General features: G+C 32.1%; 3 protein-coding genes across 5 annotated transcripts; 1 reads left to right on the top strand and 2 right to left on the bottom strand.

The window, feature by feature from the left end:
- Positions 1 to 1,401: 1,401 nt before the first annotated feature.
- BUB3_9 (mitotic spindle checkpoint protein Bub3) lies at positions 1,402 to 42,036 on the top strand (the record flags this gene model as incomplete). Its single annotated transcript, XM_051218768.1, has 7 exons — positions 1,402 to 1,447; positions 19,994 to 20,259; positions 21,093 to 21,213; positions 21,595 to 21,771; positions 35,963 to 36,145; positions 37,486 to 37,725; positions 39,481 to 42,036. The coding sequence occupies 7 exons, from the start codon at positions 1,402 to 1,404 to the stop codon at positions 40,995 to 40,997; spliced, it is 2,550 nt and encodes an 849-aa protein (XP_051071627.1). The 3' UTR covers positions 40,998 to 42,036.
- A 7,105-nt stretch (positions 42,037 to 49,141) lies between these two features.
- Positions 49,142 to 81,807, bottom strand: MS3_00003696 (uncharacterized protein; the record flags this gene model as incomplete). 2 transcript variants are annotated; one of them, XM_012938528.2, is made up of 5 exons in its annotated part: positions 49,142 to 49,850; positions 53,387 to 53,524; positions 57,165 to 57,350; positions 58,221 to 58,660; positions 81,183 to 81,705. In XM_012938528.2, 5 exons carry the CDS (start codon positions 81,703 to 81,705, stop codon positions 49,782 to 49,784), a joined length of 1,356 nt encoding a protein of 451 aa, XP_012793982.1. In that variant the 3' UTR covers positions 49,142 to 49,781. The 2 variants fall into 2 exon arrangements, with proteins under 2 accessions (XP_012793982.1, XP_051071626.1); XM_051211556.1 differs by lacking the exons at positions 49,142 to 49,850; positions 53,387 to 53,524; positions 57,165 to 57,350; positions 58,221 to 58,660 and adding an exon at positions 70,291 to 70,647 and having other exon boundaries at positions 81,183 to 81,807.
- Positions 81,808 to 94,826: 13,019 nt separating this feature from the next.
- Positions 94,827 to 109,782, bottom strand: LUB1 (Ubiquitin homeostasis protein lub1; the record flags this gene model as incomplete). Of its 2 annotated transcripts, XM_035731381.2 has the most annotated exons (10): positions 94,827 to 96,054; positions 96,602 to 96,972; positions 98,038 to 98,190; positions 99,273 to 99,636; positions 101,237 to 101,379; positions 102,578 to 102,750; positions 103,968 to 104,484; positions 105,463 to 105,564; positions 105,612 to 105,796; positions 106,519 to 106,652. In XM_035731381.2, 10 exons carry the CDS (start codon positions 106,650 to 106,652, stop codon positions 95,575 to 95,577), a joined length of 2,622 nt encoding a protein of 873 aa, XP_035587015.1. In that variant the 3' UTR covers positions 94,827 to 95,574. The 2 variants fall into 2 exon arrangements, with proteins under 2 accessions (XP_035587015.1, XP_051071625.1); XM_051211555.1 differs by adding an exon at positions 108,885 to 109,782 and having other exon boundaries at positions 96,602 to 98,190; positions 99,273 to 101,379; positions 103,968 to 105,564; positions 105,612 to 106,718.
- Between the last annotated feature and the right edge of the window lie 12,114 nt (positions 109,783 to 121,896).

Here is a 121,896-nt window from a genome sequence, read left to right as displayed (position 1 = left end):
ACTTGAATAGGCTATGAAACTATTAGACATAATGATTTGTTAAAACAAACAAGAAAACAGATAACTTGTTGAAATATCTAGATGAGAGGAACAGATACTCTAGATATTCAAGCAAGCCTTATCTCTTTCATTAAACATCAGGCTAAGTCTTATCAATTTTTAAATTAGCTGTACATGTGGGGCCCTTTAATTTTGTCGTCATTTAGATCGAACGATGTTGTCGAAAGGTCTCTCCACTTTAGTGGCCCGAGATGTGAATCCAAGGAGATCGTAATGATGATTGTTGTTGAAATATATATGTCGCCTATCCTCGTATATAATCATCGACTTTAATCGCGTTAGTCAATAACGGGTTTAGATAAGTCAAATAACGAGAATGGACATTTTAAATACATATATTTTGTATATATCAAGCGAATGGAATAGAACAAAGCAAAACGACGCGCAGTGGAAATGGCGGGTAAGCCAACTCCTCGTAAACCAAACGTTAATCAATATTTATAGTTACACAAAAACAGGTTACAGAAATGTGATGAATGGGATAAGAAGGGCACAGACGTATGTGCTCATATAAAAATAGTCAAGATTGATAAGCAAATAATTAACAAGGTCAGAATGTGACTCAAATAGAATGAATAGAATCGGCTGTCCGAAAGCTAGAATAAGGTATATGGGCTTAATATAATAACGGACACTACATACATTGATATTTTTTATTGTTTATTATTGGATATTCATCTTTCAACTGTTAATCTCAATGAAAAACCATAAGTTTTCTTTTTGATCGCATTCTATAATTTTAAAGACGCCAAGTCATAATTCTATAATTAAAAAAATTTACATGATTTGTCTATACAATAGACATTAGGTCAATTTAAATTGACATTTTAAAAAAAAAGAAGGAAGAAACATCCCCTAGTTTCTAACGTATTATATACATGATAAACAAACACATCAACATAGACACACACACATATATATATTCATAAATGAATAAACGAACACTGATAGACCTGTCTATCACACTTTTTTTTCTCATCAAAATAATCAGTAAAATTTGTTGAAATAGAAAAAGATTTCAGTAAATTTATTCTTTCTAATTTACAAACCATTAATTTACACGATTCATATTGACTAGTAACTAAATATTATGAATATTGTAGAAGAAAATTTTAAAAGAAAAAAATACAATAAAGAAAAGTGAAATTTTATTACATGAACAAATAACATGATCATTCATTTACATTATCTAATCGTTTATACATATTAAACAAGCTAAATATTAAACATAAAATATCATGTTTATTAGTATATAGAATTAATATATCACTATTCATAATCGTTTATTCAATGTATAATTATTTCTGGATAATAACATTGATTATTATTATGATTATGATTATGATCACTAATGGATATATTCATATGTTACGTAATGATATATTACGTAAGTTAATATTGTTCTATGTACAATACTTGTAATTGAGAGTTTATTTATTAAGTGAATAATAAGTTCGTGGATTAATTGAAGTTAGACATTAACATTGTTGGATACTGGCTCAATGGTCTAGAGGTTAAGCGTTCATGCGCAAAACTGTTAGGTGCTAAGTTCGAATCGTGAATGTGCCCTGCTGAAGAGTCCAAAAAATAGGACGAAACGGCCATCTAGTGCTTCCAGTTTTTCTATGGTAGTTGAACTTTAATGGTCTCATGATCTCAACTATTGAAATGAATTAAAATTGTTTTATTTATTTTTTAAAAATTAAAAAACTACAATTTGTAGAATATTGACTTTTGAATGGTTCCTTGAAATAAATACTAAAATCATTCTTCTAAAAATGATAGTGATCTATTGATAGATAATTCCTATTTAAACATTAAAAACACGAAGTTCAGCAAAGAGATCTCCTTTTAACGAATTTATTATGAAGCTGTACAATTGTATATATATCAAATATTTTTTTATCAAAGTTCTAGCTCCGTGAAGAAATATGAGCAACGAATACCCAAAATAAAGTAATTGAAAGATTATAATACGAGATTACGTAATACGAATAATAACAATAGAATCATTAAGTTAGTAACTAATTATAACGTTTTTGTTACAGTAATTAAAGGTGACTGTAGATCATAGAGGTGTAAAAAACGTGCACATACGCTTAACCTCTAGACTATTGAGCAGCCACACAACAGCCTTCCAGTACTTCCAGGTTTTTCATGGTGGTCTAACTTCAATTTACTCATGAATTCAACTGTTGAATTACTGAAATCTCTACAAAACCCTCCTCTGATATTATACAATTATTAAGAAATATTCTTGTCATCTCCTCACAAAATAAATAAATAGGTAAAACAGAACAAGTCGAGTCAACAACAAACAATTAGTATCAACGTAAAGAAAACAAGCCATTACTTATATGCGGATAGATTTGAAAAGCTATTGAATTTTGTCATGATGACATTGCCCAGAATGACAATGAAAGTTCCATGATTAAACTACACATTTCAGATAACGAGACTCCACCAAAATCATTTACCTAAGTCACAAATCTCTACTATCTTCTTTTAAATGTTTTCAGTATATTAGAAATGATAAGCAATAGCAAGTTCTATTGTAGTGAACGAGAACACAAAATTAATGAATCTCTTGACAGAATATAAAAATCGTACATTAAATACTCCATTTACAGATATCCTTCATTTGTCTTTCACATTATTTATGATTCTTCCAAATCACAATTTCTTTCTAAGTCCATTTCTGTTTTCTTCAAGTCAACCTTGATAGCCTTCTGTTGCAGGGGTATCCACTTCTGATTGGTGTTGCACACAGTACTTATGTCGACAAACACAAGTAGCATGCATCACAAATCCCATTCATCTGTTCACTAAATTAACATAATTGACACCACAATGTATTTTATACACAAATTAATCATGTTATGAATGTACACAATGTATTCACATTGACCTTCATTTCTTTTATACTATTCTTTTTAGATTATTCAATTCATTGTTATTTTGTATAGCATCATTATTACTATTTGCATGTTGATCATATTTTTTATGTTTATATCAAGATTATTGATGTCACCGCTTTTCATTAATGTACAGTTATTCCTTAATTCAATATAACAAACTGATGAATAACTTTTAATTTGTAATTGTGAATCAACAAATTTGATCAATATTTTTTTGTAAGTTGAGTAACTTTCCTTATAGGTGTGATCACTTCTCTTTAAGCTTAAACATTAAACAGCACTGAACTATATTTTTTTTTACTAATATGGATTAAACTATCTTGCTGATTTATTAACTTACAGACTTCATTGGGGAAATGGAATTCTTATATCTGCATCGAATGTGAATATTCTTCTTCAACAGATATCTTCTTAGAATTATGGTAACTAGTTTATCTGAAAGATTATTTTTTATCTCAGATTGATGTCGGTCGGAGAATATTTCAAAAAATATGCTTAAGGTTGTTTTTCTTACAAGATCTTCATAAAAACTAAGATTTTTAGCCCCAATCTTAGTAATGATCATGTCTTCAAACTAAATCTATGGCAATTTAGTCAGTATGTAGGTAATACCTTATTTGTCCCATAGTGTGGATTGAAAAGATATATTCATTAATTGATTTTTTGTCCATATCTATCAATAACTTATAATAAATAACAGTTTGATTTGAACTGTTCTGTGGTTGACCTACATTTAATTATCAGTTTTTTTGTTTATGTCCGATTTGTGTTGAGATATTAAGTTTGAGTAGTAAATATGAAAAGTTAAGTTTAAAGCTTTTAAGATCGCAGTTGATAAGTACTTCATAGTTCAGTCATTATTCTGTCTAATATATATCTTACACATTTCAAATATTCATTTATGTTCTCATGGTACAGAATAATATGCAATACTTAATGACAATCGAGTACTTTGATTTATCTTCTTAGTTAATGATGGTGTACGATACAAAACGTTTATGAATTGATCAGTAATCCAAACGTAACTATCATACAAGATCTTACATAAATGACTTTATTATGATTACGCTATTTCAACTGATTATATAAAAAACTGAACAGTCATTGAGATATTAAGACACTCTTTGAAATGTATTATTAAATCTATAAGCTATTTTGTTTTAGAATAATACCAAGCCTGACGTTTCTTCTTAAAAAGCACTTAAAAGCTTTTAAGGTGAATTATAATGTTTTCTAACCAAATAGTGATCTTTCATTTAACTAAATTCCTGTGAAAATCTAAATTAAATGAATTCAACCAATCATTCATGTTAAAGTTCATTATAATGTATAAGAAATCATAGTTTATACACATATTTTTAGTTAAGATGATGAGCCAATCACTGTTAGATCACCATTGCAACCCTGGAAGCACTAGACGGCCGTTTCATCTTAGTATGGGACTCCTCAACAGTGCTCATCCACGATCACACACATGGGATTCCAGCCCAAGATCTTCGGTCTCACTCGAGAAAGCTCAACCTCAAGACCGCTGAGCCGGCCGACATCCAGCGGTGTTAAGGTTTGACTCTAACCAATCTTCTATTGTCTAAGATAGATACATGTCTCTACCTGACACAGATTAGCTCCAATGGACACAGCTTCTCAACAGAACTCCAAGAATTCCCTCACAAAGCTAGTCACTAGTGAGCTCATGATAATTATCAGTTTGGAACTGTTGAGATTGTTATGTTTTTGATTAAGATCATAAATTGATCATTTGGTCAAGATTAGTCAAAGTGTATGTTATATATCTCACCAACATTTTTCCTTCAGTCAACAATTATTTTTTGATCAAATCTATTCACTTGTATTATTTGATTAGATTGACGATATTTCTAATTATATTTCTACTAATGAAGATAACCAAACACCATATTACTCACTTCAAATCCAGTATCCAACTGGTATGAAGTACATATGAATGAATTCATAAATGACACAACATATTTTACTATTTAAATAAATAGTCTAGACTAAATTATGTTTAAACATTTTGTCAATAATAATTACAAAATATTCAATTGTTTATGAATAAAAATTCCACATTTCATTACATAGAAACACATACTACTAATATAAAGTGCATTTAATAGTCTATTTAGATATTTTCGAGAGATAGTTATAATAAATAAAATAAATAATCAAATTAATAAAAATAATAACTTGTCGGGTAATAATGAACGGAAAACTTATTTAGGATATGATTTAAACAATGACATTTTGTTAATAGTTAAGATCATAAGTCAATTGAAGTTAGATCACCATGCAAAACCTGGAAGCACTGGACGACCGTTTCGTCCTACTGTAGGACTCTTCAATAATGCACTTAAAAACTTCTTGTTTTCATGTCAAAAGCTCTCATTTTTATCTGCATGTCATATTTCCCATTTGGGAGATTAATAAACGTTATTGGTTCGTGTATCTTTAGGTATGCTGTTTTGTAACGCTTCCAAAGGACATTTTTATGTTGTATATATACGCTTGGTTTTTCCTTGTTGTTGTTTTGCGTGCTTCTTGCTGCTTGTGGAATATATTTCCCTCTTCCGAATTTAGATTTCTGTCTTTAGTTAGTTGGGCTGGATCGCGTCGAAATAGCTAGCTTATCTGTCATTGTGTTACAGAGTCCTTATTTCGTTCTCAGTTTAGGTGAACTCATAATCTCTGCAAACATTATACAAAAATTATAAACTTTCAACAAATAAGTAGTTATTTTAGCTGTTGAGATCATGCGTCAATTGAAGCTAAACCACCTTGGAAAATCTGGAAGCAGTTGTTGGCCATTTTATTTTATTGCTGGACTCCTCAACAGTCCGCATCCATGATCCTGCCTCGCGCACGAGCGCGCCATCGCCGTCCAGTACTTTCAGGCCTTCCATGGTGGTCCAGTTCCAATCGACTCATGATCTCAAAAATTAAAATTACTACAATATTTATAAAACTTTTCTGATACAAATAGGTATTTATCATTCACAACAATAGTGAAAATTGCAACCTAAAAAACAATTTGATCTCAACAACACAAACATTTATATATAAAGACTATCAATTTTAATTCAAGTATAATCAAGGAATTCTTTCAGTTTGAGTTTGACTTTATTCATAAATTTTACTTAACCTATATGTATATATCATCAAGATAAACAAAAAGTAAATAATATAAGAATGATGAAATTTGTGAGTAGTACTATGAGTTCATTGTAATATGTCCTATTATCCATGTAAAATAATGTCAAGTTCTTGGGGTTTTTTTTCTAAACAATGATTTAATATGTATTAACATAAATATAAGCTAAGAAATGAATTATTCAATAGAGGTCAATTAATTGTTTAGAAACCAATATAAAAATGTAATTCAAATGAAAAGAATTGGTAGAATTATGGTCTACTTCATTATTAATACCGCTCTTATAATAGACCTAATCTTAAAATTGTAGATTTGTTGTGATGTAACTGTCTAATCTATAAGATCTTACGTGGAAGTTATATCATTGTCTACACTGACTCATCGTATTGTAACAGTCAAAATTATTTGAATGTTTGATTTCAAGTGAAGCATGGTTTACATTTTAGGTGACTAATTATCATCATTCCATTAATAAACTGTAGTAATACAGAATGATAATGTTAATTGTTTATTTTGAGAAAATTTGATATGCCTAACCGTTTGAATTACCCGATCTGAAGGGTACTTAAACCATACTTTAAGAAGTCCAATTTAATGGTTTCAAAACAATGGATGTCCATCTTCCATTTTTGGCGTTGTTCAACAACTTCGGGTTCAAAGAGACATCTGAAATAGTTTTCATTATAACGTATCAGCATATAAAATAACAATATCACGAACTGATTGTTACTTCAATTATGAACTATCGAATTTTCATTGACTTTAAAACTTTGAATTAGACTTTTAGTGAGTTTGTGCTTGTGCACTTTAATCCCTAGATAAACAATAAAGTGGCTGTCGAATAATCCATATTTGGTAAATTTCTTTTCATAAATTTTACATGTTGACACAGACTGGAAAATGAATGATGGATTTTCTTCTTCTTTTTACTTGGTTTACTTTTAACATTAAACTAATTAACACTACTTTATTTCCAGTCAAACATATTTACAAAATCATGAAATAGAGGCAATTATCGGAACAAGTATCCTTCCGATAATTATGTTTTTTATCGGATGTAATTACTATTTATTAACCATATAAGTCACAAATATGATGTTAGGTGGTTGAACGTACTTTGCAGAAAGTTCAAAACGTAGGTTTCATGCTGGTACTGGATAATTTCTGTTTCCCTATTTTGGTGTTTTCAACGATGTACAACCACAATCCAAAAGGTAGTCCAGCTAAATAACTATCAGACCTTGACTTAAAAGCGATTTTATTAATACGCTGAGTTGTGGTATTAACCCTTTATCAAAAATCAATAAAAAGATTTTATTGGTTCCTTTTATTCAGATCACCATTCAGTTTAGTTCGTGCATTTGTAGATTCAATGAAATTGTATGAACGTTTTCACAATCAGAGTATAATTCATTTGTTTGTATTTATTAGTTTTTTGGGGAAAAATGATATGATCATGAGTTTTACGGTCCTTATTTTAGTTTTGTTGCCAACTATTAACAAATATAGTATCAGTGAAAACCAGGGGACATTGTACAGTTGCTCCATTCTCAGCGAGTTCTTAGATCCACACTACCAAAAACTTTCTTACTGCTTTGAAACAGATATTCAGTACTCTTCATTCTCCAACTATTTCCTAGTTGATATCACTCAATGACGTAAACTAACTTCAAAAGTTGATTTCAATCGATTATAAACAAACAACAAGTTGTCATTTTACTGAAACCTCAGGTTCATTTCCATAAGCACTATAAAGTACATACTTTTTTTCTTCATGAACATTTGCATGATAAGTTACAAATGTTTATTATCGATGTCAATAAAAATTATTGAATATGTGAAAAATATTATACGGTAGTGAAAATGTAATCCTTGCAGCTCTTCAGATAATTAAAATATTTCATAGTGTCATTGAATAAGAAAAATAGAATTCAGTGAAGAGAATTCTCTTTTCGACGAAACCATTTACTTAAGCTGTATATTCATATTTATGGTTACATGGAAAATATATGTCTATAGGAGGATAGAAAAGATTGCATCATAAATTGATTCGAGACTCTTATATTATCAAATGAGGTCACGTACTAATCAAGAGGGTAAGGAAGAAAATAGTTTATGGGTCAGATAATAGTCCAAGTGACAGATATGAAGAAAAAACGACAAACATAAATGTCATAATAATAAACTGGATAATACTCAGGATAACTTGTATAAGGTAATAATAATAATAACTGATTAGAGTTTAAAACTGCAAAATAATGAGAGCTTGGACGAATTGTTTCTGCATGCAAAGTTTAGGCTTGAGTTAGTGGATTGCCAATGCCTCAGCAGTGCATACAATATTGATTCGACATCCCTTCAATCCAATTCCTTTGACTCTGTAGATTATTTAAAAAGAAGAATCCTTTGAAGCGATGTGTCCACTGTTGATTAAATGCGCCTGCATAGAACCAGTAATTGTCTTACATTCACCTTTTAAAAGCTAAGCCGGATAGTGTCCTGAGATGCGTTTGGAAAGTGATCGCTTTGTGTGGCCTATGTAACGTGCCTCACATGAGTAAGTACATTTATAGATATACATTGATGTGGTCCAAAGTAGAGGTTTATCCTTAACACATCATATCTGTCAATTGGACAGTTATCTGACCCGTAAATTATTTTCTTTCTTATCCCCTTGATTAGTACGTAACCTCATTTGTTATTTAGTCTCGAATCCATTTTGTGGTGCAATCTTTTCTATCCTCCTATAGACATATACAGCTTAAGTAAATGATTTCGTCGAAAAGAGAATTTCCTCCGCTGAACTCTCTTTTATTCGAAATGTAATGATTGTTATAACCGTCTTACGTAATTACAGAATACAAATAAAAAATAATACAAGAATATTTTGAAAAAAAATTATTTTCGCGACATTTAAATTTTACATTTCGTAACTAAGAAAAAAAGAAAAAGAAAACAATATTTCTTTAATGAGGTTTAAAAGTGTCTTCTACCATTTTCATCATTCTGATATAACGACGTCTATGTATAATCAATGCATATGTCGCTTATTACTAATTAATATTTAAGATGTAAATTGAACATTCTAAAAAACACCCACCTTTATACTTTATTTGCCTAATTAAAATAAAATTCCATTCTTGAAACAGGTTATGTTTAGTAGAAGTTTGATCTGAATATAAGATAACATTGGACTTTATATATATATAACATGATGCAAACAATCTTTCTTAGATTTATTCTTAATATATGTGTTATGTTACTATGTGGTAAAGAATGGACAAAGATGTATCGATCAAAAATAGTAAGATAAAAATTCTATCAGTTGATCAACAATAATCAAAAGCAATATACTAACTGATTTCTTTTCTAATGATCACAGTGTAGTATGTGCTACTGATGTCGACAAGTATAATTAGTATGTATCATCAATAGAAAGTGAAATGTCTGGCGACAGAAGGTTAAGAAGATCAAAGAAAAAAAGAACGTGAACGGAGAATGTTTGGAGTGGAAATGAAAGAACAATGAAGTCTGAGACAATTTAATAATATTTTGTAGAAGGAACAGTCAAGTTTGATATTATTGATTGACAGTTTGCAAATGAAGTATTCACTATACGGTACTCAAATTTTACTAAGATATTCTGTAATTTTGTATTCGAATACATTCGATTATCCCTAATTGTGTTCTTCTTTACTACAAGAGTACTACTAATAATAATATGTTTTCAAATCACTTCACTTAATACCACATGTTTTATGATAAACTATCCTTTGTACATAGTAAGTAAACTAACATATAACAATCATTTAGACTTATTATGATTTTGATTGTACTAAAAAATATTTTGTATTGTTTCCTTAGTACTATTTCAACTTATGTTAATTTCATTTCGTTAATTTATTTACATTGATGAACTAGCTTACATGAAGTCACGAAACGTCAGAAATACAATTTTTCTACTCATTTAGGATACAACATAGATATAGTTATTCTTTACTTATTTAAATTGTTACTCTTTTAAGATTTAATCAGAAAATGTGTTTCTCAACAAAGTGTTCCTTCAAATTGTCATAATCGCTTTATGTATTTTTGATTTGTTTTACTTTTATAATATTTTTATATCACATATTTCATTCAATTTATAAATTTTTCTGAAGAAAACACAAAGAGATTAATTTAAAAGCTTTTTGAGCTGGTAAAGAAGATTTATAGTGCCAATTGGTGTTTTAGATACAATTCTGTTCTTTGAGCTGGATGGTTTAATCGTAGAGCTTGTTTTTCTGAACAATAAAAGCAACATTACTAAATCATTTAACTCAAAGAACAGAACTACATCTAATCAATATATCAACCATTAAGGTATTGCGTTGATATTTTGAATAATAAGTTGTAAATATTTTATGAAAGTAAACGAGTGGGTAAAATAGGCAATTAATCAATTAGAACAAATCAAAACCAATGCATTCACAATAATATTTGGACAAATTTCGAACAAGTTGATTTGGAATTTTTAGTATTCAGTCAAATTTCGAATCTGTTTAATTACTAAAAGTTTAAATAGTAATTCATCATAGCTATCAGTATATTTAATAAACTATACAAGAGAAATGATTATTCTATATGTAATCCAATATAGCTAGAAGTCACAGACTATTAAATATTACCAGGCCTATACAAAAATGACAGAGATTTTATTTATAAATCTGACTAATCTTATAATGAATCATTGCTTTAATAACAAGCTATAAGAATGTGGTTTATACATAATTCAATGTGCTTACCATTATTATTATTATTACCATCATTATGAGATATTAGTTTACGATTACTGTGCGAATCACCATCATTGTAACTTCGATGTAAAATATGTTCACATAAACATATGAATCATACAAATCAACTGATTAAATCTATGAGCTCAATAGTTTAAACAACAACAACAAAATCCACAAATTGGTAATCAACATATTACAATAGTCGTCAATGTAAAATCATGTTTTCTTTTTAGAATTTTCATAATAATTATAACCAAGGAAGAAGAAGAAAAAAAGAATTTCTATCATGATAATTAATAAATAATTAGTAATATATTCTGTGAGAACTGAAATTTTCTCTTGGTCTCTTTACATTATAAACTGTTATATGTTTGTATGCACAATCACTATGTGCTTTGGATAGTTTCCTGTTATTGAGTTATATTTCATACCACTTTATAGGTGAATTCTCTTTAAAGTAACGTATTATATGTATTCTGTTATATACTTCAATATTTTCGTCATCTTTATTCATTGTTGTCTAGTTTTCTTCTTTTTTTTGTTGTCGTTGCAAGTTGTTGTTTATTTCAATTAGTGAAATAGATTCATCGTTTATTCAAGGGACTAATTATTCATTGGGAATATTATAGATATAGAACAAAGCATCTTCATATTCATGAAAACAAACCTTCATAATTGCTGTTTTATAGTAAAATGAAACAAGATATTATTTTTTATTAATTATGTTAATCCCTTCATTATATGATGAATTCGAACTCCTATTTCACACGTATATCACACTAAAGAAATCTAATTAAAATAATCATTAGTATAGTTTATAAAATAAAAAAGAGATTTATGAATAGTTAATTATAATATAATACTGAAAGTGATTTTATATATTTGGATGGAGAATGCTGGTGGGCGGCGTAAGCTCCTTCATGAGGGGTAAATATCGTAATTAAGTAAGTAAGTTGTTATTTAAATTGTTTCAATGTTTAATGACTATTTCATTGAATAAGATGAGAAAAAAACAGTCTAGTTTTTCACATAAGAACTTGGTTCATTCATAGTAACTGAAAATAATGATGCGTACTTAATTTTTTAAAATATATCTGGCGTTACGGTTTGTTTATAAAAAGTTTCATGCTGATTTTATTATGCACTAGGCTTAAATAAGCACAATATTTATTAATATGGAAACAAAAATTCTTTTAAAAATAATCTATAAAATTTACAATTGATTAGTGTAATACTGTGGTCTGAGCTACCTATTTACACATAAGTAGTATATAACGATAGTCAGGAATAGGATGTGTTTCAGTAGAAGATCGAGAAGGATAGAACGAGAACGGGAAGCAATTGACATGAAAATGCTGAAATAATGAAATCTGAGATGATGGACTGATATTTACAAAAGAAAAAGTCAAGTTTAAGACAATGGATTAATATTTTGCAAATTAGAGATTTACTGTATGGTTCTTAGATTTTAGTGAGATATTCTGTAATTTCGTGCTTAAATACATTCGATTGTCCACACTTGTGTTCTTCTTCACTATAATACCAAGTCAGTATTATCAAACTTCATAAAAAACCCATGCTATGCAACTAAATAAACAAATTGTTTTGCCAATCCACAGTTCTATTCAAACATTATGTTTCATACATATAGTTTCACTAATTATCTTAAAGAGAGGAAGAATAATGATTGATGCAGAATAATATGAATTCATTTTGTTTCGTTAGGTTCTCATCAGCTGCTTACAACATAAAAATTTTGAAAGTCTTCGCTACATCATGATACATACATTCATCTTTAATCACCCTCTTATGTATAAGTCTGTCAATATCTGTAATAACGTTGATTTTAATATATTACAAGTTATAAGCAGCTGATTAGTACCTAAAGAAATAAAGTGAATTTATATTATTCTGCACCAATCTTCGTTCTTGCTCTCTTTAAACATTATACAATTAACCAAAATAGTAAATGTTAGTAAGGTATTCAATAAAGTGAACATTCAAAACTGTGATAAACATTATTAATATAGGATATGACATTCATTTTACATTTCAATAAATAAGCTAATTTGTTGAAGCGTTATTCAAATTTTGGATTTGTTGGAAAAAAATTCTACAGGGCTAACTAAACAGAACTAAAATACGTTCAACGTAGAATATGAATCAGTGCCAAAGATGTAAATAAACCAATAGACAATAAAAAACAGGCATTTTGGAATTTGTTTGTTGAAAATTTACAAATTAGTTTCAAGCACCTACTAACTCTTAACAAGAACTGAAATTATTGGTCAGCTAAATATTTAACATCTTTCCCATCACACATTTAGGTGTTATGTAGTAAACGCTCGTTCTTCAGCAAATGTTATTGGTTAGCATGTGCTAATTGGATGGTAATAATATTGTAATCCATCTCTAATGGGATATCTAGTGACCCGGGATCTGACTCCAGTTATATCGTATGATTGATTGCCATTGGAATGTACATATCGTCAATCCTCGTATAAAATTATCGACTTAAATCGCGTTAGTGAATAACGGAATTAAATAAGTCAAATACGATAATGAATTTCGAATAAGGTATATTTCATAAAATCGTTGATCTGAACAGACAATCAGGGAGATGGAACGAAGGGGAGAGAGAAGTGAAGGTGTGTGAGCCAACCTGATTTAACCAAGCGTGAATCAATATTTATAGTCACACAATAATAAGTTGCATAAATGTAATGATGAAGATAAGAAATGTACACACGTACGCTCATATAAAAACAGTCAGGGTTGATAAGTGAATGATTAACAAGGTCAAAACGTGACTTAATAAGAATGAATAAATTGGTTTGTCCATAAGGTAGAATAAGTTATATGGGCTTAACAAAGTAAACCAACACTACACATATTTTAAAGAAAGTAATCAACATATCTGAAAACGGAAAACTCATCACGTAATTACCAGCATAGCTAAGTGATACATAATGTAATGGAAGCAGTTAAATGGGAAATTAGTAACCGAATCATGTAAAAACTTGTAGTAAAATATTTTAACTTATGAGAAACACAATAAACTGTGTCAATAATTCATTCGAATTTGATCATTTAATGTTATGAAGAAATAAACGAGTTTCATTTCTGGCAGTAATGTTGAAAGATTTCAGTTATTGAATAGTTAGTACTGTAGATCATTTTTAACAGTTACACTATGTGATATCAGTTCGAATTACTTAATAGATACTATTTCACTGAAGATTGAAAATATTCCTCGGTGACGTGAGACATTTATCACAAAATCTAGATCCAGAGCATTCTGCTAATCCGTCTCAATCACTGAATTTGAAAAAAAACTATTCTATTCAGTATCAAACAAATTATTAGTCACATTGTAAAATGATCGGTAGGATTCAATCAATATTGGAGGTTTAACACTGATTGCCAATGTTATCATCCAATCCATCAGTCCGATTCTGTGTATAGTAATTTTATTATATAATATGAATAATTTTTATTTAGAACTATGTGTCAGTTACTTATGGTAGACGAATTATGTTAAACACATTGAAATGTAATGAAATACCACAAGTTTATATACTAGAACACATAAATGTGATTTTCATGTGATAGACAGTTCAATTGTTAATTTTCTGAAGCATGGAAAATAAAAAAAAGTTGATCAAAATTGTAACTGAAACTCTTTATTGAATATGGAAGATAGTTCCATTTTGCATTTCTCCTGAAAATAAATTTAACGGTATAGATAATGCAAATTTAATACGGTTAAACTAATATAATGCGTTTACATCAAGCTAAACATGAATTCGTATATAATGTCTGTAATAGACATTAGAAATAACTCATGCTGTAGTGAACAGAACACGGGTGGGGACAATCGAATGTATTTAACACAAAATTACAGGACTTGTTAATAAAATCTAACAATCATAAAGTAAATGCTTAATTTGCAAAATGTCCATCAATTGTCTCAAGATGACTCAGACTTCATTGTTCTTGCATTTTCATACAAATTGCATTCTGTTCCCATTCTTTACTGTGCGATCCTCTTGTCTCTCTGCTGCCAGACATTCTGTTTACGACTAGCGTCATATACTACTTATGTCAATATAAGTAGCACACACCACGATGTCAGTTAAAGATTAACTCGGAAAAAGTTCCAAAAATACCTTCATAAACTATTTATTGTTTGAAAGGTTTTGAACATTCAGCCTCAAAATCGCTTACATTAGAGTACATTGATGTCTTAAGAGACATATTTCGTTATATATATTTCTGTAGCTAACAAACCCAGACTAACTTTTCTGTCTCAAATCTTTCTTCATATAGGTCATTCCATTCATAATTAGGACTTCCATCATATCATAAGAAACGTATATTCACTTTAGGTTTGGTAGCACACTTTACAAATATTTATTTTATGACTGAGTGAGATTTTACTTTTTCAGTACCATGAGTTTAAAAATGCCAATGCATCTTTTATTGCAAGGAATTTATGTACATAATCTTCATTAGAAATGCAGTTTCAAAAAAATCTTATTTTTTAATTTGTCCGGATTGTGTTAATGATGACGTTTGTGTATGTAGATAATAATTGAAATTTCTAGCAGACGCTGACGAACTGTATACAATTTGGTAATATCATCCTGTTGTCATGGTAACCAAATCTGAACTGTCAAGGATGTATCATTTCAAAATAACTGAGAAAAGAAATGAACCGTAGTTTTGTGGTACATATGACATATTAGTTAGAAATAAATAATTATGTCATTGAAATAATCCTAACAAAAAATAATGTAATAATTTTCGTAATAGAAAATCCAACGTTAAAGGAATTTGTATCATTTTTAGAATTATCTGTCAACTTATTCAAAAACTATTCATTATTATATTCAATATTCATTTTGTTTTATTCGCTTCACAATTTTATTTCTTTTGTCCGACAGAAGGAAGTATTTAACTATAATTATTTCAATCGGTAGTTCCAGAAGCATAAAGCAATAGTTAGACACATTGTTCTAGAAATCAAAATGAGAGATATTTAAGTATGAATATATTCCTTAGTATTAGGGTCATTACTAGGATCAGTGGGCTTTTCATATGATTTGAATGTTACATTTAGAAGTATTGAGTTACTTCATTATGATTATGAATTAACTGGATTGTAAGAGATGGATAGTAATGAAATCAGTAATCAGAGATATGGAAACGTTATGAATAATTAAACAACGACTATTATAAAACTAGTCTTTTGAAGAAGGGTAAAGTTAGTTATATTTAAAATATTGAGCCTCATATTCTCTTACATGTTCATCTCTAACAATTCTACACTAAACTTACTGAAATGTTGTACCATGACAGTGCACGTTATGTTCATATACCAAAAGACTTAATACCAGCTACTAGCAAATGAGAAATGATATAATAAATATAGTTCTCTGAAAAACGTTTTAACCTTTATTCCAAAAGTGGTAGTATGGTGCGTGCTACTTATATTGACATAAGTAGTATATAATGCGAGTAAGGAATGTAATGTCTGGCAGCAGAAGATTGGGAAGATCAAGGAAGTAAGAACGGGAATAGAAAGCAAATATTATGGAAATGCAAGAACAATAAAGTCTGAGACAATTATTGAACATTTTAAAATTAGGTATTATGGTATGGTTTTTCCATTTTACCAAGTAACTCTGTAATGTTGTGCTAAATATGGTTCGGTTGTCCTCACCTGTGCTTTATTTCACTACAGTAGTATTATGAACACTTGGCTATGAGTAAAGTGGGAAATCTTCCTAGTTGCATTCGTTGATTAAGTACCTTAGTCAACTGTTCATAAATTCAAACCTTCAACTGGTGTTTCAAAATACTAATCACAATATACTGACTTGAGTGGTAAATCCTAACTATAGTCAGAAACTCATCTAAGCGAGACAATAAATGACTTTTACAAAGTATTTCAATCTAAAGTTGTTTAATGACATTAAATCGAACGAATATGTATATGTAGGGTAGTCTACTAATTAAATAGAAAAATTACTGTATTAGTGTATTTTTCGGTATAATACGTATTTTTTTTCAATGAAATTAACTGGTATAAGTTATGATGGAAGGCCATAAGAAAATGAATATAGTAGTGGAAATTTCAGTTAACTCTAATGTTTTTTCTTCTTTACATATAATTACTAAAACTGGATGCCAAATGTAAAATTTTAATTTCAAAATTGATTTCTTTGTAAAATGTTATCATTGAATGGGGTCATAACTATGATTGTCTTGATTAAAACTACTATAAAGTAATTAGCATTCTTAAGAATATTGAGTTTTCTATTACTGTAAAAAAGCATCTGAAACAACCAATTTATAATCAAATTAACATTACAGTGAATTTTAGATAATTCATATGTTATTTGTTCATTATTTATATGCACACATAAATATTGGTACAAAAAGACATTGAATATATATGCGCTACACAAGTCACACGACTTTTGTGTGGGCTATGATACTGCCTGGGTGTCCAGATCGAAGCAGGTGATTTTCTTACGAGGTGACCTCCGGAGCCGTCGAATGAAAGGTCTGGTCCACAAGAGAGTACAGCAACGTCAAGAGATGCAGTCTCATGGTAGCTGGTGAACAACGACTGGGTCACACTCCATTTGTTCTTTCATGATCCCGGAACCCATGTGCACCACTGGTTCGGAATAACGGTTCGCCAACTCCCCTAGATGAACCATCCGTGTCCGCCAACTCGGTTAGAGCGTCGGACATTCGATTTTCGTCTTCTTAATTTTGTAAACACCACCCCCGTCACAAGAAGGCAGTGAGTAGGACTTTCCTATCAGTGGCTGTATACGCATAGCCATATGAGAGCCTTTCAAGAGAGGGATCTGACTCTCCCTACCCTCCGCCGTACCAGAGCATTTAAGAGCAATAAATTCTATGATCGTCTGATAATTCTACAAATTGTGATGATATTCTTTGAAGTAATTTATAAGTCCAACTTCATCAGATAAGATATTATGCAATATTCTATTCCTTCATATAATCAGTTTGTTATGTCCCGATAAGCATAATGAATGGTAACTTTTGGGATCCATTTATAAACCAATAAAATGCTTATAATTGTTAAATAACTAAACTATAGATATTCATGTCCTTCTTATTATTAGCTTTATTTTGACCTATGAACTATTATACGATTTACCATTCTTGAATTATGCCCTGTCTATTAAATAATACCTCTCACGCTCACAGCCACATTTGGCTAATTCTTGTACAAATGTTATTTTCCATTTTATGGTACGATGTGGTCTGTCCAGTCGGTATATAAACCCAGTATGCTGGAAATAACTGATTCATATTGCAGGGGCTAAGATTTGTGTTCTGGACTTAACTGGCTGAGCTAGGCGAAAAGCAGAACCAATAAGGACTCTAGACTGCTCGTACGGGTTTTATGAGTCACTAGTCCGATCGATAATTCACTGCTCTCTAACTGATGTTATCGTTACGTTATACATTAACAGGACATATAGGTCACAAGTTATAACACAGATAAATCACAACAATTAAGAGAATATTTTCAATCATAAATATTTAGACTTCTATAATACTTATATATAAATATTTATACCTATTTTTCATTTGACAATTTTAAACAAACAATTTTGTTGTTGTTTGAAAACAAAGTTATCAGTGTTTATGATAATCACAAGAAAAAAAAAGAGTTTTTTATACAAAATACCTCAATAAAAACACAAGATAGTCTCCTAGTGAAATAATTAAAGGGAAAACAAAAAACTTTCTTTTGGAGTATATTAATGATGAAAACAAATTAAATAATGAGTCATATTATCTGTAAACTTGAACGTTTGCAATGAGGAGTACTAATTACTCAATAACAACAACAACAAAACATACACAGAAAACCAATCAATCAAATTGTTTTTACCACAAGTTCCTAATTGTAATCAATAACACATAATATTCTGGAATCAGATCAAATCTAGATAGATACAAGTTTTTCTTATGTTTCATATTATCAAGTCTTAAATGAAAGTTGAATAATTTTATAAAATGAAATTATTTGACAGATAATTTTTTTAAAATGTCATAAATGGAAAAATAAACAAAATTGATTGATATTGGTTACTTGTATCTTCTCATTGATGTTTTTAGAACTGCAATTGATCAGTCTAATATTGGCATATGTGCATACCATGCGTATTACCCCAATATTGCCTAAATTCACAAGCATTATATGCAAAGATGGATAGTGGCTAACAGTGGAATACAGGGCCGGCGTTTTGTCTTATTTAGGACTCGTCAGCTATCCAGCTGTATCTCAGAGTTGATGTTCACTCCACGACTCGAATGCAGTACTGTTCGCTTATCTACTGCGTCCTGATAGCCACTAGCTTGTAAAATGGGGTGAAATTTAAATTTACTTGATATTGTTTACTTGAATCTTCCAGTTAATGTTTAAGATTGAAATTGATTGAGAAAATGTAAACAGAATCCTAGAAAGTTCAATCAGTTCTAAATATTTTCAACATTATGTTTTTACTTTTTACTGATTAGTAAATTGGAATATTAGGAGACAAATTATGACATTTTGACGTAACCTTTAATTTTATATTTTATAAATTAAGGATAGTAAATTTCTCAACTGACAGGTGTAGTATCAACCAAATAACAATAAAGATAGTATTAGTACATTTTTTCCCTATTGTCTTTAGGTAGCCATTTGTAAAATTAGCCTTTTTTCTCAATAACTGACATTTTATTTTTGACAGATTTTTTTTATTTTAGAAGTATCAATCTTTTATCGCATAAACTTTGATAAAGTAATGTATGGCTTAATGTTACTCTTCAGTAACTAAGTTAATGTGTTGCATTATACACTCACATTTCTACAATTAGTATGCTGATTATTCCTTGCAGTTTAAGTCTATTATTTGACCTATTAAACAGTAACTTTATAAATAGTGATAAACTAATAAACTTATTTGACCAATAATTTCAATAATCTTTTTCATGTTTATATTCATCGTTTTTTTTAAAATTAGATTCATTAGGACTCAAGCAGTTTGTAATTACCTTATGTACAAATGTTGAAGTAAATAGTTATTCAAATCCAATGATCATAGATCAACAAACATCAATTTCCTGTCCATATAGAACAACTTTACATATTTTTGATGCATATTACAGTCAAGTACTTGACAAAAATTCACAATGCTCAAATTCACCTGAGCATATTGAAAGAAATCTAAAGTATTTAGATAGACCAACTACAAAGTTCAGTCTAATAACTGAATGCTATGCTAAATCAATTGGACAGGTAAAATGAATTCAATTACAATTGATTATATAAATTCTTTATCTTTTTATAATATCACAGTGGTTAGCTTTATTACTGTTTAATAATAGCTTTAAGTAATCACTATGTCAATTTATTTGTATTGTATATGATGCTAGAATTAGCGGTGTATGTTTCATCTTTTTAAGACTTGTAAGCTGGATAAACCTGCAGTAGTAATTTTCATGCTAAAACTTGAACCCTTTACCAATCTCTTCAAACAATAAGGTATTATAAATTGAGCTAATGAAAACAGATAATCACTAATTTACTTGACATGTAAAAGTAATTTGACATTCAATGTGTTAAATTTACTTCAGTATATTGCCTGACAGAACAGATTAAAGTTGTCAAATAATGCGAAATAGCTGTCTATTGTTATTCTTTTTTCGATAGTTCTCCAATAGATGTTGCTTTGTGATGAAAACCGACTTTAGAAAATCTGTTACTGTTTATGAACTCATAAAAAAATGAAACTTTAGATCATGGGAATCAAGAGGATTACAAATTACAGTCATACTGTCCGATAAATTTGATTGGATAGTTCCATACACTTGTCAAATGGTTTTATGATCAAAATTTGATTGATCCGCATCATAGATAGTCACGTTCTGAGCATAATACCCAAGAACAAATTAACTTTTTTTTAAAAGTTATTTCGATTAGTATTAATTAAAACGCAGACAAACATCAGGTTTGATTCAATATGATTTTAATATAAATACAAACAATCATTTCATTTACTCATTACACATATATTACTTATAATGTAATTCATTAAAAACAACTTTTCATCTATTTTTATTAATTTTTAGATTGTAAAACGGTTGTGTGATGGTACAAATAGATGTGATTTAATTCATCAATTAAAACAGAAGAATATCACAAATTGTCCATACCCATCGGTTTTACAAGTAAATTATACATGCTTCCCAGGTAAATGGGTTAATCTGTAAAATCTAAAAACAATACATTATTATTATCCGAAAGAGGTTTTGTGGAGAATTTAGTAATTTTTTAGTTGAATTCATGTGTCAATCGAAGCTAGACCACCATGAAAAACCTGAAAGCACTGGACGGTCGTTCTATCCTAGTATGGGACTCCTCAGCAGTGCTCATCCCCACAAATGGTCACTCAGTGTTTCCATGTTTCCAACGATGGTCTAACAATGATCGCTTCATGATCTCATTTAAGTGAAATTGTATGTCAATCCATGTCTAATGTCTAAGTTATTTAGATCTAATATTCAGTACCCATATATGTAAGTTTTATTTCACATTTATCTTGATATCTGTTTTTACTCTTTTTTTTATCAGTCTATTCTAAACAAGAAGTTATTTGTGCAGATTCTTATGTTGAATTATCCTGTAAAGCGTTTTCTATGGACATGGGATTAATAGTATTAGAAGCTGTACTTAACCATAATCTTTCAATACAATTAACTTTACCTTCCGAAACAAGTTTGCAAGGATGTTTAAGATCAAATGCAAATGGTAAGTAATATCAACATTGTATTTTATAAATGTAACGCTCATATGTATTATAAATTGGATATAATATAACAATTAGTAATTTAAATTCACTTGTTGTTTTATTTATGTCTTCCCATTGTTATTTAGGACCGCAATTGATCAGTCTAATATTGGCATATGTGCATCAAGTGCGAATTGCTACGATATAGCCTCAAGTCATAAGCATTATAAGCAAAGATGGATAGTGGCTAACAGTGAAATACAGGACGCGCCTTTCGTCCTATATGAGACTTGTCAGCTGGATGTACTTGCATCCCAGAGTTGATGTTCACGCTACTGAGTCCTCAGTAGCTAAGTGGATAACGCAATAGCGTTTGAAGCGAACGGTATTGGGTTCTAGTCTCGGAGTGAACATCAACTTTGGGATGCAGGTACATCCAGCTGACGAATCCCAAATGAAATGAGACACACATCCAGGATTCCACTATTAGCCACTATCTATCTTTAGCTAATTAGTAATTTAGTTGTTTGTTTTTTAAATTCAGAATTAATGTATTGAAACTACTGAAGAGAATTAAGTAAACAGTGAATCGATTAAATGGTTTAAAAAAATAATACCATTTAGATCTAGGAGTTCAAATACAATTAAATTGCATTTTGTTTATTTATAATTACAATGATTATTTCTAGATATCAATTAGTCTATATTGTTTGTTAAAATGAAATAAGAGAACACTATCAAACTATAGTTTATTAGTTTATATTGTAAACTATAATGCTTAAACTGAATGAAATGATCTGATATTTTGACACTATATTTGAATAAAGTAACATTTTTGTTTTAATATTTATGAAAAAGTTCTTCAGTATCTAACCTTTAATTGTATAAATCTTATACAACAATATAAACAAAATTCAGAATGATCATATTTTGACTTTGATGACCACCCAGTGATTGTTTTTGAATTTTAGTTCCAATGATTTTTTTAAAATTTTAATTAATGAACTATCAATTTTTAAAAACAAAAAGAAACATTTTACTACTGAAAACAAGATGATTTTGGACAATGTAAAAGGGGTAATAAAGTATCTTGACATTTGAAAAATCAGATTGAATGTTTACATGTAGGTGTAAACTATGTTATGTTTTACTCAATTATAAATGTTGTTTCTTAAAATATCTAATGGATTAGACATGATTACTCATAGTGAGTAATTTACATCATGGAAAACATTAAAATACAGGATTAGTCTGTTATAATCAATATATAGCATAGAATGAATGCAAATTGGATAATGTTCTTACACTAAATCACTATGAGAGATAGCATTGCCTAGATAAGCATCGAAAGGATCAAACTAATATTAGTGACGAAGATGGGAAGAAAAAGAAGCACACACACAAAAGAGAGAGGAATAAATATGGACAGGTTATAGATATTCATCGAGTAAGTCTTATGTAGTAGAAAGAATCAAAAAGTCAACAAACAACCAGCAGATATAACCAGATTAATTTTAAAGTAATCATTTCTTTAAATACCATGTTTATATCACATAACAGTTTAGTCTCACAGATCCAATAAACTAATTGACACTTTCCTACATCGTTCATAACTTGGCATCATAAATTTTAAGTTGAGTGATAAGAAAATCTTAAACGAAACATTTAAACAAATTCCTGCATTAATAGAAGTAGTCATTCATTGCTGTAACAGTTTTACAACGTTAAATGTTATTAAATGCCGTTGAATATTCTGTTTCGTTTATCATTTGGATAAGTACACAGTCATTACTTCCAAACCATTTTTTACAGAATTGATTGGGACTTTTTCATGGTCAAATAGAGCCAATTTATTGTTAAATACAATTCATTATATCAATTCAAATATACTTAATTTGCCATAAAACTCTAATATTCAAAAACCTTCCCAATGTAAAATGCAAAATTCCTTTAAAAAAAGGAAATTATTATTAAAATGAATATGATAACTTCTTTTTTGTAGTGATTACTGAAATCTTTTCTAGAAGGTATTCAAAAAAATCATTCTCTCGATTCAATAAAAACAACATTATTTAACTATGACCAAATTTATTTTTATTACTGTCAGTACAATGAATACATCACAGTATATTCCTTAATAATTCAATAGTTAGATATTCAAACCGTTGGATAACGGCCGGTTCAGTAGTCTAGAAGTTAAGCGTAAGCGTGTGAGACCGGTAGGTTTAGGGTTTGAATCCCGCGGGCGAGATCATGGAAGTGCACAGTTTAGGAGTCCCATACTAGAACTAAAGTGCCATCCAGTGCTTTCAAGTTTTCCATGGTGGTCTAGTTTTAACTGACTAATGAATTCAACTATTAAATAAACAACTGTTAATATTTATTACATTACTTTAAATAGTAATTATTAAAAAATTAATGACTTTCAAGTTTAAAGCTATACAGATTTAATAATGAAAAGTCAATCTAGTCAACAAATGTATCATTACAATAATGAGTTGTCAACTACTAGTAATTGTATTTTAAGCTTAATTATATAATCCAAAAACTGTAATTTATTTACCTTTATTCCAGTAAATAAAAAACAAAAAAAATAGATCTTCCGAAAAAAAGTGGTAATTTAGATGATTTGATTTATTGATAGGAATACATATTTACCAATTTTGCTTATTGATTAATTCTATAATGTCAAGTTTTACATTGAATGATTATTGCTGAATCAAGAAGAAGTGATAAGTGTTGCTAACATATTGGTTAGTAATAAGATGTAAGATTACATGGAAATTTGAATAGCTAGTTGTATATTTATATATATATATATATATATATATATATGGATGAATAGAATCTCAATGCATTCTCTTTCTTTAGTTCCATGACAGAAATAACAGAAACCATCTGTAGAACAAATCGATATTAAAATGTTGTGTTGTTTAATATAATGTAAAATCATTCACTAATCCAAATAATTTCAATAAAGGATTAATCGTACATTTAGTACGAATGTTCACCGCATTATTATCCGTAAAATACCAAGGTAGTTTAATCACGAACTATAATCAACTACATAACCGATGGAAATCAGGTAATTATCGAAAGATGTTTGATTTAAGGGTAGAATTCATCAATTGTGTACACTTAATATTCTCATCTTGGTAAGATTTATGTATTTAAAGCTAATCAGTTTCTACAAGCAACTTTCAACGTTCTTCATAGAAAGCCTGATCTAGCTTAAGAAGATCATTATTGGGAACAGAGCTGGCATCACTGATGAAACTGAATGATATTTATGCTAAATAAACTAGTGTTGGGAATATTGGACATTAAATTTCGAACGATTTGCCAAAATATAAACTTAAGTCATGGATTTTATTATTTATTTTGTTACGTTTTAGGCTAAAAGAAATTTTTTTCCCTAGAAATGTTGTTCATTATCATAGTTTAACAGAAGAATTCAGTGTCAATTACTTACTTACCTGCTCCTGTTACCCCTCGTCGAGGAACATAGACCGCTCACCAGGACTCTCTATCCAACCCTGTGCTGAGCAATCCTTTCCAGTTATTCCCAGTTGCTATTTATCCATTCCATATCTGCTTCGAATTCCCGACGTAGTGTGTTCTTCGGCCTTCCGCTTTTCCGCCTCCCTTCAGGATTCTAAGTTAGGGAAATTCAGTGTCTATAATTGACTGATTTTCAATGGTTTCTCACATAGAAAAAAACAAAACAAAATACTGTCAACTATTCAATTATTATGATATATTCAAATATATTTGAACATTTTAAAGTTGGGTTTTATTACAATTGTCAGGAATGTTCAAGTAACAATTTTGGTTAGCCATAAAATATCTAAAGCTTTAATTGTTCTAATCATTCATATTGTGATAACTCATCAAATGTCATACACATTATAACAGATCTTATGCCTTTAATGACTTAGATAATGTGAAAAACAAAATATATTATTGCCAATGTCAACTTCTTATTTGACCTAGTGAGTTCCCTGCCCACTAACTTTAGCACAATTTCTCTGTTTTAAAGAAGTGAGCACTGATGATTTGAGGCAAGAGAGGAGAATATAACTGAAGAAGATATGTTTGTTACAAGAAGAAAAGAGATTACATTAGTACATAACCTCAAAACGTTTATTTTTACATCTATTCAGTTTATAATTAATATTAATTCATAATTAAATAAGCTTTAATTTTGTAAGTTCATAAGGGAAACATCAATAATCTATTGCACAAAACAAATTTACTTATCTCAAATAAATAAAGATGTTACAGTCAGCCAAATAACTGATATACTTTATCAGACTCTGTGTAAAACCTCTAACAAATTTTTAAGTTATATACATTTATGCATAAGCCACATTATGGCAACAATGGTTTGTGTGGGGAGATATTCTGATCCAATTTCAGTATATGAATGATATGGATTTACGATTCGAAATTATCAGTAAGCTAGAGCATTTTCTTCAATATTTACTTAATAACATTTGGCGCAAATTCTGTGCCTTCTAATTATTTTAGGACTGATCTGAATCAAATTATTTCAGGACTAAAAACTGAATTTCATTAGCTAACTAAAAAAGCTTCTCATTTAAAGGCTTGAATCAGCCCTCCGTCGTTAATTTTTATTTAATTCCAGGAGTTAATAAAGGAAACATGCCTGATAACAGTCAAACTAAGTCATCTGTGACACCAGCAGAATATATCACTGATCATAATATAAAAAGTATGATTTACCATAGTTCATCAGATTTGGGACATTATTAGTCGTACCTGAAATACATTACTAGTTAGTCAAAATGGTTAATAACTTAAGTAGATTGTTTACTTTGGATATAATATTTTACTGTTGTCAAAATTAAAATTTATAGAAAGGATGTTTACTTTCTTCTAACTTATATTATAACCTAAAAGAAACTTTATTTTATTCACTAGAAAGCAATGACCTGTATGATAAAGGATCAAGAGCCTCAGTCAGAACTATAAGATACACGTCTTTTCAACTTGAAGATTAAATGAGTGAAAAATGGAGGCGATGAAACGTTTCTGTGACAGTGGTTATTATTAATTTACCACTTTGAGCGTGAGACCTAAGGTCCTGGGTTCAAATCCCATCTGCGGGATCGTAGATGAGCACTGTTAAGGTGTCCCATGCTAGAGCGAAACGGCTGTCTAGTATTCTCATGTTTTCAAAGGTAGTCTAACACTAATCGGTTGATAATCTCAATAAAAACTAGACAATTTACATAATCCTATACTGATAATTTTGTTTTCACCAAAAAACTCTTTGGTGTCAATATGACTGAACTAATCATATACTGAACACTATTTGAAATGATCAGTTGCATTGTTTTTTTTGTCCAAAACAATTCTATGTTCATCTTTAAACTAAGATAAGTGTACGATGTTAGAGTCATCCAGTACTTTATCGGCATCGTAATAATATTTATCTAGTAATCATATTATTTATATGTGTTTTTGTTTTATTTGAAAATAGGAAATAAAAGTAAGCCTGCTTTCTACTAGACACTATTAAATGAATAGTTGAACAATAATACTATTTCACTGATTCAAATCATGAGTCAATTGAAGCTAGACCACCATAGAGAAACTGCAAGCACTGGACAGCCTTTTCGTCCTAGTATGGGACGCCTTAGTAACGCTTCCAGGTTTTCCATAGTGATCTAGCTTAAATTGACTCATGGATTCAACTATTAAATTATTTGTCTTTATATATCTGTGCTAGTAATAACAAAGAATAAATATTTTGATTTCATTAAAAAACATGATATAAAGGCTTAAATGTATGAAACGTTAATTATTTAAGTGTGCTGTTTCATTTATCTAATTAATGTGAACTATGCTTTGTATATGCTGGTCGGCGGCCCATGCTCCACTAGGAGTAACAGGCGTAAGTAAGTAAATAATGCTTTGTATAAGGAGCAGCATGTAATTTGTTATAATCCATGTTATTTTCATATATGTGATTCTACTCTAATTAACAATCAGAATGGGTGTATTGATAAATATATATCAATGAGTGTATTTTTGAGCATGGTCGTTGTCATCGTGAAATTTCTAAAATCTCCACAAAACCCCTTCTGATAATAATAATAATAATATTGTCAAACATAACTTATCAAAAGAAAGTTTCCAATTAATAAGAAAAAGAAAACCGTTTCAAATTAAAACATCTATCCTAATGTACAAACAGTATTATTATAGTGAAACTATAGTTAAAACCTATTGAATAGTATATATAATAAGTTTTGATGTCGCCATTCAATTAAATGTCAATTGAATGATCTAACATTCAAACATCTATAAGTTTTGCCACCAACAAATTTATAAAGGTTTAGCTTTTCTTTTTGTTTTTTTCCGATTCTGTTTTGTTTTGTTTTGAATGTTACAATATGGCATTTTATGATAGTGTAAATTTCTTTTCAGTATATATATATTACTTAATTTTGGACAATCAAGTTCATAGAACCATAGTCTTGAATGAAATCAACAAATAAATATTCTATTTTTTTATATTCTAACTGATTTATTAATTATTACTATTTTGTAATTATGATGAGTCAGTGTAGATAGTTTTTATTTCATTATTCTTTATAGAATAGAACTGACTAATTTGACATAAATATAATCTATGTAACAATATGATGTTCTTTAAATCAGTGTAAAATATAATCGAAATATAGTTCAGTTACGGTATCAGGTTTTTTGATTGAGATCATGAATCGATTAGTGTTAGACTACCATTGAAAAGCTGGGAACACTGGACGACCGTTTAGTCTTATTGTGAGACTCTTCGGCAGTGTGCATCCGTGATTCCTCTCGCGAGATTCCAACTCAGGGCCTTCGATCTTGCGCGTGAACGCTTAACCTTCAAACCACTAAGACAGTCGGCATCCAACGGTGTTGATGTCTAACATCAACCAATCCATGAAATTGCCCGACCATCTCCAATCGTATTGAAGTAGATACCAGTCTCTACCCAACACGGATTAGCTCCACTGGCGTGTAAGCTTGTTATTACTAACAAGTGATACAATTTATTTCACAAAGTATATATACATTAAGTAGTGATATAAGATGAATGTAGGAAATGTGTTTTCTGAAGCCACAAATTTCATTTTTCTTTCACTCAAGAAATAAAAAGCAAATTTTATGATCTATGTTTATTCTTCAGAAAACCTGAACGTTTTTAATTCAGTTGGTGTTAAAGTATAATTTAAATGACCGGTTAATATAACAAATAACTGAAATGAGGGGATATATTTAGTATAAAGTATTACCTAATACTTCTCGAATGGGTTCAATATTATTTAATAACTATCTAAACAGTTTAGTACATTCAGGAAAAGACATTTTAATTAGTTTATAGCTGAAAATACATAAATATAAATTGAATGGATACAAATGAAGCATGAATAGTAGTCGACCAAAGTAATTTTCAATGATAGTATAAGTAGTTGTCAAGTGAACGCTCATAAATAGTCATTATTTAATTTTGAAACTCAATAAGTGTTGTGGATATTTGAAAATAGTTTGTGATTGATAATAGAATGATGAAATGTCGGATATTATTTTTAATCGACATACATAAATGTGTCACAACAATTTGATTGTCTTTGATTGAAACTTTATTTATGTATGAAGTATCATCATATGAAGACGAAATCAACATTTATTTGCATAAAAATGTTTGAAATCCAAGTGTAAGGTAAGTTCAAGTAAGCTGTCATGTGAAGAAATGAATTTGAAGCTGATAAAATAAACAACAATTAGATAGAACTAGAAAAGAAGACTCAGGACAGAGTGAGTTGAAGAATGCTGGTCACCGACCTATGCTACATTAGGAGAGACAGGCCTAAGTAAGTAAGTAAGTAAAATAAATAAGCAAAATGTCATACATTTTTTCACACAGGCGTATTTTAGTCAAGTATAGAGTAATCATGAGTTTAAATATTTCTGAATCATATTCTACAAGTGTTTATATGTATTAACAAGTGAATAAATTTGGTTCACAGGTTCCCAAAAGGAAGCTGCATCGACGTTTAAAATATCAATTAAAAATACCAATTTACAGCAAGTAAAAAACGCTTAAATGAAATGAATAAATCTCTATAAATTATTTTTCTAAGTCAGAAAATGTGCAACTATACTCCTTTTTTCTTAAATCCAACATCTTTGTAGCTTAGATACTTTAGAAAACTTTCTGTGGCTCTGAAATATCTGATTCTAATATGATCATCCGATCGACTTATACATATCGTCAATCGTTGTATATCATCATAAATCTAACTTACGTTAGTGAATAATGGAAATAAATAAGTCAAATACCAGGATGAATTTCAAATACGTGTATTTCATACAATCGCTTACATAAAAACAGTTAATGTTGAAAAGCGAATAAATAACAAGTCCAAAAGGTGACACAAGAAGAATGAATAAATTAGCCTATCCGGAAGCTAGAATAAGCTATGTGCTCTTGACACAACAAAATCTTGATTAGCCAAGGTTAGTGGACATAAACACAAGACTAAATCCTCTGAGAATACTATTAATCGCCATACTGAAATATATGGTTTATGTGAATGTTTATTATATCAATAGTTTAACTGATGAATCTCCATTAAGAAAACTGCTTACAAGTAATTTGAATAATGAATTGTTGACTTTGATCACTTTGTTGAATTGAATAAAACGAAACAGATTTCATACTATCAAAAAATCCATATGGTATGTAAACGGCTGTTTTGTGTAATTGGTTTATTCATTTCACTATGGCCATCACCCATGTCTCTATTCCTGATTCAGTCAAGACACAACTGTATGCCTTATTATCACTGACTTTAGAAACAAGGCTAGTCATATAGTATTCATCATCTCTGTCCTAAATATGTCACCAGAACCTTGAAAATTATAGAACTATAAAAACAGATAAACTTTTGCCAAAGTGCTTCTGTCTTCCTCCATTGCTATAATCTCCAACTTAAAAAGTTTGTATCTTCTCAGTGTGTTACTCTCTTATTTTGCACAAACCTACATATGATCAACAGCATCAACAAAATGATAGGCAGCAAAATAAAAATGCATGGTCAGTCACTGATGCAAACATTGTCTCTTGTGATTTTCAATTCTACAGTTGTCGTACAGTCACAATCAGTTTGTTGAAAGTCTCGTTCAAAAGATTTGTAATAAGTCACATAACTTATTTGATACAGGTTTTCATATTAACTAACTTCCCATACTATTCTATTCAATCTATTTACCTACTTGTGTTGAATCGTTTCAGAGATTTTAGAGCTTTTTCAAAATTTCTGAGTTCAACTTCACATTTTATTAGGTGAAATATATGAACCTACCACAAAAGCATAAATATAGATCGGTAAGTTTAAACGATATGCAAGTTATAACTAGCTGTTCAATCGGTGACATGTTTAAGGTCAACAAGAACCAGTCAACACCGCGGTCTACAGGACAAGCTATGAATCATATATGGAGAAATTTGAACACTTTATGTCTACCTGAAGTTTGTGCTAATGTCGTTCAGAAGAACGATGAAAGCTACAGAGAACAAAAATCCATCAAATATGTATATTCAGTCATTTGAAGCGAACGGAACTGGGTTCGAGTCCAAGAGTAAACATCAACTCTGAGATGCAACTACATCCAGCTGACGAGTCCTAAATAGAACGAAACGCGCGTCCTGAATTTCGGTGCTAGCCACTATCCATCTTTGCTTAGAATGCTTGTGAATCAAGACAATATCAAGACAATCCACACAGGATGCACATATGCTGATATTATACTGATCAATTGCAGTCTTAACTAACAATAGGAAGACACAAGTAAAACAACATCAAGTGAATTTAATTCACTCAACTGCTTCGAAATTATTGAAAATTAAAATTTGACATTTTCATATGGAACTTCGAAAGGTCTATCCAAAACAATACCATGTTCTAAGAATACCAAATAAAATAAACATATAGACTAAAACAGTACTGTCTATAAAATGTTTTACTTCATGATGAAACATAAATATAACACCCATATTTTACATAAACATTCAATTACCTTATTATTAAGGATGAATCACAATGTACATTATAATGTTACATAGATTGTTTATGTCTTCTTAATAAATCATACAATGATTTATTCAGATAATTGACAAGTCATCACTGATCTCAATATTCAATTAATTTCTTTTTTTAAATAACTAATACATATGTCAATTAGATTAAACGTTGTGTTCATACAATTTATACAATCATCTATAACTAAAAGACTTAATAAATTTAGCTGTATTATTATTTGATTAAAAGTTGTGATATAAATTGCCATACACCAAAATTAAATAAGTAATATAGTAATATTTAATTTCAAATCGTCTGTACCTTTCTTATTTGTATTAAGATAAAGTAAGATTTAAATATTTGAGAAAGTATTATAAAAAAAAGATGGATAGTGGCTAACAGTGGAATCCAAGATGCGCATTTCGTCCTACTTGGAAATAATCAGCTGGATGTATCTGCATTTCAGAGTTGATGTTCACCGCGGGAGAAAGTATTGTGTGGTGTGGTACTGATGTCGATGGATATAAGTAGTATGTATCATCAAACAAAAGTAAAATACATAGTGGTAAAATGTTAAAAAAATCAAAGAAAAGAGGACGAGAACAAAAAATGTTTGGTGTAGAAATGAAGGTCCAATGAAGTTCGAAAAAACTGACTGACATTTTGTAAATGAAGTATTTACTATATGGTTCTCAGATTTTACTAAGATGTTCTGTAATTTTGTATTCAAATACATTCGATTGTCCCCATTTGTGTTCTCGTTCATTCCAGTAATTCTTGAAACAATCGATACAGTACCAAACATATTTATTACTAATTTATTGATATCAATAATTCCATTTTTTTTAAAAAGAAAACTATATCGACTCAGATCCGAAATGAAAATAGCAAAAAGCCATCCAAGTTTAAAGCCTTTTAAATGTAGATGAAACGTTACTGACAGTCTGTAACTTCAGTTTTAGTTCCCCAGTTTTTGATAGTACTTACTTAAATATTTAAGCAACTGTCACACATATATAACAATTCTAACAAACTTTGGATCCAAAATCTTCTCCTACTTTTTCTTCTTCAATCTAAGTTACACATTAGAACCTCCTTTCTTTTTCTTTTTTTCGTATCAAGTTATATGTCTTACCATGTTTTATATTTTACATCTTATTAATGTTTTAAATAAAAATAAAATGTTAAAATTATAAATGAACAAATGAATTTCTCTAATGAATTAAACAATAATTTATGTCAATAATAAATAATTGGTTAGCAACTACTTAATACCTGTTAGTAGTTTCCAGAAAGTTTATAATAGAAATTTAAAAAAATGTTTTGTTTGGTATTCATAATCTATCATTTTCAATATTTAAAAAACACTCACAATGGTATTATAGTGTTATTCACTATGTAATTGAAAATTATGTACAATCACTATAAGTTATATGAATCTTTATTATAATAAGGGAAATGTTTATATTATACTAATTGTTCACACACTTTAATGTATGTATATTTAGTTCATTTCTGATTAATTATGCTTAGAAAAGATTTTATTTTGATTAGTTCGTAGAATAAATATACATTTGATATGATTATTGGAATAATTCAACTTACCAACTACTATTCTATGACATAATAATGTAAATCGATGTTTCAATGAAGTTTTATTCTTTGAACTAGATGATTTGGTCGTAAGTAGTTGAATACTAGAAAATTTGTTTTAATTGATACTTTAGTTTATAAAGTTACATAAATATTTATATCATAATAAAATAGATTCATACTAATTCTATAATGGATTACAGTCTATTTTAAAAGATGTACAAAATTCATTTTCAACAATTATTAACAAAAGTAATCATTTTTTTCTAAGTAAATGAAAAATAGTATCAATATGAATATCAGTACTAGATGTTGATAGATATAAGTAGTATGTAACATCAATAGAAAGTGAAATGATTGGAGGTAGAAGGTTGAGAAGATCAAAGAAAAGAGAACGAGAACAAAGAATTATTGATTTGGAAACGAAATAACAATGAAATCCAAGACAGTTGATTGATATTTTATAAATGAAATATTTACTGTACAGTTCTTAGATTTTATCAAGTGATTCTGCAATTTTGTATTGGAATATGTTTGATTGTTTTCACTTGAATTCTTGTACAATACAATCCAACAGCAAAAACAAGTTCTAGGAATAATTTAGATGAATATAATCCCATTGAATTTTTTATTGTAAAATTCTGAGTAAATGCGTTGTATTTCTATAAGCAAAAACTAAAAATCACTTTGAACCATAAATACTGATTTTGAGTTAGATTTAATAGTACAGTGTAATTTTTCAGTCAGATTATTCTTGAAAATCATGTTTGAAAATTATAAACTCATCATTAAACCATTGGTAATACCAAGTTATATAATAGTGAATAGGAACACAAGTGGGAACAGTCGAATGTATTTGAGTACAAAATCACAAAATCCCTTAGTAAAATCTGAGAACCATAATGTAAATACTTCATTTGCAAAATGTCAATTAATGATATCAAACTTGACTGTTCCTTCTGTAAAATGCCAATCAATCATCTCAGATTTCATTGTTCTTTCGTTTCCACATCAATCATTCTTTGTTCTCCTTCTTTTTTCTCTGATCTTCTTAACCTTTTGCCACTATGTATTTTACTTTTGCTTGATGATACTTACTACTTAGATGTGTCGACATCCGTAGCTAACACCACGATATCATATCACTGTACCAAAGGTATTTTTGTGCAAATCTTTCCAATTCATAATGAATGACTAAAAGGAACCTTAGATAGCTAAATACTTTGAAGTTTTAAGTATATTTATGCTAATGTTACACAAAATAGTTTCTAAACATTTGGTGATGATGTGACATTAGACTTTGTATCTTGTTGTAAACTTGGTCTGGTTGTTATAACTATTATGAAATTAGTTTATATGTCTAAAAATTTCGTGGTAAACCTTATTGCTTCTGATGACTTCTATATGTATAATAGTTTGTTCCATTCACAATGGGTGTTTTGACAATGATTTTATTTATTTTAGAGTGGAAGACTATAACTATCACTGAAAATGTATTCCACATTAACTTAGTTGATTTACTTTCTTTTGTTTGAACGGCTTTTGAGAATTACTACGGAGGCACCAGAAGCCCTGGAAGCGCCGAAGAGTTTTCATCCAATCAGAACCTGATGCAGCTTTCTAGAATATAAACGTGGCATGCCACTGTTGGACAGTAGCATAACTCGCCTTTTTGCGCATCGGCTGAATTATAATTTTGACATAACACACGCTAGTTACTATAAATATCCATGATTTTCTGTACATTCTAATTCTGAGCCAACAAACACTTCTACAGCTTTCTTCTGTCTTCTGGTTTTGTGACTGTGGGGTTCTCTACGTTCGAGTATAACAATTGTATATCGTATTTTGCATTAATCAAGTGGCGAACATAACACCATTTAACGATAGTAAACTTATATTGAGATTATTAAGATGAAACACTTTCAAAGAGACATTTGAAAAGATAATCCTTTTTTTAACGATGGATTCTGATCAGTAAAATTTATGTCCTTGAAAAGACTTGGAGTGGTTCAGTAAAAGATAAGGTTGCATCATAACGTCTATTATCTGATGACATATACCAAGTGTCAAATCACTGGATGAAATTCAGAGTTCATAAGTTTGACCTTACTCTAATCAGAAATGGATTGTGATTGTATTTATTCATTTTATTTTGCTGATGTATTTAATGCTACCCTATATTCAGAAAATTGACGCTCTACTGAACACTTAGCCACGTTCAATTATTAACTTAAATATTCAGTACGTTTACCGTAGTTCCCATAAAGCTTGTTTATTCGTTGCTAATTAGCCGAAACAAAATGACCCAACAATGCAATAAATACCAATCGTTTCCATTCTAAAGTCATATAATCTCTATCATATAACATTACGTTGAAGTGACAAATAGCTAACTTAACAAGAATAAGACAATCTCATTTTTTAACAATATGGATTTCACTAACTTCTAAGTAATAATGTTAAACAATGATATATCATTATGAATTTGTAATTTTTATTTTCCTCTTTTGTTTAGAAATTTCATGTCCTTCAATTGACTCGATTTCAGTTATTTCAAATAAATGTAATGGATATTTAACATGTACTGTTAGTCCAAATCTAGTACTTGAATCATTACATCTAATTAATTCAAGAAAGTCTACTCTTTTTAAACAAATGTCATGTACAAAATCTTATCTATATTTAAGATATACATGTGGTAAGTCATGTTAAGGATAACTTAGTTTGTTCTTACTGGTAATTGATCTATTTATTGTATACATATATAAATGATTATTTTATTTGAAACAATTTTCCATCAATTCACAAACCTGTAGGATTTGAAGAGTAAAGTTTTCAGTACATGAAATTGAGATCAATTGAAAATCAAGAGAAATGGTACATCTGGTCGTTTTTAATCTGACGTCACATAGTATAGTGTACTTTAACATTATTTAATCGAAATATAATTACGTAATCACAGGTAAATAGCTTCTATGCAACTGGTTCCTTTTCTGAATTCGAACAGAGCCAAAACAACAACTAAGGCAGAAAAATATGAAATGCTTACAACCATATATGTAATGAAAGGTAATATTAAGGTATGATATACTCTGAAACAATTGACATTGATGATGAAAGGAACTAGGATGATAAAGATTATCAATATTTACTATCTATATATATGTAGGAACAGATACGAGATCATTTGGAGAAGGAATTCAAAAACTTAGGAGGGTGGATGAAACAGTAATTAAGTGAGGTCTGGAAACATATAAGATAGATTGTGTGATAATTAGATAGGTTGTGGAAGATTTACATAAAATTGCTGCAATTAGAAATTGGTAAGATGGATTACATAATAATTGTACAGGATTTCAATTGAATGGAAACCGATGAATGAACGGATAATTTGGTGTATATCAAATAAGAATTAGTTAAGTGAAAACCATACAACGAAATAAACACTAAAAAAATAACTATAATACTGAAAATAACAATAAATAAATAAATAAAGATTTACCAAGCTAGTGGTAAGCTGATTACTGTCTATTTCTGGATGCATAAATCAGGTTTCAGTTTATTTATTGCTACTGCTTAAGCAAACTGGAGATGGGATGCACTTTTTATCTGTTAACAATTTTGAAGCATTGTGAACATGTTCTCTTTTTTAGGTGAGTATCTGACCATCCATCGATTAACTATGACTAGTGGGAATTAACAATTTTCGTATTATGATAGATAACTACTGATGGAAATGTCCCGTTGTTACATCATACAGTGATTTTACTAAATAAAAATATTGACCATTGGATTCAAGCCTTCTACCCTGATGATAACACTCTTGCATCAGACCTGAAGGTCACAGTCACAACTCTTCTAGAGTTCCAAAGTAATAAGAAACAGCCTTTGCCTGGATTTTATTAACTGTTTACCTAATAAAAATCCAGAATATAAATAATCTTCAAAGGTTTAATTTCATCTTCGTAGGCTGAAAATATATCCAAAAGTTTTGTAAAGCACTAGCTTAATTCATTTCGTAATTGATTTGTTTTCTAGTGCATAATTTATTTTTGGAAAATACTCTTCGTTCAGAGGATTCAAAGACTTCAATCAAACTTAGAGGAAAACAGACTTTTAAACCAAGGAAGAGACTAAACAAGTCAAGTGGAAATGGAAGGATTAATCATAAAATGAATGATATGAATGTTATATTATTTAATGATAATTTAAGTCTTTACTCTGGTCAAATAGATGTATCAACTTCACAACTGAATTCTGTGGAACCTAAACCAAGAAGTAGGTTTATCAGAAATAGATATAGACTTTTCTTTTAATCCAGTATGATTTCATCTAAATTAACATGTGTATTTATGATTATCCTTTGTTTATTTTAGCTTGCTGCAGAATGATGAAATATAAAAGATTGAGAGGTTTTGAACATTAGTTATCTTTGAATATAGTTTTAATAACGGTACTCATTGCTGATGATTCACATAACCAGAACAAAATAAAAGTTTTGTGAAACAAGCGTTTAATGGTTTTCTGGATGTCACTCGTTGTTAGTATAAATATATCTATGAAATATGAAGGGTGTTTTGATTTACTCGTGTAAACTCTACTTTATACTGTTTACTTTGAACAGGAAGTGGTATTTTAGTTTTTTGATTAGATTTACTTTACTAGAACTGTCATACCATGTTCATTAATTAAAAGATATTTTCATAAGATACTATTACTATTATTTTTTAGATATATTTATATTCAGTTTCGATAATGAACTATCTGTAGCTAGATGGCCACTAAAGTGCGTGAATTACTGAAAATGTTTCCGTCTAATATGGATTCCACGGCAGTACATATCCAAGACCCTATCAGGTATTGGACCCAATATCTTCAAAACATTCAGTGAGACCTCAACCTTTAGATAATTGAGTTAGGATTCATATTAGTAGTATTGTTCGACCATCATCCAATAACATTGGTTGGTAATTATTTAACTTCCGATATTGTTAACTCCCACTGGTCACAGCTTATCGATATATTTATGGGAATGACCTTTCAACAGTGGTCACCAATGAAATCATGTTTGATATAAGTATAGGGGCTTTAAGGAGTTCGTCGAAATTTGTGATTTACATTAGGAACTAACTTTAATTGTCGTGTAGTAGTAGTTTGTCTGGGATGTCACCCATAAGATAATATTTTAACAGCTTTATATAAATATTCTAATCATGGATTCTATTATGGCACTTAAATTTTCATGTCTTGGTGATGAAATAGTTTTCATTCAAATTAGAAATGTGATACCTCGAAAAATGTGAGTAATTATAATAAATTGAATTTATTTGAAATTCACTGGATAACTGTTTGTGATATCTATTTAGGATAACATGTTTCCATTGTTTCACAGGTTAAAGTGTCTTATTGAATTATACTACATCCTGGATAGATGTTTCACGAATTTAGAGATTCAGAAAGTTCTTGTCATTGTTATGACAGAAAAAAAATTGCTAAAATTTAGATCTCAGTATCTTCATTTCTAAAACTTATGTTTTGAAAAACAATTTAGAGTTATATGAGTTGTATAACATGAAACTAACTGAGAAGTCATTTAAAACCATGATAAATTGAAAGATTCTCTCATCTTAGTTGGATACTCTACAGGGGATCCCACTCAGAAAAGTAATATGTTTTCACGAAAACAATAACTGTGTAACAGTGATTAGGATTTCAATGAACTATGTACATGACATACCGAAAAGCTTTAGTTTACTCTTAAGGAGTGAAACATAAAATCTATCTGTATTAACAATGAACGTCAATTATTGTTACCCTTAAACTAATTAACGTATTTATGTTCTTTCTAGCAAGTGTAGATATACAAATACGATGTTAATTATTGTTGTAATTTAGCCCTATACAATAAACCAAGAAGTGAACCATGACAAATTAAATATCTTTTTATAAATAACTGAAATCTGATACTAACGGATAAAGGAGAGCTTTCATTATGTTCTTCTACAGATAATATCTTTTCTACTTTTGTTCAAGGTCCAAATATTGCAATCAATGATGAACTATTAAGTGTACTTAACGAATTATCTGTTTCTCCAAAGACAAAACCAACTCATATTTATCTTTCTGCTTTGTTACCTTCAGTACTGTGTATAATGGTCAGTTGTATATTTGCAATAGGTATATTATGTCATAGAAAGCAATTATTCAAGAAAAAACTTAAATCTAACTACATTTCTAGAATATTGCATAATCCAACTTATTGTGATCAACATTCCACGTATAATGTTACAATTGATGATAACAATCATGAAACCGTTTGTCAATCAGATTTGCAAACAAATCATTCATATTTGAGTAAATCTGTCAAGAATTGTATATCTGAATGGGAGAGTGGAAAAAATTACACTCCTTATTTACAATCATTACAACAAGTAAATTGTTCAACTGGTCATTCGACTCAATATTGTCCTAATTGTAACAATGAACAAAAAGATCTATCACATTTATTTCACTATCAAAATATTTCATATGGTGATAATGATATTATTAGTAATAATAATATTATAAATCAGTCAGTTAAGGCAAGTCCGAATTCAAGTGGTCAGATGCCTAGTACAGAGAACTCATTTCCATTGACTAGTTCTGAAATGATAAATAAAACAGAGAATTTGTCCCCATCATCAATTAAATGTTTATCACATGGATTTGTCAACAATTCAATGATGCATTATAATCAGTGTTATTCATCTCAATTTAACCATACTACTGGTTTGAGTTATGGTAATTTTACAAATGGTTCCAATAATATTATTAATAATAATAATGATAGTATTAATAGCAAGCAAATCAATCAACAAACCAATACTCTTAAATCAAATGAACATGAGGACGATACTAAACCAAAACAACTTCATCCTCTAAATGATAGTTTAGTAAGTAATACAAAATTGTATTTTTATCAAGATGATGAACTGATTCCTAATATTCATGAAAAGTTATATGATGTTAATATTCATGAAAAAGAAAAGGTCACTTCTGGTCCACAGGAGAAACCTGTAAATGTGAATAAAGTAGATTTATCGATAAATTCATCAGAACAAATAAATTGTAAAACTAAGCGTCGATTAGCACCACCGTTATTTAGTTCTGGAGATGATTTATTACCAAATTATATGATGAATACAAAATCACCAGCTCACTTAAAATACGGTATAATACCTGTGGTTCGATATCCTTACGATTCGGATGATCAGTTAAAGGATTCAGATTCTGATGTATCAAAGTATCCTCAAGCTAAAGATTCGTTGAATTATTTGAGAAATTACGAAAATAAACCTGACATATGTTTAAATGTAAACAATGATAATTCAAACCAAAAGTATTCAATTTCTACTTCACCAACATTTAATATGCTAAATCCTAATAGGAGTCAATTATCTCGTACTGCATCGGATCATAAAGTTCAAAATCCAGTTAGCCCTTCATTGATCAGAAGTGTAACTTCACAAATAACTAATAATTCAGCTAATTCATTTGTAAAAATATCCTAACCATTTACTAAAAATATTTGTACAATACAACCAATAAATGTTTTAAGTAATAAACATAATTCAGAGAATCACATAGAATCTACACCGATAAATATTAAAAGCCGATGTTTTATTTATGATTCAAACAAATTACCTACAGTTAGTGATAATGATGATCTTTCTAACAGTATGTCCCATTCCCTACAACCATAAATTATTGGAAACTTTGAATATATCCTTGAAAATATATACACACATACACATAAAATATTACTTGTCGATGTTAAGTTCCCTTGTCATTAGTTATAATATCTAATCAACCTATTAACAGTTATCATTACTTTGTTGATCAGTTGAATTTTAAAATTTATGTAGGTTTTAAAGTATAGAATATATATATATTCATATGCAATATACTTCATTTGTGGAGACATTCAACTGTATATAATTTAGGAAGAAAGATAATAAAGCGAATTGACAAGCCTACATAAACTAATGATAACCATTAAATCATTTCAAGAGTTGTGTACAATGTGTTTTAGGAAAAATCCATTAACTTAATAGATATATGTGTCAGCACATATATATATATCTATCGGTTTTAAAACAAACGTTATATAAATTAAAGCAGATCTTTCTTTGTATTCTTTTCATTTATTTATTTATTTCTGTATAAATAACATAAAATCTTCAATCTTTTCTATGTATTTAGTTATAAATCATCAGTCTACCATTTAAAATATTTCGATTATGCATAAAATAAAGTAAACGCAATGATATGGTAGTTGGTAAGAGAAAAATTGACTTTCTTCAATGTGTTTCTCTATTCAAATCAACCATCTACCCTAACAACAACAATAATTATATATGGGTTATTCAGTTTTCTTACCAAATCACATAATGTTGATGAATTTAATTATAATTTAACTGATATTATCATTAAAGCTAGTTGTATCCTTCAATTTTTAATTTTTTTAGGGTTCGTTTATTTCTTTGTTTTGATTTTATTTATTAATAATGCAAAAATAGGAATGTGACGATATTTTGTTGCTAAACAAATGGCTTTTTTCATTTACCAGTGATTTATGTCATATACACATAATACCTCTATTACATAGCTATAGCACAAATCGGACATACGACTTATAACATTAAAAAACACCATTTCCTACATATTAGTGTAAAGTAATTTGCTCATATACGATTGATTGAAGTTTTTTTATGCCCTGTAAAAAATGGTCATATCTGTGGAGAAACGTTTAAACGATAAGCTGGAATGTGTATTTTTCAAATTAACCTTTCTCATAATACAGCAGTGTAGGTGTTTCTAATAAGGGATCTCATCAGTTAACATTCGATTCTCGTAATATGATGAAAATCAAATTATAAACTGCTGCATTTCATATAGAATAAAAAAGGAATGACTATCCCTGTCTAGTGCTAAATAAACCTATTTCGCAATGTATAGTTTCCCATTCATATTTCCAACTGAATTGCTTATCAGGTTTGTAGAAATACAGAAACGGTATCTTTTTCTTCATCGATAAAATTTATGATAAAAGAAAACAAAAGCCAAAAATCATGAAAAAATGAAATTTGAAAAATCAGATCATGTCCGTGTTTCCAATATAGATTATGAATTATAACTAATTCTTATGAACGGCTTTTATCGTTACAGTTCACACATTTTAATTGTTAGAAAAGCGATATCCTTCAGAAGTGATTTTTCATAATAGATGTTCATAAGCGTCCATCTGCTACAGATAACACTTCAAAACTACTTATGTTATTCTTTAGTAGTAAAGGCAAAGAAGCTAAATACTTTTTGATGAACCATTAGAAAGGCTTCAACTAACTTGTTAGTAATTTTTACTGAATTCCGAATCTCAAAATAGTTGGTCGCTATTTGCATTCAGGAGCTAAGCACATTATGTTTCACAAGGTTGGAGCGGGTGTTGGATACATGCACTGATATAAACACCAACACTTCAAGTTTATCCAGATGACGATTCCCAAACCAGACGCAACGCGAATAATGTTTCGAATAGCTGTTGTTGCATCATCATCTGTCAAACGGTTATTTTATTAAAAAACTACTTAATCGATCCTGAAAAAATCAGAAAAGCAATCGTTTAGGTTACAGAAGGGAATCAATAGACTAACATTAAGCCTAGTTCAAATGTGTTATCGAAAATTATTGGCCTAAAAAAAGTCTTGTTAATATAAATGGTTCTACTTCTGGCTATAAACCAAATGTCAATGAGAAATGTCTGACTATTTGGTCGAACTTATGAATTGTAAATAACTATGAGCTCGATTAATAGTGTTGAATTAAAAAGATAAGAAGTAACTAAATATAAGCTTTCTATTTGCTTATCACAGTTATGAGAAATTCAAAATGAGTTAGTAATTTAATTATATTTCGGTTATGGACAAAATAATGTTCATTCAGTCATTTCTTATGATTTTATGATGATTCAATTCCACTGTAACTTTTGAGCATGAAAGAAATCAAATGAATAAACATAAACTATCCATCTTTGCTTATGATGCTTGTGAATTAAAGCAATATCAAGGCAATACGCACAGTATGCATAGATGCCAATAAGAGACTGTTCAACTACATCAATGGGCATATTCAAGTAAACAATACCAGTTTATACATAGTAATCTTACTAGGAGATGAATCTTTGAATTGAATTTAAACGATGAATAATAATCCATTTTTCTAAGTAATATTAGACAGTTAGACATTAAACTGGGAAACAAGTTAGATATATACCTGATAATACTGAATGGTAGATAAACGTAATGTTACTAAATCAATTAAAACAATAATGCTATAACTTGTGGCCTGTGTGTCCTGTTAATGTATAACTTAACGATACTGCCAATTAGAGAATGTCATGCTGATTGCTTTCGTTAACCTATATTTCAGAGTATAACCGGCCACATCCCCGCTGAATTGTAGTTTCATGTATAAAGGTTTCTTACGAACAGTCGAAATCTTCGACTTCTTTATTATGTCATATATGTACTTCTTAATGAAAGCACTGGGGTAGCCGATTTCGGTCAGTGAGTTTAGATGGTGGTTGGAGGTAGTCGACAGGAAACTCTGGACCCGGGTTTTGTGCTACTTGGCAATCATCAGCAATGTGTACCTGTAATCTTGAGGGAACTGGTGCTCCCTGACGGATTCGATCTCGTGTCACCCAGCTTCACAGTCAGAGATATTACCACTAAGCTACCCGAGCAGCGACCAACCTCCTGTACGACTGAGATGTAATCACAATTGATTGATCACTGGGTGGTGACCAGCGTCATGCTTGTCTAGTCCTTATTAGTACAGATCGAATGCTATCGATCATGTTTCCTGTTGACTACCTCCAACCACCATCTAATCTCAATACATAGTGCTCGCAGTGTCGAGTCACCTAGACTGGTGGCCACATTGCAACATGACCTTTGTGTTTGTCGCTAATCTTCATATTGGTCAATCGGACTACAATCTGACCCATAAATTATTTTCTACCTTACCCCTTGATTAGTACGTAACCTCATTTGTTATTTATCCCTGAATCCAATTTTGTGATGCAATTTTTTCTATCCTCCTACAGGCATACATTTTCCATAGAACTATATATACGAATGTACAGCTTAAGTAAATGATTTCGTCGAAAAGAAAATTTTCTCCGCTGAATTCTCTAGTATAATAAATAAAACGGACTATAAGCAAGTCTTCTTATTTAACTTATAATGTGGATGAGTAAAATGTTTGACAAACAAATGTTATTATTATCTTACTAATTACTTTGCATTAAGTCGAATGATTGATTGCTTATGTACATTTCCCATATGTGAATAAGTGTATGCCTGTCAGACTTTATCTATTTATAGTCTAACGCATTGTAAGTGAATCCTCTCTATAATTCATGACCCACGTTTTCGCTTACAGACTTATTCCAAAAAATGCCTTCTTCAAGTCTTTACTTAGAGCGTTTGGTCTGTTTATTTAGAGTATCTGAAATATGTAATATTACCTTATTATCATTAAGATAACAATATAAAGGAATCGGTTAAACAAATGTTAGTCGAGGCCATTCATAGTTGTGGCCTGAATATACACTTACAAAATCATAAGTTTACTAGCATTCATAAGAACAATAACTTCTTGAGTAAATACTTCAGCATAGTAAGTAGGTCAAAATATGTATAAAAAAACGCAATGAAGTAACAATCCATCAATGCTGTAGAACTTGCGACAAAATGGCTATATCGAGGCAATCTGTTTTAAATACACATATGCTAACAAAAACTGATCGAAAAATTCAGTTAAGAGCTTTGATAACATGTTCATTTAAACCCTTTCTAATAATGATGTAAACATATACTAGTTTTTTTAAACATTTTTAATTGCGTCAGACATTATATTGACTTATGCAAATGATTTTGCATTTACTGTATAAACTAACATGACTAGCAAAAATGAATTTCAGATCTATGGAAACGTTACTTTATACGGTAGTTTTACTTTTGAAATCATATTATCATTCGAACTTTCTTTTTCTCATTTAAGGATATTCACAATTCTTTCCTTTTGATATTGGACGGAATTATTCGAATAATGTCCGTAATAGTGTATTCATACTTTGATTAAGGCTGAAATTCAGAATAAACATTTCTTTGTGTTTAGAACTCTTTAATTGCAACTAAATCTTGGTGTTTTTATTCATATTGAGATTCAAATCTTAAGTTATTCACAATTTATTAGTTACAGTCTCTCACACTCACAGTCACTTCTTGCCATGATCTTCTATACGTCTGAAATATACGAGTTATATTGAGGAAGCTGATATTTGTGTTTTGGACTGAACCGGGTTGGGTTAGGCGAGAAGCTACTATACAGAGGACCAATAATGACTCAGAGTTGACTCAAGGCTGATCTTCCTGGTTAACGCGTCATTAGTTTAGCACAGTGACAAGGCCATATATGTTGGAGTTCTAATTGGCGATTTTGTTACGTGATATTGAAAGGTTGTTAGGGTATAACAATCTCCATCCACTGTTTTTAATTATTTTGTTAGTTATATTGTTTACATATTGTTCTCACCAGTTATAACTGTGAGTTGTTTCTGATTTTGTGTTGTTATTAAGTAGATATTTGAATGAATGTAAATCTACAAGTCTCCTCCTGTTTTTGGCTTTTTGATTGGTGTTACGAAATGATGTTAAAAGATATTGTGTCGTAACATATGCTAAAATAATACTGATAAAATGTTTCAGTGATGCAGTTTATTTAAACATTATGTGTAAGAATTTTCTTAGTTTGACAGCTTGTCCCAGTTGTTGACTCATACTTTCGCTTTACCAATGATGTAAATAAACCTTTAAACAACTGAGCCGGCATCCAACGGTGTTAGAGTCTAAATTCAGCCAATCAACGATATTGTGCAAACATCCACCATTGTCTTCAGTGAGTAACTGCCTCACAACACACATGCTTGAACTCCACTGGTCGCGCAATATCGTGGATTGGTTGAAGTTAGACATAAATACCGTTAGATGCCGGCTTATTGGTCTAGAGGTTATGCACTCGCACACGAGACCGAAGGTCTTGGGCTCGAGTCTTGCATGCGGGGTCGTATGTGCCTACTGCTATGGAGTCCCCTACGGGGACGAGACGGCTGTCCAGGGCTTTCAGGTTTGTAATGATGGTTCAGCTTTAATCGACTCACGAATTCAACTATTTAACAAAACTACAAATTGCCATCCACATGACTTTATTTCACATTGGACAAAAAGAATAACAGAGGGCAACAAACTGGTATATGACTGAAAAGAATTATTATTTATGAAAATATGCACCATGAAGATTACGTCCTTGATAATATACAGAAGGAAACTTTTATCGATCTAGGTTAAGTCCTTGGACGATAGGCTAACTGATTTAACCTTGAGGCTAGAAATGTGTGTTTGAAATGAGACTAATTGCCTTGGGTAAAGAGTCCAAAACTATTCTGTCAGTCGATTGCTTGACAATCGAGAGAGAGAAGACGAGTCAATTAAAACATTACACGATTTATTCCCAATTCAGATTAGTGCAAAAAAATGACTAAGATGAGCACAACGCACAAACAACTAGAAAAATACCATTATTTTCAAACTGGGCATCAGGCCAAAAAATAGAGTACCAAAGGTTACTTTTAATTTACAAGAGCTATGGGACAAAAAAGGGCATGATAATACATCATAAATCAAACGAAAGCTTCTGGTTTGTAGAATAAACCAGGGACAAAACTAAATGTTAGTGATTTTCACGCTTTGAATTAAGTAAACCAACCTCTCCAAAAATAGCACTGATTGTTTGTCATGGCGTCTTTGTTTCTCTGTTCACATCAGTAAATTATAACGATTATATCTTTGAATGATGTACTGTTTATATGTAATTATAGAGTAAATCATCTAATAATGTGATTATTCAGACCACATAACAGAATATATTACAATACGAAGTAAAGAAAATACTACCGTATTAATCAAACTTAATTACCCGATTCCTACGATGTATAATTATAAAATGTCTACGAATTAGTTTATATATCATTTGTATACAATATCTAAGCTCATTACTTTCCTATTAAAAAAAGTGAATCCCGTTAACTTATGAATTACTTACCTGGAAACTATGGATTAAAAGGATTTACAAAATTTAATTTTCTATGTTATCTTTTACAAATGATTTTCTAAATAACACATTTTCTTTTCATTAAAAAAGGTGTTTTAACTGATATTATAAATACAACTAATCCAGTAACTAAATTCATTGTCCCCAGATCCACATACTTATTAATCAAGCTAATCTTAATGGGCTGTCTTCAGATTTCTAACATTGCAAGTTGACGATATATCTGTTCATTCAGTGGTAATTATTCATCAATCATCACATTTGATCACTCTTTCAAACTAACAATCTTATTAATTATGTTCGTTTTCCAAATAAGAAATACTTAACAACAAGTTAATTCTACATAGAGTAGGAGTATTGGTACACATGAAGAGTATCTAGAAGAAACAAAAATAACAATACTGATCTATCCAGAATCAAACTTTTATAACACCAGTAGGTACACTAATTAAATTGACTACTTAATGACTCTACTGAAATGTAGTAATACTCAAAATTCATTACAAATTATCCATTATAGAAAAAAACTTCTTGTTGAACATTTATTTAAAACAAATTATATGCACATTTTTATTTGTAAATTTCAGATTCAAAATGATAAATCAGTATAAGATGATTATTTTCACAAAGGGGTTTTGTACAGATTTTAGTAATTTGGTGGTTGAATTCATGAATTAATTAAAGCCAGAGCACTATGGGAAACCTGGAAGCACTGAACGTCCGTTTCGTCCTACTGTGAGTCTCCTCAGCAGTCTGCATCTACGATCCTGCTCACAGGATTCAAACCTAACGCTTAACTTCTAGACCACCACCCATTGGGGTGATCCAGAAAATTGCTTGCAAAAGACAAACAAGCATCAAGAAACACTAAGAAGTGTTTCGTCCAATCAGTGTTCATTTGGAGTCTTGGCCAGAAATATCAAGGTAGCGAAACGTCACATGCGAAAGCTCTGATTGGTTAGCTACTACAGTGCTACTATGTTCAGTAGCATTCCAGAATATTCCGGCGACATTTAGATATATTATAAAAACCCTATATTTTCTGTAATAAAATGAACCTCAGAGTAAAGTATTTTCCCTCATACTTGCGTCTTCTCTTTGGTGTTCAAGTCTCTGTGCAGTTCTAGCTTTCGGGGTACCAGAATAGCTTAGGAAACTAATATAGCGTTCAATCGATAAGACTTATCAACCTGACGCAGATTAGCTTCACCAGTAACGACTTCTCACTAAAACTCCGAGAATTCCCTCAAAAGCAAGTCACTAATGAGTACATGGGGGTTGTAAAGATTATTATGTTTTTGATTGAGATCATGAACCGATTAATGTAAGACTACCATTAAAAACCTAAAGTCACTGGACTATTGTTTCTTCCAAATATGAGACTCCTCAGCAATGTGCATGCACGATCTCGCTCACCGGATTCGAACCTAGGGCCTTCAGTCTCGCTATTATTTCTTTCTTTCTCATTCAAAACAATTTATTTCTAATAGATTTTCTTTATTAAATATGTGAATACATTTATTGAATATTGACAACATTTCATTAAAACACAATAAAGACACAATTTCTATTACATAATAGAAATATTCTACAAAATAATGAATTAAACTATGATTCTACTGTCTAAGTATAATTCACAAGCTTCTTTATTCAAAAAGCCGAACAAACAAACAAACAACCAAATATTATATTCCATGTTGATTTCAACTGATCATAGTTTGATCTTTCAATAACATGATTTATTTAATTATTTATTTAATTTATTTGTAAAATAACAAAATATTTAAATAATCAATAAATCAAATAATTCGGAAATCAATATTCATTGAAAGAATAAATAAAATTAAAAGTACAGTTTAGGGAAGAAAACAGAAATAGTTTTTTTTCATTGAACATTTAATAATTAATTATTTAATCAATCAATATTGAATAAATAAAGATGTGAAAAAAATATGTAATTCAAATAATTGTACAAAACAAATGTGTGGGTTTTTTTATAAATAAAAACCAACCAACCAGCCTAACAGACAAACAGAACAAACAGTAACATAATATCGCTATGGAGAAAATATGGTGTGGTTCTTTTTATTTAAAAAAAAATCATTTTAAATGTAATTGTATTATGATGGTTTGTTACCAAGCCATATTGCATCATCCGTTTCAATAGATTTTCCGGTGTCATTACAAATCTATAATGAAAATGTTGTGAAAAAACAGACAAATGGAAAAAGAATTAATTTAAATAAATTTTTAATTTAATAACAGACTAACGGCTCAATCGAATGATTAGTGGATCAACTTTAGTCAAGTAATTCACATTAGATATTATTTAGAATTATCTGCTATTATCAAAAAAGAATAGGGTCATAGAAAGTTTAGATATGAAATTTGTATGCGGTTGAATTTAAAGGAATTCATGAATTCATATTTAATTCTTTTTTTTTTAAGAAAAAATGGGGTTCAATCTCTTTTCCTATCTTGACATTAATACATATTCTCAGTTTAAAAATCGTAAGTGTCAACTATTGTTTTTCTCTTTAATGTCTTCCTTGATTTTTTTAAAGTATACAATTATCTTTTACATTCGTTCTATATATTATTGCATGTTATTACCTTTATGATTATTATGTAACTCATGTTCACTGATTAAAAGCTTTTCATAAGTCTACTGTAATATTATTTATTTATTCCATGATATAATAAAGTAGTAGATAACCCTTGTATTACATCGTTATTAATTTGTTAGTTTTGGTCTCATCCTAACAGTATACAGGATTTGTCATCTACCTTATATATATATATATATATATATATATATATATATATATATATATATATATATATATATATAGTAGGAGAAGTTTGTTACTTGTAAGATAAAGATTGGAGGTAATCAACAGGACACCTTGAACCTACGTTTCGTGTTACTTGACGCTCGTCAGCAGCGTGTACCTGTAATCTTTATGGAACTGATGCGCTCTGACGGATTTGATCCTATTTCTCAACATAGTGCATCCAATGTCTAGTCACCTAGACTAGTGTCTACATTGCAATGTGGTTGATAGAATTAGATCTGCACTAAGAAGGATCTGACACACATGAAATTATTCACTGCTCAGTGATCAGTCAATAGTAAAGAGTTTGTTACTTGTTTAATATAGCATTTGACATAAAAAAGATATTTTCATTTAGACATTTGACAATGAAATGAGTTGAGTGAAGATCTTTTTACCTGACCTTCGTTATAGCTCCTCACTAAAATATATCTCATATAACCATCAACATATCTGATAATATGTAGTAGCATTCGGATCACAGTGATTTTGTTATTTGATTTAATATTGGTTAACGATGGTTAGTTAGCCGGTTAAGAAAGTAATTCATAAATGTGTTGAGATAAGCTTTAAAGTTAAGTCGGAAGGCTTTATTTGACTAATGAGTTCATTGTAACATGGATGTATTATGTAATAACTATTAACCTAATTAAAGAATTTTCTTTATATGCTAACTGTTGCAGTTACCCAATATTAAAGAAACGAATAGTAGTATTAATTATACAGGTACAAATGGTAACAATTACTGATCATATAAGAGCTATTGTATTCGAATGTTGGGTAAGAATATAGAGTACATTGATGACTATGGTAGTGAAATATTTTTAATTTGAATTACATGAAAAAGTATTTCGCTTCACAAAAATTGGCTTGATGTTTACACTGTGGCATAACTGCAAATTGAAAGTACGGGTATTACCCTAGTCTACTTATAAGTAGTTCAAAGTATTAAGGTAAAAATGTAGACTATTCACTATGAGTGCAATATTGAAAAGTTTCATTACCGCTTGCAAATCTTTTCATATTTACCGATGTCATGTTTACACCAATGATGAGTATCGCACCAGTAAGAAGTAGCTATTAATTCCACTAAAGTTTCCATCAATTTATCACTTGATAACTCTGTTACTTAAACGCTTATTCTTGCCTTCTTGAGCGCTTCCTATTATTGTGTTCTCATTCACTACACTACCAGTTAAAGTCAATTATAATTAATTCATTTAGTACAAATTTCGTATCGTATGTACTACCATAAGATTTTATTGAATCTTAACTTTGATGATTCATAAACTAAGAATATTTGGGTTTTGTTTTCTTGTTTTGCTATTTTCACAGTAAATCCTACTACCTTAGCTAGACGAAGCATCAGTAGATATATTCATTGTTAAACGTAACAAATTTACACTTAAGAATAACCAAGAAAAAATAGATATAAATATATTTCTTAAACCTTTAATTTATTGAAACACAAATGTGAACCGCATTTATATCTTACAAGACATGTTATCAAGAAGCACACGATTTATATGAATGATAGTAAGTATATCTTGACTTTTACTACTTCAATACATTTTAAAAGATGCCACTTGTCATATATTAACTTATGTCCATCTAACGAGTCTGACGGCACTTATGACCTTAGGTATTGGAAATAGTTGCTGTTACATATAATCAATTCACTTTGTTACAAATACTGCCCTGACAATTTTATAATCTTAGAACTAAATGTTTAAAAAGAACATTTATGTTAATGAATAATCTTGGATGTATGTGAGGATAGCCCACGGGTAAACTTAAGGAGGCTATAAGAAGTTCATAAAGAGGCAGAGACATTCCATACAATCATCTACTGAAGATACATTCCCTAATGGACAAAATTTAAAAACCAGTGTATGAGGACTGAATGACAATAATGATGATTCCGCTTTCACGAAAAACTATAAATACCTGACTGTTTGGAACCATATTCGACACTGTTTTGGAATAGTATTCCTTCACACACATTTTTTGTCTTCTCATTTGCAACAACGAGGGTTCTAGTGTTCGAGTGCTCAATTTGCACGCGATGTATCAAGAAACTAAGCTCTAGATATAAAAACTGGCGACAATGATGGGATTCCAACATACGCGGGGAAACCCCAATGGGTAAACTAAAACTAATATTATTCAACTCAATAAATTTTTAAAACATTAAATTGATTTGGAAAACTGTACACAAGCGAATTTTTGAATATTCTGAATAATATTATCATGCTATTGTATGTAAAATCGAAACAAAATACAACTAAATAATTTTGACAGAATAAAAATTCAGATAATAATAAATTTGCATGTATCGCTTAACAAATATGAAGTACTATTCATGTCTGATTAATGCAATAAAATTCTTAGTGTTAATTCAAAGTAAAAAAAAATGAGAAAAATCTTATACAAAATGTTGGGACGGCTTTCGAGAATTACGACGGAGCCTCCAGAGGCCCTGAAGTAGCCGAAGAGTTTCCACCTAATCAGAACGTGACCGAGCTTTCTAGAATATCAACGTGGCCTACTACGATTGTATAGTAGCATTACTTGTCTCTTTTTGGATTGGCTGAATTATAATGATGTCATAACAAACGCTAATATGTATAAATAGCCATGACTTTCTGTTCATTTCGATTCTTACTCAACAAATACTTCCCCAGCTTTCTTCTATTTTCTGATTTTGTGACTGTGGGGTTCTATACGTTCGAGTGCCGTTATTAAATACCGTATTCTGCGTTAATCAAGTAGCGAACATAACACAAAATAACATATAATCAACTTTGAGAGGTTTAGCTGTTTAAAATGGAAATATGTGATTTAATTATTGTATTAACACAAGTATATATAACGTAAAATGAATGATTTACTTCACAGTGTGTTTTATGCTCAAACCAAATTTTCAGATACTCCTTTAATCTAGAATAAAGTGTTCCATTGAGTACATCAAGGACATCACACATACGAAAATAATCAGGATTACCCAACAAATAGCTTGGTCCGCAAAGCTTTAGAAAAGCAAACAAAAAATAAAACTTTTGAATTTACTAACAAATTAAGAAATTTATACTATAATGTAAATTACAGTAGACTTCATTCCCATTCTCATCGCCACCGGTCCAACAAATTCTTGAGATTCTTAAATTTATAAAGTACAGTAACTTTCGTTGGTTAAATGTGTTCAAATAACGGTTTTTAGAAGTTTCATAGTTACCCCAATATTATCCATCTTTGTTTATTATGCTTGTGCATTATGGTAACATCAATGAAATACACACAGTATGCACATATAACAATAAAAGACTGATCAATTGAAGTTCTAAACATCAATGGGAAGATTCGAATAAAAAATACCAAGTGAAATTACAGCAGTAAGTTCAAAAATGTGCTTTTAGAAAATCCGCATTCGGCAGATTGTGTGCATAGATTTTCATATATTTACGTCTCGTTCTACGAGAAGATATACAAGGAGAAAGATATGAATGGTTAGATTCTGATAAGATAACGCTTTCCAGAAGTTTGCAGGACTTTAGATGTTTATCCACAATCATATTAATAATGACTTCAAAAGATTCACCACACACCTTTCTAACTGCGTTCAGCACTCTCCGCAATACAGCAAAGGGTTTTTTCTCAAAAGCCCGAGAGAGAATAGTGGAGAACAGTAAAGAATAATAAGATAATATGCCGGAATTGACAAATTGTAAGAGAAAATGTCGAGTAATTTTAAAAGCATGTAACCTCTTTATGCAGTAAGTCAGCCGGAAAACTTTCTTCGATAACTGTAAAACATAAGAAGACTAAGAGAGATCAAATGAGAAAGTAATACCAAGATAATTGGTCTTCGACACTTTGTTTATCAAAGAGTCTCCAGTGGCGCCAGGATTATGGGAACTCAAAGTGCTGTTTAGGTGCTATTCATGTTTTAAGCTAAATTTAGCGACTTGATATTTAGACCGATTAATTATGAGACCGTTAACAGCATACTACTATTCAATATGAGACAACAATTCATTCATTTCTATGGAATGTAAAAAGGTAGAAATCAGCATACATAAAGTGAGATCGTCCTCATACTTCACAAAAGTGTTTTCTGTGGAAGATGTCAGATCATGCAGAAAAAAAGAGAAAAGAAAAGGTGAAAGAACAGCTCCTTATGACACAACTTCATGAGACAGTGAAGATGCTGAACACATTTCTCCAAATACAGTGTACGTTTCTCTTCCAGAGAGGTAGGAATATAACCGATTGGTTGTCCAGATGTAAATATTGATGCGAACTAACTTGTTGAATTAAAGTTTTCTCGGGATAGAATCAAAAGCAGAAGTATAATCCAGAACATATTTCCTACGCTTTTCCAAGCTGAACACTATATTGTGATGCAGAACAGCAACGGCATCTTAATTACGCCTGTTACTCCTAATGGAGTAAATGCCGCTGACCAGCATTCTCCAACCCACACTGTCTTGGGCCTTCTTTTCTAATTCCATCCAATTCTTGTTCATTTTTCTCATGTCTATTTCCATTTCTCGGCGTAATGTGTTCTTTGGTCTTCCACTTTTCCTTTGGCTTTCAGGATTCCATGTGAGGGCTTGAGTTGTGACGCAGTTGGGTGCTTTCCTAAATGTATGCCCTATCCACTTCCAGCGCTTCTTCCTGATTTCTTCCTCTGCTGGGATCTGGTTTGTTCTCTCCCATAGTAGGTTGTTGCTGATGGTGTCCGGCCAACGGATCCGAAGTATTTTGCGTAAACGACTGTTAATAAACACTCGTATTTTCTGGATGATGGCTTTCGTAGTTCTCCAGGTTTCTGCCTCATACAGTAAAACTGTCTTGACATTTGTATTGAAAATCCTGACCTTGGTGTTGGTTGACAGAGAGTTGTTTTGAGCTCCAGATGTTCCTCAGTTGTAAATATGCTGCTCTTGCTTTGCCGATCCGCGCCTTCACATCTGCATCAAATCCATCGTGTTCATCAATGATGCTGCCCAGATATGTAAAGGCTTTTACATCTTCCAAATCTTCTCCGTCAATTGTGATTGGATTGGTGCATGCAGTGTTGTATCGGAGAATCTTGTTTTTCTCTTTGTGTATATTGAGACCTACTGCTGCTGAGACTGCTGCTACACTGGTCGTTTTCTCTTGCATTTGTTGTTGCGATTGCGATAGGAGGGCCAGATCATCTGCGAAGTCTAGATCTTCCAACTGCACCCTATCTGTCCACTGTATCCCGCGTTTTCCTTCAGATGTTGACGTCTTCATGATCCAGTAGACCACCAGGAGAAAGAGAAACGGTGAGAGTAAGCAACCTTGCCTGACACCGGTCTTTACCTCGAACGAGTTTGTCAATTGTCCTCCATGCACAATTTTGCATTTTAACCCATCATAGGAATTCTGAGGCACGCCGTAGTATCGAAAAAGCTTCCATAGTGTTGTCCTGTCCACGCTGTCAAATGCTTCCTCATAGTCAATGAAGTTGATGAAGAGTGATGAATTCCATTCAATTGATTGTTCAACAATGATCCATAGAGTTGCGATTTGGTCTGTACAACAGCATCTAAGGTACTTCTTTTACATTTGTGAGCAAACTGATACAAATCAATGTGCATGTTGAAATGAGCGAATCAATAACGTTAATCAATACTAAAAAATCTCATATGGTAGGTAACATAATATTACGTCTTTCGTAAATTTGTTTACTCAATACACATAACAAACATGTAATCAGTCATTAAAATTTCCGAAAAATAAAATATTTTTATAATAAAAATGTATCATCAATCATAAGTTAATTATTCACTTTAATAGTAGAATGTCAATTGTAATAATCTATCATGAGACATATATGCTAAATGAATGTATACCGTCTATAAAGTTCATTTATGAAGAACTGTATTAATATATATACGATTATTAGTTCACTAAACTATGTCTAGTTTAAATTGAAATAATCTGGTGTTATGTAATCAGTTTCATAGCTAAGTCTTTAGAACCATTCAAATCTTTTAGATATTTTACATATAACTAAAAGATTTTATAATAGATGTTGTATGTAAATAACATATCCTTGAAATTCTTATTTTATTTTATAAGTTGGTAAATTAACATTACTCATTATGGTGTACAATATACATTTTTACAATTATGTGAAACTTTGAAATTGACAAATTAGTCTATGTCTAAAGAGAAAGATTATAATTTTAATCAGTTTAATGGTTAAATGGAGATAAAAAGTGGTTAGTATTATTCTTCATTCAAATGACTATTCCTATATAATAAATAAATAACCAAATATAAATTTATAAACAAAGATGGATAGTGGCTAGTAAAGGTATTCAAGAAACGCGTTTCGTCCTATTTGGGACTCGTCAGCTGGACATAGCCGCTTCCCAGAGTTGGTGTTAGCTTTAGTACTTGAACTCAGTACCGTTCGCTTCAAACCATATCGCGTTTTCCACTTAGCTACTGTGTCCTGATAGCCACTTGCTTGTGCAATGGGGTGAAGTTTAAATTAATCTTGTATTGTTTGTTGACATTTAGAACTGCAACTGATCAGCCTCTTGTTGGCATCTGTGTATCCTGTATGGATATTGCTTTAAGTCATAAGCATTATAATTAAATATAACTTTTTCGATAAAAAAAGCTTACTTCAGCACTAGCCTTTATGGAAGAAGCCTCTGGACATAACATTGCGTAGCGTAAAAGTGGTTGTAATTTGGTGCGAATCTCGTAAACCTTTCCAGCCCCAAGGTTATCTCGATGCCAATAAGCTGGAACTTTCAATATCAAAGAATCCCAAATAACGCACAATTTAATGTAGACTGAACGACAAACCTGTTCAGAAAAGAATAATGAATGGCTTAGATTTCATGAATCAAAAATGATTATTTTGTTTTTAAACTGAATGGAAACTCACAATGATTAAACTGATTGTTTCGAAAAGATTTTAAATGCGTTATTCTACCAGATCATGGATACATATATCTCTAGTAAGTAAACTGAACCTTATCTAAATTACATCAATAAATAGTGTATTCTAATAATAATAATAATACTTTGACTATTAACAAACTACTGGAAAAAATATTGGGAATCCCAGTAATATGGTGTGTCCATTGTAATAAAGGCATGTCTAGATTGAGAAAATACCCTCGACAGAAACAGATTACACAGTCAATCACTATTAAGGATTCATTATATTTAATTTTATAAGCCTTTGAATGCTAATTCAGTGATATAATGCTTACGTTTTTGTCATTATTTCTGAAGATGCTGAGTTTGATTCTTGATAAAATAGTGGGCAAGCACTGCTAAGTAGCCCGAACCTAGAACGGCATAGCTTTTAAGGGTTCTCTTAATATCGACCTAAGATAACCAAAGTCACTGTATGATATAAACTACAAACAGGTTTGACTAATTGAGTATTTAAATTTATTTTTCATGGAAGTGATCGAAAATGCGTTTAATTCATCGCTAAATATTTACTTTATAGATGAGTCGCAATTAAATTTACTCTAGATATTATTGCACACTGATATTTAAAAGTATATTCTTAAATTACAAAGCAAAGGAATATACCCCTCTTATATGCGAAAGAAAAAATAGATGTTTCTGTCACCTATGATAGAAAGTAGTCGCTGAATTTTGTATAAAAACGTTAAAATTAATGATGCATGTTTAATGATTATAAGAAAAAAGACTTACAGGTTGTTTAGATGTATCGTTTAGGAGGAATATTGAACCTGGTACATACCAAGTGTCATCCCAGTGACAACGTTCGCAATAATATTTTCCAGTCATATGACAAATACGCATAGTTGTAGCTTGTGGAGTAATGTCGATTTGACTGAACTGATGATGAGAACGAACACGTCGTAAGTGTGAAAATACTTCTTTGTGTGATTTCTGACGTTTCATTGATTTGTGATTATTATTATAATTATTATTATTATTATTATTATTATTATTAGATGAAATATTATTTTCATTCATTTTATTATTTGTTTTAAGTTCATGTCCGCTGTGTGAATCTAATACACATCCACATTCGAAACATTTATTAGACTGAAGGCCAGGTAGTGCTGAAAGGAATACTGCTTCTAAATCTATTAATGAGCTTTCTTCAAATTTAATTGAATAATTTCCTAAAGATTGCGGAAATAGACATTTTGTTACTAAAATTATTCGGAAATATAACTGTCGAAACAATAGCTAATTAAATACGTACATACATACGATTTTTCAAACTGGTTGTGTATAGGATAATACTAAATGATAATCAATGATCAGATCAAGATGAAAACAACAGTTTGCTCAGAACTTTGTGACTCTACCCTCTAAAGCATAATTAAAGAGCGGGAAACTAATATTCCCCTTAAAACTCATGCTATTTTGTAAGGAATACGATTAAGTATTTGCTTACAGTTAGTTCCCTAAGATGTAGGAAAAATGGAGTCTAAAATTTTTTCTAAACACCATGACATCTTGTTGTTTACCATAAAACATTTTGTTTAAACCATCGATTTTCACACAAATGAAGATACATAACTTCAAATAGTCGAATAAGTAATTGTTGGAAAGATGTGATTTTATTTTTGGTGAGGCACTTACTTATCACTGACGTTAGATATACGGACTATTGAGTAACGGTCTGTGGTTCAAATTTTAGACGCTTGTCACGAAGTTTTTAGACATTGAGTCAGATTTCCGGTAGTGTTGTGAATGAAAACTGTTTAAGTGTTTCGTACTAAAAAGAAAACGGCTGTCCAGTGTTTGATTGTTTTTGATGTTTATCTAACGAAAATCAATTGGACAGTTTCTACAAACCCTCTTAACAGTAATGATAATCATATACTGACTGGTGAATAATTCCTTGGGTTCTAGTGAGAGGCTGTGAACACTGGGATCTAGCCACATCAGATATTAGGCAGTCCTGACATACTTCCTATTGAATTAAAAGAACTCAGAAAAGATATACTGTTATTTACTTAAGGTTACTAAAATTCAGTACAGAGTTCCAGCTTGAGCTAATTAGGGCAAACTCATTTACAAATAAATCAAAAATGCTTAGCATAATGTACGGATGAATTAAGTCTTTCGAATTGTTCGTATCAAACGCAATTGTGTGATCTATGTCAAAAATCTTTATTTCTAAAGGTCATACAGATACTTCACTTGTACTGGTTGCCTCCGTCAGCATCACGTAGTAAGAAATAATCTGTTTCCAACAATAATCGTCTTATGATGAACATAATAAAAACAACTGCATTTTGTTAAACAACGGTCAAGTATCATGTGAAATATTTTAAATCTCCTGGTATTTTCATTTCTGTAATGAACTAAAAATTTTCATATTTTATGCATCATAACGAAAAAGAAACTTATATGTGAAATTTAAATGAACATCAGTTTGCAGAGTATTCTAGGGCATTCGATCAAAATGTATAATCCAAACAACTGAATGTCAGAATGTGACAAACAAATTTGTACACAAAATGTTATAATAAAATAATTAACTGTTCAAAATTAAATGAAAATAACACATCAACAAGTTTAGCTAGTTATCCTGTTCTCTTCTCGCTTCGGGGATGTTGTTTACGAAATTCAGAGGACGAAAAGTGAACGTTTGACGCTTTATCGAGTTGGTGGATATGGACTATCCACCTATGGAAATTAGAAAACCCTGATTGCAAACCAGTGGTGTACATGGGCTTCAGAATCCTGAAGGAACAAAATGCTTATGAACCTATTGTTGGTCACCGGCTACCATGTGGTTTTACCTCCTTATGTTGCTCCACTGCCTTGCGGATGAAACCATCAGGTAAAAGGCTCCGGCCGTGACCTCCTAAGAAAATCACCTGCTTCGATTTCGGCACTTAGATAATACCACAGCTCTCACACATATCAGTGATAACTGCTAGTGATCTCATTATTATTGTGTAGCGCATATGCATTTGGTGCCTCCCCTTGTACCAATGTTTATGTGTTCAAATAAATAGCTAGTTATTAATATCATGATTTATCTTTCTTCATAAAAGAATTCATAAAAGTTTTATGTATTCATTAAATGAAATATAAATATTTTTTATGTCATTACAAATAGTATTTCTATTCTGAATTGACTTATGATTGAATGTTTAATAGTGCAAATATTATTATTGTAAATATAATAAGGACTTGACATATATGACATTGGTCACCACCCAGTGATCAATCAGTTGTGATTATATCTCAGTCCTACAGGAAGTTGGTCGCGGCTCGGATAGCTCAGTGGTAACGTCTCTGACTGTGAAGCTGGGTGACACGAGATCGAATCCGTCAGGGAGCATCAGTTCCCTCAAGATTACAGGTACACCTTGCTGACGAGTGCCAAGTAGCACAAAACCCGGGTCCAGGGTTTCCTGTCGACTACCTCCAATCACCATCTAATCTCACAATAGTGCACGCAGTGTCAAATGACCTAGACTGGTGGCCACATTGCATCATGGTCGATAGCATTCGATCTGCACTAATAATAAGGACTTGACACACATGACATTGCTCACCACCCAGTGATCAATCAATTGTGATTGAAAACATACTTTTGATCACTTGAATAAAAAATGGTGGGATTTTCAGAATTTTAGTTCGTTTTTTTAAATGTTCAATTAATTTTATTAAAGGTTGATATATTTATATTTTGTGGCATAAATTAGGATATTTTCGTAACGCATTTATATATTAAGCAGGCTAACAAGAAATATACATTTCGATAGTGTAATAATAAGATGATAATTATCAGAAGTAATATGATATATCAGTGAAATACATTTCGAACAATCTGAACACACGTAATATAATTGTTAAGAACATTTTGGGATAAAAATAAAAGGTCAATAAGACTAGAAATCAGTCATTAACAAAACGTATTACTCTGTAAAGGTTATTATCAAGGAAAGAACTAGGTTCATGCTTCATCGAAAAAACATGAAAACAATTGCGTCACATCCTACTGTGTCTAACAATTTAAATTTTTTGTGGCCATGCATACAAACATAGGGAAGAGTAATCGTGATCCTCAAATTACGGTATGTGAACATGTACCTAAATGGTTGTAGAAGCAAATAAAATCAAATGACCCAATAATAGTAAAGAATAAACATCCAGAACTACCTATTGCCAAATATATAATTGAAACAGGTCATAAGATTGGTCTTAACCCGGCTTTTGTGGTGGAGATGAATTGTAGCTCAGATTGGTGATTTTGATGGAGTTTTGTTCTCTGAGCTGGATGGTTCGGTCATGGAGCTTTCATCGTAAACATGGTAAACACAGTGGGATGTGACACAATTGTTTTCACGTCTTTTAGGTTTTTGACGTAGCATGGTCCTTTTTCTTTCCTTGATAATGACTTTTGTAGCGCTATACGTCTTGTTAATGGCTGATTTAGGCCTTAACCATACGGAAATTCAAACCCCCTTTTGTATTCAATAATAATTTGCTCCTACATTAAACCTACCTTGGTAATATTAACTTATTATGCAGAGTGATAAGGTTTCAAATTGTTTTTTTCATATTAAATTCACTATTATCCTTGTCTCCTCTTACCTTCCATTTCTATTCTAGTTGACCTTTTACTTTATACATAAATTTTCTTAACTAGTATTTATGTGATCAGATTATTCTAAATGTATCACATAGTTCTGATAATCTTCGTCTTCTTATTACACTATCGAAAAATATACAGTTCATTTTGTACATGAAATAAGTCTTAAATTGAAATTGTTATGTCAATATTCAAAATATAACTAAAGATATTAAGGAAGAAGAATATATTTGTAAAAACTCAGCGATTGAATTTGAAGTAAATCCGATGACGTTTCAAAGAAAATCTCGTATCAAATTGTTGAACGAAACAGTGTATTCACTTCAAATTCAATCACCACGATTTCGTAAATATATTCTTCCTCTTTAATATCTTACAACTCAGCACCCAAATAATATGAATCTGTTCATTCAAATTTAAATGAAAGTTCTTGTATACTGTAACTGTAAATGTTTTAATGCAAAAGATCACTCATATACACTAGAAGATTATAACAACAATAAAATTAAGTACTAAAGGTTATGATTTGTTCATTAGTACCATTTGTATTAATTTGATTCATTTATTTACCTTTTACAAAAAAAGCTTACACTAAGTCACGAAATGTTGGATGCACTGGATGACCGTTTCGTCCTATTTTCGGACTCCCCAGCAGTGCGCACCGACGATCCCGCCTCGTGAGATTAAAACCCGGGACCTATCGGTTTTGATCCCACAATAGGACGTAACGGCAGTCCAGTGCATCCGGGTTTTCCATCACGGTCTAGCTTCAATTGACTCATGATCTCAACTATTAAAGTTACTATAATATCAGTAAAACCCCTTCTGACATTATTTATAGTTTAGTTTTTCTAAGAAATTAATTCACCTAATGCCAAATTTATTTGACATTATCATGTCAAATCTTAGTTATAATACTTATAATCAAAATAGAGATCCTTTAGATGGAACGTGTTATGAAAGTAAAGTAAACACTAAATGTGAACCAAAGAAAAAGAGATCATCTTTATAAAAAGAATCAATAATCATGATGACCATATACTTCAATCTATAGTTAATGAACTCATATGTAATAGGATTAAATAGAAAAGATTAAATAAAAGTGTTAATAAAGATTATTAAACCATCTTTAAAATCAATTTAATATAAAGCAATAAACTCTTATTTTCAGATTCAATTAGTTACACAATTAATATGTAGTGAACAAGAACATGAGTGGGGATAACCGAGTATATATGAACACGAAATCATAGAATATCTCACTAAAATCTAAGAACCATACAGTAAATCTTTAATTTGCAGAATGTCGATCGATTGTCTCAGATTTCCTTGTTTCTGCATTTTCATACCAATTGCTTTCCGTCCTCGTTTTTTCCTTCTCGATCTTCTACTGAAATACATTCTATTCCTGACTATTGTTATATATTACTTATGTGTATATTAGTAGCACATACCATAAATAATGTTCATATTTCGATGATTATACCAGTTCATTTTTAACATTAAACAATGAAATCATAAAATTAAGAGACATTTTTTAAAATAATTTTATTAGCTATTAAAAAAGCAGTTCGTCGATCCATTCAAGTATTTTATTTTGAATAATTAATAAAAATACCAAACTGATTGTATGATGCGTGTTACTGGTGTCGATAGATATAAGTAGTATGTATCGTCAATCCAAAGTGAAATTCCTGGTGTCAGAACGTTAAGAAGATCAAATGAAAGAAAATGAGAACAAAGAATAATTAGTATGAAAACAAAAGAACAGTGAAATCTGAGACAAAAATGACTGATATTTTGCAAATGAAGTATTTACCGTATAGTTCTCAGATTTTTATATTCAAATACATTCGATTGTCCCCACTTGTGTTCTCGTTCACTACAATTGCTTTTGTTGTGAAATATTCGTTTTCCAGAAAAACATATTTCATTTTACTATTAGTTTGGTTAAATATCACTCATTATGTCAACAATTATTCTGTGCTCTTAGAAAAAATAGATGCATGACAATAAATAAAAATAAGTGAAACAATTCGTTTTTTAATTCTTCAGAAAAAAATATTTTTGGATCAACGTTTTCTGAAGTTTTCAGTTTAGAGTTGTGAAGATTGTTAAATTTTGGGATGATGAAAAAGATTTGCGGCTCAAATAGATGATATAGGTAGAATTTTGTCCTAAGAGAAGCTTTCATCGTTCTTTTCAATAACATGATCAGACTACTACCTGGAGTTTTTACCGACTATATATGTTTCACGACCAAACCATCTTTCTCAGAGAACAAAACACCACTGTTATAGATCATAAACGGATCAATGTTAGATCATCATTAAAAACCTGGAACCACTCAGTCAGTCAGTCAGTAACAACGTAGAACTTCGTACGTACGTACATCAGTTCGAGTTGCCACACCACATTAGCACAGAGATGCAGTGGTCGATTCAAATCCCATAGTGGTAGAGGTAATAAGAGTATAAGCAGTAATCGGGAAGATTAGTGTTTGGAGATGTTACTTAAAGAGTATAATACAGTGAAATAAATTTGGGAAGAGAAAACAAAGAGACAAGGAGGAATAAGGAGATCAAAATTTGGGAGAACACAAAGAGTGGATGCACCTACGCCATTGCAAACGATTTTGAGCCATGTCATTCAGGGTCTCTAACCATCGGTTGCTATCATCTCGCGGTCGCCAACCAGGTAGTCTACACCTACCAACATGGCTCAGTCCACTTGCCAGTTACTTCATGGATTTGTGCCACTAGTATGAGACTCTTCATCAGTACACATTCACATACAAGATCCAAACCCAATGCCAGGAGGTTAAACATTCGTGCGAGACCAAAGGTTCTAGGTTCAAATCGTATGTGTGAAATCGTTGATGTGCACTGCTGAGAAGCATCAAACTAAGACAAAATGTCCATCCAGTGTTTCCACATACTCAATGATGTTATCAGTGTAGATATAATGTTAACAAACAATTTTTTTTAGAACAAATGAAATTTATATAAATAAATTGATGTCCTTAAAGGTATGCTAATAAGTACGTAAATTAAATTTTAATTTATTTCCGTTAGTTAATTTTATTTAGTATTACATAATTATTTTTGTACTCATTTATGTATAACAAAATAAACATTTTCCATACGTAATCACCTATTTTTTCAATTATTTATTTCTACGGAACATAAGTGTTCTTGTTATTCAAGAATTTAAATCAAATAGTTGTTTATCTCACTTAATGTTCACATTGTGTATATCATTTCAATTTTACGTAAAAAAAAAACAATTGACTTATAAGTAGTACTATAATAAATATGTTAATTTTTTTTAGAAAAAAATAACCTATAATCATTTGCATTAATCAGTATTGGTCAAAGGGTACATTACCCCCAGAAAAATATTCAAATACAATGTAATTTACATTTAGGATTTTTTTTAAATAATCCTAACCGAAACATAATAATCACTATCTGTTAGTTATAGATTGTTTTGAATGCCCTATTTATAAAAAAAAGAAAAGGAAAGAAAAGTACAAATACCACGGTAATTGTATTGTTCTTGAAGATTAAAGTTTTACTATAAACATTATCTTCAACATAGTTGGTGACATTATGAAGTGTATGAATTACTCTAAACAATACAATTCTAAGATTTTTAAGAATAAATATTATAAATAAAATATGACATTGAAATGTGTTATGAAATAAATCTATCAGATACTGACTAAAATTAAAAGTTATAGCTGTAAACTTAATCTCTTAAATGGATTCTAAAAATTAATGTATTTTATCAAGTACATGCTATTTCAGTATATTTTTAAGTTATTTAAGAAATGCACTGATTTTATTAATGCACAAAGATTTAGTACGATTAATTCAACGTATGCCACACCAATAGAAATGAGTAAGGATATGTTCAAAGCATCGCAATGCAACCATCAAACACCAAATTTTTAATTTGCTTTAAGATTCAAAGAAATTCGTCCATTTATCTACATACTGCGAATGTTCACTTGCAACTATAAATACATTTTATTTAAAAAATATTCTTATATAAATATACTAGAAGTGATATTCGTCGTTCGACAAAATACTTTTCAATCTCTTTATTGGCCGTCATTGTTTTTTTTTCATGTAAAAGACAATATTAACATCAAGTAGGGTAAGGTAATAAGTATATTTTGTCATAAAAATATATAATTCAAAGATCGATATAGCGAAGCTCCCGTATGATGCTCAACTGGCTAAACTAAACCTATTTCCATTGATATATCGAAGAACTAGAAGCGACTTGATCATAGTTTTCAAATTAATTAGTGGTAAATTTGCATCTGATATGCCCTTATTTTTCTTTTCTTCCAAAACAGAGAATCTACGAGGACACTAAAAAATTTCACAAGCCCATGACAAAGTACTTATCAGCTGATAATCGACTTTCCCATTGAATCATCATCGAATGATAGTCATTACCTAAACACGTGATTGAAGCTCCATCTGTCGACGCTTTCAAAAGAAAGTTGGATCAATTAAGAGACCGCCATTGCCAAAACTAACATAGACTACCCATCTTTCTGTCCTTACCAAGCTGAAACTACTTAAAATAACGGTGCTTTGAAAATCTTGAGCTTACAAATTCACAATAATCATAAACTAGCCACTATGTTTATTAAACCAATAATAATTAATTATCCTTTTATAGCACATTTAATCAATAAACAGTGCTTCAATGAAATTTTTTTATGATCAATATTGATAAATGGTTGTAGTCTAATAATTTTAGGTCGTCAGTTTATGTCGAGTAATTTCATAATTCTTAAGTAAATACTTCTTTATGGAATATAAAAAAAATAGTCAAATCAGTAATTTTCAATCACATAAAACTAAGTACAGTTTCAGTTTACTTCAGAAAGTGATTTATCGACCATTAAGTAAATGAAATATTCTTAGTATCTTGGCTGGAAAGAATATGTAAATTAAGCTTACACGATAGGATTCGATGTACACTAAGAAAAGTCTGACATACAAAACATTAATCACTTGATTTAAGAGATTTTTGATTTATATATAGAATAAATTCAAAAGTATTCTGTAGGTAACCAGATACCAAATCGTCTTTAATTTGCCAAATCCTATATATCTTTCACTTAATGAAATCTTTTCGAAACTTTCATTTAAAAGTGATTGTCATCACAATTCTAGACTAGACAGAAATTCACAAGAAATTTGGGAATAGTAAAGGTTTGTTTTTTGACCTTATAGACCTAGAACTTTTATGTCTTGTCCGATCTCTGTAAATCACTGTGTTGGAATCCGTCTGATTATTTTCATTTTTGGCCAACTATAATACATTATTCAAGGAAGTTTCAAATCAAATCCAATTATACTTTGTTTTACAGCTCTGACAGTGAACAATTATGCGACACAATTCGAGAAAAAGAATTAAAGAATTTCTCATTATTGATACTCACAACCGAAGTTGTCGCATTTACATCTTGAGCTCATAACGTTTAAACACAAACTATAGTACATTTAGTATGTACCTGGCAACAACTCATTTCGTACTATGAGGGACTGGTCAACTGAATTTAATTCAAACTCAGTTGTAATCTTCAAACGGAGACCCAAATCCAGTAATATTCACTTCACATACATGTACTTAAGCAATAAATATTTTACAATTTTAATAGTTGAGATCGTGAGCCTAGTAAGAAGCAGTGACTTGTGAAGTTCAACCGGGTCTATTGTGAGAAAGTAACTCACTAAAGACAGTGGTGGATATGTCGCTCAATTTCGTAGATTAGTTGAAGTTAGACAATAGCACCATTGGATGCTGTTGGAATATTCAGGAAAATATCCCAAAAATTATTCTGTTTACTCTAACGCTATCCTTGAACTTGAGATGGTGTCATTTTCTTATTGGTCAATATTTATTTCACGTGTCATTTTCCTACTGGTCAATATTGTACAATGTTATTTTCTATTTTATGGTACGATGTGGTCTGCTTGATTGGCATATAAACACAGTATTTTTGAAATATAACGATTCATATCTCCGAGGCTGAGACTTGCGTTCTGGACTCAACTGGCTGGGCTAGACAGGGAAATAGGACCAATCAGAACCCTAGGCCGTTCTTTCGTGTTTGCGCGTCTTTGGTCCGATCGATAATTCACTGTCTTCTAATCTGCCGTCACAGTCATAACAGATGCAAACCGGCTCAGTGGTCTAGAGGTTGGGCGTTCAAGCGTGAGACTGATATGTCCTGGCTATGAATCTCGTGAGGCAGGATCTTTGATTCGCATTGCTGTAGAGTTCAACAATAGGACAAAACAGCTATCAAGTGCTTCCAGGTTTTCCGTGATGGTCTAGTTTCAATTGACTCATGATCTAGACTATTAAAATTACTATAATATCCACAAAACCCCTTCTGATATATTTTATACTTTGGGTAAAACAATATTACGTCTATAATTACAAATCAACAAATGTATTTAAAATTGTATAATAAGAAGAAGTTTAATGCAAATGTTACGTTTATTGATCACTGAACAAATACTTATTGTTAGATTGTCCCGACAACAGTACTTTTTTGTATTTCATCTTTATTTACATTACAAAATTAAATTTAGATAGCTTGTTTACTTTATTTATTTAATTCAATATGGGAAACAATTATTCATTGTTATACAAGTAATTTCTATCTTTACAAATTACTTTATTTACATTAGTAATTTTGTTTAAATTAATGATGTATGTCTTCTATCTATTTTACAAATTATTTGGAGATGATTAACAATAAAGTAGTTGATGAAAAGGTGATTATTACGTAAGTGAAGTTATAGTTATATAATATACCCTTGTGGGCCATGGTAACTTTACATTGTTTTTTCGGAAGAACCAGACACTATCCAGACTTTCACGTGACAACCCAAACAGTACAACTCAATCCCGTTTAATAGGAGAGCCACACACACCACCCGGGCTTAAATATTATAAACCGAGCAGTACATCTCAAACCTGCTTTACAAGGGAACTAGACACCGTATAGGCTTTAACGCTACAATCTGAATAGGACAGCTCAATCCTGTGACGCAATCACACAGGTACCAAGCACCCTGGTGGACCATTCGCGCCATTCATATACACATTCACATTACATGCATAGCTATTCCGATCAATGATCGCGTGAATCAATCATTCACAGCACGAACAGGCCAAAGTTTACCTATTCCGCCAGCACGACAGTCAAACCCATTAATGCTAGCAATGGCGGCATGCCTTACAATGAGCCAATGACAATAGCCCTTGAGAACATTGAAGAGTAACCACCAGTATGAATGAAATCGGTTAACCAGCAAACCAGTTTTGTGCATGAACAGTCAGTAAAACTTGCCAAAGCAATGCCGAACCATCCACAATACCAATGGCGAACCTCCAGCCTCATATGAGACCTTCAGCTCTACATAGCCAAATATAGTCAAAAATAATTGGTTAAACATTTTATTCTACTAATGAACATCTTTATTTACTATGTTGTCTCACTTACGTGATGTGAAGCAACATAGTAAATAAAGATGTTTACTAACAGAATAACATGTTTAACCAATTGTTTTGACTATATTTATACAGTAAAAATAGAATTGTGTATATGATTGTGATTAGTTCCTGTTTAAATAGCGTAAAAAATAGCACACTCAATCTATCACATGTTGGTGATAGTGTCGGAAGTTGACTAAAGTTTGAAAAATTTACTAATGGACAGATAAAAAGTTACTCATACTGTTTTGACCCTAAAGGACCTAACTAGGATCGTTGGTGGTGTATTCAGTAAATACTGGTAAAACGAAACAGTAGCTCAGTTCTTCCTAGTTTTCACTGACTATTTGGTATGTCTGTCTGTGGTATAAACTGCCTTCATAACATGTTATTTGAAATAAATCTTTTGAAGCATTTACATTCTGAAGAGAAATTCATAGTAATTTTGACAGTTACGTTTGTTATTTGTATAATTCAAATGATAAGCATTAATTCAATCAGAATTTGTACAAATTTACGAGTTAATAATTAATTATCGCTTAATTGAAGCTAATAAAAAGTATAGGTGAAAATAGTGAGATTTTCCGGAATAATGATCCTAAACATTCTATACATTTTCTCTCTTATATCCCTGGATTCTCAAAAATCAAAATAACATTGAAAATCATAAATTTTCTTTATAAAACCTACAGTCAGGAAAAGAAAGTGACAGTTGAAGAAAAAAATGGTGGGAAAGATTTGTAGCTCCGGTGAATAATTTTGATGGTGTTTTGTTCCCTGAGCTGGATGGTTTGGTTCTGGAGTTTTCACCGTTCTTCTAAACGACATCATCAGATTTCCAAATGTGGAAATCTTGGATAGAGGCAATTCTAAAATCACCAAAGAATTTTTAGAAGCTTGGCACTCAGGTCAATCAGCAATCAACAAACACATTGAAATCGTTCCAATTTATCGAGAAATCAGAAAAATTATGTACAAACATAGGACCAAAAATCAAACCAACGGGAGTTACAACTAAAACAAAGAAGAAAACAATGACAGGCTTAGGGTCAACAAGAACCAATCAACATCAAGGTCTACAGGACAAGCTGTGGACCATACATGGAGAAATTCGAACACTTCACTTCTCCCTGAAATTTGTGCTGATGATGTCGTTCAGGAGAACGATGAAAGCTTCATGATCAAACTATCCAGTTCAGAGAAAAAAAGTTCATCAAAAACTTGAACAAAAAGCTTACAATATATTTCTATTGAAAGCCAATTGGGACAATTAATATTAAATATTAACTTGGAAAGATCATGTAGTCATATAAAAAGGGACTAATCATCAATACAATGTAAAAATAACAGCAGTAAATTTCCTAATAAAATAGTTCGACATAATTGTATAGAAATTTGAATTTAGTTAAATTCCAACAATATTATTATCTGAAGGGGTTTTGTGATATCATAGTGATTTCAATAGTTGAGATCATGAGTCAGTTGAAACTAGATCACCATGGCCGTCCAGTGCTTCCAGATTTTCCATAGTGGTCTAGCTTCAATTGACTCATCATCTCATCTGTTGAAATATCGTCATCTAGTGTTGTTGAAAATAACTTGATATTGTCTAGCAACACAATCTGACATAAATAAACCTCATTCTAAACAAAGGATATTTTCTAATGGAAATTAATTTCACGAATATTGAAGGACAGGGATATAAGATAAATAAATAATAAACATTATTAACAATGGGCTGTCAAATATTTCCTGTCTTTAGAAAATGTAAATACCGTGTTCACTTACTCATTTAATCGAGTCATATTAAATAGTATACATTCCCAGAAAATGTGTTTTTTATATTTCTCAACAATTTTAACAAAAAGGAGATTATTTCCAACTAAGTTAAACTGACCAACAGGTAACTTACAATGGGGATTATTATTAAGAACTAGTTTGAGTTATCTGGTTTCTAACATATCTACATCATAAAATAGGTGCACTCTGACTAATGGTTGGCGTTCGGTATTTGAGGTCAGAAGATCAAGGTTCGAGTCCCAGTTCGAATGACTTCATTGAAATGAAAATATATTCAATTGATGAGTCCCAAACAGGGCGAAAAGACTGTCCACGACTCCATTTGTAACCACAATCCTATAGATTGTAAATTGTTTCATAACTACCTCGTTACCCTTCTGATTCTTCACTCTGAGGAATAAGCACAAATGTGGTGATCAATATACATCTAAGACCTGATAATCAAGTTGTATTTAGTGCCGAGATCTACCTTATTAATTGCATGGATTTACTGATAAATAGTCGATAATATGAAAAGTGTGTTAAAAATATTTTTATACTTTGCACCTCAAACTGTCAACTCATGTGCTTTCATCCCGCTCGCGGGATCGTGGATGCGCACTGCTGAGGAGTCCCACAATAGGACGAAACGACCGTCCAGTGCTTCCAGGTTTTCAATTGTGATGGTCTAACATCAATCGGATCTCAATCAAAAACTTAATAGTCTCCACAACCCCTATACTAGTAATGGACAATTTTTTGTTTACTTAGTACACTCATCTAAACATTTTATTGTTATTTTTCAACCTACTATAGATGAGTTATTTGTTAGAGCTGTCAAAAATTCATGTTTTTAATGTGTTTCTAACTTTCGATAAGGCATAATCATTAACTATCTCTTTCATTCAGACAGAAATGTTTTAACTACGTCTATTGTCAATTCTATCTACTTATCATTAAAAGTGGACCTCAAGTTGTTGCAAACAAAAAAACACTTTGTAGAGAATTTTAAAGGTTATTTGTGATTAAGTGTCATATCTATCTTTGTTAGTAATCAATTTCTTACTTAATTCAAATGATTAAATTCATTTGGTATTGTTTACTTGATATTTAACACTGCAATTGATCAGTCTCATAATGGCATATGTGTATACAGTGCGGATTGCCTTGGTATTGCTTTAATTCACAAACATTAAAAACAAAGCTGGATAGTGGCTAACAATGGAACCCAGTTTGACGCGTGTTTCGTCCTATTTGGGACTCGTCAGTTGGATGTACCTGCATCTCAAAGTCGATGTTCACTTTGGGACTTGAACCCAGTACCACTCGCTTCAAACATCATCACAAGTCTCAAATAGGACGAAACATGCGTTAAACTGGATTCCACTGTTAGCCACTATCCAACTTTGCTAAAGGATTAAATTACAATGACGAAGTAATAATAATAAAGAGATAAATGATCTAATTATGAAATTTGTACTACCCTTTATTCTGTTATACAATATAATATACATGTTAATGTATATATATATATAAGTTAGTTGAAGTTTTTTGTTTCATTTAGTTGCACTGTATTTCTAAACGCCTCTATATAAGCTCTTCGGAAGTGCATAATTAATAACATTGCACTTTGAGTATACTTATATATATATATCTATATATAAATTTAAAAAGTAATTTCTAATGCATATTTATATTGAACAACTAGAAAATGTAATAAATATGAATAATTTTAATAAAATTAAAAGGTCAATGAAATCACTCAATGAATACCATGTGGTTTTTCTTTTCTTTCTTTTTTTCTCTCCTTTTTTTTAATCAAACTAAAATGAAATTAATGCTAGAAATTATTTCTTTTTTTCAATAATGATTGAAAGTTTAAATATAATTAAATGTAAATCTGTTAGAATATATATTACATGATAAAAGATAATAATACAATAGACAAACATTACTACTTATAAGTAAACTAAAGATGTATTTATAATCTAGATATAAGTAGCTAATGAATAAATCACATAGAAGTCATTATTTAATTTTATTTACATTGGAGAGAATCTCTTATTATTATTTATATTATTATTATTATCAGTATAGGGTTGTGGAGATTATAATGTTTTTGGTTAAGATCATGAACCGACTGATGATAGACCACCATTGAAAACCTGGAAGAATTGGACGGCCGTTTCATCCTATTGTGGGACTCCTCAGTAGTGTGCATCCACGACCCCATTCGCGGAATCCAGTGCCTCCAGGTTTTCATTGATGGTCTAACATCATGATCTCATGATCCCAATCAAAAATCGAATAATCTATAATTACCATATGCTCACTAGTGACTAGCTTCGTGAGGGAATTCTCGGAGTTCTTGTGAGAAGCTGTGACCAGTCGAGCTAATCCGTGTCAAGTAAAGACAGGTATCTATATCAGTACAATAGAAGTTGGTCGTGCAATTTCGATGATTGATTGAGGTTAGGCATTAACACTGTTGGATGCCGACCGGTTCAGTTGTCTAGAGGTTAAGCGTTCATGCGCGAGACCGAATGCCCTGGGTTCGAATCTCACGAGCGGAATCAAGAATGCGCACTGCTGAGGAGTCCCACGGTAGGACGAAACGGCTTTCCAGTGCTTCCAGCTTTTCAATGGTGATTTAACATCAATCGGTTCATGATCTCAATCAAAAAAATATTTGTATTATTTCACTGATTGAAATCATGAGTCAGTTGAAGCTAGACCACCATGAGAAACCTGGAAGTACTGGACGGCCGTCTCATCCCAATATGGGACTACTCAACAGTGCGCATCCACGATCCCGCCCCCCGTGAGATCCGAACCCAGGACCTATCAGTCTCGCGCCAGGCGCTTAACTAACTAGACCATTGAGCCGGCATCCAACGGTGTTAATTTCTAACTTCAACCAATCCACGAAGTTGCGCCACCGTACTCCATTGTCTTCAGTGAGCTGATATCTCACAACAGACCAACCAGTGAAATTTCTAAAATTTCCACAAAACCCCTTCTGATTTTTATTATTGTTTGATCCATAATTATGGAATAATTCAATGTTTAATATCAGTTAATAAGTTCCTTAACAATATAATTTATTTAATTTACTGATCTAACTAATTAAATAAGAGTTCAAGCTGGATGTTGTGTGTAATTAGTGAATTCTACAAAATGGAAAATATGATATTCATTAAAAGTTTTTAATCAAATAATTAAACTGATTAAGTGCAACTTGTAATAAAGTGTGTAATAAACATCTTAGTAATTCTATGATATATATATGCTTTTCAGTAGTAATATGTAACAATGATCTAAAAACAGTTTCGTAATGATCGGTACAGATATTAAATATCAAGTTAACTTTTTACGATTTTTTTTTCACAGACCATTATAAAAATATTCTTACATAATGATTCAGCTAATAAACTGGCGCTTTTGTTTAATTAAATATTTTGTTAAACATAAACCAATTTATAAATGAAACAGTCCCATCTCGTAATTGACATTAAAGATCATTGATCACAGGTCAAATATCAGATTATAGTTACAGAACATGAATTACATTTAATTGGTATGTTATTAACTGATACTAGTCCATTTTTGATAGATTATATTGTGATGCTCAACAAAGGACCTAACCATTCTGATGGGAGATTTCAATGCCAAGGTTGGAACGGACAACACTGGATATGAAGACATCATGGGACGACACGGACTGGGAGAAAGAAACGAAAATGGTGAGAGATTTGTAAATCTATGTGCTTTCAATAAGCTGGTCATAGGCGGCACCATATTCCCACATAAACGCATACACAAAACCACATGGACTTCACCGGATCACTCTACACAAAACCAAATCGACCATATTTGCATCAACAAAACGTTCAGGAGGACTATAGAGGACGTGAGAACCAAGAGAGGAGCTGATATAGCATCAGATCATCACTTGCTGGTCGCCAAGATGAAATTGAAACTCAAGAAGTACTGAACAACAGGTCGGACAATATCACAAAAGTTCAATACGGACTTTCTTCAGGATACTAACAAACTCAACGAATTCAAGATAGTCCTCAGCAATAATTTTCAGGCCTTTCATGATCTACTCAGTGGAGGACGAACTACTATGGAGAGCAACTGGAAGGGGATCAAAGAGGCAATCACTTCAACATGTCATGAGGTCCTGGGTCACAAGAAGCACCATCACAAGGAATGGATCACTGTTGATACACTGGATAAGATTCAAGAAAGAAGGGACAAGAAGGCAGCAATCAATGCAAGCCGAACAAGAGCAGAGAAAGCCAAGGCAGAAGCTGAGTACACAGAAGTAAACAAACAAGTGAAAAGGAGCATCAGAACCGACAAACGTAAATATGTGGAAGATTTAGCAATGACGGCGGAAAAGGCTGCAAGAGAAGGAAACATGAGAGAACTGTATGACATAACAAAGAAACTCTCTGGAAATCGCCGTAAACCAGAACGACCAGTGAAAAGTAAGGAAAGTGAGGTAATCACCAACATTGAAGAGCAACGAAACAGGTTGGTGGAACACTTCAAAGGATTCTTGAATCGACCAGCCTCACTGAACCCACCTAATATCGAAGCAGCACCCACAGACCTCCCAATCAATTTTGGCCCACCAACAATTGAAGAAATCAGCATGGCTATCAGACAAATCAAGAGTGGCAAAGCAGCAGGACCAGACAACATTCCAGTAGAGGCATTGAAAGCAGACGTAGCGGCAGGAAGACCAAAGAACACATTACGCCGGGAAATGGAGATAGACATGAGGAAAATGAACAGGAATTGGATGGAATTAGAAAAGAAGGCCCAGGACAGTGTGGGTTGGAGAATGCTGGTCAGCGGCATTTACTCCATTAGGAGTAACAGGCGTAAGTAAGTAAGTATATTGTGGTGCGTGCTACTTATATTGATATAAATAGTATATTACGCGAGTCAGGAATGTAATGTCTGGCAGCAGAAGATGGGGTAGATCAAGAAAGAAAGAGCGGGAATAGAAAGCAATTAGTATGGAAATGCAAGAACAATGAAGTCCGAGACAATTATTGGACATTTTGCAAATTAGGTATAATAGTATGGTTTTTCTATATTACCGAGTAACTGTAATTTTGTGCCAACTATAATGTGACTGTCCTCACCTGTGTTCTCCTTCACTACAATATAAATACCTAAATAATATATATTCTAAATTTACTTCATTTACAAGTAGAAAAATTGTAGTTCGTTAAGTGACAAGAGCTAGAATTCTGTTCACCTTTTAAGTAAAGCTTCAAACTTTGTGCTGAGTGAATAAGATTTTCTTTTTAAGTTTTATAAAGCAATCCTAATTATGGTGACAATAATCATAGTTCAAGATTGTTTCGAAAAAAGGTAAGATCTTTCATATCTCGAGTGATTAAGGTTACACGTTTTCTAAATTGATGATACAATTAATGAGATGAATAATCACATAAAAAAGTTTATAGTAAAACATAATTAATTAAGTGAAAAAAAGAGCATAAAAAATTTACAAAGGTTAAAGGTAAAAAGAAACATGAAACGTTGAACACGGTCAGAGGTGAACATCAGATTATAAAATAGTATCGTATGAAATCCATCTGGGTCTATTTACTTTCAGAATCCTTGGCTTATATTAAAGTGATTGTCTTATGTACAACTATTTTTATTTCTTCTAACTTGTGTTATTTTAAGTAGTACATATGGGCTAACAGCTGAAAATAAATAAAGATTTCTTCAAGAATATATATTTCGTATATTATGTGCTGATTAACTTTATTGTTGGATATGTCTCTTCAATAGTTATTTTCAGTCTACAGTTATTCTATGACTTTAAGTCATTTCTTTTAAATGAAAATTTAAGGACTATATTCTGTTATGGTACAGTGATTAGTATTGGGCTTTTTTGACTCACTGTTGATTAATGAAATTTAGGAGATAGTCAATTTCTATTAAAACCTCCATGTTTTCAAGTTTATTATCAAAGTATGTGTTTAATCTTTAAAAATTATCTTCCAACGAGATTGCTTTCGTAAAAACCCGAGTAAAAGCAGTTGTTTAGTTGATTTTGTCCAGTTTTAGATGCCATACCATAAATTTAATGTGTAACTAAGTCGTTTTTATATTTTGTCATAGTTTGATCCAAGCAATACAACCTGTGTTGCAATTCACTCAAGTGTAAATTTTACATTCAAATAAAATGAGTTGGAATGAATAAGCCTTTTGTTTATATGATTTCTGTCATCTTATATGATATATTTACCATGATAGAAAATATTTGTAGCTCAGGTGGATGATTTTGGTCGAGTTTTGTTCTCCGAGCCGAATGGTTTGGTCGTTGAGCTTTCATCGTTCTTCTGAATGATATCAACAGCACACACTTCACTTCTACCAGAATTTTGTGCTGATTACGTCGTTCAGAAGAACAACGAAATCTCCACAACTAAACCATTTAGCTCAGAAAACAAAACTCCATCATAATATGTGTATCATCAATTAGTCTCACAAACATTATTATTCTATTCATTTCGTTGGCATTGATATTCTCTCTGTTGTAACACAAACAAAATATTTTTATGGTTTAACTGATCAAAACTGATACTGCTCTATAATAGCTTAATACAAACATACAATTTATAACACTAAGAGATTAAATGATTTAACAAACAAGTATAATAAAATTACTGGGTTGCATATTTACTCCTTTCTAGCACTCCACATGGGTCTAATAAGTATTAAGTGAACTTCTTATAACAGCACATATTCATAGGTAATATTTCCAATTTACTTAATAGTGCACATTTCCAGGAATAACATTAATGAATCTGTATGAGTTTTTCTGGAACAATTAATCCTTTCAGGATTAATATAAATAATATTTTATAGTTGCACTAAATGAAATGTTCATAAATCAAAACTTCATTATTAAAACAAACGATATATGTATATGATTGCTAACCACTAATTAATTTAAAATTCAGTGACAAACTTAACTGTAGTATTCGTTAATTCAAATAAAAATGTTTATCGGCCAGTACATAGTTAAGTAGATTCATTAAAAAAAGCTAAATATTCCGTTTAATGATCCTAAATGATTTCACCGTAGATTGATATGCAACCAAAATAAGTAAGATCAGACAAAAAAAATATTCCTTCTCTTAAAAATTAATCATAGTTAATACATGATAATATTGAGAAACTTGGTTCATTTTCAGTGGCAAATTGCTGGTCTAGATTAGATTAATCACATTGCATTCCATTCTTTATATATCAGTAACATCAAGCATAAACATTAAACTTAAACAAATTCTTAATCATTATTAAAACAGATAAAGGATTTATGCTATATTCAGCTGTAAATATGATTAAATATATATTCCACACACTGCATAAAAATATTGGAGCTAGGTGGGCAAATGAAATATATTTTCCTGTTTCTCTTATCCCGGTCGACTCCAGGCTAAGTAAGTTAATGTTTATTTTATAGAATGACTTAATTTGAATAATGAGTATACAACCTTTCTATTGTGTGTTTTCACAACTTAAAATTAGTCTTATTCATTTTCTTTATTTATTTTAACACATAGATATTGGCACAAGGAGGCAACAAATACATATCCACGACACAAATCTCATTTGATATGTTTGAGGGCTGTGATACTGCCCGGGCACCTAAACCGAAGCAGGTGGTTTTCTTAGGAGGCCACACCCGGAGCCTTCGACCTACAGGTCTGATCCACAAGGCAGTGGAGCATCGTATGGGGATGCAGTCCCATGGTAGCCGGTAACCAACGATTAATTCATACGCCATTAGTTCACTCAGGAGACTGGAGCCCATGTGCACCATTGGTTTGGAGTCAGGGTTTTCCAACTCCCCAAGGTGGACTCTCCATGTCCACCAACCCGGCTGAAGCGCCGGACATTCGCCTTTCGTCCTCTCAATTTCGTAAACAACTGTAATGCCACGGGAAGGCAATGAGTAGGACTTCCCTGGCAGAGGCTATATATGCGTGGCCATGCGAGAGCATTCGGAGAGGGATAGCGGACTTTCCCCACTCTCGGCCGTACCAGGGCATTTGGGGGCATTGTCGTCATTATTACTTCTGTTCATTTTTGTATTATCTTCATCGTTATTATTGTAATTATAGTTAACAATTTAACATTGTTATTAGTCTTTCAAACACACCATTAGTTTAGTTGTGCAGACGATTTGTGGAGATTGTTACACTGTTGAAGTTAATACAAAACGTTGATACTGTTTTCGCAACCATTTCAAACCAGAAAGTAGTTGACGGCTGTTCCGTCCTATGTATGAGACACCTTGGAAACGTCCTTCTAAAACCTCACCAGGAATTAAACCCATGACTTTCAGTCTCAAATGCGAACGCTTAACTTATAGAACACTAAGTCGGCATCCAATTATGTTAATGTCCAACTTCCATCGATTCACGATAATGAGCTATCCTTATCCATTGCCTGTAGTGGATAACTATCTTACACATCATATGATTGTACTCCACTGGTCACTGATTCTCACTAGGTGGATGAGAAATTTTGGGGAGTCTCATATTAGGACGGAAAAGTTTTTTAGTACTCCCTAGTTTTCAGTGGTTGTCTAGCTAAGATCAATCTGCGGAGTAAACTATAAAAGTTCAACAGTCTCAATAAACCCTTTTTACTTATAATAATCGTGTTCAAACGTGTCTAACCTCACCAAGTAATTCCAGGGATTCTAGTGAAAATCCGTGACTGGTGGAGTTCATCTACCGCGGGTGTGAGACAGTTATCAACTACAGACTATAGGAAACGGTCTCTCAATATTAAAGATGATTTATTTTCAACATTCACTCCACCTTGATATTTCTTACTAAATTCTTATCAATCCATACATTACGTAGATTTTAACAAACATTTGATTAGATTTATAATCAAAACAACAATATTTTGTTAATATTTATTTTTATCATTAATCTCACAACTTTGTTTGACGTATAATCTTATCTAAGTTAACGCTAGATATTATCTATTTCATCATAAACAATCTTTTTATTTTATAAACAATCCTAAATTGACGTGATGCACTTTTAAAAGATGTATTTGTCATAGACTCAGCCATTCTTATTGATCGTTTGTCTAGATATAGAACTGTAGAAACTTGATGATGGTTGATTAAAAAACTGGCTTCTTAAAAATACCTACTACTTGTAGACACTTCAAGAAGCATATTCACCTCAGATATTTACTTTGTATGAAAAACTTTGTAGTAATTATTTCAGCATATTTCACCTATATGACTGTTAATCTAGATATCACATTATTGTAAATGCATAATTATTTACAGATGTCTATCTTCCTTTTTATATTATGACCAGTTACACAAACTAAACAACAAACTGCTTTTCAACCAGTATCTAAGTAAAAAGCTTTTTCACAATATAGAAATCATCGATTATGAATTTCAAGAGATGAATTTATCATTCCATAGCTAGTCAAACTACTTTACAAATCTAGGTTTGTTCATAGGTTAAATTTAGGTGTATAGTGTCCTTAATTAAAGCTGGAAAAAACAGTTGAATCTTAAGCTGTACATATTTCGATAGAATAACAGGGCTTCATTTTTTGAATATTACATATAGAGTCAAAGTCAAATACAAGCTAAAAGTTTATCGAAAACAATATCAAAATGAATTAACAAGTTACTTAAAAATGATATTATCAAAAAAAGGATTTGAAAATATGAAAACTATTACCTTCACCCCATCCTGTAACTCCTATTTCTGGAGCAGGACACACTCTGGTAAGATGTTCTTGACAAATATCTTTATTGTGAATTACGATGGGACAATTTCTGCAATACAAATATGAGTGACCATGAACTGAATGTAGACAGAATTCGCACAGATCTCGAAGTCGTGAACAAGTTGCACGTACAAAAACATGTCCTTTTAGAAGAACTTCAAAAACTCTATCATCAGTTTTATAATGATTATTGCTTTCCTTATGTGAATGTACTTGATTATGTGACAGACTACCAGCACTGGAGTATTTAAATCGATGAGTTGTCTTATGTTGTCGAGATAGATGTTTTTGACTAGCATTTGATATTAAATGACCTAACGCACTACTAGACATATGCTGCTTGAAGGAACTCAAAGATCGTCCTTGAGAATGATCTGGGCCATGATGATGTAAAAAATAACGACTTCTACTTTTTCCATCATCATTTGCATTACGATGAATAGACGCATTTGATGTAGATCCAACTCCTGACATTGTTATTTCCTATGAAACCAGTTAATTCATGTATTTTAAGTCAAAGTACTGTAGTGTAATGATAATTTTAAAAATCCAACAAAATATTAATTAAAGATTTTCAATTAAGTTTAACAAAAGTTCTAAAGATTTCTAGTAAGCTCCAAGTTAATTTAACCAATCATATGCAAGATCATTGAGCACTAATTGACCAATCCAATGAACGATTTGTTTTATCTGTAAACAAGTTTAATAATGAAGAATATTATTCAATTAATCATTTCGTAATTACTTTTATTTCCTGATGTAGCAAGTCTCTAACTTAATAACTATCATGCTATATTTAGTTAAAGCAGTTTTAAATTGAAAGAAATAAAAAGATAGTTTTGATTGAATGTGTTTTAAAACATAGAGAGAAACCCATTGAGTCGTTAGACAAAATGATGACGTTTCAGTGAATAAAATTTTCTATTGCAATGACATCACTTAACGAAATTGTACAATCATATTTATATTTATTTCGTCTATATATAGTGGTTTATATTAGAAAACAAAGAATCATTGTATCATTGACAAAAGTTCTAAAAGTAAATCAGGATATAAAGTTATAAAGTAGTCAATGTATGAAATAATATCCAGAAATAAAATGTGAAAGATCATTCGCTTGACGATTTTGAGGAAGAGTTCATCAAAGAATAGATAAATCGAATAATACACCAACATTATTGATAGGTTTACTGGAATTTTCTCAGTAATTAAGTTTGCAATCATTTATAATTCACTAATAAGCTCATAGATATATGAAGTGAATATGTATGTATATATATTTAATTGATCACTTAAAACAATGCAAAGTAGGACCTTTTAATTGTGACAAATGTCCAAAAGTAAGAAAAGATCGTTTTTATCGGTTTGTGTTTTTATTACATAAAGAAGAGAAGTAGATTATTCAAGGTTTACTGACTTTTCACAAACGTTTAATGAAAAACGTCTCGTATGATTTGAATAGTCACTATGTTCCAGATCAGTAAAGAATTTTCTGCACAAAATATGAAGTATTTTAATGAAAAATTCTATTTTATTTTCGAGTAACTAGTGAAAATTCGAAATTGTGGTTATCTTCTTTGATTATCTACGAACAATTTCGCTTCTACAACAATCTTTTGGTAATGTAATATAATTAATCCTCTATAGCCATTCTAAAAAAGAAACTAAGCCAACCATTTTTACATTTGGTTGTACGATTTTATTCTGTATGAGCTTAGCATTTAGAACTAATGAGGTGAAACAAATCAATAACTGAATACTTTGCTGGATTATTTGCAAAACTGGAAAACAAATGGTTCAGACAAATGAATAGACAATTTGATTGGGATTATGAACTGATTGGTGTTAGACCACCATTGAAAACCTGGAAGCCCTGGACGGCCATTTCGTCCTATTGTGGAACACCTCAGCAGTGCTCATCCATGATCCCGCCTCACGAGATTTCAACCTAGAGCCTTCAGTCTCGCGCGCGAACGCTTAACCTCTAGACCACTGACAATCGTTTTCAAAAATACTTACAATAATTAAGTAAAAACAAAATGAGAATGATTCGGTTTCAATTTCACCAGAAAAATAAGTCTTAACATGCTGATGATAAACATTTATCTCTGTAGAGAACCATATTTCTCATCAAGATACATACGTACACAAATTAGTAGGATTTACTGGATATCATACAATGAGTTGTAGATATTAATCAACTGTTGAGACTGGTCCGATAATTTTTTCCAATAAATGGCACCATACTGTAACGAACCACAAGTTTAAGATTTTTTTTTAAAATCCATGCAAATGGAATATTTTTTTCCTAAAAATTAAGCTAATTTCAATAAACATCAGACTATTGACTACATGAAATAAATTATTAGTCTTTCTAAGGATAATATTTGAACTTTTTCCATTTCATATTTATATGGTTAATTATAAAACATTGACTCAAACCGGTTGTTACTATACAGTAATAACATAATATTTGGATTCTTTTCATTACAATAACTCTGTTAAAGATCGATCAATATATAAATGATTAAAACTATAGAATAAACATTTACAAAAAAATTAATCAACACCTTTTGGAATTTATTAAATTAACAGATCCATTAAAATTATGGAGTGAAACTAGTAAATTTTGTTGATTTAATCAGAGTACAATGTAGTAAAAGAAAAATAGGTCATTAGTAAAAAAATATGACATAGAAACTAAATTTACTCACAATTATTACTGTTAAGTTTTGTTTTAAAGAAAAAATCTAGTCGTTATTTTAAAATATAACTAGAATTTCACTAGATTACTAATCACTGATCTGAATAATGGATTTAGAAATATAGTTGATTAAACAAATAGTTTAAGTTAGCATTGAATGTAAACATTATCAGTCTGTTTTTTCTTTTCTTTTTTCTCCTTTTTTTCTCTTCTCTTTTTTTAAACATCATTGAGTCGATAACCAGTGTTGTATACAAATTAGTTTCAGTAAATAAATTTTGTTGATATTTAATTTGACAATAAACATAATAACGCATAATCTACAATATGTTATAGTGTAATAAGATGATAAAAATTAATAGAACTATGTAATATATCAACTCAATACATTTCGAACAATCTAATCTAAACACATATACTTCTTAAGAACAAAAATAAAGATGAAATTATTTACTTTGGCTGTATATTCGTATTTCTAGTTATATGGAAAATATATGTCTATAGATGGATAAAAAAGATTGCATCATAAATTGATTCGGAGCTATCATTATCAAGTGAGGTTACACAATAATCAAGGGGTAAGAACAGAATATGAAAATAATTTACGGGTCAGATAATTGTCCAATTAGTATCAGAAGTGGTTTTGTGGATAATATAATAATTTAAATAGTTGAGCTCATGACTCAATTAAAGCCGGACCACCACGGAAAATCTGAAAGCACTGAACGGCCGTTTCGCTCTTTTGTGAGTCTCCTCAGCAGTGTGCATAAACACCATTGGATGCCGGTTCAGTAGTCTAGAGGATAAGTGTTCGCACGAGAGACTGATATGTCCTAGGTACGAATCTCGCGAGGCGGGATCGTGAATGAGCACTGCTGAGGAGTCCCACAATAGAACGAAACAACCGTCCAGTGCTTTCAGGTTTTCCATGGTGGTCTAGTTTCAATTGACTCATGAATTCAACTATTAAATTAATAGACAAATAATGTGAAAACAATTTGAAACCGTATCACTCTGAACAATAAGCTAATGGTACCAGAGTGATGAGGTTTCAAAGTGTTTTCACATTATTTCTTTATTCTCCTTTTACCCTCCATTTCTAGTCTAGTGGCCGTGTATTTATATATATAAATATTTTTAACAAGTATATGTGTGATTAAATAGTTTGAAATGTATTGCGCCAATATATCACACAGTTCTGATAATCTTCGTTTTCATTTAAGATTGACGTGATTTGTAATGATTACATGAATAGATCATAAGAAGTTGAGTATAGGTCAAACTTGTGCGAATTAACAAAATACAACGATATAATGACATTTCGAATTGTAAAGTAGTATGTAATTAAATGTATGCTTCAATAAAATATCCTTCTTATATTTGGTATCACAGTTTTGTTAATGAATTTATTTTCTTAAGTGAGATAAAAGTGTAAAATACAAATTTGATGGAACCTTACAAATAGAAAATGTAAATAAATAATCTGTCTCTTTGCTCAGCAAAGGAAAAAGTATTGATATAAAATGACCTAATTTCTTCCCCAGAAAAGAAACATTTCGTACATTAAATCAGGTAGACTAACATTAGAAGTTGGGAATATTTTTAACTGCACCTCATACTAATCTTAAACACCTAAAAAATGAATTTAAAGTTGAAATAGAACGTTGTTTTAATTACTGAAAACAACTGATACTTAAGGATATCAGTAGTGTGATCATATTTAAATTATACATTTATTTAAAAATAGTTACGTCAAATGTAATTTCTGGAAAACATGCTCAGAGTTTCCTTCTTGTCCCTTGCTAAGAAGTGGTTTGGATAAGCATTTTTGTCTAACGCTTTTTCTAGAGGAGTCAAGTTCCTCAATGCATTCAGTACAAGAGGTCTTACGCAATCGGTGATGTAGGAAGTCAATAAGATCTCTCTTTTCATTTGGTGAAACCCTCCTATAGAAGTTGGTTAGCTGACCGTTTCATGGTTTATTTTTTTAAAAGAACCTTTTTAGGGATCCATCACTACATCTTGTCAAAAGCACATCAAGAAATAAATTGGAATAGCTTGCTTCATTTCCGAATGTGAGATCTATGGGACTATAAAAAATGCTGAAAGTAAAATGTCAACTAATTGAACATACTCGTAAAAAGTGTCAAATGTGTCGTTCATACGTACTTTGTACAGGTTAAATCACTCGATAACAGAAACAAGATGATCGTTTTGAAGCTTAGGCTTGAAACAACGCTTAAGATCCCAATCATCGTTGTCGATATAGTTGATTAGTGAAGCAGAACTGGATGTTTCAAGCACAATATAACAATATTTCTCTCAATCAGTTCATCTACAAGCCCACATCTATATTATGAAAGTCAGTATAGTTACATATGTAACGTATGGCTTCTACTAACTGTACGCTAGTTAACAGTTAATTAATATTAGGCAAAACATGAGTTTTTAAAAAGTATTGACATTCTTAATGTTATCAACAGATTGAAATGTATCACATACAGATACTTGTATAAATACCTACTTCCTAGATGGTTTCAGTTTTTGCGCTAACCATTGACCTGTTCATTCGTGGAGTGAGTTAAACGTATCCGAGCTTAGGCACCTTGGGTATTCCATATAAGTCCGGAATGATTAGACTTATGGAACGTATAAAATCAAGTAAATCTGAGGTCATTATTATTATATCAACATTTCAAATCTTTTCGAAAAATCTGTAATCTTTTTTCTTTTCGCCATACCCAAAAGAGAAGTAAACAAAACCCAGCCTTTCCGACCGTAATATTGTGCGTGACTTTATTATTTACCTTGATTGAATAAAATAATCCCACTGAAATATTTTCTTCTTATACCATATCACTTTCTTTTTACAAACTCTTGACTATGTTCCCAACTAGTTTCCCTACTAACTAAGATTTATACAGGCAATGATAAGTTTAGATATAAGCTATTGGCAGTTCGTAACCATTTCACTTGCATTGATTTTATAGCTAAGGATCGAGTGAAAAAATCAATCATTGTCTAACTTAAGTTATTACATGACATTTAACTTAATAAGCGACAATCTCCACAACTCTCGGTACTAGAACGCCTTCTCAAATTTACGAAAGGCTAATATCTAGATCTAATTTCCGGAATTACAATGAGAAACCATCATCATTGGAGTTCAATTATATCAAGAGCGAGGCGATTACTTATTAAAGGAATATGTTCAACCAACTGAAGTTGAAAATATAAACTATTGGATGCTAAGTCTTGTTCACTTCTTATTGCTGTTGAACTTTAAATGTCGGACTGAATGATAATAGCGAATTAAACAAATCAATAGGCTACTAAAAGTAACCGATAAACTTTACTTTCGAACCTCATTCAAAAGTTGTTTATTGGTACTAAATTTTCCAAAGGTAATCTCATATGCTTTAAGTATAAAGATTATTTGAGAGGGCTATAGAGAGACTTTCAATTATGCAAGTAAACTTAATTTTAATTTTTATTGTCTCCCTCATTTTTATTAGTAGGTTTTATTTTTCATTAGATTATAATTTCTATTTATTGTTGATAAAATCAGGGTAGTCAATCTCACTCCATTGATAAACTTCACTAGTTTTGGTAAACGTTGTTTGACGAAAACATTAATAGTTCAAATATTTTTCCACCAACTGAGAGAGACGGTCAGCGTTCGAAACTCAAGCTTATATCTTTATGCTACATGGAAAATTGAAATTTCGCAAATATTTGATTATACCTTTTGAACTTCTGTACTTGTTAACATTCGAAATCAATCTTACAAATTCCCGATTGGTGGAAATTTACAAAATTTATTAAATGTAATTACTTTGTTCTAGGCTAATTAATGTTTTGTTTTATCAGAAATATTACGTTTTTGATGTTTGTAGTGTTATGCATACACAAAACGTAAATGCGATTCAGTTCCCATTTTCATAGATAAATGATGGATTTCTATGAAAATTACTTTCATCATAAACAAAATATCATAAGGGATTCTTGTGGATATTATAGTAATTTTAATGGTTGAGATCATGAGTTAATTGAAGCTGGACCACCATAAAAGCTGGATTCAAATCTTGCGAAGCGGGCTCGTGGATGCACACTGTTAAGAAGTCCCACAATAGGACGAGACGGTCGGTTTTCCATCGTGGTCAAGTCTCAATTGACTTATAATCTCACCTACTAAAGTAAACAAAATAACCATTTTTAATGATTTTTTATATGTCAATACCGCTAAATCCAGTAACTCAATCTCTGGATGTTTTAACAGTTAATATTCAGATGTAAAATTCAACAGTTTTCAAAGCACCAGTTCAAACAACAGAATAGTCAGGTAAATATCTTGTACATAATAGACCCACAAATTGCATGATTATATATTTAAAATATCAAAACATAGCATATTATAAAAAAATTTATTCAAAGCAAGTACACAAATACAATATCCTTGGCATGTATTGTAGTGAACGAGAACACAAGTGCGGAACAACCAAACGTATTTGAATATAAAATTACAGAATGTGGTACTAAAATCTGAGGACCATACAGTAAATACTTCATTTGCAAAACGTCAATTAATTGTCTCAGACTTTAATGTTCCTTTATTTCCACACCAATCACTCTCTATTCTCGTTCTTTTTCTTCTATCTTCTTAACTTTCTACTGCCAGATATTTCTCTTTCGATTGATGATACACACTACTTATATGTGTTGACATCAGTAGCGCATACCACAGTAGTAGTACAATACAAGAGTTAGTTAACTAACAGTAATTTATAAACAATAAGAGATACAGTAGCAATCAGTAAACGAGGGTTGTAAAAGAATATGCCACAAACAAATTGTTTAATAGCTGCATATTATGAGTAAATAAAATGATTTTTTAAAATTAACCTCACAAATCTCATAACTAGTTTTATCCTACTATCATTTTTCTATAGTAATAATGTAATAGCTGTAACATTTCAGTTCGATATTGATCAAACAAACAATAGACATCATCACAATCATTACTTTGTAAACGATGGATGATTCAATCACTACTCGTTATTCACAAAAGTTAAAACAAATTACTTTCTGCATGTTCAATCTTTAAGTAATGCTTTCTTCTGCCTGATAATCATCAGTTTGATATGGTTAAAAATTTTCATAATAAACTATGAAAAATTAAAACGTGCAATTCAATAGAAACAAATCAGTTGTTAACAAAAACTTTGTTAATATGAATAACATTAACGATTTTATGCCAAATCCAATGAGACTATAATTTATGAATGATCTTTAAACAATACTAAAGTGATAATTAAGTTTAAGAATTAGATTTCAAATTTTCATTACTAACTAACATCAGCTATAATAATAAAATGTTATTTAGCCAAATGTACAAATGAATTTCGCGCCAAAATTTAAGACTCTCTATCTTATATCTGATTGGTCTCATTCAAAATTCAATTACATTTAAAACAATTTCGAATAAAACAGTTAACATTTAATTCATTCAAATAAATTATTATTCTAATTTATCTTTTCAATATAATTCACTATTCAAAGAAGAAGAGAAGAGCAAAACAAAAGGAAAAAACATCGATCGGTTCATGATCTCAATCAAAAACTTAACAATCTCCACAACCCCTAAACTGATAAAAAAATACTATTGAATTTTGCAGTGAAGCATATTTTCTTTCATATTTCATTTTGTTTTATCTAATAACACATTCAAAACACGTTTGAAACCATTTCGAGACCAGTTTGTTTCGTGTTCTTTTTTTTCTTTTCTTTTTTCAGGTCAAATTAGAGAAAACACACAAATTTGGTTACTTCTTTATATCTTTTTTATATAAATCTTTTTTGTATAAATCGTAAGGGTCTATTGATCAATAATTTCAATTAAAATATCATAATGAAATGTTATGTAAGAAGAAGTGAATACTACAATGAACACCTTACTCTACAGTTATAATAGAAATAATGATGTGACTAATTGAAGCATTAACAAATATAGACCAATTTTTTTGTAAATTTACAAACATGTAATTCAGTATGCTTATTACAGTTTTGCAGTTTTCAGTTTTTTTTAATAAATTTTAATAGTTGAATTTATGAATCAATTAAAGCTAGATCACCATGGAGAACCTGAAAGCAATGGACGGCCGTTTAGTTCTATTGTGCGGTTCCTCAGCAGTGCGCATCCACGATCACACCTTGCGAGATTCCAACCCAAGACCTATCAACCTCATGCGCAAACGATTATCCCCTAGACCACTGAACCGGCATCCAATAGTGATAATGTCTAACTTCAACCAATCTAGGAATTTGCGCTACCGTCCATCATTTTCTTCAGTGAGTTACTACCTCACAATAGACCCAGCTGAACTCCACTGATCACTGTTTTTCACTAGAACTCCAGGAAATACCTCTTAAAGACCAATAGGTCCTCGCTTCGGATCTCGCGAGGCGGGATCGTGAATGCGCACTGCTGAGAAGTCCCACAATAGGACGAAACAGCCGTCCAGTGCTTTCAGGTTCTCCATGGTGGTCCAGCTTCAATTGATTCATGAACTTAACTATTAAGATTACTATAATATCCACAAAAACCCTTATCTGATTTTTTATAAATGTTCCTTCGTAAATTAATCGTACTACCTAGTTCATGAATTGTTTGAGGACAATGAATGTAGTTATATTTATATTCTAATAAAGTTTATTTGAATGGAACTATTTAAATTAGGTGTGAAACTAGGTATGTCTTTCTATAGCTGTTCAATTAGCAGACATACGATATTATATTGTCTTTAATAAAACTTTCAACTTAACCACTTTTCCGTCTAACTTGAATTATATATATATACGATTATCCACAAATTTAAACGAACTGACTTCAAAGGGAATGTCGTTAAGAAATTCATATCTGATTTCTGTACTCGGAAGCCTTAAATTTAGTTCCTTATATTACCATGATCCTAACCTCTTTTCTAATGTTCTAAGTTGTTTCTGACTCATTTATAATTATCTTATTTGCTTTCATCATTCCTATTTCTCTATTGAATTATTCACATTTACTTAGAAAAATAATACTGTTATCTAATCTCATACATATAGTTCCCTTTATTATTTTAAATAGAGCAAGAACGAGAATTAGTGCAGAATAATATGAATTCATTTTATTTCGTTAGATTCTCATCAGCTGCTTACAACCTAACATAAAATATCTAATTGAAGTATCATTGATTTGTAAAATATATAGATTTGGTTGAATAGGAATGCAAATGAAAAACCTATGTACAACTGAGGCTATTGCTATCTACCAGTTTACGCCTAACCTTTACGTACAAGAACAGTATGTTTAATCCCTCGTTCTTCCATGATCCTAACCTCCCTTTTTATCTTCCATGACCTATCGTTTCTACTTATCGTTCCTAATCCATTCCAACTATTTTCACAACAATTAAATAGCAAGTATCATAGCTTTCAATTATTCTGTTCTTAATAGCTATCAAGTGGACAATTATTTCACCTTATCACTTTTTCACTAGCCGATCATCACATAATTTCCTTTCAATATCTGATTTTCAGATCTTGACAACGTACTTCCTCAAGTTAAAAAAAAGTTAATTAGCACCTCTTTATAGAACGCTATCTTAGCAAAATTGACTATAAACACGACTGTATAGCTTAAGTAAATGAAATTTTCTTCGCTGAATTACCTCCCTTCTTCTTCTGCAACGACACAATGGATCTCTTTCGTTATTTATACAGGTTTGTGTTGGGCGATGAATCAAAATGCTAACTGAATTCAGCTCATCTTCTGCTAAGTGCTTACATAGGAAACTTTCACTGTGCTCTAAATAAAACCGAGTGGATTAAATGTAATATGAATTGTTTTACCAGACAACGGATTATATAACATGCATTCTGCTGCTGTAATATATTACCACAGTGGAAATATGTACAAACTTGACAGTGAAACAGTCCTTGACCGATAACTGAATAGTTCCCAGTATTACGTTTATCTTGTCGTTTTCTATCGATTAAGTTACAATACGGACAGTAATCTAGGTGACTCACAATAGCGTGGACAATGTTTTTTGTCAGCCGGTTGGTAGTAGTCTACAAGAAACCCTCAACTAGATTTTAAGCCAGACAAGACTCATTAGCAAGGTGTACCTGGAGTCTTAAGGGTGATAATGCTCCATGAGATATATTGACCTGAGTTATACTAATTCATTGTCAGAAGCATTACCACTCAGCTATTCAATGAGTAATTGATTGCCTGTAGGCAGACTTTTCTGACAAAAATTAGTTCGCACAAAATCTAGATCTACAGTTTCCTGCCGACTAATCACTACTTAACAGCAGCTAAATAATCAAAAACAAAATTTGTCAGTAACTGTTTCAGTTAATTTCCCTAACATGCAGTACAGCAATTATTCAGTTTTTGATTGAGATAATGAATCGATCGATGTTGGACCACTATTGAACACCTGGACGGCCGTTTTGCACTATTATAGGGCTCCTCAGCAGTGCACATCGATGATCCCGAATACAGGATTAGAGCCCAGGACAACCGGTCTCGCGTGCGAACGCTTAACCTCTAGACCACTGAGCCAGGCGACATCCAACAGTGTTAATGTCTAACCTCAACCAATCCATGAAATTGAGCGATCATCTTTCATTGTATGAGGTAGATACATGTCTCTTCCTGACATGAATTAGATCCACTGGTCAGTTAATAGTAAGTTATTAAATTCCCAATTATGGGTGTATTAGTTCGACAGATATCAAATGTCCAACTTTAAAGTACATTAAAGCTACAATTTACTCGAATAATAAAAAAATTACGATGATGATTAAACAGAACGAAAGCATGAAGTCAATCGGATATTTAGAAAATCTCCCAACAGTAAAGATATGAATTAAACTGAATGATCTAGTTTCCACAAACGCAAGGGGTTCATACTTAATCGACCCATAAGCAGAGGTTGAAAACATTAACATCATCAGCCCAATTAGATTTTAAAAATTACTAAATAAAATAATGTGGAAAACTGAAGCACTATCTAAAGATTATTACAATAAGCACAGCTTAATTGTTCAATATTTAGATCTCTATCCTTGATGCTCATGTCTCAAACTCAAAGTAGAACGGCGTGAACTGCTACGCAGCATACTCCTCCTTTGGTCGGCAGCTTCATCTCTCGTCTACGCCACAGTTGACACGAGTTGGTAAAAGGTAGTCGAGCTTTCTGAATTTGCGCCCAGATTTCACCAAACACAACTCATAAAGGGGTGATCAAAACGCTTTGGTACTTCACTTTTACCATTATTTCAGTTGTTGATTTAGACCAGTACTGAAGCAATATTGTGCATTTATGAACCATTCAGAAGCTATACTATTTCTAAGTAGTTTGGTATCTGAAGCATAATTTTCAGATATGGATGGTAAAATGACGTTGTGGACTATTCATTATTATTTCAGTCACAGAAAAACAGGTTTATTTCATAATAGTACACTAGATTTTCTGAATTAAACGTTATCTAGAGTTGAGATGAAGATAGTACCACAAGTTCGTTCCAGTATTTAAATTACCAGTGATTTTAGAAATTTAAATATGGATAGTTTGATATGAAGACGTAGACTATCATTAACGCAATACATTTTGAGCAATCTGATGGCATATGTACTTATTAAGAACACTATCATGCTAGGAACACCTTATTCTCCTTCATATTACTATTGTCTAGTTAACCTTTTATTTCCCCTATAGAAATGTTCTTAACATGTATGCGCTAATGTATTATATAATTCTAATAATCTTCGCCTTCATATTGAATTATGTAAATCTCTAATCATTCAAATAATGTGGAAAATACAAAACCCTTACTAATGCTCAATACATTTGAAATGTTTTGTTACCAGAACTTGCTCAACTTTATTAAACTGCCAGGTTGTTTTACGAGATAGTTGGTCAACGAAATAAATATATGAGAACTGTTGGCAAACACCAAGGTTTTATGTATAAATGCTTTGACAACCTATGTATTAACGTCATATCTATGATGTTATACCATGCAAACTAAGCTGTATTACTGACCATTTCGTGATGTCGGTAGTAACCAAGCAAGTCATTTTAGAATATTAGTACATTACTATATTTCTTACTACTTATTTCAATACAAGTATTTCCTGTCTGTTCTGTTTAATAAAACGCATAACTGCGATTATTGCTTATGGATAAGCAATGTGTTTGATTATCAGATTTATATGGGATTTTAATATTTAACTCATTTAAATAGAACAAATAAAATCGAAATACCTAGCTTTTGACTACTAGATGAATTAACTTTAAGGATTTATTTACTTTTAAATTGAGATCTAAGATTTCAATTACTTGACATTGAACTATTAACTAAGTGATTCAAATAACAATAATAATTACCCTTCAAAGCGGTATAAGTATGTTGTACATACATATGAACTTGTTGTCATCAGAAAATATCAACGATTACAAAGAAGTTATGCATTGGCTAACGTACAGTCCAGTTTATCTGCCTATAATTTTGGAATGCAGTCATTTCATAAACTGATGTTTACAGTTAAACAGAATGTTTAGATGTCAAGAGGTATTAAAAATTCATAAGATGATTAATTTTTCTAGAGGATTATGTCAGAAAATTTTATCAATCGAACATTATAACACAAATTCTATTTGTAGGTATGACCCTATCCTATGAAGACCAAATGGTTATATTGTAATTTCCATTTATTACTACTGTGTGATCAGGAAGAAGTTATGAATGAAACTCAGAATTCAAATACAATAATTTGAACAGAAAATACAATAAATATAAGAAAGGAATTCACTTTCAGCTTATTGTACGTAGATACAAACTATGTATTAAATTTCGATTTAAGTAGAGATGCATATAAACGCTGTCCGTCTTATGTTTTGTTAACACGAAGAAATTATTAATTGATTTCAATAATTTCATGTACTTTGGTTCGCACAATATACTGATCAGACACACGAACTTCGTACGATCTTTACGATTTAGCATTAACTGTGGATTGTATAGTTAATTAACCAACATATAAAGGGTGCAGTTTCTCAATCAGCATACAAACCTGTATGAGGTCGATTTGGGTTTAGACTGTAGCATTTATTCAAACAGAAAATTATTATTAGTCTAAATTACAAAATAAATTCGCTATACTTTGTCAATTTTTTTAGCTTAAACGTGAAACATTTATTGAACGAGACACCCAATACGTAGAAGTGAGTTAACCGTATATATGTATACTAATCATTGAAGAGTTTCAAGACGCAAGATGATAATGTAAACAGAAAACTACACATGCAATTAGTATCTACATCACAAAATCAATGAAAAAAAAAACACATATTTGTACAAAAAACAATATGCAACAACAAAAAATAATGTGCGTCTATAAAATATGAACAAATTCACAAGACTTTATAAAAATGAAAAGTCATTAGAGTGAAAATGATACACATACACCTATATGAATACTTCTTAAACGTGTTTAAAATTTACAATCCAAAACAGTTATATTAAGCAAAAAGTGTAAATTTTTAATAAGTACAAATATTGTTTTTAGTCACTTGATACTGTTATTCTAAAATTGAAAGTAATTGAGATGCACATGCTCGTACATTAGAACAAACTGTAGGTGTTGTTATCCAATAATTAATAATTTTACGAACTGATTCCCAGGCGGTAAATTCTTCAACATTGTTATCAATATTTACATCGTTATCAACACTTTGAGGTAAATCTTTCAAACCAATCATAGCTGATGCAAGAATACGAATACGTTGTGTTTTTAACTGCTCATCTGTTGAATTTAATCCTGAAGTTACTGATAATAAACAGGTACCGATAGATACAAATAAGTGATTTACAGCTTCAGGGTGTAATTGTGTAACACCACTACAACCATGATCCAAGGCAAGTGATAGAATATTAAGACTTATTCGAATACAAACACCAGATATAAAGCGCAGTTGAGGAAATATATTTGACTCGATAGAAAACGGTTTCGCCAAATGAACAAGTACAGACATATTATACATCAAACAGGCCAACGCAACCTAAAAATAAGAAGACGGATAAAATAGTTTGTTGTAAACAGCATCCATCGATTAATAAACACCAAAAAACAACCTAGGAATTGAATTCATGAAAATTTCGAAACAGGGAAATCATAGAACTTAATGTATACACAGAACACCAACACGACGTTCATATTTTCAAGCCACTGATAGTAACTATTATCCATGCAAAAAATACAGAACTATTCCGAGAATAATACAGGCGATACCAATGATAAAGGATGAGAGTTGTACAATATCACGAATTGATGACAATTTTAAATCTGAACTGTTGGATCTAGATTCAATGGTCTAACAGTATCGTGCTGGCGACGAAACCTTAAAGTTTCACATTCTGTTACAATCAAAGTTGTGAATCTGTTTTATTGAGAAGAATTAAGCTAAAACGAAACATAGGCACCAAGCTAGCTAAAGTTTTTAATGGTTCTACAAATTTTAAAATTTGTGATGAAAACTAGTTTTAAATTGAACGGTTTCAATAAATTTCCTAATCACAAATAATACGAAATTTATAATAAAATCTGACCTGATGTGGTTTACGCGTTACAAACTGCAATTTATTATCATTAACAAGTTCAACTAATCTCCCAGTTATTCCAACAGCAGTAATTAAAGATTTTGGTACAACGTTCGGCTTATCACTACTATTTGTTAAGGATGATGATGATGATGACGACAAAGACTGACGCTGTATTGTGTCAATAAATCTTGGACCATCTGCAGCTAAAGAGTTTACTAATAGACGTAACATCAATAAACAATTTGCACTTGACAAATCAGGATTGTTAAAACTAATTAACAATAAATAATTCCAATTTGTTGTTTCAAATATAATATCACTGGATATCGGCCAAAAGACTAAACACCGTAAAATATCCAATAAGGGGAATATTGTATCTATGAAAAACAGAAATTAAGATCAATTTTAAAAACAATCTAAACATACATGATAAACCATTATAAGTTAATACTTAATAAATCATGTTGCTTTTTCACTGGAAAAAAATTATTCAAAAAATTTCAATTATGTGTGAAGATTACAAAATTACGATGAATTCAATGCATGCAATACTCATTACTATGCATTTTTGCATATTTGTAATTACGCATTATTTTCCACTCATGATAAAGACGAATTTCTTTTTACTTAACAAATAATGAGTATACTATGCATCCTTTACAATATGCAATGGATTTCAGATATGGTATTCCATGGTTGATGATAATATGTAGGTTACTAATAATTTATCATAGATATTTTATGAATATTGCTCATATTTAGGGGGAACCAAAGAGTAAACAGTATTAATGTTGGTGTACTAGGAAGATGTGATAATGAGGCTGTTTAATACTAACCATTAAAGTGAACAGGACACGTGTCAATTATGCACAGCTACTAAGTGCTTTTTTGCTTCACGCAGAATTGTGTCAAGATTTATTGAAAGAATATTTGTAATCTGTTCAGTGATTGATCTGAAATGCTTATGGAAGTCCTGACTTTTTTGGTTGAAATTCATTGTAAAACTGTTATTTTTGGTTGAAGACTGGGTGAATTAGTTTAAAATCAGTTGCTGCTATGCACATGCACGCATTTTCCTATAATCAACTAAACCTTGAAATTATCATTACTCTACACATTTCATGCCTCGATCTCACTGGTTTTCTTTAGAATTCTTTGAATTGTATTCTTTTGTTCGTTACTACTGTCGATAAAATTAGTATTTTAACTTTTTAGTTCATTTGTCTTGTTGATTTTCCCTCGTTGTGATGATGTGAATGGACAAAGATCTACTAAACTAATAATAATTAATACCCTCACCAAAAAATAATTACCCAATTTTAAAATATTCACCTTGAAACAACTTCAATATACGATAGTTACTTTATTTGTGGACTTTATTGGAGCATAATGTGACGTATGAATAAGCATATGACAACAGTATATTAAACTTGATAACATACCGGGAGTCCACTTGTTTATTGCATCTAGAATATGAGTAGTAAGATGAACAGCTTCAGTTTCAGTACAATCATCAATGTTGAATTTTCTACATGCTTCTAAAAATTCATTATTTAACGGAATCGGTGATTGGACATTGAACGACTCTAGTTTAGCTGTATGTTAAGGAAGAGAATAATAAACATCGATGTCTTTTAGTTTGCTCCATTAATATTTTACCCACACATTTGTAATTAAAAGACCAAAATAGCTGGTTTCATGTAACAATTCTAAAGCTAAATATACATCAATTTAAGATTTGAAATGATACGAAATAGGTGTAGCAGTCTTCATATGTAGGATATTATCGAAAAGTGGATTTAAGAGGAAATACCAGATGTATAATAGTATTTATTAATAAACTCAATGGCGATTATATATGATTACCAAGCACACAGAATGTTCACAGAAAAATAGTTCCTTTCGTAACGAGCCTGTAGGTAATCCTGACGACTGGCTCCACCTTTGCCCCAAATAAACTAATTAGAAGCATTCACGAAGCGATAATATTAATTGATTAATTAAGACAACTGGGATTAAGCTCAAATTAAATTTAAAGGAACTTAATGACCAGACATTATTGCATGTTGCACTTTTGAACTGAAATATGGGTGGATGATATTGACCGAATACCAGAACCAAATTAGGTGAAACAGTGTTTGAACTTACAACCTGATAGTGAAAAGTTGAGTGCTTTAACTACTAAGCTACCTTTATAATTGATCAGTATGACTATTTTTAAAATTCTTTAATGGAAGTATTAGTTAAATTGGCGATCACTAACTATGTTTAATGAATAGTTGACAAACGGTCATATTACTAACCGCCATTAAAATAACTTGATTGGTTATTAACCGATCTACGATTATTTCTCTCATAAATGGTTAGCGGACAAAATCAATTATAAAGTTGTGATGGAATACCGTGAGTATAAAACGTTATAATAATAATAATAATAATAATAATAATAATAATAATAGCATTACTAACAACTTCGGTTTTGATTGCGTATATTAGTGATAAAGTTAGTAACTTAGAATCTCATCAAAAAGTATAGCACGTTTACATTTCATTATTTGTGACATATTAAACTAACCAATAATAAACAAGTACGAATAGGTCAAACAATAAAATGATGTACAAGTGGAATTATATATTTTAAAGGTTAATTACATAGAAATATCAAAAATTAACCTACTCATTAAAGGACCAAGGCTGATTGATTTCATAGATATAAAGGTATCGGGTGGGAAATGAGATGTAAAAACCGATGTTCCATTTGTGGTGGACTTGGTTATCGTCGAAGAAAAGCTATTTGGGATATATCGATGTGCTCCAGTAAAGGGATCACTGTGAGAAAGATCATTGCTGACAACTGGATTAATTGGAGGTCCTGCATTTTGAATAATGAAATTAGCAACTGTATCTAGATAACCAGCAGGTAAATCATGTCTTTGAATAAAAGAATGAGCCGCAAACCAGGGATCTTCAGTACGATTGTAAGGTAGTTTAAGCCCAGGCATGCTATCATCAATATCAACCGTAAATACAAAATCGTATTCCTTAGATGAAATATAAACAATGGTATTATAAAATGGACGAAATACACATTTTGAAAATATGCATATGAACTAAGCAATGATTAATAAGTTGAGCAACAAAATAAATAGAATGAAGGTTAAGAGATATTACACAAACTTGTAAGGTTGATTGTACAGCGACATCTATCTAAACGACCTATGTTGTTTTGAATCTCCTGCTCCAATTGTGTAGTGGTCTAATGACTAGAGTATAAAGCTTTAACAAATCTTCCGTTCGAAACCCACCCCAATTACTTCCATTTGCCAAGCCCAGTAGCGTTACTAGCCCCTACACAAAATTGGTGTGGCTTAAAGCGCAGTACAGAATCTGTACTTGGTAAATCACTCGTAATCTAAAAGTGTAAACTATCGACAAAATCAAGAGATATATTTAAGTGTTGTTGAATGAACTAAGTCACTGGGCATTAAAAAACCTCCTGTAGTAAACGTAGAAACTGTAGAGTTTCTCAGTTTAGGGGTGATTCTTGAAGCACATAGGCTTGATATTGAAAAAGAATTAAAAGACTCATGTGGTAACCCTTCGAAAAATATTGTTAATTAATTAACTATTGAGTTGATTGTACGAAAACCAGACTACAGATAGCGGATAAGGTAATACTATGGACCCTAATGACAAGATAATCGAACTGATCAAAAGATATGGTAAAGTCATCAAAATAAGTAAGTGGTACTCCATCTAGAAACATACGGTTTTTAAGAACAGTTAGAGTGGATTTCAGGATTTAGGCTTCGAATTTGTGGGAGAATTATTATCAAAACGAATCTCAAACCTTCAACCAACTAATACTACCTGTGGGATACGAACTGGGAACATAAAACACTTATAATTCATTAAATCTAGTCTACTTCAATCTTAAAAATAATCAAGCAAGATTTTTGAAAAATATATTGAGAATTTATATAACACATAGTGGTCAAATTAGCTAAATAAAAACAAAATAAATGTATTCAAAATTTATTAAGCTAATCAACAGAATAGTTCTGGCAAATGAAGGGAATTAACTATTTCAAATCTTTTCAATACAGCTACCGAGATTTAATTCATCGCATTGATCAAAGCGTCCTAATAAATTGTCTTTATTCTAACAAAAGTTTGATTTTAGGGAATAGACAAAAATAAAAACAACAAAATACTGGAATCATCAAAAGATTATTAGATATGCTTACTTTTTACAATACAAGAGCATGAACGCATATAAACATTTTTTATCAAATGAACTTTGAAACATATCACATTATTGCTATAACCATCAATTATTTTGCTTTGTTACGGGTTCAATATCAAACAAAGTAGTACTTAAATGATCTTAACACAAATTACGATTGAAGTTTGCTCTATAACGAAGTAAAAATTAGTAATTGAACAAATAATGTAACGACGTACCATCGTGTTTATTTGACAGGGATTCATGAGGAAAGAAAGACTTATTTTTACTAGTCAACAATAACAGAACTGAATCTTTATCAGTAACTGAAGTAATAAGATTCGACATGCAAATTTCACATAACAGTTAACAAAAACGACAAAATTAATGAAGCGCGAGAGACAATAATAGCTTACTTTGCCTTCATGAACTTGACGATTAGAAGGTTGACTTCCCACAACATCACCAACTTCAATCCACCGAGTACCATGTGAAGACCATTGATAACAAACAGAGCGGCCATTATCGTTAATGACCATGATCTGTCCTTCCGATTTCCCTATATAATCAAAATCCATAATAATGGAAAATAAGTATTCGCAGAACAGTGATCATACCTACTACTCTTTTTAAGGATGTGGATTTTTTTATTGTTCACATTCAAGGCTGAATTTAACCAATCCCGAGTGGCATATGAGATCCTAGAACAGATACCTTATGATTACCTAATTATATTTTAGACAGAAGTTAGTAACAGAACCTAGAACGTGTTTTCTCACTTTCGTTAGTCATATCCGTCGAAGAAGTGGATGTAAATCATGACTCCGTAACCTGACTGGCAACACTCTGGACTTTAAGGAGATAGATAATGGGTTCGAGTCTTTGTGTGAAGATAAACACTAGGGTGAACTTACAATCATCAGATAGATACCAACTCGGATGAAGCACAAATCTTGGATTCTACTGCTAAGTGAGTAATTATAGCTTGAGAAAACCGATTTTTACTATGGAATAGTCAAAGAAAAATTATAGCCTTAATAACGTAATTTAATTTCATATTTATCAAATTTGTGCTAGAAAATTATTACCTTTAACAAAAGATCCCAGAAATCAGTTGAAATTCTACAGTCCATTAAAATAAATCTAACAACAACTGGTTTCATAAATATACATAAACAACAGTACTAGTCTTATTGATCCACTGAACTTGAATGATAATTTAAGACTTGGCTATAAACTCCACTAAAACCATCCACCTGAGCTATAAATCTTCTCCATCACCATAAAATACACCTCCTTAGTATGGTGTACCTGATTAAAATAAACGTTTGTAGTGTGAGTAACGACAATAAACAATATTTCATTTCTATTTCAAGTGATATGAGGCAGTATTGCTTCGTGAATAAAACACTTGATATACACCAACTGACAGATCTCAGTTTCAAACTCTTTCTACTTAAATCTGGATAGTTAGTTAGTATCACTCTCACTCATACAAAAAAGTGAGACTGAAAGACGAGTATCCGACGAATAAGTCACCTGCTTTATCTAAAAGATACAGGATTGTATAAACGTTCAACTTATATTCATTTCTATCACTGTGTATAAAACACAGAGTTGGTTAACAGGACGCTATTAATTTACATGAGCATTTGGTTCGATAGTGAATAAATCAACAATTCCTTAGTTGTGTAATGACACGATAGGAACACATACAAGGGAATATTAGTAAGTACAAATGAATTACCATGAAATACCTGGTCTCGTTAAAGCCTCAACTCCCGGTAAATTGTTCAAAACTAAATCTCCAGCTCCAGAAGAACTAGGAACTGTAATCTTAAAATTGGCTAATTCTGTCTCATAAAGTTTCAAGATATCTGAAGATGCTTGTCGTGTTGAATCACATGAAAATATCCGAATCATCGAATCACTATGAAAGAAATAGAGCATATAAATTGCCTTTAGTACACTTGATCAACTCAATAAAGTTAGATAGTCTATCCAGATAAAGGAAGCCAATCAGATAGAATTTATCTGATAGGCTTTCTCTTCTGTTTGTATTAAATCATTCCTAATAACAATCAAAATTGAGAACATTTACAATAATCTGAAAGATTGTTAACTACATCACCTATTATTTAACATTGATTCCAATTAGTAATTTGATGAAAATAAAATGAATCCACTGGTTAAACGCAATGACTGCATATTTTTATCGTTATTGTCTTTCAGGAAGATATCATGAACTAAAACTTAAACTAGTTGAAGAGTCGACTGATTGATTTACTCATGAACCGAGTACAAATTTCTGCAGTCAACTTTGAATTATATATTAGTTGTGTGAGAGCAACAAGCACTACTCAATTGCCCGAACAGAAGTAAGTAAAATGGAGTTTGGACCTCAGACCGACAAACTGAAAACCAAATGGCTTAAGCATTACAACCAATGCATTCATTCTAAATTGAAAATTAGCAAAGGATTTTGACTTTGAATCAGTCAGTCGATTATGAACGATATAGGACTTTACATAAAATATTCAGTGGTCATATTGCTACAGTCCACACACACACGTCGAAACGTCATCACTATATGTGCAATTCCAGCACAAAATAGATATATAATGATTTATAATTCCATAAAATCTGTAACAATTTTTAAGTATCTTTTAAGAGCAGGACCTGTGAATTTCAATCTAGCCTAGTTGAACATAAATTATCTCTATACAATTCACCCTCCAACAAATGTACTTCCAAAGGATTACAGGTAATTATTCATCCCCAATTAAAAACCATAGATAAAGTATTCGCTTTACGACTAAATGGAACCAACATCAAATTAACAGCAGCGAAGATGAGTGGAACTTGTTTTACATGTACATAATCACCGTTGACTTAGACGTTTCGTAGTTGGCTATAATTAGATGGGATTCGTGCAATATACCTCTTTTTAAACGGTTTTCTTTGTCATCAAAGAGGGGGTGTGGGTTTAAATCAATTGTAAAACGTTTAAAGTCTACATTTTATAATTTAGATGGAGGGAACTTATCAGAGTAGACTGAAAAAAAAACGTTAGATTAGTTCAGGAAGATTTAAGAATCCCAGTAGATTTCAAACTCGATTATACAACTTTTTACACTTAATAATTACCTGCCTCCGACAATAATATCACCATTCGGTACCATAGCTACACACCACGCAGACTGACATGGCAACAGAATAGTTTGAAAGCAACTAAAATGTTTTTCAGGAGCCCATTCACTTGCCGAAGGTAAGAGCCAGACACGAATACTTCTATCCTCACCACAGGAAACAAATTTTGGAAAATCAGGTGAACAAGCCAATCCATAAACAAAATTTGTGTGCCCATAAAACTCTCCAATACATTTACCCGTAGTAGCATCCCAAGCTCTTATACTGGCATCATTGCTTGCTGATAAAAATCGTGAATCATCAATACGTGCCAAGGCACGTACACAGTCTTTATGTTCATTTAAAGAATTTAATAAAATTATGTCAGGCGAACTTATATCTTGATTAAGACCACGTAGGCACCATATACGTATAGTTTGATCAGCTGAACCAGAGATAACAATTAAATCATCAATATGACCGGTTATATTTACGGCCGACATAACGAGTACACACCATACTGCTGCTTCATGTCCTATACATAAGAGAATTAACTGCCAATTTTATGACAAAATAATAGGGAGTTATTAATAAATTACCAGTGAGTATGTTGGTAAAAATTACAACGAACTGATCATCAAATAGCTGGAACAGCCATTTATAGTGGAAATTAGTTGTAATAATGTATTTTTTATTCTATATTCATACTGATAATGATAACTGTCGCAAACAATATCAACTAAGAGATCACTTCTATCATATCATGTAGACAGCAATCTAAAAATATTCTTCATGATTCCCCTATAAAAACATGCAGATTAGTAGAACCAGCAAGATCAAATAATAGACTTTAAGTAATATTTACCATTTGATAATAAATTATCAGTCAGCTGGCACTAAAAAGAGTAAGTTTAAACAAGCTAACTGTTCAGACTACTGCAATGAAATTGCTACACTACAAAACGTAAGTGTTGAATGCTATTTTGGAGAATATATTTCTGCTTTTGACCCTATTCAAATATCTCTATTATTTGGCAAATTTATAAGATGATTAACTAATTATACTCTTATTTCTGTGAAAGTGAAAAATATACTATTTATGAAGAGTTCAACTTTTTTACTTAATGAGACTCATGTGTTCGAAGTAGATCTTTCATCTTTTGTTTCTCCTTTCTCTACCGTATCCCCCAATCCTATTTTAGTGTAGTATAGCGTTTGTTTCTGGATAACCTGAAATGAAAAAGTTCCTAACAACTTTTTGTAATTGAAAAAGGAAATTATTTATTATAAATACTTGACATTTTAGAAACCGGAAATAATTATATAAACTTGCAGATAATTCTTAAACTTTTTTCAATAAAAAACATGGATATGATGCTGAATTGTACGAATTTAGTCAACTTTAGAAAACAGTATTCAGAAGTTACCGATGACAACCAGTTAATAACGTGATCACATTTTTTCACCCTAATATTCCAAATTTTACAAAAAAACATTTTCATTTAAAACTCACCTGTGAGAGTAGAAACACACTTTCCTTCCTTCCATATTTTGATTGATTTATCCCAAGAACCACTAATTATGGTTTTGTGATTTCCAACAGCTAAAGTACACACTGGTTGGAGAAACAAATGAGTAATGTAATATCCACTAAGAACATACCTGTATCTTTATGCCCTTCTAAAGTGAAAAGAGCTTCTGGAGACATAGAATTATACCCTCGAATTAGTTTATCATGTGATCCTGTTAGAATATGACATTCGTTATCTAAATCTTGACAACACACAGCTGATACATAATTCGTATGCCCGAGAAGAACCATATCTTCACAGCCATCGCAACCTTCTCTATCAAATAAAAAATTTATTTTCAGTTAAATTTCCAACATACTTAAAAAAACCTTGATGAATTATAACATAATTTGCGAAATTAACAACTACTACTATTAAGGTGCTCAGTAATATCCAGATAGTAAGTTGATAAATAAAAGTGGCTACCAATACTATTTGAGACTATCCAGTTGGAAAAAGTCAGCTACTCAGCTACAACGTAAAACTAGGCACATATATGCATCGGTCCAAGTTGCCAGGTTGGAAAAAGAAAAACTTAAAACTGACCAACGTTCGTATGAACCCGTACCTGCAATAACCCTTAATGGTGGACCTTCAAACATTATTGATAAATTCATGTATCGGGATAATCATATGTATGATACCGAAAATGTGATAAGACGAATTTTGTAAACCAAAAACCGGAGGAATATATGCTGATCTAGATGACCTTCAGCACTGTTAAGAAGCTAGTTTAGCAGAGAAAAGATTGGTTGCACGATTAAGTTTTGTTAAGCATTTGAAGACCTTAACTTATTGAGAGGAGAATTTCTCATCACTCATTCTGTAAACTTTACTACCTGTCCTACTAGTGACAGGAATTCTGTCCAATAACGGATTTTCGTGTACCTTACAGTTGATAGACATAATAATAGTTGCGATATAGCCTGTATACATGACTTATCATAACTACGGTTAGTAAATGTAATAGTATTAGTTTAAATAGAAAGATGACTAACTTGGAAATATGCCATGTCCTTGCTGTTAAATCCCTTGAAGCAGAAACAATCCTGGTATCTGAAAGACAAGTGACTGCACGGACGTCGCTCTTATGACCCGATAGAGTGCATCTCAGCTTGTAAACTTCAACCATATTTTAAGAAGTATGCAGTTACAATATTATTTTTACAGCCTCATAGGACTTCTTAATTCGAACAATCTGTCAAAATATAAATACATTCGCGAGACTGGAGCATTAATAGGTGAAATGGAGAATAAGTATTTTAAGACTAATATAGTCCACAAATGCAATACAACCAGAAAAGCTAAACTAAGTACTTCCTTATGTTACTCCTAACCTGGGCAAGTGATATTACGCAACAGTTGAACTGAATGAAATATAATCCAACAAGAGTCAATTCGGCTCATTATACGATACTACAAAATTTGGCTCAAAAAAAGACAGTTCTCGCCAACTCAAATAACTTGTGATGCCACTGCTGCTCGATAATTTAATAATGATGTTTTTAAAGTGATGACTTTTCTTTCTTATCGCTAGTATCAAAGTACTCAGCAAAGTTCATTGCTAGGCTGGTTATGCATTGTGAGAGTTGAAAATAGTACTAGTCTACCGATACTACTAGGATATCAAAACTAGCGTTTGGTTAAACTACCAGATAACAAATCTTTATTACATTATATAATAAGTAAATGGTTAATTATCACGTTATAGTGAATCAATATAGTTAATGCTCACTAATAGATTTAATAGTTCCATACTTCAACCTGTTGAGACAAAATAATCTCAGACAATTTCAATCACAGAAGATAACCTATTACATCGCGCAATCAGTGATTATTTGTTTGAAGACTGAATGCAAGTATGTGGATTTTAAGATCAACATGATTGGTAGGGAACGTGTAGTAGTACTTAGTTTACCAGCCAGAATGAAATACACAGTCGTACACTTAATTTTGAGTATATTTCAAGCCTTTTGTTGCACTTCCTTTAATCATGTATTTTTATGTCACAAATTGATCCTAGTGAGACCATTATTGGAAACTAGTAGGCACTGGACAGTTGTTTTATCGTAATATGAAGTCCGCGGCATTGGCGGGTCTACGAGCACACCACAATGGATCAAATCCAGGACCTTTGATCCCGCGAGCGAACACTTTATTACCACGAGAACTGGTTTTGTGAACAATCACGTTTGAAAATGAACTCCGTGTAAGCTAACAATAAAGTTGATATCCCAAAAACTTCAGAAAGTGTAATTTGACCCGGAAACAGTCATTATTGGTGTAGTCTGTTTATAAAAGAAAATGTGTGAGAAGTAATTTACCGAGAAGAATGATATCTAGGATAATGCATTTCAGTGTACATTGTGAAGTTCGATTCACCAACTTTAGTTTGTGCGGATTTTGTCTTCTGTCGATACAAAACGTGATAAACCCACTTTAAGCACTATTTTAATTAAACCATGTATAGGTGCGAGAGTAAATCAAAACGTGAGTATTTAGGAGATTTGGTAACCATAGTTCTGTATAACTCCAAGTGATCGCATACATAAGAAACATCCCTAGAAGTTCCCTTGAACTGCTAAATGAAACACTTTACGGACCATGTACATAGAAACACACAACAGACCTTACATAAATACAAACCTATCTAAAAATCAAATGTTTTTTACGTAAATCCCAAGGCACCAACAGTTGTTTGAGAGCACTGTCTCAACATCCAGCCCTATTCCAGTAATATACTGAGGATCATCATAGAATTACACATTTATCGAAAAGTCAATGTGTAACACAGACGGACAAAACCAAGTCCGAACGTGAGAGTCACATCGACTAACATTTTAATAAATCTAGGCGTTTCATCCTTAGATTTTTGTGCAAAACCAAGTTTTTTAGCGTGTTTAAAGATATAAACAACTTCATTACCAAAAACAAGGTGAATGGATGAGTCTTGAATCACAAATTAGTTACTTTATGCGTGTCTGATATAATTTTACACAAAGGATCACTTTTATGGTCAATCAAATAAGTGCTACTCTCGGATTTTTAAAAGTTTACCAACGATAAATACCCACTACAGTTACGAAAAACCTTTTTAACGGAGTCGAAATCATCATATAAGATTTTCCTAATGGATTCTGTTTTCTTCCTATTGCAGGGCGACCAAGGATAAACGCTTTGGAAGAGCAAGCCCTGTGTGTACTGAACCTACAAGATGACTCATAAGACTATTTTGTAAGCTAGCCATTTCCTCACCTAGATGTCATGGGACGTCCGAACATTTTGATAACCTCGTATCCTACCTGAGTGATGAAGTAGTAAAACGAGCTACCGCCAACGGTCTTGTGGCAAGCAACGCACTTACCCAAAATCGTAAAATCCTAGATGACTGTTATTCCCTACCCGTGGACACCCAGCAAGTGACTATCCAGTTTTTATCGCGTCACCAGAAAACAAGTGAGAATCCGATCGATTAACTTAACTCCTTGCAGCAAATTCGCGGACCATGTACAAAAAGAATAGCTAGCTTACAAAACAGTCTTATGAGTCGTCTTGTAGGTTCAATGCACTCAAGGCTTGCTTTTCTTCTTTCAAAGCGTTTGTCCTTGGTCGCCCTGCAGGAAGAAAACGGAATCCATCAACATCTTATATGGTGATTCCCCGTTACACCTATGTAACACGCGTAATCAGCAGTCACTGAAAGGCAGGAAGACCTAAAACCACAACACACAATGTTAACCGAGCACTTCACACGAAAGAGAGAACACGGGATGCAAACCACCAGTCGTTTATCTGGAAATTAAAATTCGCGGGTTATGTACAGAAGGAAGAGCTAGTTTACAAAACGGTCTTATGAGTCATCCTGTAGGTTCAGCGCGTGCAGAGCTAGCTCTTCTTTTTCTAGAGCATTTATCCTTGATTGCCCTGAAATAGGGAGAAAAACAAAATTTATTAACAACTCCACACCTTTTAGAATCAAATAGCCCACTAAGCATTAGAAGCAAGTGACGTTGAAATAACTCGTAACATCTTCAATAACCAACAAAGCGTCATCTTCATAGAAAATCTTCGTAAGATACTCGGTAACAAATTTCGTGGTATTCTGTCAGTTTCAGCGTACCTTATTATTTCTAAAGCCATCCGTCATCACGTCAAGGAGTAGTTGGTTAGTCGATCCTCATATGGTCGTTATGAGAAATAAATTGAAATAAATGACAACATAAAAAATTAGATATAAAATTGAAACAGATTTAAAAAACCAGAAATCAATTCCAAAGCACCAATGATGAAAAAACAATTTAAAAAGACTACAGTGCATAACATATGAGCATAAGTAATGCTGGACATAATATCACCACGCTTCATGTATTCATTCATTCATCATCAGTTACAGTTTTGAAAGGACAGAAGGCAAGACCTGTGTTAGTCCTGGCAATGACGATCTCTTAGTTAATCCACTGTTCTTTTGAAAGCTTTAATCACGCGTTGTGGTTGTAGGACCAGTGAAATGTCACTGTGCCCTAGCAAAATCATCTATCCACAAGGTCACTGAATGTTGGAAAGGTTTACCGGTCCTCATCAAGTTCATAAAAAACTATCGCTCATCAGTCAGTCTCACGTCATGCACTGGCCCATGCGGTGGTGGTCGCTCTTTTGTTTGTACCTGCTCTAACGAATATATTTCTGTAATAACGTAATGTGTGTTATACGGTTCTCAAAGCAGCCATAGTACCTGGATGTGTTGACAGTGTAATCCACGATAGGTGCTAACCGCGAGGTAGCTGTTACTCACACCATTCCAATCTAACCAGAGTAGGCCCCCCAGTCAATCAATAAAGAGCACCTACGCTGATGATCAAAAAGGTAATGAATTTTATCCGTTTGTGGTTCGATGAGAAAGTCGAGTAAGTAATTTGATCTAGACTTATGGACGTTTTTAGGGCGTCCTTGCAAATTCTCTTGTTTGGAAGTCGAGAATAATGAGGGCATATCATGTGCAAATTTATCGCAAAGTAATTGATGAACTGCGATCAAACCACCTCTGGGTCTTCTGTACGACAATGCAAATAGATTTAGTTTAGCCAGTCGATTATCATACATGAGCTTTACTATCTCGATAATTAGCATATTTGCGGTTCTTTGAACCTTTTCCAACGACTCGCCGCCTCCTTTTATGCAGGGGCTAGCTGCTTGTGTGCAGCACTCGAGTTTGGAACAAGTGAATACTGTACACAAAGCCACAAAGGTTTTTGTATTGAAATACATTAAAAGTTCTTAGATGGTCATAGTGTTCAGAGTGTGTGCATGTGGGGTGCGTGCATGGACTGAAGTTTAGGGCAACTCCAAGGTATGTGTATTGCTAATATAATCTGAGAACACCTGAGCCTTAACATAACCGTCACTCACTAATGATTCAGTACTACTGTCTTCTCACAACGCTTCAAAGCTGTCTCTTCTTTTAGTCCTTTGGCTCATGTATTAGTGTAGGCGTTTATGATTTTCTGTAGATTCCCCAACTAGTTTTTCTTCATAAAATCTTTTAGACTTACAGAGGGTCGATGCGAAAATATTTTGAACTTCCCGATATTGAGGTTTCATCTTATCAGCGACCAGTAACCTAACTCCCTCTCAAATTCTTCTATTCTTACGGAGAAGTAAAATCTCAGTTGGGATTCTTTCGAGGGACTTAGCATATCGGCGATTTTTTATTTGTGGTTTGAAATGCCTTATATGTGCCCAAATAAACTAGAACAAGTTAAGACAATGTTGCAGATGGAAACATATGCTTTCTCAGATAGTAGTTTTTACATACGTTTAATCACTTCTATTCTGTGAACCAGTTATATACCGTGCGTAGGAGGATAGCTTATCAGTTAGCAGGATGAGCCGGACAGAGTTTGGATGTGTTACAAAATGTCATTCATTATGGAATCATTGAGAGTTGTAATGTTTACAAAGAACATATGCCTATGAATAAAGCTTTAGACGAGTAGGTGAGTTATACACAGGGACAACATACTTCTTGTGGTGGTTGGGGACTCAGCATCGCTAACACATGGAGTCGTCTGTGCTAGAACAATTTCTTGGCAAGATACAGGAGCAATATAAGGGGATGCATCAAACAAATTATTCCATGATAGTAATCCGGAAGTGACCTACGCTACTGATGATACTAGTGAGCTGACGTCTATGAAATAGTCGTGTAAATTCGAGAATGGTCAACCTTCCATAGGACCCCTGGAAAATTCGAAGACTAAATGTACCATGTATCCATGGTTCAGCAACCACTAGCCTAAGATTATTAATGAATGACTTTAAAAAACAATGTGTTAGTGGAAAATATAAGGAAGGCATAGAAAGACGTAGTATGAAGTGGATTTTCAGATCTCTGGGGGAACATCTGGTGGATAATACATGCACATGACTCAGTTGTGCATTTTAAGAAACCGGATGACGTTCGTGTAGTATTTGGCTACTCTATCAGTAATTAAATTCTGTCGCTGAGTGGTACACTCAAAAGTGAGCCAAATCGGATAGTTTTCATTGAAGTTAGTCAACTGGTACTGTTGATTTTGCCTGGCTCAGTCGAATCACGCTCACTCATTTCTTACAATGTAAGCGTGATACAATTAAGACCATTCATTGCACTAAGTTCTACTTATTTGAACAAACTTTGTAGATTAGAGTCCGTCGGTGATAATTTATTTTGTGAGTTCTCAGTTAATTCTTGTCCAAAGCTCGATGATTTTGTTGATGAAGAGGAAGAAGACCCAGAACTAGTGGAAATTCGTGATGTTTCAAAAACTTATCCAGATTTTATGAAGTGTTACTGGCCATGTACTAGTTGATCGTCGTATTCATATGCTCAACGGTGAGTCATCCTAATAGGGCCCCATCAATTCACAAACGTGACTTCGATTCAACCTTCTAGGGGAACATTCTGTACAAGACAGTGGTTAAGAGAAAGAAAGTCTTGATCCGTCGCGTTATTGAAGATGTGATGATCTCTAAAGAGTAGACTGTTCCTTAATTCATGTTTGTGGATATACATAGTGAATTTTAAGCTATCATTCCCCTACCACATCTGAGAGCCCTGTAGAATTGTGGTCTATTTCGATACTAGTACTACTCTAATAATGGACGTGATGTCACAGGTATTCAGTGTTTGACAACGCTTCTACCAGTAACACCTAATATATTTCGTTCCCACCAAGAGAAATCAAAAGACAGAGTCGAGGAGATCGGAAGAGTATATTTGGCGATGACCAATATATCGGAATTCTCTGATCTAATCTGGCTAGCGATTGCGGTTAATGTTGAGCACGGCGTTACCACACGTGATCTGGTGCGGATGCCTGACCGAGCGCCTTCAGCTAGATGAGTCCACTAAAACATATGGTCAGCATCCAATGTCGAAAACCTACAGAGCTATTTATTTTGGGATTTATTTACCGCTACAGATCACTCCCCCCCTAGTGGGGCAGTGATGACCCTAAGACGTGGCCAGCCAGAAGTTTAAACCCAACGAGTTTGTCGTTGGTAAACACTCTTCTGATAGCTTACTAAATTTAACAGCGTCTGGTCGTCTTTCCTTACTATATGGGACGGAGGTACAACATAGTAAAAAAAGAAAATGTACAATGAAAATTTCGGATCCTCATAAACGTCATCGTTCTTTTCCAGCCGTCCTGGAAAAGAAAAAAGAAAATGTAAGTGCATGTCGAAATACACTCGTATGTGCGTAAAAACACAATGTCGGCGGAAAAAAAAATGGAAAATAAACTCATGAACACGTAATAGCGTTAAAAAAATTGTTTTTTTTGTTTTGTTTTTTTTAAATAGAAATAAAAATATATAAGCATATTAAAATTGTTTTTTTTTTAAAAAATAATATAAAATGTCGAGAAGTGCCTTACGTGCAATAGTCGTTTAAATGTTCTGGAAATCTCACCCTTCTTCCAGAACGCGTTGTTTTAAGTTTATTTTCGGATACTGACGAAGTATCATCGTGTGTGTTGGTTGTCGGATGAGGTATTATAAGTGTCGGAGTCGTGTCGTTCGATTGTACCGAAGGAAAATCCACGTAGATAGGATTTCCTTCTAAATACGCTGCTTTTAAGCGATCGATGCTGATGCTATCGTTGGTTCCGTTCTTATCGACTATATAGTACTTAGATTCACGTTGAAGAACTTTGAAGGGTCCTTCGTATACTGATTCGAATGGTCGTCGATGCGAGTCTCGACGAACGAAAACGTGTGTACTATATCGTAAGTCAGGTTGAACGAAAACATCAGTTGATTGAGGTCGAGTGGAAGCAGGTTTAACTGAACGCATTGCGTTTGTAAGCCTGTTCGTGTAGGAGGTTAGATCCATGTTCATTGAAGAGGATGAAGGATCCACGAATTCTCCTGGAAGTCGAAGTGTCGTTCCATAAACGAGTTGAGCCGCAGTGTATCCAATGTCAGCTTTCACTGCATTGCGGATACCTAGTAAGACAAGTGGAAGAGCGTCGGTCCACTGTGAAACGTTTGCAGCTGATAGTGAAGCTTTTAGTTGTCGGCGAAAACGTTCTACCAACCCGTTTGCTTGTGGATGGTAGGCGGTCGTTCGGAAGCGAGTGATTCCTAAAAGTGTGGTCAGACGACGGAAAAGTTCAGATTCAAACTGACGTCCGCGGTCTGTAGTGATGGTTGAAGGGCAACCGAAGTTTGCTACCCATCGTTCGACGAAGGTGCGGGCCACTGTTTCAGCAGTGATGTTCTTAATAGGTACTGCTTCTGGCCATCGAGTGAAACGGTCTACGCAGGTTAAAAGATAAGAGTATCCATTTGAATCTGGTAAAGGTCCTACCAAATCCAGATGAACATGGTCGAAACGAGCATCGGGAGTTTTAAACGAGCCTAGGGGACATTTATTGTGTCTGACAACCTTAGATTTTTGGCAGCTTACACAGGAGCGTGCCCACTCCCTCACGTCTTTATTCATTCCAGGCCAGCAAAACCTTTCTGCTATAAGCTTGATGGTTGCACGAACACCTGGATGCGAAAGTTTGTGCAATGTGTTGAAGACATTGCATCGATAATGTTTCGGCACGATTGGGCGATCCCTACCTGTAGATGTGTCACACAGTAAGGTTTCCTTACCTGTTCCCATCTGTCTGATGCGTAGTTTAAGTGTGTTGGACGATAACTCGTGCTGAAGATCACTGTCTTCTTTTTGAAGCTCGGCGAGTTTAAGAAGGTCGATACCTTGGAAACTGTTCAAGGAAGTTATGCGAGATAAGGCGTCTGCAACTACATTGTTTGCTCCAGAGATGTGTTGAATATCTGAAGTAAACTGCGAAATGTAGTCCAGTTGTCGAGACTCACGGGGAGAGTACTTGTCAGAAGGAGAGCTTAACGAGAAAGTGAGCGGTTTATGGTTCGTGAAAAGAGTGAATTCACGACCTTCGATATAGTGTTGGAAATGCCGTACAGCACAATACATAGCTAGGAGTTCCCTACTGAATGTGCTGTACCTCGATTCGGTGTCTAGCAACCTTCTAGAGAAAAATGCCAAGGGTTGCCAGGAATTGTTAACCCATTGTTGTAAAACTCCTCCGATTGCCGAGTCGGATGCGTCTACTGCGATGCTAATGGGTGCTCGGGTGTCCTGGTGTGCAAGCATTGTTGCTTTGGCGATCAGTTCCTTAACTGTGGAGAATGCTTTTCGTGCGGTGCCGTCTAAATTAATGGATTTCGCATTTCCACGAAGTTGGTCGGTCAGAGGTTTCATAAGTAATGCGCATTTGGGTATGAAACGTCTATAGAAACTTACCAGGCCGTTAAACGTGCGTAATTGCTTGACGGTGGCCGGTTCTGGGTAATCCAGAATGGCCGCCACTTTGGTTCTAAGGGGTCGGATACCTTGAGCATCGATAGTGTGTCCCAGAAAGTCTAATGAGTCGGTTCCAAATTGGCATTTCTGAACGTTTACAGTAATGCCATGTTTTTGTAATCGTTCGAAAACAAGATCCAGATGCTTGAGATGTGTTTCTCTGTCCGGACTTGCGATTAGACAGTCGTCAACATACGCATGTACGAAGTTGAGACCTCGAAAAACGTCGTCTATGAATCTTTGGAATGTTTGAGCAGCATTCCTTAGACCGAAAGGCATTCGCAAAAATTCATAGAGTCCGAAGGGAGTTATGATAGCTGTTTTCTGTATGTCGTCAGTAGCCATAGGGATTTGGTTATACGCTTTAACCAAGTCGATTTTCGAAAAGACAGTTGTACCTTTCAAGGTAGCTGTGAAATCGTGAATGTGAGGCAAGGGGTAACGATCGGGAATGGTTTTCGCGTTCAATCGCCGATAGTCACCGGTTGGACGCCAATCGTTGCTGTCCTTTTTAGGGACCATGTGCAACGGAGATGCATATGGGCTACTTGACGGTCGTATGATTCCCAAGTCCATCATGTGATCGAATTCGTTTTTCGCTAACCTTAGCTTTTCAGGAGCTAGTCGTCGTGCTTTAGAGAATACAGGTGGTCCTGTAGTCGTGATGTGATGTGTAACGTTGCTGGTTACACACGGTAATCTCCGTTGCGTTTGTTGTATCCCAGGATACTTATCGAGAAGTGGCTGATAGAGTGGGTCTATCATATGTTTAATTGTGACTGGGGATAATTTGCAACCAGTAAAAGAAGTTACGCAAACGGATAAATTAGTGTTTCCGTCTACTAGCCTCCGTTTGCGCGTGTCGATGATCAGATTATGGTGTTGTAGAAGATCCATACCAATGATTGGCATAGAAACATCAGCAACAACGAAGATCCAGTGAATGGGTTTGCGTAAACCCACGTTAAGGTAAACGTACCTTTTGCCATACGTAACGATCGGTTTTCCGTTTGCCGCCTGTAAGTTTAGGGTCGATTCGTGAAGTCGGTCGTTAGGATTTGCTGGGAGAACGCTAACTTCTGCGCCAGTGTCGACGAGGTAGCGAACTCTCGTTGTCACATCTGTGACGAATAACAGACGGCTATGTTCGCCGGCTACGGTTGCCGTTAACGCGTGCCGGCTTGGAAGTTTCCCGAATTGTTTTTCGAATCAGTCGGTTTCGTGTTGGGAAAATTGCAGGGTTTTCTGCAATTTCTGGAAAACTTTCCATACTGGTTATGATACCAGCACCAGTCGGGGTTATCTGTCTCTCGTGGTCTAGAGACAGATCGCTTACGAGAAATGCTTCTACGTGGTGTGCGCGATCTCTTACGGTCGGTACGAAGGCTAAGATAACGCGTGAGTGTGTGACATAAGTCGGTTATATCATTCTGAGTAGTGTGAGGCTTTTCTTTGACTGAAAATACCTCGGTAGTAGGTTTCGTAATTTCTAAAATGCGGTCGGCAGATGCAGCTAGCTCGTCTAAGGCGTTGTTCTGGAACGAGACCAGAACTGCTTGTACCTGTTGGGGAAGTTTTGACAAGAAGAGTTGTTTGAATAGACCTTCGTCGAAAGTTCTTAGGCCTATTACCTCTCTCATCCGTTGCAACATGTCCGTCGCAGAACCGTATTGCAGGTCGATGTTATTGAAGAGTTGATCTAACCTTTGTCGATCGGTTAGGTCTCCTCGTTTAAGAATCGAGCGTTTTAAGATTTCGTAAGGATCGGAAACATCACTAGTAAACATACTAGGTGTTACGTACCTGTTGAATTCGCGCGGTAGTGCCTTGACTACTGCGAGGAATTGTGCACGTGTGTCGATCACGCCGTGCTCGGAGAAGTCGGCTTCTGCGTAGCAAAACCAAGCTTCGATGTTGTCGGGCCAGAAAGGCATCAGTTGAAACGACGGCGGGGACAAAGTCTTAAGCTTGAGTACTTTAGGTGTCTGTTCAGTCATGATGAAGTATGAAGTACGATAATGAACGAGGGGAAAATATATATATATCCAAGAAAAAACACGAAAAAAATCACAATGTTTAAAAAAAATAAAAAATAAGGCAATGATATATAAAAATCCCAAAAAGGAACAGACTCACAGTTGCAATTAGGTGTACCAGATAACGTCGGGCTCACCAATGATGATGTCACAGGTATTCAGTGTTTGACAACGCTTCTACCAGTAACACCTAATATATTTCGTTCCCACCAAGAGAAATCAAAAGACAGAGTCGAGGAGATCGGAAGAGTATATTTGGCGATGACCAATATATCGGAATTCTCTGATCTAATCTGGCTAGCGATTGCGGTTAATGTTGAGCACGGCGTTACCACACGTGATCTGGTGCGGATGCCTGACCGAGCGCCTTCAGCTAGATGAGTCCACTAAAACATATGGTCAGCATCCAATGTCGAAAACCTACAGAGCTATTTATTTTGGGGATTTATTTACCGCTACAGAACTATCATTGTGAAAATTCTCCTTTTTACTGAATTTCGGTATACATGTTATACTCAAAATTTGAACTTATATTATTAATCCTTTTGACCCTGAGCTTTTAATTTCACTATTCCTAGGATCTTCGCTTTGTTGTCAGAATCTCAGTTACCTTTACATTGAAGAATCGTATTGGGTTTTGTTTCCGTAATCATCGTTAAGAACAATTTCATTATAGATGTACAATTATGTCATAAATTTCTTAGAATAATGATTTATCCTCAGATAACAATAGGCTGCATGAGACACTGCTTTGAATACAAAACCAAGCTACCATTAGTGTTATGGGCTTCGATTCAACAAGTTATACAGTTAGGCTGACAGTCATAATATATATCATTCATCAAATCAGGCGTATGGTTTATTCATTTGTTTCATTTGGTTACTTTCAGTGTCATATATTGGTGATCGAGCGCCTTCAGCTAGATGAGTCCACTAAAACATATGGTCAGCATCCAATGTCGAAAAACCTACAGAGCTATTTATTTTGGGGATTTATTTACCGCTACAGACTTAATCCTAAAATTGCAGATTTTTCATGACGTAGCAGCCTAATCTATAACATTTTACGTGTAAGTCACATCATTATCTACACCAATTCATCACATCGTACCAATCACTAATATATGATCGAGAACAAACTTAGGCCACAGATAGAACAATACATTTATTATGAATTAAAGATTACTCTACAACACTTAAGAGTGACCACGCCTGCAAGGCTGAGCCATGCCGTCCGACCAATTAGGATTCACTGAATTCATTTCTCCCACCTTCTCCATTGTTGGGTTTTTCTCCGCATTAAATATTTAATGTCTATTTCCGCATTTGTCTCGTGTTCATCTTTGATGATTATGTGGTCAGAGTCCAACGCAACTACAGATCTACCTCCTCTAAACAAAGCTGTGTCCGTTTTGACTTTTCCACTGTTGTGATTATTTATGCAGTCTGGTTTCTGTTTCGGAACTTAATAACGGCTTTGAAGGTTTGTTGTTTTGACATTTAGTTCCTTTACATTGTTTCTAATAGAGCTGGAGAGTTGTATTCCGAACGAGGTATTTCTATTCTCGTCCTCGTCCGCAAAGCTCTTACAACGTCCCGGATTAGTTGGGGAGTACTTAATCTTTGCCCTTTTTAATAATGCTATATTTCAGCCTCCGCAACATCACATGAGATCCATAGGGTTAGAAGAGATTCTTCATGAGCAGAGTAAATGACTTGGACTGCTAGACATATAACACAACCATCTGACTGGGGCATGTGACGATGACCTGTTGTGCAGATCTTACAGACGGTTTCTTCATTTATGTTTGCGCTACGGATGAGTTGTTGGAACTGGTATTTTCCTTTTGCTATTGGGCAACCCGTGAAATCGAGTTGATATTTATGTAGTGAGAAAGTTTTGTGTCTTGCCTGTAATTGGATTACTCTTATCTCTACGTTTGAATGGCAGAGGACGACTTCAAACATTTGGAAATGTACAGTAATACAGTTTAATCACTCTTCCTAGACAGCCCTGGTGAGTTTAACATAAAGTTGTAATTTGATGTGTGTTGAGCAGTAAGAATCAGATGGATTGAGGTTGTAGCACCCTATGTTAATTAGTTAAGAGTCCGGCGAAAACCTGACATCACAGCAGCGTGTTTCAAGTTCACTTACGTCCTCGTTTTTTAGACATCAGATCTTCCGTTCCTGACTCATGGTGATGAGGTATTTGTTTGAGGCTACTTAATCACTGTGTTGGTTAATAAGCATCGGGACCAGACGAATATGGCTCTTCCGTGACTGATCGACAAAACAAGGGAGTAAAGATTTATGCCTAACAATATCATTGGGTGTTTGGCTAGTGATATGTAACGCTAAGTCGATGAAAAGAGGCTGAAAATAATATCTTGAACGAACATTTCTGTATGTTGCTTGAAAGATTCTCGCCCGATTTCGAATGTTCTGGAACAAGGAGACACGATAGTATTTGAAGCCTCAAAATGACATCTACCTTACTTCACCAGCCAAGATTTGAAAAACGATTCGCAAAAATGTCACTTGAAAAAAAATGCATATCACAAGTTCATATTACGTTTCTTGAGTAGGGTGTCCTGGTATTCAGAAGGTTGATGAAGGGCAAATGATGCAATTGATGACCATTCAAAGTGGTGGTGATAACAAAGAAGTGAAGTAGTTGTTTTCATTGGCGACTTGACGCTTTTTTACTAAGAATTTCATATGATTGCCCTTCGTATGCTTTTAACATTACCTTATCCACTAAACGACAATCACTGTGTAATCAGGAACTGGGGAACTGGGATTTTCCGAAGGGTCTTAATTGAATGTGACTGAAATTATGGCGCATACTTGTGGATACCAAAGATTATCCGCTGAACGGAGTCATCTTCTCGATTTGAACAGTTTGACACTTGAATATGCCACAGGTATTTGGAGTTTGAAAGCGTTTTATCCAGTAACACCTTCTAGTATGAAAAGTACCCACCTAGTGAAATCAAAAGTCAGAAGCAAGGAGGTTGGAAGGTATATTTAATAGGCTATCAATATATTGAAAATCAACTGATCTAGACTGGCTAGTGATTGCAGGAAATGTTGAGCATGACGTCCCCACTCATGATCTGGTGTGGATGCATGACCGAGGGCCTTCGGCTAGGTTAGTCCATTAAAACCAATGTAGTCGGCATCCAATGTCGAGGACTTACAGAGCCACTGATTTTGGAGATTTCTTTGCCGCTACACACTAATCCGAGAAACGACATAACAAATTTGAAAGTTATTTTCGTCACGCAAAGTTGTATAAAAGCAGACGTTTTTAAACAATTTGTAACAACGTTGTTCCATATCTCTCATGCGACCTAGTGTTTTATGTTCGACTGTTCGATTCACCCACAATTATTAGAGGAATAATGGCTAGCAAAGATGATATGATGACGAAAAACTTCAATTACTCATGTCTGTATGGTAAAATATTTCGTATATTCCAGGCTCCCGGTTGTGCTTTTGGGCGAAGTCTCTGGTTGGTGATAATGTTCCCCTTTTGTAACCATCGTTAATCCAATGGTCTGGTCTAAAATTTCTGCCGGTTACGCACCTCAGTTCAAGCATTTAATAGACGAGACGGACAAGTATTTCTTGAATAGTTCTGTAGAAAACAATACAAAAGTAGTATTTGGTACGAAAGCAGAATAGCAAGTATAGGTAAAAAAAGAATATAAGCAAACCTGAAGATTGTCCTCTATGACATAAAAATGCAAAGGATATTAGCTCTTTACACGTTAACCTATTATGTACCAGATGCCTAAAACATAAAATTGTGATAAATCTAGTTGATAAGTTGAAAATAAATTCCTTTTAAGTCATGAACAAGGTTCAGCTACAAAAGTGATAAGACTAAAACTGTCCGACGTTCCTCAAGAACAAGTAATCACTGTAACTTAATGATCATGTTAGGAAAGTTAAAAATGTATAGATAACTATCTATTCGAATCGCTCATTCTCCCCGGATTATTTGAGAAATTCTGTTTCCTTCCACCATGTAGAGAAACAAGGACGTGCTCCAAAGAGAAGTGTCTACATTTGAATTCACTAAGCCTTTGGAAAATTACTCATAAAACTAAGCTATTTCTACATTGGACGACAGATCATTAACCTCTAGAGTCTGTCAAGCGGTCTAAGTTAAGGATGAATAAGGTGAATTAGTCTTCGTTCTTGTGCGTCAGTGGTCCTGTCATGAACTTTTGAGGCCTGATAGAACTCATATTGTGATTCCTTGCCAAGCATATTCGTTCAAAACACCTAGCTAGGAAGCAAACTCAACTGGTTATCAAGATGACATACAATCAAAACTATCATCAGTACACATTAACAGATATCTCTTAAGTTTTAAAGAACAGGTTTGACAAAAGACCTTATAATTTCAATCATTTCGCTCTTCACTTTGTCTCACGAAAGATTACGACATT

The sequence above is a fragment of the Schistosoma haematobium genome, chromosome ZW (genome assembly GCF_000699445.3).
Source record: "Schistosoma haematobium chromosome ZW, whole genome shotgun sequence".
NCBI classification, from domain to species: Eukaryota; Metazoa; Platyhelminthes; class Trematoda; order Strigeidida; family Schistosomatidae; genus Schistosoma; species Schistosoma haematobium.
The sequence above is the reverse complement of the archived record's forward strand: the minus strand, read 5'-3'. Positions and strand labels throughout refer to the sequence as shown.